Source organism: Chlorocebus sabaeus, chromosome 8, assembly GCF_047675955.1.
Source record: "Chlorocebus sabaeus isolate Y175 chromosome 8, mChlSab1.0.hap1, whole genome shotgun sequence".
Classification (NCBI taxonomy): Eukaryota; Metazoa; Chordata; class Mammalia; order Primates; family Cercopithecidae; genus Chlorocebus; species Chlorocebus sabaeus.
Window position 1 is genome coordinate 30914805 of NC_132911.1, and position 144179 is coordinate 31058983.

Genomic DNA, 144179 nt, shown 5'->3' on the forward strand with positions numbered 1-144179 from the left:
TTACATTTGATGCAATTACTGATACAGTTATACTTAGTTCCATCACTTTGCTATTTTTCTTTTTTTATTTATAAAATTATTTATAAGAAATTTATTGGTGTTTAAAAAATTATAAAAATGATTAATTATAATTATTTTATTAAATATTCATTTTTTTCTTTTTATCTAGAATTTTTTATTTATTTATTTATTATTATTATTATACTTTAAGTTCTAGGGTACATGTGCATAACGTTCAGGTTTGTTACATATGTATACTTGTGCCATGTTGCTGTGCTGCACCCATCAACTCGTCGGCACCCATCAACTCGTCATTTACATCAGGTATAACTCCCAATGCAATCCCTTTGTGTTATCTGTCTTATGTCCTTTTGTGTTAATCAGGTATTAATTCCTCTATTAGCTTTTTAGCATATCTATCTATCTATCTATCTATAGATATATATGGACAAACTATTAGCTATTTCCCAATAAATGAGGAAGAGTCACACCTCAGATCATTTTTCTTTCTGAATAAAGTGGGCAGCAACATGCTGTTGGAAATTCTGATTTACTCTTGTATGATCCAGAGCTATCTGGTAAAGCAGAAAATATTTTCCTTCTCAATCAACTTCATGTAGGGCCCTCCTTATGTTTTGATATTATGTGTATCAAAATATCACTATGTACCCCATGTTGTTGGCAACATGACATTGCAGCATGAGTATGCACACTGGAAATAGAAAGCAAACTCATATTTTATGCCTTAACATCTATTTGAATTCAATTTCATAATATACCTCTTCCACTTGATTATGGAGTCTTGCTGGGCACTCTAGACTATGGCTTAAGAGGATCAGCTAATACCCAGTCCAGGATAGATAACTCCACTTTTGTGTTCATTGGATGGCCCGTGTTGAAGCATTGACTCTCTACAAGATCCAGTAGCCACCAAAAAGTTTGAATCAAAAGAATAATTACAGCAAAATCCTCTAGGAGGACTCTACTGGGGCTTGCTACAATTTTCACACAGTACCCTGATTGTGCACATCTGAGAACTGCTGACTTTGCTGGGTCATAAGTTCAAATGGCAGAGTGGCATGCTCTGCAACGAACAATGAACAACAAGCCTTCTCTTGCTCTGAGCCCACTCATGTTTGACAGTCTTTTAGAATACTCAATAAATAGGTCAGCATGTCACACCCAAGTATGGTACCTGTTTCTCTTAAAATTAAAGTGGGCCATAAAAATTGATCAATACTCCGTTGGTGAGATTAATGTGCAGCAAATTGCCTTTCATGTTGAAGGGGATATTCTAGTGTGACTCAGACCATTGGACTCCTTAGGAACTTTACTGACCCAGCCTCTACATTGAATTTGTTTTTCTTTTTCTTGTTTTAAAATTTAAGTTCTAGGGTATATGTGCACAATGTGCAGGTTTGTTACATATATATACATGTGCCATGTTGGTGTGCTGCACCCTTCAACTCATCATTTACATTAGGTATATCTCCTAATGCTATCCCCCCCCCACCCCCCCACCCCCCCACTCCATGACAGGCCCCGGTGTGTGATGTTCCCTGCCCTGTGTCCAAGTGATCTCATTGTTCAATTCCCACCTATGAGTGAGAACATGTGGTGTTTGGTTTTCTGTCCTTGCCATAGTTTGCTCAGAATGATGGTTATTTTTACAATCTACCTATCTGACAAAGGGCTAATATCCAGAATCTACAAACAAATCCAGAAACTCAAACAAATTTGCAAGAAAAAATGAAACAACCTCATCAAAAAGTGAGCAAAGGATATGAACAGACACTTCTCAAAAGAAGACATTTATGCAGCCAACAGACACATGAAAAAATGCTCATCACTTGCCATCAGAGAAATGCAAATCAAAACCACAATGAGATACCATCTCACACCAGTTAGAATGGCAATCATTAAAAAGTCAGGAAACAACAGGTGCTGGAGAAGATGTGGAGAAATAGGAACACTTTTACACTGTTGGTGGGAGTGTAAACTAGTTCAACCATTGTGGAAGACAGTGTAGCAATTCCTCAAGAATTTGTTTTTCATCTGTTGGCATGCATCTTGGTGTCTGCTACTTCTTGCTTATCAGGTTCATTTAGCAGGATACAGTAGACCAGTGTAATGTCACATGGGATGGTGAAGCCTTTGGTTTTGGAGAGGTGAGATATCATTGTGTCAAATTTTTGAAAAGTTGTGCTTCTGACCCAACCAAATGAAAACAAAATGGTAAATGCTAAGACATGGAATCAACCTAAATGCCCATCAATGATAGACTGGATGAAGAAAATGTGGTACATATGCACCATGGAATGCTGTGCAGCCATAAAAATTTATGAGATCATGACATTTGCAGGGACATGAAAGGAGCTGGAGGTCATTATCCTTAGCGAAGTAACACAGGAACAGAAAGCCAAATATGATATGTTCTCATTTATAAGTGGGAGCTAAGTGATGAGACCACATGGACACATATTGTGGAACAACACACACTGGGGTCTATTGGAGGGTGGAGGCTGGGACAAAGGAGAGGATCAGGAAAAAATGTTTTTTTTAAAAAATGATAGATGGATATACTAATTACCCTGATCTGATCAGTATATATGTACCAAAACATCACTATGTACCCCATGAATATGTACAATTATTATTTGTTAAAAATAAATTTTAAAATAAAACCAAAATATTTATGGTAATTTTTGTTTCATGGGATTGAAAAAAAGCATTTACCAGAATATCTGCTACTAAGTAATAGGGTTTATTTTTTTTAACTGTGATTTGATCACAGTGAAGAGACCACATCTGGAAGAGCAGCTCCAAGTAAAATCATCACCTAGTTATCAATGATTTAATGCTATCTCCTAAACTCCAGTTGTTTTCTTGCATAGACCAAATGGTGGTATGACAGGAGTCATCAATCCTGTGTCTTTCAAATTATTTATGGTAGCATTAAATTCAGAATTTTCCATGAAGATATATTACTTTTGGTTTAATATTTTGGTAGGGAGAGGGAGATACACTGGCTCTTCTTTGCATAATAACTCTTAATGTATTAGGAAGCCAATGTGGATGTTTTCTCAGCTGCTGATTGTTTATTCCAACCATATACACAGAAACTTAAAAAAATATCTGAGGAATAGGTTCAGCATCCCATTGGGCCAACCGTGTGGTGGACTTAGGTTGTAACTCCATTTGTCACATGGCTTCCATGAACTTTCACTGCGATCTGAAGATTGTACTAAGTGTTCTAGATTCACTGGAATTAGCCTTAGGTCAGAACCAGTAGATAAGAAGATTCCACATCACACAAATGTCAATGATGACTCACATATGTGGTTATTTGATTGGTGACCATATTGATGGTCAAAGGTTTTTCATTGCTCATAGTGTTGGTTCAACTGGATATCAATATAGAAAAGTCTCTCTTGACTCTTGATGCACAAAAATAAATTCCAGATGAATCATAGATCTTGATAGGCAAGGTAAAATAATAAAGCTCTTACAAAAAATATAAACAATTTTCATCTGGGAGGGGGAAAACATTCTAAACAATTGGCCTAAGAAATCTAGGCAAAAATTTCTTAAATAGTATTCAAAATGGTACACAAAAAGGTCCAATTATAAGCAAAAATTGATAAATTGTGTTCATCAAAATTATTAAAATGAAAAGGCAAGCTTCAGAATGGGACTTGTATTTATAATATATAAAGAACTCCTATTATTATTGTATGGGAGTCTAAGTCTCTTTGTAAGTCTCTAAGGACTTGCTTTATGAATCTGGGTGCTCCTGTATTGGGCGCATATATATTTAGGATAGTTAGCTCTTCCTGTTGAATTGATCCCTTTACCATTATGTAATGGCCTTCTTTGTCTCTTTTGATTTTTGATGGTTTAAAGTCTGTTTTATCAGAGACTAGGATTGCAACCCCTGCTTTTTTTTGTTCTCCATTTGCTTGGTAGATCTTCCTCCATCCCTTTATTTTGAGCCTATGTGTATCTCTGCATGTGAGATGGGTCTCCTGAATACAGCAAACTGATGGGTCTTGACTCTTTATCCAATTTGCCAGTCTGTGTCTTTTAGTTGGACCATTTAGTCCATTTACATTTAAGGTTAATATTGTTATGTGTGAACTTGATCCTGTCATTGTGATATTAGCTGGTTATTTTGCTCGTTAGTTGATGCAGTTTGTTCCTAGCCTCGATGGTCTTTACATTTTGGCATGTTTTTGCAATGGCTGGTACCGGTTGTTCCTTTCCATGTTTAGTGCTTCCTTCAGGATCTCTTGTAGGGCAGGCCTGGTGGCGACAAAATCTCTAAGCATTTGCTTGTCTGTAAAGGATTTTATTTCTCCTTATATGAAAATTAATTCAAGATGGATTAGAGACTTAAATGTTAGACCTAATACCATAAAAACCCTAGAAGAAAACCTAGGTAATACCATTCAGGACATAGGCATGGGCAAGGACTTCATGTCTAAAACACCAAAAGCAACAGCAACAGAAGCCATAATTGACAAATGGGATCTAATTAAACTAAAGAGCTTCTGCACAGCAAAAGAAACTACCATCAGAGTGAACAGGCAACCTACAGAATGGGAGAAAATTTTTGCAATCTACTCATCTGACAAAGGGCTAATATCCAGAACCTACAAAGGACTCAAACAAATTTACGAGAAAAAAACAAACAACCCCATCAAAAAGTGGGCAAAGGATATGAATAGCCATTTCTCAAAAGAAGACATGCGTACAGCCAACAGGCACATGAAAAAATGCTCGTCATCACTGGCCACCAGAGAAATGCAAATCAAAACCACAATGAGATACCATCTCACACCAGTTAGAATGGCAATCATTAAAAAGTAAGGAAACAACAGGTGCTGGAGAGGATGTGGAGAAATAGGAACACTTTTACACTGTTGGTGGGATTGTAAACTGGTTCAACCATTGTGGAAAACAGTATGGCGATTCCTCAAGGATATAGAACTAGAAATATCATATGACCCAGCCATCCCATTCCTGGGTATATACCCAAAGGATTATAAATCATGCTGCTATAAAGACACATGCACATGTATGTTTATTGCAACACTATTCACAATAGCAATGACTTGGAATCAACCCAAATGTCCATCAATGACAGACTGGATTAAGAAAATGTGGCACATATACACCATGGAATACTATGCAGCCATAAAAAAGGACGAGTTTGTGTCCTTTGTAGGGACATGGTTGCAACTGGAAACCATCATTCCCAGCAAACTATCACAAGAACAGAAAACCAAGCACCGCATGTTCTCACTCATAGGTGGGAATTGAACAATGAGATCACTTGGACTCTGGAAGGGGAACATCACACACTGGAGCCTATTATGGGGAGGGGGAAGAAGGGAGATGTGAACCCAGGAAAATATATCCAAGGGGTAGGAAACATATAAAATGTTGGTCACATTTACTAGGCATCAGAGAAATGCAAATTAAAACCAGAAATTGATACAAATAAACACACACACACACACACACACACACACACATTAATTCTAGTTTTGAAAAAGTAGCTACTTTAAAAATCAAGTGTTATCAAGGATGGGGGTAATTGGAACTCTCATACACTGCTGATGGGAATGGAAATTAGTACAGCCACTTTGGAAATTGTTTGACAGTATTTATTAACATCGAATGTGCATATACCCTAAACCAAGGTTGGCTTATATCCTAAAAATGTATACCTATTTCCATCTAAAGACATGCAAATAATAATGAAAACTGATGAGCAGACATGTATGCCCCTGTGAATTCTCAGAGTAGAATCCTAAACTCCTGCATATTCATCTGTGTCTCATTACATTTTTCATTTTCATTTCATCTTTTTTTTTTTTTTTTTTTTTTTTTTACAAATTTACCATTTTCATCACATTTTAAATTTCTTATTCTGGCCTGTTCTCTCCAGATAGCAGTACTCTATTATTTTATAGTAGAAAATTTAAAAATACATTTTATTGAGCATACCAAATAGTTCTCTGAAGTTTCCTGTTGGACCCTGTAGTAGATAACTTCCAGGTATTTGCTCTTCATTTGATCTTCCAGAAGGACTATATCTTTCACTATTTTGCAATATTATCCCCTAAAGCCTCCACACTAAATTTTTCTTTACTATTGAGTGTCAAATATGCTGAATCTTTTCAAATTCACTGTATCACAACGTAACAACAGTATGTGAAAATTGTACTTGCTCCCACTCTCTGCACTTGGTTTATGGTTACATTCACCTCTAGAATCTAATATTCACCAAACCTACTGCTAAATTAATTGATATTTTAGACCAATGTATATATGAGACAGTACAAGTCCCATAACTGGACTTCTTTATACCCCTCCCTGCCCTGATACCTCATTTGCCATGAGCATTGGATATAGCTAATAGCACTTTGAAATGCCCACATTCATGACTATCACATTATAGCATATAGCCAATAGCCTTCTATTTTATGGCTTTAGAAAGCTATCATTTTCTTAGCCTTCTTTATTTTATCTATTTTTTTTTTTTTTTTTTTTTTTTTTTTTTACTACTAGCACTAGCAGGTGGCTTTCCTTGGAGAACTATTTTTATAATCAATTTTTCAATGTTGCTATATGTAGAAGATGAACTGAGAACTATAAAGCTATTTTGGGATGGGAGCACTGGGTTGTCAGATATGCTCATTCATTGCTTAAAGGACTAATTTCAGTTCACCAAGTCTACATGCAGTACCAATTTGTGCTTCCATAAATTTTTAAATTTGAGAATTTCCGGGATACCGTTTTGAAGGTAAAAATTAATTTGGTCATTTCCTTAATCACCTGCCAATCTAATTTAAGTTGCTACTTTCTCAGTGGAGTCCCAAGATCATTCAGGAATAAAAGAGACTGAGGTATTTTGAAATATAAATGTTGAAGACTAGATTCTCAGTAGAAAATTATAACCATCTTTTATTTTAGGATCTGGTTTATTTATTTTAAGTGCTGTCGCTTTAAGTCTGTTCTTCATCTCCTGCTTACACAAAATAATCATGATTTTTGTTCTTTACTTTTAGGGTCTGATCTGAGCCCTCAGAGAAGATTTATTTTACATGGTTTCTTTCTTTTTTTTTTTTTTTCCTCACAGTTTTTAATAGGAAATAAAAAAAAGCATACAAATTTACTTGGTCATAGTTTTAGGTGACATGGAAGCCTTCAGAATGAAAACCCAAAGAGGGCTGGGTTCATGCCTGTAATCCCAGCACTTTAGGAGGCCGAGGCGGGCGGATCGTGAGGTCAGGAGATCGAGACCATCCTGGCTAACACTACCAAAATACTAAATATACAAAATGCTAAATACTAAAATACTAAAAATACAAAAAATTAGCCGGGCGTAGTGGCAGGTCCCTGTAGTCCCAGCTACTCGGGAGGCTGAGGCAGGAGAATGGTGTGAACCCGGGAGGCGGAGCTTGCAGTGAGCCTAGATCACGTTACTGCACTCCACCCCGGGCAACAGAGTGAGACTCAAAAAAATTGATACAAAGTATTTTATATACTGATGGGTTACATGTGAGTATTTACTACGTGCATAGAATGTGTAGTGACTAAGTGAGGGTATTGGGAGTGTCCATCACCTTGTGTATTTATCATTTCTATGTGTTGGTAACATAACATCTCAAGTCCTCTATTCTAGCTACTTTGAAATATACAATACACTGTTGCTAACTGTAGTCACGCTACTCTGCTATAGACTATTGGAGTTTATTTCTTCTATCTAGCTGTGTGTTTGCACCCACTAATCAGCCTCTTCAATCTCAGCCACATACCCTTCCTAGCCTCTGGTATCTTTCTATTCTCTATCTCCATGAGATCAACTTTCTTTTAGCTCCCACATGTTAGTGAGAACATGTAATACATGTCCTTCTGTGCCTAGATTATTTCACTTAATTACCTTCAGTTTCCTCCATGTTACTGCAAATGATGTGATTTTATTTTTTTATGGCAGAATAATGTTTAATTGTGTATACATACCATATTTTCTTTATCTGTTCATTGATTCCATATGTTTGCTATTGTGAACAGTGTTTGGATAAGCATGGGAGTGTAGCTTTTCTTTGGATATACTGATTTCTTTTCCTTTGGATAAATACCCAGTAGTGGCATTGCTAGATAATATGGCAGTTCAGTTTTTAAAAATTGTCCTTGTTTATTCTTAGGTTCAACAAAGTATGGACAGCCATGTAGAAATGTGATTAGACAGAAAGGGTATGATCTAATACTAATATACTACTGAGGGGAACACCCAGCAAGACCTTTTTGTTTAGGTTCTTCTTGGCCCATTTCCACACACTTTTAAAGAGAATTACATGGCCAGGCCTAGGCATTGTGATGAGATAAATACGTCTTCAGCGCCCTCAGATGTGTCTTCCATTATATCTGGCACCCTTTCTTTCTTTCTCTTCCCTTCTTAAGTCAATGAGTACAGTTTACTATTGTGGGATACCTCTACCAGGAGTACTGAGGTGTTTTGATGGTAGAGTTTGAAGTTTTGTTCCTTGTTAATGGGAGAGGCACTGTGATCATCTGCTAATAGAATTGATGCTGTTTAGAACAGTTGATACTCTCCCCTTTCCTCCTGCTGGCCCAGTTCAATATGTGGTCTCTAGATATCTAGTTTGCAGTTTCTTAAATGAGGTACAATGGGTAACCTGATCTGAGTACTTCTACTTTTTCCTTTAAAGATAAAATGATAAAAATATCTTATAAAAACGCTCAAAGAAGTAAGTACATTGAACTTTCCCATTCTCCATGCCTTAAGCCAGTGGTCAGCAAACGTTTTCTGTAAAGGGTCATATAATAAATATGTTAGGCTTTACGTATTATACAATCTTTGCTGTAACTACTCAACCCTGCTGTGCCCTATGAAAGCAGCCATAGGCAATATGCCAACAAATGGATGTGGCTGAGTTATAATAAATCTTTATTTACTAAAAACAGGCACAGGCAGATCGGCCCACATACTATAGTTTGCAGACACCCCTGACGTAAGCCCGACATTCCCTATTCTTTTGGGTAGTTCTAGTTTCATCTTCCCCATGTGCTTCAGTTCCTCTAAAACCAAACACTATAAAAAATGTGTTCCACCGTCCAGTGATGTAACAAAATAGAATTCTGAAACTTTAGGCCTCTTAGGGAGTTATTCTCCTGCTATGGCATCTAAACCTTAACTTTTGAATTACTTAAAGCTATTGCTAAGGCAGCATTTCTAGTCCCTGAATATGACTTCTGGAACTAGAGACAAGACATTCTCAAGAGAGGACAGATGCTCCCAAACTGTACTCACCATCTGGTCAAACAGAGTGGGAATCAATTGCCTTTGAGGGCAAGGTGTGAACACCTGCTCTTTCTTTCGGATGGAGGATTTACTATTTCAGGTAAATAAAAGATGTATTTGCCCACCACTATGGAATTTAAGCCTATTTTTAAAGCTTGAGCAAACACATCCTCAAGTTGGGCTATGGTCAGTTGATTTATGACTCAGGAATGCTGAATTCCCACGTTGGAAGCTGACCAAGAGTTACAATGTTCTGTGTGCTGCCGGCTGCTTCCCACACAGATAATTACCAGAGGCTAATTTACAGATGCCAGTGGGAACGGAAGTGGAGTGAATGGCTGCCCGCAGAGCTAGGAATTGGATTTTATCAGGAGTCATGGAGAAGTGTGTTTATTCTCAGAGAAAAAAGTCCAGAAAAGTGACTCGTTGAAAAACATGCCAGCAAAATGAGTTATCCAAAGAGCAGTGCAGTATTTAAAGCATTGCTTTAGAGTAGACAACCTGGGCTAAAATCCTTATTGCCCCACTTAATAGGTAGAAACCTTGAATCAGTTACTTAACCTAAGTCTCCATTCCTCCCCTGCAACATCAGCATAATATTAGAATCTATCTCAAAGTTGAGATGATTAAATAAAAAAATGCACATAGAGCATCTACCACCGTATTTGGAAAATACTAAATGATCAATAAAAGTTAGCTATTATTATATTCTAACTCACACTTCCAGTCTTGGAGTTATCACAAATTTTGTTCTCTACAATCATGAATACACATTTTTACCTTCCTCATTTGCTAAATGTTATTGGAGATTTTGAGAGTCTTTGGTTGCTTATCTTGTAGAGTAGAAAATGGAGATTCATGAATTTAATTGAATTCCTCAAGGTTAGAAATGGATGGAACCAGAATTAAAACTCACCCAACTGATCTGCTTATTAATCTAGACTTTCCCAAATTTGAGAAGCTGCCCTGATCCTCTTCCACTCAGCTTACTTCTCACGTTATTCCAGCAATCTTAGCACCAAAAATTGAAGCTATAAATAGAGTGACCTTTGGCAAATTATATCCCCCAATCTCAATTTTTCATTTATAAAATAGGCAGCTTGGTATATAGAGATGATCCCTATCATTTCTTCCGATTCTAGAATGTAAACCTTTAAGTTTTGTAGAGAAACTCATCAGTGAGGTGAACAACCAGAGTCATGGAAGTAGGCAGGCCATGGTTGAGCAATGCCACCATCTTCATGAGTACATGGGTAATCAGAATTAAAGACAAACTCAGGATTGTGACTATTACCAATATCAGGTTTCTTGCACCCGCAAAACATCCTTGCTGTCTGTATTTGGTGGCCAGCATGGGCTACCTCTGGAATTTGCATCATGCTGTCACAAGAAGGACCAGGGATTTTAGCATTTGAAGAAAACTTAAAGTAGGTAATAAATCAACTATGCAAAGAGCAAAGTATGCAAGTGTATTAGTTTGTTCTCTCATACTGCTAATAAAGACATACCTGAGACTGGATAATTTACAAAGAGGCTTAATTGACTTATAGTTCAGCATGGCTGGGAGGCCTCAGGAAACTTAAAATCATTGTGGAAGGGAAAGCAAACACCTCTTTCTTCACGTGGTGGCAGCAAGGAGGAGTGCTGAGCTCTAGGGGAAAGGCCCTTTATAAAGCCATCAGATCTCGTGAGAACTCACTATCATGAGAACAGCATGAGGGTAATTGCCCCCATGATTAAATGACCTCCCACTGGGTCCATCCCATGACACATGGCGGTTATGGGAACTACAAGATGAGATTTGGGTGGGGACACAGCCAAACCATATCAGCAAATAAGTGCCTTTTATTCCCACTGAACTTAGGCAAATTCATTTTTACCTTGGAAATTAAAGTCACATAGGTTCTTGAATTAACAATAAAATAACATTAGTTAGAATTTAATCACACACACAGTCTACTTATTTTGCCTGTTATGTTTCTCAATGTGCAGGACATTTAAATTGAAGTACCTCATATTTTAGGAGGAATTAAGTAATGGAGCCAAAGAGGGTTACCTAGTTTTCTCAAATCTGGTATGACACTTGAAACTCTAAGATAATTTGAAAAATAGTATGGGGAAGACAATATAAATATTTAGCAAGACTATTACTATAGAGCTGTTTAGAATTTTTTTTTTTTTTGAGTCGGAGTCTTGCTCTGTCACCCAGGCTGGAGTGCAGTGGCCGAATCTCAGCTCACTGCAAGCTCCACCTCCCAGGTTTATGCCATTCTCCTGCCTCAGCCTCCCGAGTAGCTGGGACTACAGGCGCCTGCCACCTCGCCCAGCTAGTTTTTTGTATTTTTTAGTAGAGACGGGGTTTCACTGTGTTAGCCAGGATGGTCTCGATCTCCTGACCTCGTGATCCGCCCGTCTCGGCCTCCCAAAGTGCTGGGATTACAGGCTTGAGCCACCGCGCCCGGCCTAGAATTGTTAATTAGACCTGGATATTATTGATGAATTTAAATTGTAACTAAATAATTTAATATATAAATAGTTCTATAGCATAGAAGAGTAACCAAAGTTTATATTGGGAATAAACGTTATCCTTAATACACATACTTCAAAATCAACAGAGATTTTTAAAGACTTACATTTTTCTTTTTAAAAAAGATAAATAATTATCTCAAAAGATGGGTCATTCTCTTTAATGTGAGATACACTCCTCTACGAAAGAAGATGCATGAGTAGCCTGAATTAGGCAGTTGATATTAAGTGATAATTTTCTATGGTGGAGGGCATCACATTTAGGCTATATAGTGTTGTGGTTAAGAAAGTGGACTTTGGAATCAGACAGACTTGCATTTGATTTTATTCTTTGTGCCTTACTTTGATAAAGTATTTGACCCATCTAAGCCTCTGTTTCTCCACTGTGAAATATAGAGGGTGGTTGTCACTAGTATTTCACAGGTGACATTGAAAGAATTGAGATAATGACATGCAACTCGCTAAGCACAGCATTTGCCAAGTGCTTTGTGCGTTTCTCACTGGCTGCCTGGCTTCTGGAGAAACATCTCCAGCTTCCTCTTTACAGCAGCCTTCCTGCAGGGAGGGAAAGGGGGGCTTTGGGATGCTTCTGCCCACTTTGTCATTAATGGTCAGAAGCCAGTAAGCAGTGAGCAGGTGACTGTCATAAGCCTACAGGTGTGGTGAGTCTTTTAAATGCACTGATCTGAGCTTTTCAATTTTGTATTTGAAATGAGATTTTTTCATGTGGGTGTAGAATTCACTTCTTGGGTTTGGTGGATATTTTAAACCATCCGCATTTGCCCACTTCTTTTCAATTTATCTCTCTGATTAATCTCAGTAGAGATATGTCTTAGACAATTATATCTGATGGAAATTAAGTTCTTGGAATTTTAGCTATAGAGTTCCTTACAGAGTTTCAATTTTTTGGAGAAAAAATGATTACTATCTTGAAACACAATTAGAAATAGTATATATTTTTGTCTATTTATATAAAGATATCAATTCCTGAACTTTTCTTTGAAAACTTGAATGCTGTAATTATATTTTTAGCTCAATTAACTAACCTACTTACTATGATGGGGATAAATTACACTTTTTAATTAATTAATTTATTTATTGAGGTACAGTCTCGCTCTGTTGCCCAGGCTGGAGTACATTGGGCAGTGGTGCAATCTTCACTCAGTGTAGCCTCTGCCTCTTGGGTTCAAGTGATTCTCGTGCCTCAGCCTCCTGAGTAGCTGGGATTACAGGCATGCACCACCGCACCCAGCTAATTCTTATATTTTTAGTAGAGACAGGGTTTCACCCTGTTGGCCAGGCTGGTCTCAAACTCCTGATCCACTTGCCTTGGGTTCCCAAAGTGCTAGGACTATATGTGTGAATCACTGCACCCACCCACTCTTTTTATTTTTATTTTTTATTTTATTATTATTTTTTGAGATGGAGTCTTGCTCTGTTGCCCAGGTTAGAGTGCAGTGGTACGATCTCAGCTCACCGCAACCTCCACCTCCTGGGTTCAAGCGATTCTCCTGCCTCAGCCTTCCGAGTAGCTGAAATGACAGGCACCTGCCACCATGCCCAGCTAATTTTTGTATTTTTAGTAGAGATGGGGTTTTACCATCTTAGCCGGGCTGGTCTCAAACTCCTGACCTAGTGATCCACCCGCCTCAGCCACCTAAAGTGCTGGGATTACAAGCATGAGCCACCACACCTGGCCTCCTTTTATTTTTATAAATAAAACTTGAAATAAACTTGGAGTTCTTTGAAGTTCTTCGCATAAATATATGTCATTTCATTGTACTAGAGTGGAAGTCTTTTTAGTCAGTCAACCAACTTGACAGTTTATTCACAGATAATGAGGTCATATGCTCAATTTGCCATTTTAAAATTGTAAACATGCAATCAAGCATGTTCAGAAAAAAATCCAGTAGGCAGTGACTGCATGCTAGGTTACTTAGGTCATGGCTTTGGATGAAAGTGTTATTACTTTTGCAAAAAAAATGGTCCCTTTTTATTAATGTCAGTGCCACTTAACATTCTATTACCTTTTGATACATTACCTTGTGACTTTATTTTTTCCAGCTTTATTGAGGTATAACTGGCATTTAAAAAACTGCACATAATTAATTATGCCATTTGGTGAATTTGAACATATGTATACACTCATGTTGCCACCACCACATTCCAGGTGATAAACATAGCTATCACCTCCAAAAGTTTCCTAGTAAATCCTCCCTTTTTTTTGTGTAAGAATACTTAACATGAGCTCTATGCTCTTAACAAAATTTTATTTTATTTTTAGTTCTGGGGTGCATGTGCAGGATCTGCAGGTTTGCTACATAGGTAAATGTGTGCCATGGTGGGTTGCTGCACCTATCAACCCATCACCTAGGTATTAAGCCCAGCATGCATTAACTATTTTTCCTAATACTCTTCCTCCCAACTCCTTTTTCCCCCAACAGGCCCCCTTGTGTGTTGTTCCCCTCCCTGTGTCCCTGTGTTCTCATTGTTCAGCTTCCACTTATAAGAACATGTGGTGTTTGGTTTTCTGTTCCTGCATTAGTTTGTTGAAGATAATGGCTTCCAGCTTCATCCATGTCCCTGCAAAGGACATGATCTCATTCATTTTTACGGCTTCATAGTATTCCATGGTGTAGATGTACCACATTTTCTTTAACCAGTCTATCATTGATAGGCATTTGGGTTGATTCCATGTCCTTGCTATTGTGCATAGTGCTGCAATGAACATAACGTGTGTGTGTATCTTTGTAATAGAATGTCTTATATTCCCTTGGGTGTATACCCAGTAATAAGATTGCTGGGTCAAATGGTATTTCTGGTTCTAGATCTTTGAAGAATTGCCACACTATCTTCCACAATGATTGAACTAATTTACTTTCCCACCAATAGTGTAAAAGCATTCCTATTTCTCCACAACCTCACCAGCATTTGTTGTTTCTTGACTTTTTAATAATGGCTGTTCTGACTGGCATGAGATAGTATCTCATTGTGGTTTTGATTTGCATTTCTCTAATGATCAGTGATGTTGACCTTTTTTCATATGTTTGTTGGCTGCATGAATGTCTTCTTTTGAGAAGTGTCTGTTCATGTCATCTGCCCCATTTTTGATGGGGTTGTTTTTTTCTTGTAAATTTGTTTGAGTTCCTTGTGATTCTGGATATTAGACCTATGTCAGATGGATAGAATGCAAAATTTTTTCCCACTCTGTAGGTTGCCTGTTCACTCTGATGATAGTTTCTTTTGCTTTGCAATAGCTCTTTAGTTTGCTTAGATCCCAATTGTAAATTTTTGCTTTTGTTACAATTGCTTTTGGCAATTTCATCATAAAATCTTTGCCCGTGACTATGTCCTGAATGGTACTGCCTAGATTTTTTTCTCAGGTTTTTATAGTTTTGGGTTTTACATTTAAGTCTTTAGTCTCTCTTGAGTTAATTTTTGTATAAGGTGAGAAAAGGGGTCTAGTTTCAATTTTCTGCAAATGGATAGCCAACAAAATTTTAAGTGCACAATACCTTATTGTTAACTATAGGTACTTTGTCATACAGCAGATCTCAGGAACTTACTTATCCAGTATAACTGTAACTTTATTTATTTGTTTATTTCTTGAGACAGAGTCTCACTCTGTTGCCCAAGCTGTAGTGCAGTGGTGTGAACACAGCTTACTGCAGCCTGGATCTCCTGGGCTCAAGTATTCTTCTTGCCTCAGCTTGCCAAGTATTTGGGACCATAGGTGTGTACCATGCCTGACTAGTTAAATTTTTCTTTTCTTTTTTTAATAGAGGTAGAGTCTCCGTATGTTGCCCAGGCTGGTCCTGAAATCCTGGGCTCAAGTGATCCTCCTGCCTTGGCCTCCTGAAGTGTTGGGATTTCAGGTGTGAGCCCCATGTGTGGCCTAACTGTAATTTTATACCCATTGAATGACAATTTCTCATATCCCCCTCATCCATCCCCATGATTCTACTCGTTACTTCTATATCTTCGATGATATTAGATATGTCCTATAAGAGGAATCATATATTCATCCTTCCATCACTGACTTCCTTAGAATAATCCATTCTAGGTCCATCCATGTTGTCACCAGAGGTAGGATTTCCTTTTATAAGGCTGAATAATATTCTATTGTATGGATATACCACATTTTCTTTATTCATCCCTCAAATCTTGGCTATTGTGAATAATGTTGCAATAAACATGGGAATGTAGGTATCTTTTTGAGATCCTGATTTCAATGGTTTTGGATATACCCTGAAATGGGATTGCTGGATAGTGTAGTAGTTCTGTTTTCAGTTATTTGAGCATCCTTCACACTGTTTTTGATAGTGGCTACACCATTTTATATTCTACCCAACAGTGTACAAGGTTTTCAATTTCTCTACCACCTCACCAATACTTTATTATTATTATTATTGATGATAACCATCCTAAAAGACATGAGGTAATATCTCATTGTCTTTTTTTTTTGAGATGGGGTCTTGCTCTGTTGCCCAGGCTGGAGTGCAGTGGCACGATCTCAGCTCACTGCAGCCTCCACCTCCCAGATTCAAGTGGCTCTCCTTCCTCAGACTACCGAGTGCTGGAACTTCAGGCATGCACCACCACACCTGGCTAATTTTTGTATTTTTAGTAGAAACAAGGTTTCACCATATTGGCCAGGATGGTCTCGAACTCCTGACCTCAGGTGATCTGCCGGCCTTGGTCTCCTGAAGTGCTGGGATTATAGGTGTGACCCACTGCATCTGGCCCTCATTGTCACTTGAACTTAGATTTCCCTGATAATTAGCGATGTTGAGCATCTTTCATATACCTTTTGGTCATTTGTATGTCTTCTTTGGAGAAATGTCTACTCAAGTCCTTTGCCCATTTTAAAATTTATTATTATTATTATTTTTGCTATTGAGTTTTAGGAATTCCTTATATTTTTTGGAAATTAAACCCTTATCAGATACGTGGTTTGCAAATATTTTCCTCCATTTGGAAGGTTGCCTTATCCCTCTGCTGATTGCCTCCTTTGCTGAATGGAACTCCGTTTTGATGGTAGGTGAAAACATTTCTCATTTGCTCTCAGAATGGCAAAATTGTAGACAAAACAAAATATAAAGTCATAAAAAGAGAATTATTCCAAGTTAGTTAAAATAGAAAACTGTTCACAGTTAGTACATAAAATACAAATGAGTTAATATGTGTGGAAAACTTCAAATACTTTCTGACAGATGATGTGTGCTTAGTGTGTGCCAGGTGATACGATTATGTCATAGGCAGATGCAATTGCCAGTAACCGAATAAGATAGGAGTGGGTCTTCCTATTCATTGAATAACATGACTTGCCTTTCAACTTGATCTTTGCTAATACTTAGCAATGGATGTTATTAGAATATAAAGGATCAAGAGGCCTAATTTATTGTTAAGAATGCAAGAACTAGCTGGGCACAGTGGCTCATGTCTATAATCCCAGCGCTTTGGGAAGCCAAGGCAGGAGGATCGCTTGAGCCCAGGAATTCAAGACCATCCTGGGAAACATAGTGAAACCTTGTCTCTACAAAAAATAAACACAATTAGTGGGGTGTGGTGGTATGTGCCTGTAGTCTCAGCTACTTAGAAGGTTGAGGTGGGAGGATCCTTGAGCCCAGGTTGAGGCTGCAGTGAGCCAAGATCATGCCACTGTACTTCAGACTGGTCGACAAAGTGAGACCCTGTCTCAAAAAAGAAAAGAAAACAAGAAGAACTAGCATACTTATGTGATTTCATATTTTTTAATTGATAAAATAAGTATCCTTTAATTTTTCAGAAAATAAACAACCCCCATGGCCCCCAAAAGGACAGAAAGTATATTCTACTTACCAATATGATGGGTTTTTTTTTTTCAAATAAATGTAATTGCAATTGATACATTTATTGAATTCATACCCTGTAAATTTTCTTCCATGTTTAAGGATTTTGATGCTTAGGAATTACTAGAGGTTTAGGAATTTGACTTTCTATCCGGTACAAGAGCAATATAAAATAGTCTATTTCTCTACCACAACTTTATGATTACTATTTAATATTCAGGAAGGCAACAAAAGTTGTTGTAGTGATTCTTAACATTTAGATTGGGCTCTAGGTCCAAAAGGTGCCATCACATCCATTACCCCATTTCCATGTGAGATGGGCTGTGTGATTCTCATCCTAGCTGTGATTCAGAAGCCACTCACCCCACATTTATCTAGTGGTAGATCCCTGAGATCACTGCTCTTTCTGCCACATCACAGCTTCTTGCAAGTTTCTGTGCTTGTATTGAGATACATCATGGCAACACCTAAAAATAAGCAACGGCATCTAAGAGACTTGTATCATTCAGCAACTTTAGGTAAATGTATTTTTCTGTGATTACTTTGCACTTGAGAGCACAGGGTGAATCCTTTCACTTTCTTCCCTTGAATAGTATTATCTGAGGGTGGAAGGATGAAGGCTTAGGGACATAAAGAACAATGCCCTCCCTCCCCGGCTTTTTAAAAATAGAACTTGATTGCTCTCTCGTGGGAATATACACTAGCATTCAGGTGGACTGTGAGAAAATTAAGCAAGGAGTTGGGATGCTGTGACAGTAGCAGCACCCAGGAAGCTGGCATTGAGAAGGAAGACACTGTATTTTCTTTCTCTCTTTCTTTTTGGAGACAGAGTTTCGCTTTTGTCATCCAGGCTGGAGTGCAAACAATCTTCGTTCACTGCAACCTCTGCCTTCCAGGTTCAAGCGAGTCTTCTGCCTCAGCCTCCTGAGTAGCTAGAATTGCAGGCTGCTGCACCCCCATGCCTGGCTATTTTTTTGTACTTTTAGTAGAGACGGGGTTTCACCAGTCTCTACTGGCCAGACTGGTCTTGAACTCCTGACCTCAGGTGATCCACCCGCCTCGGCCTCCCAAAGTGCTGGGATTACAGGCATGAGCAACCGCACCTGGCCAACACTATTTTCTAATAGGATGGTCAGTTGAGAATGAAGCCTTATTTGTTTCCTCATCGTGGTGCTCCTCTGCATTAGGGGAGTATATTAGTCCATTTGGACTGCTGTCACAGAATACCACAGACTGCATGGCTCATAAACCACAGACATGGATTTCTCACAGTTTTGGAGGTTGGGAAGTCCAAGATCAAGGCGCTGGCAGATTCAGTGTCTAGTGAGGGCCTGCTTCCTTGTTCACAGGCAGCTGTGTTTTCTGTGTCCTAACATGGTGCAGTAGGCCAGGGAGCATTTTGGGGTCTCCTTCATGAAGGGAACCAATCCCAGTCATAAAGGCTCCAACCTCATGACCTCCTAGAGGCCCCACCTTGTAGTATCATTACGTAGGGGTTAAGATTTCAACTGAATTTTGGGGGCACAAATATTCAGGCTAGAGTAGGGAGCAACTTTGATGGAACACTTTTTTTTTTTTTAGTTCTTTGCAGCCGTTAGTTTTGTTTGTTTTTATTATGTATTTTTTTTGAGGTAGGATCTTGCCCTGTTCAAGCTGGAGGGCAGTGGCATGATTGTAGCTCACTGCAGCCTTGAACTCCTGGGTTCAAGCAATCCTCCTGCCTCAGCCTTGCAAGTAACTGGGACTCCAGGAGTGCACCACCACAACCAGCTAATTTTTTTGTGTTTTGTAGAGACAGGGTCTTGTTATGTTGCCCAGGCTGGCCTCAAATTCCTGGCATCAAGCGATCTTCCTTCTTTGGCCTCCCAAATTGTTGAGATTACAGGCATGAGCCACTGTGCCCAGCCAGTTTGTCTTCAGGCTTCTCAGTCACATACATAACCCATTAGGGAAAGTTAGAGGAGTTGTTCTTGGCTTCTTAGCTTTTTAACAGTGAATTAGGCCACTAGTTAATTTACTCTACTAGAGTCTTATGCTCTATTGGAGTAAACACCTGTTTCAGTAACAGTCATTTCATCAGCTGGGTACCCTGACAACCCTGTTCTCCCCTTATTCTACTAGCTAGCACTAGTTTTTTGCTAAAGAACTGTTGTTGTTTAGCAAATAAACGTGCCTCAAAGTCACCAGTTCAGATTACCTCAGAGGCTTATCTATTCCTTTATTTTAATTTAACAAATATCTATTAAAAGCATATACATATTCAGATAATTTTCCAGGCCTCATGGGACTTACAAAGATGAACAAGTCAGTTTCTATCCCTCAAGATGCTCATAATTTACTAGGCATGCTGTACACAAAGTTGTTTTACTCTAGGTCTGGTGGTGTTAGGTGCTGTGATGGAAGTGCCTATGTCAGGGCTGCCAGAGAACAGTGGACGGAGTTATTAATTTCTCACAGATAGGATAGTGAATTCCACAGAGAATGTGGCAATTGAATTAGATCTGATGAAGATAAATGGGTTTCACTGTGTGGAAGGAAGAAGAAAGGGAATTCTAGTTTGTGGATACCACTTGAAGAAAATTCAGAAAGATTTTCAAGTGCATGATGTTTTAGCAATTTGTTTTTTTGAGACAGAGTTTCGCTCTTGTTGCCCAGGCTGGAGTGCAATGGTGCGATCTCAGCTCACTGCAACCTCCACCTCCTGGGTTCAAGCGATTCTCCTGCCTCAGCCTCCTGAGTAGCTGGGATTACAGGCACCAGCCACCATGCCCAGCTAATTTTTTGTGTTGTTACTGGAGTTGGGGTTTCCCTGTGTTGGCCAGGCTGGTCTTAAATTCCTGACCTCAGGTGATCCACCTGCCTCGGCCTCCCAAAGTGCTGGGATTACAGGTGTGAGCCACTGTGCCTGGCCTCAAGTGCATGATGTTTTAAAGAAATGATGGGAGGTAGGCATACAGTATATGGCAGTACATGGAACTGGATCTTGAAAATGAGATAGAAACACAGCTAAAAAACAGGTAGAGGACAAGATTGGGAATAGTTTTAAAAGTCATGGTGAAGAGTTTTAGATTTTTTTTGTGTGTGGGTAATTGGAACCTTTTTTAGGAAGAAAATAAACATTACAAGATTTACATTGCATGGAAGGTAATTTTGTGGGTAGCCTAGAGAATTGATACCATCAGGAAGAGAATGACTCATTAGGGGGCCAGTTTACATGTTGAATACTCTGAGAAGGGAAAGAGAGATGTAGATTTCAGAGACATTTTAGAGGTAGAATGAAAAGGCTTTGGTAGGCAATTGAATGTGAATTAAAAGATTCCACATTTGTTACCACAAGGTATATGGTTATGCCACTTAACTGAAACAGATAATTGAGGTGGATGAGCAATTTTGATGAAGAAAGAAAATGAGATGAATTTGAAACTGTTAGGCCTGAACTGTGGCATTTTAATTAGTTTAAAATTATTTGTTCATTTATTAACAAGTGAATAAGTGGCAGCCCCTCTTCTAGGTGCTGGGAATACAGAGGTGCTATGGTTTGGATATGGTTTGTTTGCTCCCAGCAAAGCTCATGTTGAAATTTAATCCTCAGTGTGGGCAGTGGGCCTAGTAGGAGGTGTTTGGGTCATGGAGGTGGATCCCTCATAAATGGCTCAGTGCTGTTCTTGGGGGTAGTGAGTGAGTTCTTGCCATTGCAACACTGGGTTAGTTCTCTCAGGCACAAGTTAGTTCCCATAAGACTGGATTGTTGTAAAGCCAGGATGCCCCCTCAGTTTTGTTTCTTTACACATATCTGCTTCCCCTTTGACTTTTTCTGCCATGTTGTGATGCAGCACAAAAGCCTGCACCAGAAGCTGGAGCAATGCCCTTGAACTTCACAGCCTATAGAGCCATGAGCTAAATAACTCTTTTCTTTATAAATTATCCAATCTCAGGTATTCTTCTGTAGCAAGACAAAACAAACTAAGAGGCTCAAAAAACACAGTTAAGGCCTAGCTCTCAAAAGGCATACTTTCTAGAAGGAGAACCAGGCAGAAAATAGATGATAATTTCAAATTCCAGATTCTAACAAGTGCCAAATAGAAAATAAAACAAGGGAAGGAAAGAGATGGGCTAGGGGTGGGAAACTGTTAATTAGAATGGTCAGGAAAGGTCTCTCTGAAGACTTTCAAGCATAGACTTGAGTGATGAGAAGCAGCCAGTCACAAAAGGCCCAGGAACTCCAGGCAGAGGAGATGACAGGTGGGAAGGTGGTAAGGTGGGAACCAGTCACACATGTTCAGGAAGCACCCAGTCAGTAAAGCTGAGGGTGACAGAGGGAGAGAATGAGTTCACACTGGGACAAGCAGAGATGTCCACTGGTAGGGTCTTTCAACATAAGTCAGTCAGTTTGAGCACATGGGAAGGCACTGGAGAGTGATAAGCAAGGGAAAGAGATTCTCTGATTTACATTTTTTAGTCACTCTGGTCACAGAAGAGAATGGACTCAATGAAAGTGAGAATGGAAGTGGTGAGACCAATGAGAAAGCTCTTGCAAGTGATGGTGGTGGCTTGGGTTAGGGAGGTGGTGATGGTGGTGGCAAGAAGTGGTCAGATTCTAGATAATGTTTCTGGGATAGAACCAGTTGGATTAGCTGGCAGATTGGGTGTGGTGGTGGTGGAGATGCATAAAAGGTTTGGGACCTAAGCAACTGAGAAAAAAGTGGTGCCATTCGGTTGAGAGAATGGAAACTTACAGGAAGGGGGGAGGAGTTGATGAAGGCTTAGGTAAGTGGCAGGGGTTTGCAAATTTAGAGCTGGATGCAGCAGAAAGGTCAATAGAGATGTAGATTTCAGAGTTAATCCCCCACATGATGAGACAATAATTTAGGATTGCCTTCTGTATTAGTCCATTCTTGCATTGCTATAAAGAAATACCTGAGACTGGGTAATTTATAAAGAAAAGAGGTTTAAGTGGCTCATGGTTCCACAAGCTGTACAGCAAGCATAATGGTGGCATCTGCTCAGCTTCTGAGGAGGCTCAAGAAACTTTGAATTATGGTGGAAAGGGAAGCAGGCACATCTTACACCGCCAGAGGTGGCACGTGTGCCAGAGAGGAGGAGGTGCTCCACACTTTTAAACAACCAGATCTCAGGAGAACTCACGACCACAGGAATAACACCAGGAGAGGGTGCTAAACCATTCACAAAGGACCACCCCCATGATCCAGTTACCTCATACCAGGCCCCACCTCCAATGCTGAGAATTATAATTTGACATAGGATTTGGGTGCAGATACAGATCTAAAGCATATTGCCTTCTAGAAAATAGTTGGAAGCTTGGTCATTGGGAATGGGAACTGCCTATCAGACACATCCTTGAAAAGCAGTGGAGGAAAGAAAAAAACAAAACAAAACAACAGCAGCAAAAAGGAAAAGATTTTTCCCATCCTCTGCAATATCTCCTATGTATACAACATGAGTGTTACATGCAGAAAACAGGCCAGATAAGACATAAGTACTGTCATTCAGTGGCTTCCTGAAAGATTGTGAATAAGAAAATATAGCAAGGAGGGAGATCGAGCCAGGATTGACAGAGAAGAGAGGTTATAGTTTGACCGAAGTAGAGATAAAAAGGAATTTCTGACCACTTATGAGATTAAATGCTTGTACTGGTCAAGAAAATGCTTGGAAGTAAGGACCTCTTGTTCCTTGTTGTGGGAAAGGGATAAAGAATTGTTATCGATAAGGTAATTGGGTTTTACAGACTAGGTATCTAAATGGAGTCTATTCACATAATGTGTGATATTGCTAATATTATTATTTTTAAGACTTTTTATTATTTTTTTTGAGATGAAGTCTCGCTCTGTCACCCAGGCTGGAGTGCAGTGGCGCGATCTTGGCTCGCTGCAACCTCCGCCCCCTGCGTTCATGCCATTCTCCTGCCTCAGCCTCCCGAGTAGCTGGGACCACAGGTCCAGAAAGCCAGATACCACATGTTCTCACTTATAAGTGGGAACTAAATGTTGAGAACTCATGGCCACCATGCCCAGCTATTTATTTTTTATTTTTTGTATTTTTATTAGAGATAGGGTTTCACCGTGTTGGCCAGGATGGTCTCGATCTGCTGACCTTGTGATCCACCTGCCTCAGTCTCCCAAAGCGCTGGGATTACAGGCATGAGCCACCATGCCCAGCCAAAATTTTGATTTTTTTTTTTTTGTGGGCATATAGTAGGCACTTTTTTTTAATGCTAGCTAAATTTGTCATGCTTTTTAACAAAAATATTTATTCTATATTTCAAATGTTTTCAGGTGTGCTGAGAAAGAAGTATGTGTCTCTGTGCTTGTGCCATGAACAAAACTAATTACCTGAGAGAATTAATGTTATAATATTCGTTAATAGAGGGGTTATCATGTTATGCATGAATGATATTTGAGATATAATGTTGGAAAAAAGCATATGGAGAAAAGGGCTGAAAGTGAAATTCTCAGTCATGTTCACAGTTGCAAAGTTGATGGAGGACCATCAGATAGCTATCCTTTATCAGAAGGATAAATCTAGAGGTAGAATCTGAGTAAGCAATTCCTAGCAAATCGATTAGGAATCATGACAGTAAAATTGGACATTAAAATTATTGTCCCAGTTGGATAAAGAAAATGTGGTACATACACACCATAACAAAGAACGACATCATGTCTTTTGCAGAAACATGGTCGGAGCTGGAGGCCATTATCCTTAGCAAACTAACTCAGGAACAGAAAGCCAAATACCACATGTTCTCACTTATAAGTGGGAGCTAAATGATGAGGACTCATAGATGCAGAGGGGAACAACAGACACTGGGGCCCACTTAAGGGTGGAGGATGGGAGAAGGGAGAGGGTCAGAAAAAATAACTATTGGGCATAGGCTTAGTACCTGGGTGATGAAATCATCTGTCACCAAATTCCTGTGACATGAGTTTACCTATGTAACAAACCTGAACGTGTACCTTTGAACCTGAAATAAAAGTAAAACAAATAAACAAACAAATAACCCGATGGATACTTAAAGACACCAAAGTCAGGCCTGAAAAGAAAATGCAGTTCCCAAACTGGATCCCGGATCTAAATTTCTTTTTCTTTGGCTACAAAGGACAACATTAAAAGAACGGGCAAAAATTTGAGTAAGTTCTGTAGATTAGATGATAGTATTATAACAACCACCATGTTAATTTCCTGACTTTTATACCTGAGCTTGCTTTTAGAAAATACACGTGGTTCATTTAGGAGTAAAGGAACATCATGCCTATAACTCACTTGCAAATGGCTCAGAAAAAAATATGCACATTGATAGAAGGATAAAGCAAGTAAACTCATAAGATTGAGGGAAACTAGAGACAAGTATACAAGAATTCTTTCTACTGTTATTGAAACTTTCCAGTAAGTCTGACATTTTTTTGGAAAACAAAAAGTCACATTTACCAAAGTATTCAGTATTGGTGATCTGGGTAAAGGGTACATGGGAATTCTTTGCACTATTCTTGCAACCTTTCTGTAAGTTTGAAATTAGTTCAGAATAAAAAGAAAAAAGATACTAGTGTCCATTTATACTTCTGTGTGTGTGTGTGTGACAGAGTTTCGCTCTTGTTGCCTAGGCTGGAGTGCAATGGCGCCATCTCAGCTCACTGCAACCTTCACCTCCCGGTTCAAGCAATTCTTCTGCCTCAGCCTCCCAAGGAGCTAGGATTACAGGTGCCCACCACCATGCTTGGCTAATTTTTGTATTTTTAGTAGAGATGGGGTTTTGCCATGTTGGCCAGGCTGGTCTTGAACTCTTGACTTCAGGTGGTCCACCCACCTCTTCCTCCCAAAGTGTTGGGATTACAGGCGTGAGCCACCATGCTCGGCTCATTTATACATTTAAAAGAGCCTTGACAAAAAACATTTGCTCGTGGCATGGCTGTTTCCTAATATAAATGAAAAAATTGCCATCTATCTAGAATAAAGTACTTGCTGTTAAATAGACAACAAAAATAAAAAGTTGATAAACAACCAAAAAATTGTCCCAAACGTTTGCATTGTTAAGACAATTCTTGATTTTGGAATGCCTTAGATATCTTAAATCAACATGAATAAATTACATTCATGATTTTGATATCCGCCATCCTACTCCTCCTCCTATTCTTTTAGCTCAGTAGATGGCGCCATGCAGTTGCTCATGGTATAAACCTCCCAGTCAACCTCATTTCCTTTTCTCTAGTGTCTCCCACATCCTATCAGTCACCGATCCAGATGTCCCTTCCTCCCAAATACTCCTCAGTGTACCTGACTCAGCTCCATTCCTGCAGCCACTCCTGCAGTAAAGCCACCTATTGTAGCTACTGCATTTCAGTCACTGAGCTCATTCAGGGCAGTGGTTCTCAGAAACCAGGGACTATTAGGCAAGATCTGAAGGCATTTCTGATTGTCACGACGGGGGCGAGGTGCTACTGGCATCTTGTGGGTAGAGACCTGGGATGCTGCTAAACATTCTCCAGTGCACAGGAAAGCCCCACAGCAATGATCTGGCCCAAATCATTTCAACAGTGTGGCCACTGGGAAATCCTGGCAAAGGAACATCTTTCACCATCTGCCTGATAAAATTTCCCGAAAGCAGTGTGCATTGTCTAGAAAATAAAAAGATATAATTATGGTTATTTAAAAATGAGAGATATTTCCATGCATCACTAAAACCCCAAATGGTCACTCATTTTATACTAGAATGATAAATCTTGTTAAATGAATCCAACAGTTAATGATGATTTTGATAGTTAACATCAGGATAACATTGGTTACCTTAGCATACACAAGTAAATCATTTTCTCTGCCTCAATCACTATCATACAGTTGTGTGTCTGTTCTTGTTAATTTCTTTTATAATGATTATGTTCTTTTAAGAGTATGCTTACTACTGGAGCCCGCATAGGATATTCAATGGTTAGCAATTTAAACTTAAAAAATTCTAACAAAACAGAACATACCAAGGAAATAAAAGCAATGCAAACAAACTGACGTTGTGGAGGGAAGACCAAATGAAATTATCACTGTTATAAACTGTGCAGCTAAAACTAGGTCAACACAAATACTATGAAAGGAGCCTTGGCAGTAACCTGGCAAGTTGTGCAATTGTGAAGTTAACTGCATCATGGCTTTCCTCTCTTGATGGGATGGCATGCGCTCAGACTCCCAGTAGATGGGGAAAAGCAGCTCTTAAGCCGAGGTGGGATTTCAGATACAACTCCAGACACAGTTGGTTTCTCCTAATGAAAACGGATCTAGTGGGCCGGGCGCGGTGGCTCACGTCTGTAATCCCAGCGCTTTGGGAGGCTGAGGCAGGCGGATCACGAGGTCAGGAGATTGAGACCATCCTGGCTGACACAGTGAAACTCCGTCTCTACTAAAAATACAAAAAACTAGCCGGGCGCGGTGGCGGGCGCCTGTAGTCCCAGCTACTCGGGAGGCTGAGGCAGGAGAATGGCGTGAACCTGGGAGGCGGAGCTTGCTGTGAGCTGAGATCGTGCCACTGCACTCCAGCCTGGGTGACAAGGCAAGACTCTGTCTCAAAAAAAAAAAAAAAATGGATCAAGTTAGGGCCATCCTTTAGTGGTTTTCTTTGCAATTTGAATGAAGTCTAAATTCTTAACTAAAGTTTAAAAAGTTGTGCAAGGTCCGAACTCAACACCTCTCTCCTACCTCTTCTCTCTCTACAGCTGGCCTTCCTGCACATCTTTCAGATACTTGTACATGTAATGCTCACTCATCTTGTTACTTCTGCTACCTTGCATGTACTAATTTCTCTGTCTGAAACACCCTGTTTCCCCATCCCCAGCCTTCCTGGTGGGCTTCTCCATTCCACTGACCCAACTTGATTTTTAGTTTGAGTATCCATTTTGTTGTGTTGCTAGCTGTGCTAAATTCCCAGCTGTTTCTGTGAGGCTTATCTAAGTTTCCAAGGAAGTACAACCTCCCTTCCCCCAAATCAATCAATCAATCAAACAAACAAAGCTGTTAGAAGCGAAGTACTAGGTATTTCATCAATTGTTACATGTTGTGCTCCATTAACATTGACTTTTGGTCAGTATGCAATATTCTTCCTCTGTTATTCATTGATCTTCATTTAGTTTGGGTTTTTCATAGCACAATTATGTTAGTTTACACCTGAATAGAACCCCCACAAACTATCTTTAGTAGTAAAAGAAATGAAACAAAATAAATGGAAACAGAAGAATGTATCTCTTGGAGGACAGAGTTCAGAATATGAGAGTTAAAACTCCTTGAATACTTCATGTAATTTTTTTTTCTTTTGAGACAGGATCTCACTCTGTCTCTCAGGCTGAAGTGCAGTGGAGTGATCTCAGCTCACTGCAACCTCTGCCTCCCAGGTTCAACCCATTCTCATACCTCGGCCTCCTGAATAGCTGGGACTTACAGGCGCTTGCCACTAAGTCCAGCTAATTTTTGTATTTTTAATAGAGGTGGGGTTTCATGTTGGCCAAGCTGTTCTTGAACTCCTAACCTCAGGTGATCTGCCTGCCTTGGCCTCCCAGAATCCTGGGATTACACGTGTGAGCCACCGTGCCCAGTCTTTTGTAAAATTCTTGATCATTCCTGAAAACTTCCATAAAATTACTGAGGGGTTATCACTTTCTATGTGTGGTATTAGATCCCATAGTTGAGTAAGTCTTTATGCTGTTATCACCGTTAATTACTTCTGTATCATTTTAAAAACTAGCTTTTCAGAGGTGAAATGTAATGTTAATCTTTAGATAGTGCTTTGACCTTCTCTTTAGAAGAAAAACACGTAAAAATAATCTTAATGCTTAGTGATTGGGAGACTGTGTTGCAGACTTACCCTGTGAAGTCAGGAAGTCCATTTTGGCTCAGCTTGAATTCCAGTTTCCAGCAGGGCTGTGCCCTTGCTTTCTAAGTCCTCTGAATTCTTAGCTGATACTATTAGGAAGTAAAATATGTTAATATGTCAAACTGTCAATGAATGCTTTCCTTATATATAATAGGAGCTTTATGACGAAGTGCCAACACTGTTTAGATTTTATTTGACCTGAACAGCAAGTCTGCATTTATGCATAAGACATTATGCTGTATATATAAATTACGGTGTCTAAATAGGTATAGAAGCATTCTAGAGGTTAGCAGCTTAGGAAGTCAAGTCTTAATGTGCTTGGAGAGGAGCATCTTAAATGAGGATTCTGAAGGATGTAGATAGTTGCAAGAGTAAAAAGCACAGCATCAGAGATAGGGTACGTAACTCTACGTGGAAGCTAATTCTAACTGGAAAATGGCCATAGTCATTAAGGATGTTCATCAGTCATTCTGCCTGCCTTCCAGGGACATTCCAGGCATTGAAGTTAGACATGGATCTGTGATTTGACTTGGCCGATAGAAAGATAGCTGAAGTGATGAGAGTCTTTTCTGGCAGAAGTCTGTTGGAACAAAACTGGGAGTTTCCCAGTGTCTTAATCCGTGTTCCACTGACTGGCGATGTTCCAGATGGAGGAGGCCCCATCAGCCTGCATCCCTCAGTGAAGATGATAAGGGTGTGTTGAAGTAAGCCCCCCTCAGTGAAGATGATGAGGGTGTGTTGAAGTAAGCCTCTATCATTTTGGGGCTTGTGATTTTGGGGTTATTACAATAGCATAAACTAGACTATCATGACCAATAGAGTGATCTGTTGTTTCCTTACCTAGATTGAAAAAAATTCAGAATGTCAGGGTACATGTGATTCTCTGGAATTGTCACCACCTTATAGGAGGCCATGGGGAAAGTGTATGAGGAAACGGATGATGAAATACCACAGAGCTATGATTCTATATATGACACCTTATACAATTAAGATGAGTGGAAAGAGAATTAAAATTAAATAGGTTTGCAATTTGCTCTACTAGATAGCTCTATTTAATAATTGCTTAGCATAATTACAAATTTATTTATTTATAGACTATAAATATCTTATCTCCCCCTGTGTTTGACTCATACATCTTGAAACTCCCAGGCTGTTTGATTAGAAATATCCAAACTCAGGATAGCATATAGAATGACTATGGTGGGAATTTTAAAAAACAAACTAAGAATCACCACATTCTCTCTAATCTTAAAGTATATGTTGTTTAAGAATTTTTCACACTCTGATTTATATTACAGATAAAAAATATACCTGGATACTCAATTAGACTTCATTGTTTTGAGAGCAAAAACTTGTCTTGTGTATTTAAGAGAGTTTCTGGTCCTTAGAGTGTGCTCTGAAATGTTTTGAATATTTGAATGTTGAGAATTAAATGAATTGGCAAGTGATAACAATCATACCACGTGAATGGTGATCCATAAAACCGCATTGAAATTCATGTCAAGGAACAAATGATTTTGCTTTATAGATTGAGGGATAGCATCAATCCAGTTAGGAAGATAGCTAGTCACTGGGAGATCATTCGGAATAAGCTCTCATTTGGTCGTAGATAACGTAGTTCTGTTTAACATCATTACTTTTTTTAAGCTCAGAGAAGCATACGGTAGCCAAGAGGGTTGGAGAGACATCAGAATGGAACCTACCAGGATAACTGTCTTTCAACTGTGGCAGTTGCTTAACCCAATGGAAAAAAGAGTATTTAGTCTAGAGCAAGGGCCTTTGTATCATTAACATTAACATTAGGCAGATGGTGATCCTGAGAGACATGCTCAGTTGTAGTAGTTTTGCCTTATGAGATAAGCCAAAGCCAATTCGATGCTAACATTGTTTTTTATTTGTTTTGAGACCGAGTCTTGCTCTGTTGTTCCAGCTGGAGTGCGGTGGCCTGGTTCAGTCTTGGCTCACTGCAACTTCCGCCTCCTGGATTCAAGCGGTTCTCCTGCCTCAGCCTCTCAAGTAGCTGGGATTGTAAGCATCCACCAGCATGCCCAGCTAATTTTTACATTTTTAGTAGAGATAAGGTTTCATCATGTTGGCCAGGCTGGTCTCAAACCCCTGACCTCAAGTGATCCACCCATCTGGGCCTCCCAAAGTGCTGGGATTACAGGTGAGAGCCACCGTGCCCGGCCATATGCTAACATATTTATGCATGAATAGCATTAGTTTAGTTTAAACTAGAGTTCAACACATAGCTGGGTGCTTTTTTTAAAAAAAATTTTTTAACTTTATCGAGGTATAATTGACAAATAAGAATTATATATATTTAAGGTGTACAACTTGATGTTTTGATATGTGTACACATAGTGAAATGATTACCACATTCAAGTTAATTAAGATATCCATCACCTCACATAGTTACCATTTTGTGTGTGTGTGTGTGTGTGTGTGTGTATGTATTGAAAACACTTAAAATCTACCGTCTTTGAAAATTTCAACATACAATATGGTATTGTTAACTGTAGTCACCATGCTGTATATTAGATCTCCAAAACTCATTCATCTTGGTTAACTGAAACTGTATGCCCTTTGACTAACATCTCCCCATTCCACAGTCCCTGGCAACCACCATTCTACTCTCTGGTTCTATGAGTTTGACTATTTTAGATTTCATATATAAGTGAGATCCTGAAGTGTCTTTCTGTGTCTGGATTATTTCACTTAGCATAACACCCTCTAGGTTCATGTTGTCACAAATGGTGGTATTTCATTCTTTTTAAAGGTGGAATATCATGTTGTGTGTATGTACACACACACACACACACACACACACACACACACACACGCACACCAAATTTCCTCTATCCACTCATCTGTCAGCTGGCATTTAGGTTGTTTCCATGTTTTGGCTATTGTGAATAATGCTGCAATGAACATGGGGTATAGATATCTCTTTCAGATCCTGATTTAATTTCCCTTGGATATGTGAGGGGACTTCATAAAGTTCATGGAAAAATGAAATTAAAAGATAAAAATAAGAAATGTAAGCTTTATTTCTCAACATAAGCACTATCAAGTTCATGACATTTTTGTAAGTGATGATGCCAGCTGTTTAGTCCATCCCTAAAGGACTGAGGGTCCTGGGAATTTAACCATGTCAATGTGGATTTTTAGATTATTGATAATATTTTACTTATTTATTTATTTTTTTGAGATGAAATCTTGCTCTGTTGCCTAGGCTGGAGTGCAGTGGCGTGATCTTGGCTCACTGCAAGTTCTGCCTCCCAGGTTCACGCCATTCTCCTGCCTCAGCCTTCTGAGTAGCTGGGACCACAGGCACCCGCCACCAGGCCCGGCTAATTTTTTGTGTGTTTTTAGTAGAGATGGGGTTTCACCATGTTAGCCAGGATGGTCTCAATCTCCTGACCTCGTGATCCACCCACCTCGGCCTCCCAAAGTGCTGGGATTACAGGCTTGAGCCACTGTGCCTGGCCAGGATTTTCAGATTATTAACTAAAGAAAATAGGTGCTTTTTATAGATTTGCTTTAAGATTAAGAAGCAAAAAGAATTCAGAAGGACTTTGGCTAAATCAGGACTGTAAGGTAGCTGCCTAATATGTCTCACAGAAAAATTGTCCTTGTTTGATGAGAGGAATGAGCAGGAGCATTGTCACGGTGGAGAAGGACTCTCTGGTGAAGCTTTCTGGGTGTTTTACTGCTAAAACTTTGGCTAACTTTCTCAAAACACTCTCATAATAAGCAAGTGTTGCCATTCTTTGGCCCTCTGGAAAGTCAACCAGCAAAATGCTTTGAGCATCCCAAAAAACTGGTGCTATGACCTTTGCTCTTGACTGGTCCTTTTGCTTTCGCTGAACCATGTCTACCTCTTGGTAGCCATTGCTTTGATTGTGCTTTGCCTTCAGGATTGTACTAGTACAGCCACGGTTCATTTACTGTTACAATTTTTCAAATAAATGTTTAAGAATCTTGACACCACTTGTTTAAAATTTCCTTTGGAAACTCTGCTCTTGTCTGCAACTGATCTGGGCACAACAGTTGGTTTCAACACTCATTAAGTGGAAAATTTGTTTAATTTAAATTTTTCAGTCAGAATTGTGTAAGCTGAACTAATTTAAATGCCTATGGTGTTGGCTATTGTGTCTACTGTTAATCATCAGTCATCTTAAGTTAAGGCACGAACAGGATGAATTTTTTCCTCAAAAATTGATGTGGATGGTTTGCTGAGAGCAACAATTCACTTCAATAACAATTAATCCCTTCTTAAGGTACCCATTTGTAAACCGTTGATTTCTTTGGGGAATTGGTCCCATAAACTTTTCATAAAGCCTCGGTGATTTTACCATTCTTCCATCAAAACTTCACCATAAACTTGATGTTTGCTCTGGTTAGATTTTAGCAGAAATCATGTTGCTGTCATAGGGGCTGTTTTCAAACTGATGTATTATCCTTCTTAGTGTCTCAAATGAGATCCTGTTCAGATATGTTATAACGAGTTAGTACAAGTTTATTTTGGTGCAAAATAATTTTGAAATCCTTGCATAATTTTTTCAAAATATGCATTTCCCATGAACTTTTCAAAGAATCCTTATATACCCAGAAGTGGGATTGCTGGATCATATATAGTAGTTCTATTTTTAATTTTTTAAAGAATCTCCATACACCTTTTTGTGTAACTATTGGCTACTTGTATGTCTTCTTCAGAAAAACGTCTAGTTAGATCTTTTGCTCATTTTAAAATTAGTTTGTTTTTTTTTTTGCTATTGAGTTGTATGAATTCCTTATATATTTTGAGTATTAACTCTTATCAGATATATGGTTTGCAAATACTTTCTCCCATTAAGTTGCCTTTAGCTCTGTTAATTTTTTTTTTTTTTTTTTTTTTTTTTTTTGCTGTGCAGAAGGTTTTTAGTTTGATGGAATCCCACTTGTGTGTTTTTGCTTTGTTGCCTGTGCTTTGGTGTCATGGCCAAAACAATCTTTGCCAAGACCAATGTCAAGAAGCTTTTCTCCTATGTTTTCTTCTAGGAGTTTTATAGTTTCAGGTCCTACACTTAAGTCTTTTATATATTTTGAATTAACTTTTGTGTGTGGTATAAGATAAAGGTCCATTTTCACTTTTTGGCATGTGAATGTCCAGTTTCTCCAACACCATTTATTGAAGAAATGATCCTTTCTCCACTATGTGTTCTTGACATCCTTGTTGAAGATCAGTTGACCATAAATGTGTGGATTTATTTCTTGGCTCTCTATTCTGTTCCATTGGTCTATATGTGTTTTTATGTAGTTAGGTGCTTTTAAAAATAATATTTTGCTTGTTAGTATTGCAAGCTGTCTTCAATGGGTTTTCATGTTTACATCATTTTTCCAAAATTCTAAAGCTTTATGGACTATGCACTTTGATTATTTAAAGCATCCAGAATGGTGCCATATATACAACAGGAACAGCCAATTTTTGAGTGAGTCTATGTTCTAAGCACTGTATTTAGATATTTTACTAATATTATGTCATTTAATACTCTCAACAAGCACACAATGTACATATTTATTCTTTCATTTAATAAATATTTATGAAATGCCCACTACTATTCACCCATGATATTCCCACTACTATCAGCACTGGTGTAATTCCATTTTACAGATGAGAAAACTGGGACTAGGAAACATTTATTTAACTCTGCTAAAGTTACTGTTGTAGGTCTTTCCTAAGATGTCTACATCTTAATTTTGAGAACCTGTGAATATGTTACCTTACATGGAGAAAAGGATTTTGACAATGTGATTAAGGTTACGGATCTTAAGATGGAGAGATTAGCTTGGCTTATCCATGTGGCCCCAATCTAATCACATGAGTCCTTAAAAGTAAAAAACTTTTCCAGCTGTGGTCATAGAGAGATGTGAAGAGAGAAGGTCAGAAATACCCAACATTGCTGGCTTTGAAAATAGAGGAAGAGGGCCATAAGCCAATGAATGTGGTTGTCCCTAGAGGCTGAAAAAGGCCAGGAAACAGCTTGTCCTCTAGGGTTTCCAGCGGTGAATGCAGCCCTGTGGTCACCCTGGATTTAGCTTAGTGATACCTGAATTACATTTCTGACTTACAGAACTTCAGTATAATAAATTTGTGTTGCTTTAAGCTACTGTGATAATTTGTTACGGTAGCAATAGAAAATGAATGTAGTTACACAGATAGTGTTATAGCCAGGATTTTATACCAGGTCTCTCTGACTCAAAAAATGCACTCATTTTATTATGTACTAATCAATATTATTACAGTGAAGGAAGTGCCTTTCATCCTCCTTTTTTTTTTTTGACTGAACAGGCTCTATTTCCTCTTCTCCTCATAATAACTGCTGATATTGTTTTGAATATTTACCCCTTATTGGATATGGTAGAATTGTTAAATAAGGAACCTCACTTTCTTCTGAACAAGGTGTGGACATGCCATGCAAACTAGGTCAATTGTAGATTTTTTCCTGAGATTTTTGAATTTTGGCTGGCATATCAGTTAAAATGCCATTTATATGGCAGCAAATTATTTGTCCATAGAACCCTTTACTGATAAAAATTTATGATGGATATACGGAAAAACATTTTTGCATGTCTATGCTGTCAGGAAAGTAAAAGATTTAATCTGAAGCAAGAAATCAGGAGAAAGACGAATTGAAGTGGCGAAGCCAGCATTGGAGCCTGCATTTCCGGTAGGTTATTTGTTCATTCTGGGTGGTCTAGAATGTGTGTTTCATAATCACATCTGTGGAAAACAAAAGAAAAAGGTCAGGATCAGGGTATGAAGTCTGATTGGAGACTCCTTCTTTGCCCCATAGCACAGTGTTTCCAGAAGTGACAGTGTTAGTTGACAAAACAGAAAAAACTCACTTCATCTAGGGAGATAGTGGGTATGTATAAATATATCTTTCTTAGCTTTGGCTCTAGGCAAGCTAGAAAAGAAAAATCCCCTGGGAGCATGCGGCTGGAATTCACACTACATGTATGATCCCAAAAACTCTAAGTTGAAAATGTAGTTTAAAGTGGCCCCAGGTTATTGGTGTTTAATGCGCTTGTAAGAAATAAACACAAATCCTGCTTGAATAAATGTATCATCAGCCTAGACCTCAAAGAATTTCCACACAAGGGGTGCCAAGGAACATAAATTTATTATAAAAATAATAAATAGGGAACAAAACCTTGTATCAGCAAAACAGAAGACCACAGAAACAGGCATGCAATGATTGTGGATATTACAATCATAAAATAACTGTGTTTAATATGTTTATGAAATTAAAAGATTGCATGGAAGTATATTATGAGAAACAGTACTATCAAACTTGATCAGGTAGATTAGTAAATAAATAAAACTTAGATACACCTTCACAGCTGCTACATCCTGTGGAGTTCTTTCTGGCTTGTGTAGTTCCACTGCTTGGAGACAGATAATGACTTACCCGTCTCGGATGCTGTTGTGCCACCAGAATAACCAGCTGTATGCCTGGTGTCTCTGGCTATTTCCACCACTTTCAGACTTGGATACAATTCTGCATGGCAGGATGTGGAATCTACATCCCGAGGTGTCACTCAAAGGGCCAGATGAGAAACTTGGAAGTGCAGGGGGAATTAATTTCCATTAGGGTAAAGTTAAGCTACTATAAACAAGAGACACAAAACGGCTGAGTATGGTCAGGCGTGGTGACTCATGCCTGTAATCCCAGCACTTCGGAAGGCTAAGCCAGGTGGATCACCTGATGTCAGGAGTTTGAGACCAGCTTGCCTAACATGGCGAAACCCCGTCTCTATTAAAAATACAAAAAATTAGCCGGATGTGGTGGTGGGTGCCTGTAATCTCAGCTACTCAGGAGGCTAACGCAGAAGAATTGCTTGAAGCTGGGAGGTGGAGGTTGCAGTGAGCCGAGATTGTGCCACTGCACTCCAGCGACAAGAGTGAAACTCCATCTCAAAAAAAAAACAAAACAAAACAAACAAAAAAGAAACAAAACCAAAAACAGCTAAGTATATACATTTTCTCTTTTTCCCCTTTTCCATGCAGTATTCCACAGGATGGTTACTTCTTAAAGGTGTTTGTGAAATGGGAGCCAATCTGATACTATATCATTTTCGTATTTTTTCATTTCCTTTCTTAATTTACTTTTTGTTCCTCTTTGGTTTACGAAATGTTCACTTAACAGCCCATGCTAACACATGAATGATTAAGATAATAAATCTGTGCAAAGATTGCACAAAATTATAATTATTAGAATAAGTTCTTAGAAAAATTAGGCTTGATGGGGTTAAACAAATAAAATAGAACTAAAATCCTGGGCAACAACTGAGAAGGTGGGGAGTGGAATAAAAAAGGTTCTAAGGTTCTGGTCTTGTTTCATATTAATTAGCTTTGGACTTTGTAAATCTAATCAAGAATACTAAAATCTCCAGAGCAAGTAATAGAAATGTGAAATAATTACAAAAGAAGTAGAGAAAAAATAAAACAAGGATAAAGGGTATTAAAGCCCTCAGTCTATCCAAAAGAAAGTAAGAAACAGTTGTGGAAAACAAGGCAAATAGAAAGTAAAAAATAAGATGGGTTATTTGTAATTATGAGTAATACAAATGAAACTCTTAAAAGACAAAAACTCTTAAGCTTGATAGAAACATTTAACACTGGGTTGTAGCCGGGCGTGGTGGCTCACGCCTGTAATCCCAGCACTTTGGGAGGTCAAGGCGGGCGGATCACGAGGTCAGGAGATCGAGAGCATCCTGGCTAACACGGTGAAACCCCATCTCTACTAAATATACGAAAAATTAGCCGGGCGAGGTGGCAGGCACCTGTAGTCCCAGCTACTCGGGAGGCTGAGGCAGGAGAATGGCGTGAACCCGCGAGGTGGAGCTTGCAGTGAGCCGAGATCGCGCCACTGGCAGGCGCCTGTAGTCCCAGCTACTCCGGAGACTGAGGCAGGAGAATGGCGTGAACCCGGGAGGCGGGGCTTGTAGTGATCCGAGATCACACCACTGCACTCCAGCCTGGGCAACAGAGCGAGACTCTGTCTCAAAAAAACAAAAACAAAAACAAAAACAAAACTGGGTTGTATACTATCTATCTATGAAAAACATAGCCAAAACATAAATACACAGATTGTAGGTCAAATATGGAAAAAGGTAATACCATTTAAATACTCTCCCTCTGCCAAAGCTGGCATGACTGTATTAATGTCTCACAAAGTAAAATATTAAGGCATAAAGCATTTCTAGAGAGAAAGAGAATCATCATTAATAAAAGTTTGAAATAATCAGAGAGTCTGAGCATTCTAATCTTGAATGCTCCTAATAACATAGTTTCGAAATATATAAAATAAAAATTTACACGATATAAGGAGAAAGAAAAACTTAGAGAGGTTTCCGCATACTCTCTTTGTAAATGTTAAAATAAGCAGACAATCAGTAAGAGAATGGATCTGAACCACATAATTGTTACAAATTTTAAAATTTCAGTAGCTTAAAACATTCTAAGTTTATTTCTTGTTTAAATAAATAGCCTAACACAAGTGTTCCTAATTGGTAAGAGAGTGTGTAGGTGGTATGTAGGGCTTCTGTGCACTGTGGCCATTTAGGGGCCCAGGAAAACAGATGGTCACAATATACAACTTCCAAGATCATGCTGAGTATCAAACACTGGCTGGTAGACAGGGGAAGAAAGCATGAAAGATCATATGGAGAGTTTATATGACGTAGGCTGAAGGTGGCTTTTTTCACTTCCATATTCGTTTTCCGGAACTCAAACATATGGCTACACCTAACTACAAGAAAGGCTGAGAAAATAGCCCATCTAAATATATGATCAATATTTTAAAAATGGAGTCCCATTTTATGTAGAGTATTAAGGGTTAAAAAATTCAATGAAAATGATGGTATCATTTACAATAGCAACAAGAATGTAAAATGCCAGGAACAATTCTAACAACAGATGTGCAATTTTGTTGGAAGAATTATGAAGACCTGAATCAATCAATATATTATGTTCATGGATAGGCAGAGTCAGTAACATAAAGCTGTCAGTTCTCCCCTAATTGACCTATAGATTCAAAGCAACTAAGTCAAAATTGTAATAGGAATTTTGTGGAATTTGACAAGCTGACTTTAAAGTTTGTATGAAAGAGCAAAAGATTGATGAATAGTCAAGATGCTCCTCGAGAAGATGAAGCATGTGATGGTGAAGGTGGTGAACTGGTCTACCAGAGAGCAAGAATTAGTATACAGCTACACTGATGAAAATGGTGTGGTGTTGGCATAGGATATAGAACAGATAGATGGGGCAGAATAAAAGTCCAGAAACAGATCCAAGTGTATTTGAAAACCTGATGTATGGCAGAGCTATTCAATAAATGCTGCTGGGAGACTTAACCATGGGGAAAAAATTGTGTGGATTCCTATATACCGCCATATACAAAGATCAGTCCCAGACAGAGCAAAGACATAACTGTGAAAAACAAATACTTAAAATGTTTAGAAGAAAATACAGGAGAACATCTCTATGATCCCAGAGCAGGAAAGGGCTTTTTAAAGCAATATATAAAAAGGTGAAACCCCATCTCTACTAAAAATATACAAAAAACTAGCCGGGCGAGGTGGCGGGCGCCTGTAGTCCCAGCTACTCGGGAGGCTGAGGCAGGAGAATGGCGTGAACCCAGGGGGCGGAGCTTGCAGTGAGCTGAGATCCGGCCACTGCACTCCAGCCTGGGCGACAGAGCGAGACTCCGTCTCAAAACAAACAAACAAACAAACAAAAAACTGCATTTATGTTTTTTTTTTTTTCTTTTTATATATTGCTTTAAAAAAATCCTTTTCCTGCTCTGGGATCATGGAGAATTCTTCTATAACCATGTTAATTAACCATATTAAAACAAAGAATCTCTGTTCATTTAAAGATACCTAATGCAGATGAAAATATAAATAATAAATTGGAAGAAGAGAATTGATACACACATAACTATTGGTTAATATTTATAAAATATAAATATTATCTATGATTCAGTAAGAAAAGATAAATGATCTGATAGGAAATTGGGTAAAAGACCTATACAGACATTTTACAGAAGTAGAAATGTAGACATATGAAAAAATTGCAATATTTTGAGATAGTTAAACCAATAGTTAGAATCCAGGAGAAAGTAAGACTTTAAGACTTTAACATTCTTTTCTTAAATAAGTTGATTTTTTTCACTGTTATATGGCATCATCCTTTCATTCTTTTTTATTAGCCATCTTCATCTTTCTCATCCGATGCTTAGTATGACAGGCTGGTAAGTACAATGTAATTTTGAATGTCTCAAGTGGGTTTGCTGCCTTTCTTAGGGTAGAGTGCTGCTTCAGAAACTATCTGGGCCAATTTCCTAATGTTTGCCTTTATCTCAATTGAATGAGTCATGCTTGTCAGTTCAACAGAGAAAAAAGAAGAAATTGATCAGTTTTCTTTGTTTAAAAAAATCATCAGGTTTGTAATTGCACATCTTGAGCTATCTGATTTTTAACAACAGAAAGGGTGACTTAGGTTAAGAGAATTATTTGGCTTAGTCAATTGATTCATGCCTCTGGCCTTTAATATACCCAGTTATGTTATTATTCCAGGAAACTAGTTTTCTCTGCTACCATTTGTCATTTTCTGTATGTGAGTAATCAGTTCACTTCTCCCAAGTACTTGAAGTTTTGACACAAACCTGGCACCATGAAAGCTAGTTAAGTTTTATTGTCAAGGGAAAAAAAATCCTGACCTAGCAATGAGAAACTAATGTTTTCATATTTGCTTACTGGAAGAGTTCAAGTTTGCTGGAGTGCCACCTCTTATTTGTTCAAAGCCCCTGGAATAGAGGAAACCCCTGCTCTCCAGAGATATTCGTTAGCCCCAAAGATGTAAAGGTGTGTGTTGTCACCTCCATGCTCAAGGAGAATACTGTGAATGTTTAGTTATTTTGAAGGAGAAAGTGCAATGAGATCACAGAGAAGTTCTAGAAAGAAGAAAAACATTGTAAGGCCAGCCCTGTAGTCAAAAATCAGAATAGGCTGGTTTTCTTTTGTTTTATGTAATGTGATTTCTGCTATTCACAAGTTCTCTTTCTCTTTTTTTTCTGATTCATCATTCATTCGTTTTTCAACACATTTATTGAGCATCAGTTGCACGCCAAGTCTCTTACGGGTGTTTGTGAAGCATGCATGAGCAAAACCAGCAAAAATCCCTGTCTTCATGGAGTTTGCATTCTAATGGAGGAAGGCTGATGATAAACAATAAGTATAATCAATAAGTGAATTAAATGATATGTTGGGAATTGATAAGTATTATCAAGGAAAGTTGGGAATTATTAAGTATTGTTGGGAATTTGTAAGTATTGTCAAGGAAAAGAATAGAGCAGGATGAGGGATGCTGAATTGTTGACATGGGGTGGTTGTAATCTTGAATGTGGTTTTTCAGAAAAGACCTCCATAGGATGGTGACATCTGAGCAGAAATTAAGGAAAGGAAAGGGGCATGTCAGGCTGACCTCTCGAAAGAGAGCTCTAGACAGAGGGCATAGCCAGTGCAAAGGCCCCAGGGCAGGAGCATTCCTGGGGCACTTGGGGAACAGCAAAGGGACCTGAGTAGCTGGAGTGAAGTGAGCATGGGGAAAAGTAACAGGATAGGAATTCTGAGAGTTAATGGCAAGGAGTGGAGGGAAGGCCAAGGGTAGGAGAAAGGCAGGCTCTTGGAACTTTGTACACCATCAGAATAACATTAGCTTTTTGCTCTCCCTTCAATGGGCACCTGGGGTGAGATAGATGCTAGGGAGCAAGTAAGCAAGAAGAGAGACCAGTTAGGATGCCATTGTGTCAAAAAGGTGAGAACTATGATGAACTTTGGCCATGTGCGAACAGTGGAAGGGATTGCATTTCTTGACAGACTGAATGTAAAATTTAAGAGAAAGATGGGGATGGGCGCAGTGGCTCATGCCTGTAATCCCAGCACTTTGGGAGTCTGGGGCGGGTGGTCAAGAGATCGAAACCATCCTGGCCGACATAGTGAAACCCTGTCTCTACTAAAAATACAAAAATTAGCCAGGCATGGTGGCGTGTACCTATAGTCCCAGCTACTTGGAAGGCTGAGGCTGGAGAATTGCTTGAACACGCGAGGTGGATGTTGCAGTGAGCTGTAATGGTGCCACTGCACTCTAGCCTGGTGACAGAGCGAGACTCCATCTCAAAAAAAAAAAAAAAAAAAAAAAAAAAGAAAAGAAAAAATGGAAGTCAAGCACGACTCCCAGGGTTTGGGTCCCAACAGTGGAAGAGTGGAAGAATGTATCGGGCAGAAATGGTGATGACTGCTGCATACAGAGCAGGCTTTTAGAGGTAGGCGACGACCAAAAGTTTGGTTTTGGATATTTTAAACTTGTGATATCTATGGGAAATTTATATGGAGTTGAAGTGTAGGCTGGAGTTATAAGTGTGAGAGCTGACACATACTGATTGAGTTTACAGTTGTGAGTCTAGTGAGATGGCCTGGGGAGTGATTACAGATAGAAAAGAGGCTTTGAAGTGCCTGGGGTGTACCAGGGTTAGGGAGATCAGGGTGAGGAAGGGCAACTAGCTGAAGAGAAGGAGACTGAGAGGCCAAGGAATTAGGGCAAAACCCAAGAGATTGTAGGGATCTGGTAGCCTACTGCAGAAAGTGTACCTACGAGGGAGAACTCAACTGGATTCGATGCTGCTAAGAAGTCAAGTACAAAATAAAGGACTGATAAGTTAATAGGGCAGCTAGAAAAAAAGAAAAAAAGGGACTGAGAATTGGCCATTGGATTCAGCAGGGTAGGAAATTCTGATGACCTTTATACAGAAAAGCAGTTTCATTTGCTTGATGGGTGAAGCTGTAAAGATACAGGCATGTGTATGTTCATTGCAGTTCTATTCACAATAACAAAAACATGGAATCAACCTAAATGCCTGTCAACAGTAGACTGGATAAAGAAAATGTATGATAGACACCATGGAGTATTATACAGCCATGAAAAAGAACAAGATCATGTTCTTTGCAGCAACATGGATAGAGCTAAAGGCCATTATCCTAAGTGAACTAACACAGGAACAGAAAACCAAATACTATGTGTTCTCACTTGTAAGTAGGAGCTAAACAAAGAGAACACGTGGATACGTGTAGGGGAACGACAGACACTGGGGCCTACTTGAGGGTGGAGGGTGGGAGGAGGGAGAGGATCAGAAAATATACCTATCAGATACTATGCTTATTACCCAGGTGACAAAATTATCTGTACAGCAAACCCCGTGACATGAGTTTACCTGTGTAACAAACCTGCACATGTACCCCTGAAACAAAAAAGATTTTAAAAAGTAGGTTGAAGAGAGTGGGGAGAAGAGGGCTTAGAGACAGTGAAATGGCATGTGCAGAAAACTCTTTTGAAGAATTTTGCAAGGAAACATGGCTGTGGCTGGCAGGGGAAGGATTTTGATCTATTTTTGTTCGCTTGTTATTAAGGGGAGAGAAATAAGCAGGCAAAAAGAATAATCCAACTGACAGGGAAAATTTGATGATGCCGGAGAGAGTTTTTAATGCCTGTTTCAGTTTGCTTTTCTTCAAATTTCATTCTCTATTTCCTTGGGTCATTTGTCCTTAAAATGCATTTGTTCCTCAGCTGGCTTGACTGGATCTTCATTAATAAGCATCTCTGTTCATAATAGGGCAAAAATGATTAAAAATGTAAGAAAAGGAATCTGTGGGAAACTGACAGCAAGTAATCGATGAAACAATTCAGATTTTAATAATCAAACTTTGATTAAACATGCAGGCCCAATTTTTGGAGGTTTAGGGAGTTTGTATGTTACAATACAATTCCAGAATGAAAGCATGGGAATAACTAGGTGATTTTCCCACCAGTGATCTAGGGAGGTTTGGAAGGGCCTGGAAGAGTTTACTTTCGTTGGTCAAATGTAGAACAGTAATTTGCTGTAGTGTAGAATTCACCTGCCAATGTTGGTGATTTCTGTAGTCATTAGTTACCAGACACTATAGATAGAATTGACTGTCTTTGGGAAATGCCAGAAAGTGGAGACAGAAATGCCTAAAAAATTGTGATGCAGTCCTTGCTTTGTAGCCTCTTCTGTGACCTTCAACAAATCATTTAACCTTCATGCTGAATCATCTATCAAGTTTACTCTTAGATTTGAGTTATCCAAGCTTTCATATCCCTGTTGTTTGATTTCCCATATTAATGGTGCGTGACTCTCTGCCTTCCTAAGGACAGCATGGCCTTATCATTAGGGCAGGATTTTAGGCATAGGATTTCTAGTGTTTGGGTCATCTGATAAAATGTAAAAATAAACTTCACAGATACTTTAAGAGCCTTTTGCATGGGTATAGGGATTTGCTGTCTTTTCTGTTCCTCTCCTCATAAGGAAAATGAAAAAAAAAAAGCGGAGAACTATGAAAGAGTGGCAATTCAGTGACTATGCATGTAGGAGACACTCTGGTAAGAGTTATTTTGGAGCTTAAAACAAATCTCAATTTCTGCACCGATTTACGTTTAAACACCTTAAAGTTTTGGAATCTCAAAGTCTCAGAGAACTAGCCATTTTCTGGTCCGATTTACTGCAGAAGCAAGGCTTGCATTCTTAGCTTGAGGTTCGAAAGTGCAGATTACAGAATACAGATGCAAAGAATATGAAGAAATAAGAGTAACTCATGCTAATTGAACTATCGCTAACATTATTTTTGGGAAAATAAGTTTAATGAAGCAATGTCTATTCCTCAGTGATTATTTTACTGTCAGGTATGCTGGGAATATGAGAATCCTTAATAACCTTCAATGCTTACTGATTCAGATGCTTATAATTTGATACCAGCAAAATACATCACTAGAGAACCCAGCAGCAAAGCCATAAAACCTTTGATTTACATTACTGGAGCTATCTAAAGTGAAATCGCTTTTCCTTTGTGGGCTGGCATTGAGAAAGAGACCTCATCATTGGTAGGAAAGAGATTGGAGCTTTGTCATTTGCAAGGTGGATCAATTTTCATTTATTAATAATATCTCATTATGTGGTACTTAAGTGGAGGATAAATAATTCTTTTTTGTATCATGGGTATTCTACGACACTTTGAAGTGCTTTTGTTAAGTGCTTTCTCATTTAGTTAGAGAAGAGTAAAGTAGCTGCTGAAGAATCCTCATTTTAAGACTTGAGTATAAATTATTATTCCCCTGTAGCTTTTCTGGGCATACGCTCAGAGAAAAGGGGGTGGTTAAGGAAAAATGCAGTTATGTTTTCTTTCCTTGGTTAGGAAGCACCAGTATGAAAATTTTCTCACAAGCCTGATTCTGAAAAACAAAAAAGCTTTGTGGCAAGGTAATTGATTAAGAGGGAAAGTACTGAGGATGATGACCTTTCTACAATGACAGAGTGATGAAATTGGTTCAAAGTAAAAAAAAAAAAAAAGAAAAGAAAGAAAGGAAAAACAAATACAGAGATTCACTAGACAGTCTAAGGTTGCTATGGAAGGTAACTTTTTCTTTTCCTAATGATTACAAAATTTCTTAGCAACTTTTTGAAATGGTTTGGTTCACTTATTGGTGGTATGGTTACTAAGTTCTAGGAAAACTTGAAGACAGAAGGTGCCAGAGACCAAATGTTTATGTTCCCCCCAGGTTCATACATTGAAAGTTTATTTCCAATGTGATAGTATTAGGAGGCAGGGCTTTTGGGAGGTTATTAAGTTGTGGAGGTGGAGCCCTCATGAATGGGATTGTGACCTTATAAAAGGGTCCTGAGAGAGGCTCCTTGCCCCTTCTCCCATGTGAAGATACAGCCATCTATAAATTGGAAAGCCAAACCTCACCAATTGCTGAATCTGCTGGTGCCTTGATCTTGGACTTCCCAGCCTCCAGAACTGTGAGAAATAAGTTTCTGTTCTTTATACATTTCTCAGTCTGTGGTATTATATTATAACAGCCTGAATGGATTAGGATAGAAGGAAGAAAAAAATGCTCCATTCTGGTTTCTCCCAGTCCAGTGATCTTGTTTAGAATACCAGACCTGGTAGACAGTATACCTAACTTTACAGAAAGATAGAAAAATGGATAGTGAGAGAACAACCTGTATTTAATATTTAGATTACCTAGCTTGTGAGGAGTGGGCTTTCCTTTCTGTTGCTCCATATGACTCTAGCATTTTAAAATTCTAGGTCGAGGGTGGCAACTTGGAGTGAATATTGGTGTCTGTCTACACTGGGAAGGATTCTGAAGTCATAACAATTTCAGTGGGAAGACAGTCCTTGCTTGATTAGTAATTTCAAGAGGAAAAGTCTACCAGTAAGATTCTAGATGTAGTTTGTCAAACTTTTTCTGTAAAAGGCCAGATAGTAAGCATTTTAGGCTTTGCTAGTCATACAGTCATTTTTGCAACTACTCAGCATGGCTGTTGTAGTGTGAAAGCACCCATATATATTATAAAAATACTCTCATTTTAAAACAAAATGAGTGACTGTGCTCCAATAAAGCTTTATTTACAAAAACAGGCAGCAAGCTGGATTTAGCCCATGAGCTGCAGTGTGCCAACTTTTGTTCTGTAGATTGTTAACCAAATCCTACTGAAGTCAGAGTTCCTAGCTGTCTACTAATGCCATCATATTTTCCTCAGGCACTTTGATCTTTGTGGAGACACACTATAGGGTCTATGATGCTTTCACCAAGGTTGCTTGACAACACACTTTCTCAGGGGTTAACACTGCAAAAGGAAGAAGGCTGTGCTAGAGTCAAAGCTGATGCTTTGTCAAGGAAAATAGGCATCAGGACTTGAAATTACGTGTACAACCCTGGTTACGTTGGAAGCAAATTTCTGGGGAAATTGTCAGAGCGTAAAATTAGGTCTAGTTGAGAAGGAATGCAAGCCCCAAGGTATGGCTAAGCTGAGACAGCAGGATGGAGAAAATTAACACTGGGATAACTTATGAGCTTCAAAAGGTCACTATTTTTCATAGAAACCATGCCTCTTGAGAAATACACTTTTTGTATTTTATTCAATCTTTATTGCTTGAGTAGATTAGAAATTTATCCTCTGTACTCTTAGTAAAATGACTCCAATTACAACAATGTCTCCTATTATTATGCCTCTCAAATCCTGCCAAGTCACACCTGCACAGACCTGACTCTGAATAGAGTGCCATTGTGAGCATACTTTCTAGAAAGAAGACTTTAATCCATTCTTAGTCAAAAGAAAATTCTATTTTCCTGCCAAGGCAATAGTACATTTTGGCCTAAGTATAAGCCAAGTTGATAAGTTCCCATGTTACAAGATATGAGCAATGGAATGGTCCAGCTATTGAAAATCGTTTTCCTTTAAAATTTACATAAATGCTTGATATTTCCAAAATTATGGTGTCTTTAAAGTACTATATTGTAAATATGTGAAACAAAGATGTAGAGCAAAAAGGAAAGCAAGAAAATATGCTATAGGAAAATTTCGTTTTAGCCAAGGAAGAATGGTAACGATAATATGGCTATGAGTTAGGCATGCCAGTTACAAGACAGATGCCAAGATTCCTTTTGAAAGGGGGAAGACTTCCAATTTCATGATGACTCTGGTATTCACGGTCTTTGTTGTTACTATTTTTATGGCATGATCTTTCCAATCTCAATAACTCACGGTTGCGAAATAGAAATCACTTCTTGATTTGAAGGCTATATTTGGAATGATTTCAGAGAACAATAAATAGTAAAGAAGGTAGACTTGAACACCATGAAAATGTGGTGGGTTTAATTTTTTTTTATATTGCAACTGAGATATGCACAAAAAGTAATGTCCTTTATTATTGGGAGTGGCAGGGAAAGGTCATCGGAACCCTTCCTGTTTGTTGCTGCTGGGAATATTAAACCCCAAAAAACCTATCCCTGAAGGGAACATGGCCTCCAGTCAATTTCAAGTCAGTTTAATAGCCAGTTTCCTTATCAGGGCTATTTCTCTTCTCCAAAAAGTCTCCCCTCATCTTCCAGTCTCCTTTGCAATTTGGCGTTGCACGCATAGAGAAGCCTGACAGCCTGTAAGGAGGGAGATAGCTCCTTGGTACAAGTTCTGTTCTTCTCTGCTGGCTCCTGCTGATAACCTGGTTTATCTTTGGTCTCTGGGTTACTGTGACTGTTTTACTTGAGCTCTATACTCTCTGCATGGCTAGAAACAATCTTCTCTGCCCCACCCCAACTGCTGATGTAAGCCCATCTGGGTTTTTTTTAGTATCGAGCTTCCAAGTCTTACACAGGTTCTCTCTGCAAGCCTTTACGTGGGCCCTCCACTCACTGCCTCAACATGGGGTACCATCTCCAGGCCTTACCTGTGCCCACCACACTACCATTTCTGTTCTGAGGCAGCTGCCCCAACTTGGCTCAGAGTAAACTTGAAAGGTGCTCTTCTCCCAAAGAACCAAATGGGAGGTAGGGCACAAGTTCTTCTACTTTATTGCTCCCAACGCTCTGGGGCTTCTATATTCTTAAATACTCCTCAATCCAGGTCTTAGAGTAGAGACTCTAGGGTTGGGGATACTAGATCCCGAGAGACCTTGGCATAGGTCCTAATCTTCATTCTCACTTTTAAATATCTTCCTCTGCTTGCTGACAGAATTTCTACTTTTCCTATTTTCCTTGTAGGGGCTGCCTTCATCTCCTTTTCTTCAAGCAGACATCTGTTGTTGTTCTTATTGTACCTCCGCTCATAGGCCCTGTAGACTTAGGATGACCAACTACCCTGGTTCGCCTGGGACTGTCGTGGTTTGCCTGGGACTGTCCTGGTTTTAAAACATGAAGTCCTGTCTCCTGGGAAACCCTTCTGTTCTGGGCAGACTGGGATGGTTGGTCACCCCATCTGTGATAAATTACCTCCATGGCTAAGCTTTAGTGTCTAAAACGCTTTAGGGGAAGGAAAAAGAGATTACTCAGAAAGAAACATGGCAAGTACAGAACTACAAAATATTTTCCTTCACTATGGAAATAATGGCACATTTGTTTCTATCACATCTAGCAACTAATTTACTGAAATGGAGCTGGTGTCTCTGCAGAATTAAGAACAGGCCAGAAAATCACTTCTTGAAAGTAAAGTGGCTGTCACATTTATGAAAACTTTCTACTCATTGTAGAAGTTTTCAGTCCAGAAAACTAATCAAATTCAAAATTTTGTGTAACTTGAATAATTTAAGAAAGTATTTGACTACACAATAGCTTTTAAGCCGAGTCTTGAAATAAATCTCAAACATGAACATATAAATTGATATTTTCATTGTGACAAAACAATATCCATTCAGATTCTACTATAATAATATTTAAAATTGAATTAAATAAACCAGGAGGGAATTGAAAGCTATTGATAGGTTCCCAAAACCACACTTGATTTTGGGCAGTCCAGGGAAGAGCTTATCCTGGTGTGGGTGTGATGGCTCTTTATGTTAACACAGGGCAGCCAACCTGATCAGTGTCTGGCAGGGACAGAGAGGCAGACAAGCTGGGCAAGCATCTCAGGGTTTCCAGTATCTTAAAGGCACATCCCAAGCTGAGGGATGATTTAGGCAACAGCCTACCGTAGAAGTTTCTAAAAGAAGTTAACGGTATTCTGACAGGTGGGTGTGGAGGAAGCTCAGGTGAGAGGACATGGATATGGAGGAGAGGGATAAGTGTGCAAGTGGACAGCTGTCACATCAAGAAGTCTGGTCTTAGGGTACTGGGCGGGGTTGAAAACAGGAAAAGACCTGCAGGAGCAAGAAGAGGTCATGTATCTCAATAGAAGATTGATCCTACAAATGGGCATAAGGAAGCAGAAAATTGATAACCCAAGAGACCACGTGGGATCTCAGTGGCCTTCACTGGGTTGTGGGCCCTGGGTGTGAGCAGAAGCTGTAAGGATTTAGGATGCAAAGTGGGTAGACTTGTGCTACAGCCTAACAGAATATTAGGCTACCATGTTTAAATACAATTTAGTCTTGACCCTGGAACTGGATAAGCCTTCAGGTGGGGAGAACTTTGAAGAGCAAGGGAAGGTACAGTCAGGTAAGGAGGATTAAGGGACACAGTTACCCAAGGGTCTTTTCTTAAATTAGCTTAGATGCTGCTACCTGCAGCTACCAGAAGCCTGTTTTGCCAGTGTGATTGAAGTATGAATATAAGAGCTGAAAGGGATCCCTCCATTTACTTATATATACATTTTAAATAAATTATTAAAATTTGTTTATTAAATTAATGAAATTAAATTTATTATTTATTTAATAACTTATTAAATAAATTTGTTATTTATCAATTTAAATGAATTTATTTATTTAAAATGTATTATTTTGTATTTTATGTATTATTATATATTTAAAATACATTTTAAAATACTTTAATTAATTGAATATTTGAAATATTTATTAAAATTTATTTTTTAATAACAAAATATTAATTGAGTCTCCATAATTGGCCTGTGTTAGATGCTGGGGATGCCTTGGTGAAAAAATTAGAGCCATGCAAAGGAAGTCTTGTGTTCTTGAAAGAGGAATCAGACAAATACACAGGTATGCATGTTTCCGTGATAGGAGTGTCCGAAAGGGTGACAGAGCACACTGGTGGGGCACCCAATTAATCTAGGCTGGGACGCCATGGTGAGCTTTCAGCTCATATAACCTTCTCATTTTTTGATGGAAGAACAGAAAGATTAAATTATTTTGTGTCACATAAAACATCAAGGCTTAAGTCTTCTGTGGTGAGAGCATTGCCCTGGGGATGATTCCAGATCAGGCAAAGCCAGCTAAAGCTATAGAAGGAACTGGTGGCTACACTTCCTCTCTCTGCCTGGGTGGCTGCACATAGTCTGTTGCTTCTCAAGGCCTCCAGGTGATGTAAGCACAGGCATGCAACCCTCATGAATGGCTGGCATGAAAACTCAGATTATTACTTATTTATTTGCTTGCTTGTTTGTCTTATATGAAATGGGGGAGTTTCAGGGGGAAGGGGAACCCCTCTTGGAGCATAGCCAACAGTATGTCTCAGCCCCCATGTACCTCTCCATGGATAGCCCACAACATGGAGAACTGTGTGCCTCCTCTTATACAGTTTCTACTTGTGAATTTCCCTAATAAAATCAGCTTCCTGACTGCCCTGCCCAGTGTGGTGCTTGCTTTCATCTATCAGGCCGCACCTCCATTTGCGTCTACCATGCATTCAGCACGCTGGCAAATTTTTGGGATAAGTCTCTGAATGGCTGTCTCACTGTCTCAGCAAAGCAGCACAAATCCAGGATTTGATAAGCACTGCTCAGTTTTATGCACAGATTGGAAAGTAGAGGATCATGACACTACTTCTGTATGGTAATATCCATTAGGAAGTTAACCTACAGAACACTGTGCAAAGTGTTCTGGTCACCTTAGGTGAGAGGACTAAGTAAAAGGTGTAACGCTCATTTTCTCAGAGTGCAAACTCTTTTTAGTGGAACAACTATTCAAGCCTGGAAACAGGAGGCCTATGGTGAAATTTCAATTCTGCTACTCTGAGTTTGAGCAAGTCACTTTACCTTTTAACATCTTTAAAAATTATCGAATCTTGTGAGTATATTAAAATCGTGATAATTAAACACAAAACGAGCATAGAAGCATAACAGAGCCTGCAAAAGAATGGTGCTTTGTAAATGTTTACTGAATTCAGTAATACTGACACACATGCATTGATAGTAAAAAGCCTCAAATAGCACACAAAGCATCATATCATCAAGTGCTAAATTGTGTGGAACGCAATAGAGGAAGTCATGGAGGCTTATTCACAAGTGGGCTTGATGAAAAATTAGCTGTCACATTGGGGTAATGAATTTCACATGGACTCTGTCACAGGGTGCAGCCATTTGGATGCTGAATTCATAATTTTAGTTTTACATCAGATAAAAAGTATATTTTTTTCTGATTTTGAAAGCAATATAGACACTTTGTAGAAAATAGTAACAGAAATGTTTAAAATGAAATCAGTTATAAAACTCATTTCTCGAGGGAACCATTATTAATATGTACAAAGTATATACATATTCTATATGCATTCTTTTTAAAATATATATCTCATTGCTTTTTAAACTTATGGAAAACTGTATTTTTAATAGATGTGAAATACAGTAGTTCATTTATGCATGTGGTATGTTGTATTAATCACTCTCTTGTTTTGTTAGAAATGTTTGTTTTCTCTCTCTCTCTTTGTTTTTTTAACCATTCGGTATTTTTATTTTAAGTTCTGGGATACATGTGCAGGATCTGCATGTTTGTTACATAGGTAAACATTTGCCATGGTGGTTTGCTGTATCTGTCAACCCATCACCTAGGTACTAAGCCCAGCATGCATTAACTACTTTTCCTAATGCTCTTCCTCTGCCTGCCCCCAACCCCACAACAGGCCCCAGTGTGTGTTGTTCCCCTCCGTGTGTCCTTGTGTTCTTACTGTTCAGCTCTACTTATAAGTAAGAGCATGTGGTGTTTGGTTTTCTGTTCCTGTGTTAGTTTGCTGAGGAAAATAGCTTGCAGCTTTGTCCATGTCCCTGCAAAGAACATGATCTCATTCCTTTTTATGGCTGCATAGTATTCCATGGTGTATACGTACCACATTTTTTTTTAATCCAATCTGTCATTGATGGGCATTTAGGTTGGTTCCAAGTCTTTGCAATTGTGAATAGTGCTGCAATGAACATATGTGTGAATGTATCTTTATATTAGAATGATTTATATTCCTTTGGGTATATACCCAGTACTTGGATTGGTGGGTCAAATGATATTTCTGGTTTTAGGTCTTTGAGAAATCACCACACTGTCTTTCACAATGGTTGAACTAGTTTACATTCCCACCAACAGTGTAAAAGCATTCCTATTTATCCACAGCCTTACCAGCATCTGTTGTTTCTTGGCTTTTTTTTTTTGAGATGGAGTCTTGCTTTGTCACCCAGGCTGGAGTGCGGTGGCCCGAACTCGGCTTTTTGTATTTTTAGTAGAGACAGGGTTTCACCGTGTTAGCCAGGATGGTCTGTATCTCCTGACCTTGTGTTCCACCCGCCTCAGCCTCCCAAAGTGCTGGGATTACAGGTGCGAGCCACCACTCCCAGTGTTTCTTGACTTTTTAATAATCGCCATTCACACTGCTGTGAGATGGTATCTCATTGTGGTTTTGATTTACATTTCTCTAATGATCAGTGATATTGAGCTCTTTTTCTTATGTTTGTTGCCTGCATAAATATCTTCTTTTGAGAAGTGTCTGTTCATCTCCTTTGCTCACTTTTTAATGGGGTTGTTTTTTTTTTTTTTTTCATGTAGATTTGTTAGAGTTCCTTGTAGATTCTGAATATTAGACCTTTGTCAGATGGATAGATTGTAAAAATTTTCTCCCATTCTGTAGGTTGTCTGTTTACTCCAGTGATAGTTTCTTTTGCTGTGAAGAAGCTCTTTAGTTTGTTTAGATACTGATTGTCAAATTTTGCTTTTGTTGAAATTGTTTTTGACATTTTAATGAAATTTTTGTCCATGTCTATGTCCTGAATGACATTGATTAGATTTTCTTCTAGGGTTTTTATAGTTTTGGGTTTTATATTTAAGCCTTTAATCCATCTTAAGTCAATTTTTGTATAAGGTATGAGAAAGTGGTCCAGTTTCACTTTTCTGTATATGGCTAGTCACTTCTCCCAGAACCATTTATTAAATAAGGAATCCTTTCCCCATTGCTTGTTTTTGTCAGGTTTGCCAAAGATCACGTGGTTGTAGGTGTGCAGTCTTATTTCTGAGATCTCTATTCTGTTCCATTGATCTATGTGTCTGTTTTTGTACCAGTACCATGCTGTTTTGGTTACTGTAGCCTTGTAGTAAAGTTTGAAGTCAGGTAGAGTGCTGCCTTCAGCTTTGTTCTTTTTGCTTAGGATTATCTTGGTTATTCAGGCTCTTTTATAGTTCCATATGAATTTTGTTTTTGTATATATGTGTGATAGGGTCTTACTCTGTCACTCAGGCTGAAGTGCAGGGGTATGATCACAGCACGCTGCAGCCTTGACCTCCCTAGGCTCAGGTGATCCTCCCACCTCAGCCTCCCAGGTAGCCAGGACTACAGGTGCACACCAACATGCCTAGTTAATTTTTGTATTTTTTGTAGGCGTGAGGTTTTACCACATTTCCCAGGCTGGTCTTGAACTTCTGGACTGAAGTGATCCTCCCACCCTAGCCTCCCAAAGTGCTGGGATTACAGGTGTGAGCTGACCTCCATAAGAATTTTGAAATAATAGTTTTCTAATTCTGTGAAGAATGTGATTGGTAGTTTGATAGAAATAACATTGAATCTGTAAATTGTTTTGGGCAATATGGCTATTTTAACAATATTAATTCTTCCTATCCATGAGCATGAAGTGTTTTTCTATTTGTTTGTGTCATCTCTGATTTCTCTGAGTAGTGTTCTGTAATTCTTGTTGTAGAGATCTTTTACCTCCCAGGTTAGCTGTGTTTCTAGCTATTTTATTCTTGTTGTGGCTATTGTGAATGGGATTGTGTTCTTGATTTGGCTCTCAGCTTGGATGTTGTTGGTGTATGGGAATGCTCCTGATTTTTTGTATACTGATTTTATATCCTAAAACTTCGCTGAGGTTGTTTTTCAGATCAAGGAGCTTTTGGGCAGAGACTATGGGGTTTTCTAGGTAAAGAATCATATAGTTTGCAAACAGGGATAGCTCAACTTCCTTTTTCCCTATTTGGATGGTTTTTATTTCTTTCTCTTGCCTGATTGCTCTGGCTAGGACTTCTAGTACTGTGTTGTATAAAATATTTTGTCTTCATTTAATTTCAAAATCTTAAAAAACTTTTGTTGTTGTTGTTGAGAAATGACTTTTCAAACAAATACCAAATATATAATAATATAAATAATGTAGTGTCTGTGATAAAGTTGACATTTCAAATCAGTATTCTTCCTAGTGCAATTATGTTTGTTTCTGTCCTGTTTCATTTATTTTCTTTTTGTGTCTTATCCTATTTACTTGCTTATGTTTTCTCCATTTTTTATTTTTTCTTCTTAGTTTTTTCTTTTTTTCCATTACTTTTTATTTTTCTGTATTATATTTTTATGAATATTCGAATTTTGATTCGTGATAAATTTAATGATTAATACAGTTGATGTTATGCACACAGTTTATATTTTCATTAGTGACAAATTCAATGATTAATTTTAACTTTTTTTTTTTTTTTTAAAAGAAAAGACATTTATTCAGACTATTACATTTAGCAATCAACAGCGTGGATGCAAAAAAAAAAAAAAAAAAAATCTACATTAAAACCCTTTGTTGGAATGCTTTACACTTTCCACAGAACAGAAACTAAAATAACCTGTTATACAATTAGTCACAAATACAGCCCTCGAGTTTTTTGCCCATACACATGAGTATTTGTCTAAAACATGTCTTCTTTGTAGCAGCTAGGCCCTGCCACCACTGTGCTTGGCTGAGTTCACAAATCTGTTGTAACCTGTAGCTTCCCTGTCACTTCTCTGGCTCTCCTCTCCTGCTAAGCTTTGTTTCCTAATTAAAATCTTCTGCCACTACCATAGCTACTGCTGCTGCTGGAACCGCCATAGCCACCTTGGTTTCGTGGTTTTGCAAAGTATTGGCCTCCACCGCCATAGGGGCCAGAGCTTCTGCCTCCAAAATTTCCTCCCTTCATGGGTCCAAAATTTGAAGACTGATTGTTGTAATTGCCAAAATCATTGTGGCTTCCACCACCTCCAAAATTGCTTCCACTACTACCGCCAAAGCCGCCTCCGCCTCCGTTGTTATAGCTGTCATAGCTGCCACTCCCGCCATAGCCACTGCCCTGGTTTCCATAACCCTGTCCACCACTTCTATAGCCTCTGCTTCCTCCAGAGTAACCAGGGCCGCCTCCTCCATAACCACTATCATTACCAAATCCATTATAGCCATCCCCACTGCCACCATATCCATCACCACCATGGCTGCCACCAAAGCCACCACGACCACTGAAGTTTCCTCCACGACCGAAGTTGTCATTCCCACCGAAACCACCTCCACGACCACCACCAGTTTCCAGAACCACTTCGACCTCTTTGGCTGGATGAAGCACTAGCCATCTCTTGCTTTGACAGGGCTTTCCTAACTTCACAGTTATGGCCATTCACAGTATGGTATTTCTGAATGACAATCTTATCCACGGAGTCATGGTCGTCAAAGGTTACAAAGGCAAAGCCCCTTTTCTTGCCACTGCCTTGGTCAGTCATGATTTCAATCACTTCAATTTTCCCATACTGTTTAAAATCATCTCTTAGGTGATGTTCTTCAGTGTCTTCTTTAATGCCACCAACAAATATCTTTTTCACAGTTAAGTGGGCACCTGGTCTTTGAGAATCTTCTCTTGAGACAGCTCTCTTTGGTTCCACAACTCTTCCGTCCACCTTGTGTGGCCTTACATTCATAGCTGCATCCACCTCCTCCACAGTGGCATATGTGACAAACCCAAAGCCCCTGGAACGCTTGGTGTTTGGATCTCTCATTACCACACAGTCCGTGAGCGTTCCCCATTGCTCATAATGGCTCCTCAGGCTCTCATCGGTTGTTTCAAAACTCAACCCTCCAATGAAGAGCTTCCTCAGCTGTTCGGGCTCTTTAGGAGACTCTGACTTAGACATGACAGCAGGGAGAAGAGAGACTTTAACGATGCTTCTTCGGCGGCGTCCACGGGCAGAAAGCAATTTTAACTTTCAAAAGGATACTTTGCTCTATATTTTTTGTCAGTAAACTATGAAATATATTCTTTTGAGACCTCTCTATTCAAGGCAAGAAAATTATACTACTTTTGTTTCCTTAAGCCAAATGTAGAATTTATTTTTTTAACATAAGAATTTGTCAGGTTTATTTTTATCTTTTTTACATTTTAGATATATAAAATGTAAGTTAATATGTATATTTAAATAACATGTATATACTTATACATTTATATACTTACTATATGTACATTATTGAAAGTGTTCATTTCCAAACAAATTTTATGACCATTTTAAATTTTTTCCATGTTTTCTATTGTGTTGAAATGTGCATAACATAAAATTTACCATTTTAAACTTTTTTAGCATACAGTTCAGTGGTATTAAGTACATTTGTAATGTTCTGCAACCATCATTACCATCCATCCCACACTCTTTTCATCTTGTAAAACTGAAATTCTACCCATTAAAACATTTCTTTCACCCCAGGCCCTGACAATCACCATTCTTCTGTTTGTCTTTATGATTTTGTCTACTGTAAGCACATATAAAAGTGGAATCACAAAGTTTTTTTGTGTGTGTGTGTGACTGGCTTATTTCACTTAGCATAATGTCCTCAAGGCTCATCCCTATTGTAATTCACTTATTGGTTTTAACAGTTATTCTGTGAAATATTTAAGGTTTCTATATATTATATCATAGCATCTGTGAATAGAGGTCATTTTACTTCATCTTTTCCAATTCTGATGCATTTTCTTTCTCTTACCTATTTGCTCTGGCTAGAACTTCCAATACTGTGTTGAATAGAAATGGAGAAGTGGAGAAAGCAGGCATTCCTGCCTTGTTCCTAGTCTTAGAGAAAATCTTTCATTTTTTCATCATCAAGTATGATGTTTCCTGTAGGTTTTTCAAACATGAATTTTATTATGTTGAGGTAGTTTCCTCTATTCTTAGTTTATCCAGTGTTTTCTTAAATCATGAAAGGGTATTTTGCCAAATGACTTGTCTGCATTTATTGAGATGGTCATGTGTTTTTTCCCCGGTTAAGTCTGTTAATGTGATGTATTACATTGATCTCTTTTTTGTATGTTGCACATACAAACTCCTTCCAGGAGTAAGCCACTGCATTCCAGGAACAAATCACACTTGGTTATGGTGTATAATCCTTTTAATATGCAGCTGTATTTGGTTTGTTAGTCTTTTGTTGAGAATTTTTGCATTACAGTTTATAAGGGATATTGGTTTGTAGTTTTAGTGTAGTGTCTTTTGTCTGGTATTGGTATCAGGGTAGTGCTGGTCTCATAGAATGAGTTAGAAAGTGTTCCCTATTCTTCAGTTTTTTGTGAAAGTTTGAGAAGGATTGGTGTTAGTTATTTTCAAAATGTTTGGTAGAATTCAACAGTGAAGACATCAATACAGGGCTCTTATTTGTTGAAAGGTTTTTGATTACTGATTCCATCTCTCTGTTAGTTACAGGTCTATTCTAATGTTGTATTCCTTTGATTTAGTCTTGGAAGGTTTTGTGTTTTTAGGAATTTGTCTATTTCATCTAAGTTATTCCGTTTGTTGGTGTAAAATTGTTCATAATAATCCCAGTGCCCAATTTGCATTTCTGATTTTAGTTATTTGCATCTTTCCTCTTTTTTTCTTAGTCCATGTAGCTAAAAGTTTGTCAACGTTGTTGATCCTTTCAGAGAAACAACTTTTGGTTTCATTGACTTTACTGTTTTTCTCTTCACTATTTATTTATCTCTGCTCTTCTCCTAATTATTTACTTCCTTCTACTAGCTTTGGGTTTAGTTTGTTCTTCTTTTTCTAGTTCCTTAAGTTTACAAAGCTAGGTTTATGATTTGAGATCTTTCTTGTTTTTTAATATAAACATTTATAGCTATAAATTTCTGCCTTAGTACTGCTTTCACTGAATTTCATATATTTTGGTATGTTGTATTTTCATTTTCATTCATCTTTAATTTCCTATTTTCTCTTGTGTTTTCTTCTTTGATCCATTGGTTAAGAGTATATTGTTTAATTTTCAGATATTTTTGGATTTCCCAGTTTTCCTTCTGTTTTCACTTTTAACTTCATCCTGTTGTGTTTGGAGAAGACATTTCATATGATATTTATCTTTTAAAATCTATTGAGACTTAATCTGTGGCTTAACATAGGATCTAGCCTGGAAAATATCCATGTACACTCTCCATGGCTATCCAATAGCCATGTATAGTTGAGAAGAATGTGATACTGTTGTCATCGGGTATGGTGTTCTGATGTGTCTGTGAGAGCTTGTTGGTTTATTGTGTTGTTTAAGTTATTTGTTTTCTTATCTTCTCTCTGATTGTTCTGTCTATTATTGGGAATGGGCTATTGAATTCTTCAACCATTATTGTAGACCTGTCTATTTCTCCCTTAATTCTGTCAGTTTTTGCTTTATGTATTTGGATTTTGATTTACACATTAGGTATGTACGTGTTTATAATTGTTATAACTTCTTGTTGTATTGGACTTTAAAAATGTATATAATGTCCTTCTTTGTCTCTTGTAAACTGTTTTGACTTAAAGTCTACTTTGTCCGATATTAGTATAGCCACCCCTGATCTCATTTGGTTACTATTTGTGTGGGATATCTTTTTCCATAGTTTCACTTTAACCTATTTGTGTCTTTTGATCTAAAATGAGTATGTTGTAGACAACATGTAGTTGGATATGTGTTTTTAGGGATGCTGCTAATTTCTGTCTTTTGATTGGATAGTTTAATCCATTTACATTTAAAGTAATGCATAATAGGAAGAACTTCTGTCATTTCGCTATTTGCTTACTTTATGCCTTATAGCTTTTTTGACCCTCATTTTCTATGTAACTGTCTTCTTTTATATGTAGTTAATTTTTGATTTTAGTGAAATGCTTAAATTTCTTTCTCATTTCTTTTGTGTATATTTTATAGCTATTTTCTTTGTGGCTACCATGGGGATTACATTTAATAGTCTAATATTATAACATTCTATTTTGAATTTATACTATTTTAACTTAAATAACATATGAAAACTCTGCTCCTTTACAACTCTGCCTACCCCTTTCAGTTGCTGAAGTCACAAAATTACATCCTTATAGACTGTATGCCACAAAATATAAAATAGTTCTTTCAAATGTATTATCTCTTAAATTATGTAACAATCAAAATGTGGAATTGTTAATACAAACCAAAGTTACAATAATACTTACTTTTAGACTAATAACTGTTTTTCTTAAAATGTATTAGTCTCTTAGATCATGTAGAACACAGAAAGAAGTTACCCTTGTTACAATAACACTAGCTTTTACAGTTGCTCATATATTAACCTTTATTGAGATCTATATTTCTTCATATGGCTTTGAGCCAGTGTCCTTTCATTTTACCTTGTAGGACTCCATTTATAATTTCTTGCAGGGCAAGTCTAGTGGTAATGAATTCCCCTAGCTTTTGTTTATCTGGGAAAGTCTTATTTTTTCCCTCACTTTTAAAGGACAGTTTTGCCAGATATATTAATAGAATTCTTGATTGACTTTTTTTTTTTTCTTTCAGCACATTGAGTATATGAGCCCACTGCCTTCTGGCTTCCAAAATTTCTAGTGAGAAATCTGCTGTTAATTTTATTGAATATCTCTTTTATGTGACAAGTAGCTTTTCTCTTGCTGCTCTCAAGATTCTCTCTTAATTGTATTTGTTTCTTTCATTAAGTTTGGGAAGTTTTCTATTATTATTTCTTCAAATATTTTCTTTACTTCTTTCCCTCTCTTCTCCTTGTGAAATTCTCATAATGCATAAGTTGGTCTCTTTGATGGTGTCACACATATCCCTTAGGTTCTGTTTACTTTCTTCAACCTTTTTTCTTTCTGTTCTTCATACTCAATAATTTCCAGTGTACTATGTTGAAGTTCACTGATTCTTTTTTATGCCTGCTAAAATCTGCCCTTTAATTGCTTTAGTGAGTTTTTATTTCAGTTGTACTTTTCAGCTCCAGAATTTTTTTGTTTTCTTTTTAGATTTTCTACATCTTTATTGATATTTCTGTCTTGATTTTCTGGACTTTCTCCACAGATTCCTTAAGTTCTTTGAGCATCTTTGTGTAGTGAATCTGTCATCAGGTCTTTTCAAGGTCAATTTCTGTTGATAATTTTTTTTCTCCTTTGTGCCATACATTCTTGTTTCTTCGTATGTCTCGTGATTTTTTTTGTTGAAAACAATATTTGAATTTGATAATGTAGTATCTCTGGAAATCAGATTCTCCTCTTTGCCCAGGTTTCCGGGTTTTTGTTGTTGTTGTTGTTTATTGTTTTTGTTTTTTGATTGTTGTAAGCTATCCCTGTGCCAGGTTGAGATGTAAACTTAAAATCTTCTCAAGTCTTTTCTGAGCTTGTGCCTTTCTATGGGCATGTGAGATCATTTTCTAATTTTTCCTGTATATGCAACTGTTTTTTTTTTTGTTGTTGTTGTTGATATCATAGTTTCTAATCTCTTGTTCTCAAAAGGGGAAAAATGAAGGGAGGAAACAAAAAGCGTTCTGGCCCTTTGAATCCTCTGGGAGTCACTTCAGCCAGATGGGAAGGAGCCTGCAACAATTCAGGGAGGTACAACAACAAAGCCACCTTCTTGTCTGTACCTCTATCAGTGGCAATCAGTGATCAAATGCAGATCTCTAATATTTGGAAGACAACATCCTTTTTGCCCACCCTGGATCCCATAAGCTGCATGCAAATTGCTCCAAGAACTGGGGAATGGGTAGCTGCTACCATTCTAAGAGCTAAAATTACAATTAATTGTGCTTTTACCTTCATGCCTTCCCCTGGAATTTGCAAGCCTACAGTAGACTCCAGAGTTGCAAACATGGTTACATTAGACAGATTCTGCCAGTGCAATTGTTGTCTAGGAGCACGGCCAGACTCCCGGTGCTTTCTACTCTTCCATCTTCCCCAACCGCTAGTTCTTGAAACTTACTTTAGTACAGGAATGTAAGCAGTTTACTTTGTGTCTTTTCATTTTCATCACTTATGAATAACTCAGCTAGTGAAAAACTTCTTAGATGAAATCATTTTTCTTTCAAAATAATGTTGACATTGCTCTGTTGAAATCCAGTGTTTATTTCAGAGAAGTCTGAGGCCAGTTTGATTTTTATTTCTTTTCAGATTACCTCTCTCTAAAGATCTGGATGCTTTAAATACTTTTTCCTTTAAATCAATAACCATGAAATATCTGGGTGTGACATATGTTTATTGCAGCACTATTCACAAAAGCAAAGACTTGGAACCAACCCAAATATCCATCAATGATAGACTGGATTAAGAAAATGTGGCAGAAACACACCATGGAATACTATGCAGCCATAAAAAAGGATGAGTTCATATCCTTTGTAGGGACATGGATGAAGCTGGAAGCTATCATTCTGAGCAAACTATTGCAAGGACAGTAAACCAACCACCACATGTTCTCACGCATAGGTGGGAATTGAACAATAAGAACACTTGGACACAGAGTGGGGAACATCACACACTGGGGTCTGTTATGGGGTGGGAGGAGCGGGGAGGGATAGCATTAAGAGAAATACCTAATATAAATGACAAGTTAATGGGTGCAGCACAGCAACATGGCACATCTGTGCACATGTAACAAACCTGCATGTTGTGCACATGTACCCTAGAACTTAAAGTATAATAATAACAAAAAAATATCTGGGTGTTGGTCTTTTCTCTTTAATCTTTTTTATTATGCGATGAGCTGTTTTCATCTATATGCTTTGTATTGCAGATGTTTTTCCTCTAGGCTTTTTTATACCTGTTATTGGCTCACAGGATGGCTAGAGTTCCTTCTTATATCTCTAATTCTCACTTTTAGCAACTAGTTTCTGGAAGCTTATGTGTTAGGATTATAGATACCTAGTTACGTCTCCTTGTTTGGACAGAAAATTTCACCTCAGAGAGTCAGGCCTGTATCCCTCATCAGGATAGGGTCGGGTGCCTGGGCAGGGAAGGAAACTGGGGAAAATTGGTGGAAATCTCTAGCCTTGAGTCCTCTATGAATTACTATCTCCTTCCTCCACTCAGCAGATAATAGGCAGTGATGGCAGGAACAACTTGGTCTCTGTGTAGAAATGGGCAGGGCATAAACAGGGAAAATGGCGCTAATTTCCTGGGTAGAGACTGATCAAGGAGTAGGGAAGGATTTGAAATGTCTAGTTCAAAGGGATCACTGTAGAGCCGAAATAAGATCCAAAGAAAATGGGCTGGGCATGGTGGCTCATGCCTGTAATCCCAGCACTTGGAGAGGCTGAGGAGAGCAGATCAGCTGAGGTCAGGAGTTTGAGACCAGCCTAGCCAACCATGGCCAACATGGTGAAACCCCGTCTCTACTAAAAATACAAAAATTAGCTGGGTGTGTTGGTGGGTGCCTGTAATCGGGGCTACTCGAGAGGCTGAGGTAGAAGAATTGCTTGAACCTGGGAGGCGGAAGTTGCTGTGAGCCAAGATCGTGCTACTGTACTCCAGCCTAGGTGACAGAAGGAGACTCCATCTTAAAGACAAAACAAACAAAGAAACAAAACCCACAAAATGTTTTGCATATAGTGTATACAAAGGGGAGTGGTCAGGATTGAAAGGCAGAGCCCACTCAGATCCTGTTCTTAAAGTATGCCTGGCTAATAGAGCCTCAGGTCATGATGGACATGTTCTATATCTGTGCTGTTCAGTGTGGCCTCTACTAGCCACTGTGGCTATCTAGTACTGAGGAACTAGACTTTTAATTGTATTCAATTTTAATCACTTTAAAATTTAAAATGCCACAGATGACTGGATGCTGACAGTGAAGCTCTAGAGTGGCTTTCTCTGAAGAGGAGGGGAGCCATGGAAGCTGCAGGGTCGACTCTGACACCGTTAGTTTCCTAGACAGTGAAAGCTACTCCCATAGTTGGCAACAGGTTGACAATCAGCTTCATTATTTGATATTGGTTTTATCTTTTTCTGTGTCTTTTTATGTATTTTGGTGGAAATTTGGAAGTAACTAAGTGAAGGAATGTTAAGCACCAATTGAGAAGATGTGTTGATTAATTTTAGAGGACTACTTAACTGGGTTGAAGGATGCCTAGATGGCTGGTGAAGCATTGTTTCTGGGTATGTCTGCTTTCAGACAGTGCTTTCAGGGGAGATTGCTGTGAGTCAGTGGACTGTGAGAGGATTTCCAGTTCTCAATGTGGGGGTACCACTCGATCAGCTGGGAGCCCCGGTTGGGACAAACATGAGGAAGAACGGGGATGCTCACTCTCTGCTCTTGTCCTCTCCCTTCCCTGCTTTTTCTCCTCCTGCCCTTGGACATCAGACTCTAGGTTCTTCAGTTTTTGGACTCTGGGACTTGGACTTGCAGCCTCCCAGGGGCTCTTGAACCTTCAGCTGCAGATTGAGGGCATCATCGCTGGCCTGTTTCTGAGGCTTCTAGACTTGGATCAAACCTTGCTACTGGCTTCTCCTGTTTTCTAACTTGCTGATGGCCTATGGTGATACTTCTCTACCTCTGTGTTTGTGTGAGCCAATTCCCTGATAAACTGCCCTGTTACATATCTTGTTGCTTTTGTCTCTCTGAAGAACCCTAACTCAGAGCAGACATCTAGCATATACTTATCCCATCCTTTTCTTCCTTCTTTCTGTAAGTTTGTAAACAATGGAACGTATCTTTTGGCAAACTTTTATAACCACGCATCTTTCCACTTTGGCCCCCTTTGGGAGTTCAATTATATTATGTCTAGGTAATTGGGTGTTGATTTTGTTATAGGAGGTGAATAGGGGAGTGCATAGAGAAGAAATACTTCCAAATTTTCAGTCCAGAGGCTGTCTTCTTAGCCATTTTACAGTATTCTCTCCTTCCTTAAGGGTATTTTAAAAGGAAAGAATATTTGAGGGATCTAATTAAACTAAAGAACTTCTGCACAGCAAAAGAAACTATCATCAGAGTGAACAGGCAAGCTACAGAATGGGAGAAAATTTTTGCAGTCTACCTATCTGACAAAGGGCTGATATCCAGAATCTGCAAGGAAATTAAACAAATTTACAAGAAAAAAAAAAAAAAACAACTCCATTAAAAAGTGGGCGAAGGATATGAACAGACACTTCTCCAAAGAAGACATTTATGCGGCCAACAAACATATGAAAAAAAGCTCATAACCACTGGTCATTAGATAAATGCAAATCAAAACAACAATGAGATACCATCTCATGCCAGTTAGAATGGCGATCATTAAAAAGTCAGGAAACAGCAGATGCTGGAGAGGATGTGGAGAAATAGGAATGCTTTCACACTGTTGGTGGGAGTGTAAATTAGTTCAACCATTGTGGAAGATAGTGTGGCAATTCCTCAAGGATCTAGAACCAGAAATACCATTTGAGCCAGCAATCCCATTACTGGGTATATACCCAAAAGATTATAAATCATTCTACTATAAAGACACATGCACACATATGTTTACTACAGCACTATGTACAATAGCAAAGACTTGGAACCAATCCAAATGCCCAAATACCCAGTGATAGACTGAATAAAGAAAATGTGGTGCATATACACCATGGAATACTATGCAGTCATAAAAAAGAATGCGTTCATGTCCTTTGCAAGGACATGGATGAAGCTGGAAACCATCATTCTCAGCAAACTAATACAGGAACAGAAAACCGAACACCACATGTTCTCACTCATAAGTGGGAGCTGAACAGTGAGAACACATGGACACAGGGAGGGGAACATCACACACTGGGGCCTACTGGGGGGTTGGGAGCGAGGGGAGGGGGAGAGCATTAGGACAAATACCTAATTCATGCAGGGCTTAAAACAAAATGACGAGTTGATGGGTGCAGCAAACCACCATGGCACATGTACACCTATGTAACAAATCTGCATGTTTTGCACATGTATCCCAGAACTTAAAGTAAAATAAATAAATAAATAAATAATACTTGATTTGTTTTCCATGATGGGAATGAGTTTTTAGGGAAGTCACCTTGTAACACATTTATCCACTAATTGGTTAATTGTTTAATTAGATAATCAATAAACATGATGAACTTCTGTTCTATGGAGGTCTCTGTGCTACTTACTCTGGAAGAGAAAAAGGGGATAAAGTGATAGAGTCTGAGGATAAGTTTTTTTGACCTGATTTTTAAGTTAAAGTAAAGGTCCAAGAGAGATAAAAATTAAATAACACTGTGTTAAGCATAATGATGTTATGGAAAAGAATACAAGTGTATGAAATTTGGACAGCCCTAGGAAATCTGGGGCATATGGTTGTTATATGCTTTGAAACAATCCTTAAAGAACTTGATGCACCAGCTGATGAAATAAAAATGATTCACAGAACCGTAGGTGGCCTATCCAAGGAAAAACGCTGAGCACTAGCAGATTAAACTGATTTACTTTTTATTTTATTTTATTTATTTTATTTTTTATTTTTTTTTTGAGATGGAGTCTCACTCTGTAGCCCAGACTGGAGTGCAGTGGCAAGATCTCGGCTCATTGCAAGCTCTGCCTCCCAGGTTCACACCATTCTCCTGCCTCAGCCTCCCAAGTAGCTGGGACTACAGGCGCCCGCCACCAAGCCCGGCTAATTTTTTGTATTTTTAGTAGAGACAGGGTTTCACCATGTTAGCCAGGATGGTCTCCATCTCCTGACCTTGTGATCCACCCGCCTAGGCCTCCCAAAGTGCTGGGATTACAGATGTGAGCCACTGTGTCTGGCCACTTTTTATTTTAATAACTGTTAGTTTTGGCTGGGTGTAGTGGCTCACACCTGTAATCCCAGCACTTTGGGAGGCTGAGGTGGGCAGATCACTAGAGGTCGGGAGTTCAAGACCAGCCTGGCCAACATGGTGAAACCCCATCTCTACTAAAATACAAAAATTAGCCAGGCGTGGTGGTGGGTGCCTGTAATGGTAGCTATGCGGGAGGCTGAGGCAAGAGAATTGCTTGAATCCTGGAGGCAGAGATTTTAGTGAGCCGAGATTATACCACTGCACTCCAGCCTGGGTGATACAGCGAGACTCAGTCTCAAAATAAAAAAAAAAAAGGAAAAACTGTTAGTTTCATGTTATTTTTTAGACCAACTTTAAACAAATGAATAAATTAAAAAAACTTATTTGGTACCCCTTCACCTTCTCTTCCTTATAATTATCTCACATTTGCACCCTTTTCCTAATGAAAGTAAAGATCTAGAGCGAATCAGAATCAATGCTATGTTGAATTCTTTCGTTTCACCCAAACATATTGTATCTACGACATGCCAGCCACTGGGCCAGGTCTTGGTTAAGGGAAGAGATGCCCTTCAATTGGACAATTCTGCAAAAACTGAGAATGGATTTATACTTAACAAAAGTGGTTTCTGCTGCAGAGAGAACAGAAAGTGTGAGTGAGAATTGAGAGGGACTAGTTGTCACAATAAGACTAATGTATTATTCTGAAGTGCAATTGGAAAGTTTTGGTGTCATTTAAGTTCTTAAAAGACCTTTATTTTGTCTGCTTTTGCCTTGGTAAGCCTTAGTGTCAAAGTGAGGCAATTTCATGTTTTGAGAAAGGAGTGAATGGAGGGGAAGGAGATGCTTCAAGGTCAATCACACCAATTCTGCTTCCTCAACCTCTGTGGCAAGGGCTGTCAATTGTTAAATGTTTGAAAAGGTTTGCTCTGACCGTAGCTTTCTCTGTGTTGCTAGTCAGTGGTGCTTCTAAAGCTCTTGGGAAACAATTTGATACAATATGATGGGTTTTTTTTTTTCTTCCTGAAAAGGGGGAACTAATAATTTTGTTAACTAATACATTTTTTTTTTTGTCTTTATTGATTTGTCAATGGATCCATGTGTCTGCTCTTCAGCATCCCCTAGGGAGAGTCCACGTTATTTCTAAGAAGACGGGAGAGAAGGAGGGAGAAAAAACGTGCAGATCAAAAGACCTCAGAAAAAAACAAAGTGGGATGAAATACTGGGCTTTATTCTGTACAGCCTCAGCCTTTTTTATCTTTGATGAGTCGAGGTATCCTTATTTTTTTATTCTTCTTATGGTTAGTGATGATGGAGCGAGGAATACAAATGACTGGCTTATTTCTACAGAAAAAGGAATATAGTTCAAAGTGGATTAAGGTGGGCAGTTTAGGGTCAACATGTGACAGGACTGGTGGATGCTAGGGTGGGCAGTGGGTGGAGGATGACCCCTAATGCATCAAAGACTGAGAAAGATTTAAAAACATGAATTTAATTGCAAAGGCTCTGGAAGGCAAGTTGAGACTTGGATTTTATTCTCAGTCATAGCCTTAATTTTGCAAGCCTGGTCTAAGTCATGGTAATCTGTCGTGTGTGTGCTGTATTAGACTGTGAAATAGAGAGTTTTTGAACATGTGACTCCATTTTCCTGTTACACTTGATTTTTCCTTCTGGCTTTTACTGGTCTCACTCAAAGTCTTCTTCTCTGCAAAACAATAGTGGGCCGTTCTTTCCTCTAGAGTGGACACTGATTTTACCACCCAGGGGTGGCCCAACCATAGGCTAAACAGTGAACTATGGCAGGCTTTCAGATGGAGGAATCTTCCCAGAGATGACAATTGTTAGCTGAGACAAATAGGCTTGATCTTTCACAAATTTGAACTAATAAATCCACAGGGACATTGCTAATTGATGATGGTTGCTGAAGCTACAGCGTCTAGTAGTCTTGGCTGATGTGGTCTGTCCTTGAGCTGGTTGTTTGCAACCAAATGAACCTGAGCAGTAGAAAGACCTAGTAACAATTTATCTGATTTCTTATCCTTTGGTTCCTACATTAGTCAATGAAATTTGTATACGCACTTTTTTCCCTTTATGAACATGTTACTAGGACAGTATTTCTCAATGTTTTTAATCTCAGGAACTCTTTATACTCTTAAAAATTGAAAGTCTGAAAGAACTTTGGTTTATATGCATTATATCTATCAATATTTACTATATTAAAGTTAAAACTGATAATTAAAAATATTTTATTTAAAAATAAAAAACTCATTATATGGTAATATAAAAATATGTTCTTTAAGCAAAGAAAACCCTATCTAGCAAAACAGTAGTGAATAGGGTAGCATTGCTTTATTTTTGTAAATATTTTAATGTCTGAACTGATAAAAGAGCAGGATTCTCAAATGCGTATTTAGTCTGTTGCAATATGTCCTATTGATTGAAGTATATGAAGAAAATTCAGGCTAACACAGGCTAAAAGGGGGAAAAAAAGGAGAATTTATTCGACTTTTCAGATAGTTGTGGATATTTTCCTTTGATATTATGCCAAAATTTGACAAGTTACAGGTTTTTTTTTTTTTTTTTTGGTTTGTTTTTTTGAGACAGAGTCTCGCTCTGTTGCCCAGGCTGGAGTGCAGTGGCACAATCTCAGCTCACTGCAAGCTCCGCCTCCTGGGTTCACGCCATTCTCCTGCCTCAGCCTCCCAAGTAGCTGTGACTATAGGCGCCCACCACCACGTCTGGCTAATGTTTTTGTATTTTTAGTAGAGACGGGGTTTCACTATGTCAGCCAGGATGGTCTCGATCTCCTGACCTCGTGATCCACCCACCTAGGCCTCCCAAAGTGCTGGGATTACAGGCATGAGCCACCGTGGCTGGCCAACACGTTATCATTTCTTAAAGATTAGTTACAAATAACTCTAAAACCGTATCAATGAACTTTTTGTACTCTGTCATGTAAAAACCCATTAGTCTACACCACGCTTTGAGTGGTCTTTTTACCCATACATGACTTTGTAATATTATGTCCTGATCATTTGGAAAATATTGGTTCAGCAAGTTATACAGATCTTCAAAATGTCGACTTAATTCTAAAATATAAAAAAGTCACTTTCAGCACTGATAGCAGAAAAATCTCCAAATCTTGGGAAGTTGTCAAACTCATTATGGCAGGCAAATGTTTTCCATAGTACCAATTTTTGATAGAAAGTTTTAAGTATTATCATTAGCAACAAATGCAATTGGTATTCCTAGAAGTCACAGGCTTCTTTCATTCTTTTTGTGAGAAAATATTTTTAAATATCCAAGTCGAAATAATCATTATCTGTCTGTTGTCACTCTTTTTGATAAAATTGGTGTTCCAGGGAGAAATAGGTAGTTCAGGTTAAAAATCAATTGCACAACAGTTTCCCTCAAGACAACCATTGTTCTTAGATATGTGTACTTCCCATTTTGGCACACAAAGTATTAAAGAGTGTACCTCAAGGGTTGAGATTTAACAATATTGAAAGTCTTGCTTCATCAAGGACATTCTTAAGTGAAACTGGCTTTTTTTTTTTTTTCAAATACATGTTGACAAAGAATACAGTGACACTAGTGCTGCCTTGATTTTGTAAGGTACTGGCAGTTTTGTCCACCATTACTTTTGCATCAATGCAAATATCAACACAATGAAAAGGAAAATAAAGTCTTTGTATTGTTATGAAAATAATTTTGACCCTGTGGACCCTCTGAAAGTGTTTCTGCAGACAGAGTTCCTGAAAGTTTCCTGGGGACCCTTGGGCTCTATGTGCCACATTTTTGAGGACTGCTACCCTAGAGGGTAAGTATAGATTTTATAGCACACTGGTCCTTAAGCTTTTGTGTCTGTATCACACTTTCCATTACTGGAGACTGGATGACACAAATGAAGGGATTAAATAAAGCAAACACTAGATTTTACAAACGCACATTCCTGAAAAGTTAAAAGAGGTACTAAGGGGCTAAATGGACTTCCTTGAGGAGTCTGTTTTGATCTTTCCTGAACCACTCTGTAATTTTAAGTCAATAACATGCCAAGTGCTCCTTGAACAGAGAATATGGCCTCATAAACTTAGGAGTAAGATTGTCTGCCAGTGGGAGAAAGAGAGTTAGTGTCAAACAAACACACATATTTCAGATTCATGTAGTTTATGCTTTGGAGGTTTGGGGAAAAAGAGCTGCAGAATTACAAAAAAATGTGAATTTTGTGCTATGGAAGTATTACTAGAGAAAGCAAATGATTAAATAAGTAGGGAAATAATCGCACTGCAGTCAAAAGAAAGAAGTTTTCTAAATTCTAAGTGGTCTTAAATCCTAGGAATGAATTCTAAAGACCAGGTGGCTAGTTAAGATTTGGAGGGAAAGGAAGGTTAACTTGAACTCATTAATTAGCTCATGCTGGTTAAATTTACAATGTTAGAAAAAGGAGCCCTTAAAATAACACATTATAAGAAAATGCCAGTACAACAGTGTATTCATTAGAGAAAAATGTCAAATATGTGGGGGAATGTTAACATTTTATTTAAAAGAATGGCTTATTTTAATGTATATGATTATATCTAGACTATGGAAATGGTTTTTTTTTTTGTCGTTTTGAAAAATAAAAGATCCTTGAAGTGACATTCATCCTATTAAAACTGTTAAATAAATAAATAACATTTTTAATAGGATGAATGTGTTAAATTTATTTAACAATTTTAATAGGATGAATGTCTCTTCAAGGATAAGTGAAAACCACAGAATGTGGCATTCATACAAAGCTAGTTCTGTCCTCACTCTGGAAATAGAAGATATTTTGGAGAAATATTACTTCATAATATTATTTTGTGGAAGAAAACTATAGCCTATTTGTATACTTTGTTGCATTGTAAACTATAATTCTGTAACAGGTTGCTACTAAAGCCATGTAAAATTTTCCTATCTTTTGCATCCAAAAGAACTGCCACAATCCACAGTGGCTTCAATATCCAAAAAATTTCTCACACCATTAGTGATAATGACACACATTATAGTATTTAAAAAGAATGATGTACAATATACTCATAGACTGAAAAATTAAATTGTGTGCATCTCACAGAAATAAATTATATATGCCTATATGTGAGTAATGCATTAAAAAAATACATATATATCAAATGTTAATCATGGTTATCTCTGACAGTTAGCAAAGGTGGTAGGATACAATTATAGATAATTATCTTCACTTTTTACTCTTCATTTCTGTGATATTTGATTTCTTCCAAGTATACATTCCTTAAAAATTCAGGAAAAATCACAGAAGAAAAAAAAAAAAGTAACATTGCATTTTGCTTATAGTGGAAAATTCGAAAAGCCAAAAGTTTTTGAGAGGAAAATAAAAACCTTCATCAAATTAGAAAGATAAGTTATATAAAAATAACTAGAATTCAAGATAGATTCATACATTTATTAGTATTCCAGTGATATGCTTTGGCATCAGAAACTATTTCTAATTATAAGAGTAGAAATAACCTTATACCACCTTGGAATCAGGGTGCCAGAGACAAAATTCCACTTCAACATTATTTGTTGTCCTTATGAATGAATATAAGGGTGTAGAGTAAGGATAGAAAAGTCAAATGCTCAGGTAAGTTTCCATTTATGCTACTGGTAAACTACTTGTTTGTCTTTAAGGAGAACCCCACTATGAAGTCAGGTGGGGAGACAGCACCCCCATTCTCTGTAAATGACAGAAATATCTAATTTCTGAGAATCTCTGTGTTGTGGAGCACTGTCATCTTCATGGACACAGGCAGGATGGCAGGTAAGCGAAAGGCAAGGACAGTATGTACTTGAAAGGCTTCATCTGCATAAAAGCAAGAGGAGAAAGGGCCTCTGAGCAATATTTGCCAAATGATCTGTTATCGTTTGGATACGTGTCCCCTCCAAATCTCATGTTGAAATTTGATCTCTCATGTTGGAGGTGAGGCCTAGTGGGAGGTATTTTGGGCCTCCCATTCATCAGGGAGGATCCCTCGTGAATGGTTTCCTGCCATTCTCATGGAATCCAGTGAATTCTCCCTCTTAGTTCATGTGAGATCTGGTTGGTTAAGAGTCAGACACCTCTCTTCCCTCACTCTCTTTCATTGTTTCTAGCCATGTGATGCTGCTTTCCTCCACCTTCCACCACGAGTGGAAGCTCGATGAAGTCCTCACCAGATGCAGATGCTGGCACTGTTCTTGTTTTATAGCCTGCAGAGCCATGAGCCAAACAAATCTGTTGTCTTTTTAAATTGCCCAGCCTCAGGAATTTCCTTTATAGCAACACAAATAGACTAAGACATGGTCATGACAAAGGCTCCCGTAGGAAGATGGTCTGGCCTCCTCCAAAACTGAGGGCATCTGGGAGGCACAAACAGAAAAGGACACTGGACAACTCTGGGTTCAGCCTGAGAGACTCTCCTCACTAGAGAAGCAGATTTTCAGTTGTCCGATCAAGCTGCTAAAGAAAGAGGGGCTCATTTCTCAGACTATTTTGTCTGTAACTAGGGTAGCCATATATGTTTATTTCCCCGGGACAGTCTTGATCAGCTTCTATTTTTTGGCACAATTCTGAACAGTGTCACCTCTTTTATTCTAAAATGTTTTCTGAAATAAAAACGATTCTTATGGTTGAACTGTTCTTCTGTTCTTATAGCTGAACTGTTGAGGAAAACAGCATCCTGAACATGGCAGACTCTTGACTGTGTTGGCCAAAGAGTCATTCCTAATCAGCTTGCCTTTTGTCACGTTTCATTACAGAAGCCAGGAAAGTGAAATACTTTTGCAGACACCCTTGAAGCCAGGGTTGGCCATGCTAAGTACTTTTGGCCAGAGAGTATTTTCTGGGGAATTTTACAAATATTTTGGTACTGACTTCTCTTCTTCTTGTTTCAAGTAAGGACATGATACTTAGAGCTGCAACAGTCACCTTGAAACTGTGAGTGAAGCGCCAAGACAGTTTCAAAGACCAAAGTCCTAATGGTATTGAGCTGCTAATCCTATGCCAACAGTCAGGTAATCCAAGAACAGATTACAACTTTATTGATTTAAGTTTCTTTTAGATTGGTTTTCTGTTACTTGCAGCCAACACAATTCCCAATGTACACAATGAGTTATTTTGTTCCCTTACTTTAGATTATTCAGTTGGTTGAATTAGGCCTGGAAATCAACCTCTCATTTTGGCATGTAGCTCACTGCCTTTGGGAACATTAAATCTATTCTTTGACTGTCTCCCATTACAGGTACTGTATACAAATACTGAAACAAAACAACGGAAAAAGCAAATAGGAAGTAGAGTGAGAACGAGGGGAACGGAGGGGAAGCCACAAGTTTATCTTCTTTAGGTAGTTCTTATTTTGGAGACAGGATATTTATTTCCTGCAGGCTCTAAGGACTGTGCATTTAGCAAGGACTGTTCATTTTTCATCTTCCTTACTAATGTCTTAAGGGAGGGAAAGATAAATCTGAGTGTCATCAGGATACATATGGAGCCGAGGGCCACAGTTGCTAATTAAGTCCTCTCCAAAGACCCATTTGGATGCCTCAGCATAGGTGATAAAAGAGATTACCCCCAATGATGTCATTTTTTTCCAGGCATCAAAAGACCCCCAAATTACCTTGTGTTAACAAGAGTGGTTGGAGAGAGCTAAGATACCGCTGCAGTCTCCCCTCACCCTCTGCATAGTGCTAGCTAAGTGGTATGGTCCTGATTTTCTGATGATTACTACTTTAAGGAGATAGGTATTTTGTTGCAGTGTCACTGAGGAAACAGAATTCCAGTCGTAACAAGTCCGGAAGCAATTTAAGTGCTGCAAATCAACCCCAAATAGAATTCACTTGAACCTTGCCAGAAATAGGAATATCACTTTCTTGAAGCTTAAGGGGAGAGAAAAGTAATTTGGGAAACAGACAGTACATTGCAAGGTTCTCCTTTGCCTTCCTGATGTTCATATGTCCACTGAGTCTGACTGGCAATTTAAAGAAATCTGTTTATTTTATTCTGGGTTTTTCCAAAGGATTTCCTCCTATTTTTCCTAGCTCAATTTCTTAACCCACATGGAGAACCTCGCAGGAACTTACCAGGGCTGTTTCTTGGTCTGGTCCTGTTCCCACAACATTCCCTGCCAAAATCAAGCCAAAGTGATACCAGAATCCATCTATGAGATGAAGTAAGAGTGTCTTTCAGTTCACTTTCAGACAGCTGGATACCAGCTTTCATGGCTGGTGAGTCAGCAGAACAGATAGACTGTTTTTTGTTTGTTTGTTTGTTTCAGACAAGGCCTCGCTCTGTCACCCAGGCTGGAGTACAGTAGTGTAATCATAGCTCACTGCAGCATTGACCTCCTGAGCTCAAGCTGTCCTCCCACCTCAGCCTCCTAATATGCTGGGATTACAGGCGTAAACCATCATGCATAGCCTTTAGGGTTGTCTTTTTAACGTGAAAGTTAGATGGACGCTAACAAAGATTGTCCTGTGTTTCTTTTGTGTGTGTGTGTGTGGAGGGAACACTTTCATTTAGATACAGATTATTTCCCTAAAGAAAGGATATCAGATCAGCAAATGGCCTGTTTTTATGAAATTTACTCATAAGAAATGGATGTAAATACCTAAAAGTTTTCCACATCTGGTCATGGAAGATGTAGCCCATTTAGCCCCAAGTTTCTCTCACCCCATCTTCCACTAGTTAATTTTGCTTTTCGGGAAACATTCAGTTAACAATCAGTGAATTTTCTAAGCTGATTTATAGGTCTAAGCAATATACTCCTATGAGAATCTGACTTTCTGCTTCGTTAAAATGGAATAAAGCATTTACAATTTTGGATAGCCCCTGCTTAGACTAGAGGGTGGTAGAATTGTTCTGTGTTATTGTAGGCTGCTAGCCCATGAAGATTAATCATGAAATTCACTTGGCAATATCTGACCAAATACCACAATGGAACAGGCCAATCACAGGGGTAAAATCAAGTCCTGTTTTAGCAGTAGGTCCAATAGAGACAAGGAAGTAAATTATTTCAGTTTTGCTCCAGGATAAAAGCAAACATATATTTCATTGATTTTTGCAGGGCTCAAGGTGATATTCCACAATTTTTTCCGGTTTCTACAGCAAATTTCTAACATTAACTGCATATCTATAAAATCATCAGATCATTGGAAGGTAATTACTTTCGATATGGCAGATGGAGTTCTATTAGGTTTTCATTGAGGCATCAATAAATAATGACACAATTTCTCAATAAAAAGAATTCATTTGGTAAATTTTCCAAGACAGCTATTTTCTTGCTCGCTGAAGACATGACAAACAATATAAGTTGAAACAGAAGCTAAATTTGTCTTAATTGTGTTTATGTATTCTAGGAGCTTATCTCCCAAAGTGCTTACCATTATTTCTCTGTCCTTCATCTGAATTACTAATGGAAACCAGGAATAGGTAGAACACTGAGGTCGAGTTGCTTAAGATAATAAAAGTTAAGATTTACTGGCAGGTGGTGAAGGAAGGGGATTTGGTTAGGATCTGTGTCCTCACCCAAATCTCATGTTCAAATGCAATCGCTAATCTGGAGGTGGGGTCTCGTGGGAGGTGATTGGATCATGCGGGGCGGGGCAGGGTGGGGAGGGGGTGGTTTCGTTCATCGCCATCCTGCAATGCTGTTCTTGTGTTACAGCTCTGTGAGATCTGGTTGTTTAAAAATGTGTAGCCCCTCCCCCCCATCTTTCTTCTGCTCCAGCCATGTAAGATGTGCCTGCACCCTTCACCTTCTGCCATGGTTGTAAGTTTCCTGAGGCCTCCCCAGAAGCAGAAGCCACTGTGCTTCTTATGTAGCCTGCAGAACCTATGAGCCAATTAAGCCTCTTTATAAGTTACCCAGTCTCAGGTATTTCTTTATAGCATTGCAAGAACAGATTAATACAGAAGGGGTCAAAAGATTCAGGAAAGTGGGAATAGGATAGTGGGTACACCACTTAGAGCCCGACAACCTGACAGTTTTCTGTGGGAGAACCCAGAAGACACTCAGTTTAATCAAGTAATAAGAAGGTGTTGCTGGGAGGGGCACTGGAACCACTGAGAGGCTCAGATGCTATTATAGAGCTGGGCTCCTAAAAGCAATGGGGTGATAAAAAGCTGAAATATTAGAGACCAGGTGGCATTTTAACCCTTGGAAGAAAGATACAAACAAATATCACAATAAGTGACAAAACCAGAGTGGCAGCCAGGGGTCTCAATCTGCAGAAAGCTTGGAGATGCTGAATGGGACGCTGTATTCCTAGAGGCAGGAGAATCAGGCAGCCAAAAGGATACTACTTAATTTATACAATCAAAACAAACCAAGGATGGATGATTGGGAAAATAAGGGCAATGACCTCAATAAAAGTTGTCATCTATTGCTCAGTTTTTGAACTTGGTCCAACTCTGAGACTCTAAACCCACTGATTGAAGGAGAGGCCAGCGCCCTATAAGGAAACGCACTGCAATACCATGTAATCCTCTGTATCTTTTCCCAAATAGACCTATGGACATTTACTAGGAAAACATGCACTGGGGAAAGGAGGACACCCAGATTTGTGAGAATTGTTGGGTACAGAGTCTGACTTTATTAGTATCTGGAGACTCAAAGTGGCACCCTGACCCCCATTGGGTGGTAGATGGAGTCTTGACTCAGGACTGGCTAACTGTGAGTCCATATAGCCCATGGACCTATGAAGATGCTATTTCTTTTGTCCCCTAAAGTATAATTGGAAGGGCCAGACTTAGTAGCTGAAAGAACACTCACATTGGTTCCTTGACCTGGGGGGTAAGAGATCTCATAGAAGTGAAGGCAAAGTGAAAGGCTCTGAATCTGACTCCTCTTCCCAGTTTATCCCTGGCCCAGATAGTGAATCAAAGTAAATACCATATCCTGCAACCTTGGACATTCTTAATGCTGAGGAAAGATTAATGCCACTCCTTAAAATACCTAAAGAATGCAAGAATGGTGGTCTCTGTCAAATCTAGTGAAACTGCATTTCCCCTGTAACAATCAAAACCCTGAGACCTGCAGAGATTGCAGAGGCAGGAAATAGAAATTTCCCAAGTGAATCACTGGAGAAGTCCACTAGTCTGATCCCTGCAGAAACGAGATGGTTCAACTGCTGCAAACAAGCAAGTAGTAATCTCAATTGCAGCTGCTGTGCTGGATGCAGTAGTTTTGTTGGAGCAGATTAACACAGCCTCTGGCATAGGATATGCACACATTGACCTAGCATATATATTACTTTTTGTCTGTCTCAGGAAGGAGACACATAAACAGTTTTCATTCATATGAGAGAGGAGAGTATATTTTCATAGTCTTTCCCCATGTCTGTGTTAACCTTTCCACCTTCAGTCTTCATGTCGTCCAAAGGGATCTGTAATCATCTGTAAAGTAGAACATCAGATTCATTCACCATGTGGATGACATAGGCATTGAGTTAAATGACAAGAAGTGACAAGTGCTTGGTAAGACATGTGTGCTCCCAAGGATGGGTGATACACCTTTGGAAATTCAGGGGCCTACCACCTCAGTGAAGTTTGTAGGGGTCTGGGTCTGCTGCCTTCACAGAGTTACAGAAAGGCTTCTCAGAGACACAGCTGAGGTGCCAGCTCGGAGATGACCCCCTTAGAAGACGGGGTACCATTTTCCAGGATATGTCTGGTCACCAGACCATCCATCTGGTGGTGAAGGCCAGGAATTCAAGACTAGCCTAGGCAACATAGTGAGACCCCTTCTCTACAAAAAATTTTAAAAAAAATTTAGCCAGGCATGGTGGTGTGTTCCAATAGTGCTAGCTACTCAGGAGGCTGAGGTGGGAGGATCACTTGAGCTCAGGAGTCCAAGGTTGCAGTGAGCTATAATTGCTCCACTGTACTCCAACCTGTATAACAGAGCGAGACCCTGTTTCTAAAAATCATAATAAAGAAGTGAATAATTGTGGTATAAGGTGTGCACTGTAATAGATACTAGGGTGTTCTGCCCAGATCCCCTCTTCAGGACTGAGAGATCCATCCTTCAACTGCCGGAAATATCAGCTGCTAATAGCTCACAGCTCATCTCTTGATGGGAATTGTACTCAACCACAAGTAACTGCCTCACCCAGTTTTGTGCCGCATATACCATCAGATGTTTACCAGTAACAAATTACTGGTGGTTCCAGGATTACAAATCACATGTCTGTTTGGGACGTATCTGTAGGGATGTGCTAGTTCCAGATCTCAATGTAAGATCAACCACAGCACTAGCTGTATTCACACTGCAGTTCAGCCTCTGCCTCTGCCCATTCCTGCCTTCCTTACAGGTTTAACTCTCCTGACATCACTTCCCAGTAAAACTGCACATATGTCTCGATTCCAGATTTTGTTTTCCAGGGAGCCCAATCTAACAAATGTTAATGCTTTGCATACATTATCGCATACTGTAAGAAAAAGATTTAAAATTATCCCTGCCTCTCCCTGATGCCTAGATTCTCAAAATGCATTAGTTATTTGGCAAATAATGAGAGATTACAATTGCCGTGGGCCTACAAGAAATACTGCTACTGCAGTAATTTGCTCAAAACTGCTGCAGGATTGTGGCTCTGGGGAAGATCAAAATTTCCCTTGGTTGATCATTTGAGGAAAGGCTGATTCAGCAAAGGTCTAATTATAAAATGAGAGGGAGGGATCTCACAGTGGTTAAAATAATGTTCAGCATGACTTATAGCCAGTAACAAGGTGTGCTGATGTCATCAAGCAAGGGACGGTTTTTTCCTGTTTCTGAGGTCTGATGGAAGCCTGTTGAAGCTTTAAATGTGGTCTCATCCAACGCACCCACTTATTTGCCGATTGGGGATATGTTGATAGAAAACCTTTTTTGAATCACATATTAGGGACAGAATTTCAGCTATTACTGCTGTAACAACTACCTCCAAACTTAGTGGGGTAAAACCTTATGCTCATACATTCTATGGGTCAGTAATTTGAACAGAGCACAGTTAGGGTAGCTTGCTTCTGCTCTACATCTCCGGTGCCTAAACTAAGTCACTCAAAGTGTTACAGAACAAGGTTGGGCATGGTGGCTCACGCCTGTAATCTCAGCACTGTGGGAGGCCGAGGCAGGTGGATCACCTGAGGACAGGAGTTTGAGACCAGCCTGACCAATATGGTGAAACCCTGTTTCTACTAAAAATACAAAACTTAGCTGGGCGTGGTGGTGTATGCCTGTAATCCCAGCTTCTCTGGAGGCTGAGATGAGAATTGCTTGAACCCAGGAGGCGGAGGTTGCAGTGAGCCGAGATTGCACCACTGCGTTCCAGCCAGGGTGACAGAATGAGACTTCCTCTCAAAAAAAAAAAAAAAAAAAAAGTTACAGAACCAAACTGGGGTCTGCTTGCCTGGTGCAGTAAGATCATATATCTACACTGATGTTTGCATTGGTAGAAAGAAAGGTGTTTATTTGCAGGGTTGCAAGAAGAAAGGATTGGACAGTTAATGCTTAAATCCTGACCTTCCCAATGACTGGGAGGTAAGCGTTTTTAAAGACAGGTAAATTTCAGGCAAGCAGAAATTGGAGGCAAAATTATAAATCAATACATGGGAGGGTATACATTGGTTTTGTCCTAAAAAGGCGGGATATCTTGAAGTGGGGGCTTACAGGTCATAGGTAGCTTCAGAAATTTTCTGATTTGCAATTGGTTTAGGATGATAAGCTTTGTTTAAACATTTGGGGTCAGCAGAAAAGAATATTAGCTCCAGCTCACAGGTGTGACTTTCTCCAGGCCCCTCAGGAAGAATAGAGAATTGCAGTCAGAGTTCAGTCCCCAAATTCTCTCTCTCCTGAGCTCTCCCTGCTGAAGAATCCTTTTGGTGGGGTCCACGTTTCTGAAATATAAAACAGGGACATATGTTAAGATGTGATCTTTAGTTTCTATACTGTAACCAAGTATCTTGTGACTCTAACTTCCTTGGCTATTGACTTAAGCTACTATTACCTTTTACCTTATCAAGTTGATTATTTACTTTTCAAGGCTGGCTAGGTGCTTGGAATTTTCCTTGAAAGAAATCAAGATTTTCCTTTATTTCCATGCTTGGAGTGGGGAGCTGTAGGTCCCTAAGATGGGGACTCGATTCCATCTCTGCAGTTGGGAGTGACTCAGTAGCTGGAGGCTAGAAACGTTTGGAGCATGTCACTCACGTGTCTGGTGGTTGATGTTCTTGTCTGCCTGAGACCTCAGCTGAGCTGTCTGACTAGAGTAGTTACACGTGGCATCTTCATTGAGTCTCTTTGTGTGGTGGTTTGTGCTTTCTCATAGCATGGAGACTGGGTTTTGTGAGCGAGTGCTCCAAGAGAACAAGGTAAATGTGAATGGCATTTTAATGATCTAGCAGATAGGTTTATTTTTATTGTACCCTATTGGTAAAAGCTATTATAAAGTTTCACCCATATTCATCTGAATAGGAACCAACAGACACACCACTTAATGTGATGATTACATGGTAAGAAGGGAGGTGAGATGGGAGACCCTGTTGTGGTCATCTCTGGAAAATACTATTTGCCACAGGTGGCTTACAAACAATATTAGTCCTTACGATCTCCTCTCCCCCTTATATTCCTATTCAGTGTGACTGACAGGTTGGCTGTTAGGATGAAAGACTGAATTCTCCTTATGTATTTGTTGAAATGAACCAGATTGAATCTGTGGGATTCCCAAAGGCCCTGCAAAAACCAAATGCTTGTGGTGAGGAAAAATGACATGACGTTTTGCTCCTCAGTCCTGTTATGATTTGTGTTGCTCAGGGCTCCAATGCAGACTCCGGGGAGTAACAGAGACCCAGAAAACGGGGACCCTAGTGCTGATATATGTCTGGGAGGGCAGAGTCTCTTCTGTGGAGGGTCTCAGGGGAGGTTACATATACTACATGCCCTCCAGTGGAACTCAAGCCCGATTGAATGTTATGGCACTTTCCGGGAGAATGGAAGATGCTTTCCCTTTATAAAGGAGGGACAACTGCTTGAAATTACTGGGCCAGTAGTTAGGAGAGCTGAATTCTAGCTCTGGATCTTTCGTTTTAACAATTGCAAAGATAATGAAACCAACACGGACAGTTTAAGAGACCTAGTTTCTACCACCTGAAAATGGGGTTAGTGATCTCTAATATGAGATTTTATAGGATTTGTGTGAAGCACAAACAAAATGTACTCATATAAAGTCCTAGCAGTTGTAGGGCACTGTAAAAGTGAAGGTATTAAGAAAGGTTTACTTATTAGTTTTTATCCAGGGTTAAAGTCTTCATTGGGTAGGAGTTCCTGAACATGCTGCCTTGTAATAGAAGTGGTTTTTGCGGGTATAACCAAACTTAGTGAAGCTCTTCCTAACTACCAAGTGGTTGATCTTAAGCCTGGTGTTAGCCTGCCTAATACTCACAGTACCAAAATAAGATTAATCCTTGTCAGCCCTTTGCTATACCTAGCTAAGCTCTTCCCACTGTGTGTCCAGATTTTCCTACTTAATGAGACCAGAATGAATTCATATTCATTTCCTGTTTGGGCTTATTTCCCACTGTGGCTAGGACATTGCATTGATATAAGTCTTTCAACTTTACATGTAGGCATTTAGTATTTTAAGATAATTCCAAAGACAGTTGTTGTCAGTAGATCATCCCAAATAGCTTTAAACTTTGATCCTTAGAGCAATGAGAAGGAGGACAGGAGTTGGGGAAAAAACTGATTTTCATGAGTCAACATAGCAACTTCATAAATTTAGTCATACCCTGTGAATATTGCTACTGTACCAAAATAGAGAAAGAAAATACTGCCATGTCATCTGCCTCTCTTGTGCCTAAGCACCCTCCTCTGTCTCTCCTCCTGCCAAATGGAACAAAACCAGCATCTAGGAATGAGAAAACATTCTTAAGACAATCAAGAACTAAATGTTCAGTCTATAGATGGAAAAGAGAAACAGCAGGTTCTGGAGAATGATCTTCTCGAAATCTCAAGATGAATAAAGTCTACACATAGCAACAATACTGGTTTACTGCTTTGGTGCAAAGAGGCAGTGCACATTCCTGGGCAGGATGTGATCACAGGTAAGTATTGCGCCATGAGCTTTTCTTGAGATTCATGAAGACTTCTGAAGCTTTGGTCATCTGGAGTGTGTGGCATTTGCGGCCTATTCTTGTTCATAGACAATAATTTTCTATTTGTAAGTGAAAGAAAATGCTTTAGTTTTTGTCCCCCAGATAATTTTATCTTGAGATAAAAGCAAGATAACAAACCCTGTCAATTTTCCTTAAGTAGGAATATCTCTGCCACCTTTGAGGTATACCACTGCAAAGTTATAAATTCTGAATCTTAAGCTTTAAAATGATTTTTTTGTTCTACTTAGAACATCTGTAAACCAATATTTACCTTTATATAAACTGTTTCAAATTCTCTTCCACTAGACAGTATGGAGATTTCTCAAAGAGCTTAAAGCAGATTACCATTTGATCCAGCAATCTGGATCTACCCAAAGGAAAAGCAGTCATTATATCAAAAAGACACCTGCATGCATATGTTTATCACAGCACAATTTACAATTGCAAAGATATGGAACCAACCTTGGTGTCTATCAGCTGACAAGTAGATAAAGGAAATGTGGTATATACACACATGAAACACTACTCATCCATAAAAAAGAATGAAATAATATCTTTCACAGCAACTTGGATGGAGTTGGAACCCATTATTCCCATTATTCTAAGTAAAGTAGCTTCCCACTTATAAGTAGGAGCTAAGCTGTGGGTATGCGAAGGCCTGTAGAATGTTATAATGGTTATTGGAGACTCAGAAGTGCGGAGACTGGGAGGGCACTGAAGAATGAAAAATTACCTATTGGGCACAGTGTACACAATTTGAGTGTGGGGTGCACTAAAAGCTGAGACTTCATCACTGTACAATTCATCGGTATAACCAAAATCTACTTGTACCCTAAAGCTAGTGAAATGAAAAGTAAAAAAGTAAAACAAAAATATCCAAATTCCTTTCCATTGATTTTTGGGAGCCTAATTATTTCTTCAGAGTAGGAGGAAATGATTTGATAACTGCAAATTTCACAATTAGCAATGCTAATTTAAAAAATTTTGTTTAAGGAAGGTAAATCTGTTATGAAGTTGTGCTTCTGATTCCTCACAAAATTATTTTAATAATTCTGATGTATATAGTAGCTTGTATTTTTGGGACATTTACATCGTGTCAGGTAATTTTTTAAAAGTTTGATTTTATTTTTAATTGACATGTAATTTTATATATTTATGGGGTACAAGGTGATGTTTCAATATATGTATGCATTGGGAAATGATTGTCAAGCTAATTAGCATATCTGTAATCTCAAATATTTATCATTTCTTTGTGGTGAGAACATTAAAAATCTTCTCTTGCTGGGTGCGGTGGCTCACATCTGTAATCCCAGCACTTTGGGAGGCCAAGGTGGGCAGATCACCTGAGGTCAGGAGTTCGACACCAACCTGGCCAACATGGTGAAACCCCATCTCTAGTAAAAATACAAAAATTAGCCAGGCGTGGTGATAGGTGCCTGTAATCCCAGCTACTGTGGGAGGCTGAGGCAGGAGAATTGCTTGAACCCGGGAAGGCGGAGGTTGCAGTGAGCTGAGATCGTGGCACTGCCTTCCAAACTGGGTGACAAGAGTGAGACTCCATCTCAAAAAAATAAAAATAAAATAAAATCCTCCCTTTTACCTCTTTTGAAATATACCATACATTATTATATTATTACATTATTATTAACTATAGCACTGTGCTGTGCAATAGAACACCAGAACTTCTTTCTTTTAACTGTAACTTCATACTTGTTGACCAGTGTCTCTTAATTTCCTGTCCCACCTCCATCCCCAGCCTCTGGTCACCTCTATTCTCTTCTCTACTTCCATGAGTCTGAGTTTTTTTGATTCTGCGTATAAATGAGATTACATGGCATTTTTCTCTCTGTGCCTGGTTTATTATACTTAAAATACTGTCCTCTAGATTCATCCACGTTGTTGCAAATGACAGAATTTCCTGACTTTTCAAGGCTGAGTAGTATTCTATTGTGTATATGTATCACATTTTAAAACTCCACTCATCCATTGATAGATACCTCGGTTGATTCCATATCTTGGCTATTGTGAATAATGCTGTAATGAACATGGAAATGCAGGCGTGTCTTCAGCATACTGATTTTAATTCCTTTGAGTATATACCCAATAGTGGGATGGCTGAATCATATGGTAATTCTAATTTCAGCTTTTTGAGGAAACTTCATACTGTTTTCCATAATGGCTGCACTAATTTACAGTATCATCAACAGTGTTCCCTTTTTTCCATGTCCTGGCCAACATTTGTTATCTTTCATCTTTTTGATAATAGCTATTTTTACATGTGTGCAATACTATATCACTGAGGTTTTAATTTGCATCTCTCTGATGATTAGTAATGTTGTGCATTTTAAAATATATCTATTAGGCCAGGCACGATGGCTCACACCTGTAATCCCAGCACTTTGGGAGGCCAAGATGGGTGGATCACGAGGTCAGGAGTTCAAGACCAGCCTGGCCAAGATGGTGAAACACTGTCTCTACTAAAAACTACAAAAACTAGCCGGGCGCGGTGGCAGGTGCCTGTAATCCCAGCTACTCAGGAGACTGAGGTAGGAAAATTGCTTGAACTGGGGCAGCAGAGGTTGCAGTGAGCTGAGATCATGCCACTGCACTCCAGCCTGGGTGACAGAGTGAAACTTCATCTAAAATATATATATATACACACATATATGTGTGTATACACACACACACACACATATGTTTTGGCATTTCAATGTCTTGAGAAATACCTATTCAAGTCGTTTGCCCATCTTTTCACTGGCGTATTTGTTTTCTTGTTGTTGACTAAATGTAGTTCCTTATAGACTTTGGATATTAGCCCCTTTTCCAATGTATAATTTGCAAATATTTTCTCCCTGTCTGTGGGTTGTCTCCTCATCCTATTAATTGTTTTCTTTGCTGTGCAGAAACCTTTTAGTTTAATACAAGTTCATTTGTCATTGCCTGTGCTTTAGGGGTCCTAGCCAAGAAATCTCTGCCCAGACCAATGTTACGGAGCTTTCCCCTATGTTTGCTTCTAGTTTTAGGTTTTATATTTCGGTCTTCAATCCATTTCGAGTTGATTTTTGTATATGGTGAGAGGTAGAGATGTAGTTTCATTCTTCTGCATATGAACATCCAGTTTTCTATCATTATTTATGGAAGAGACTGCCCTTTCTCCATTGTGTGTTCCTGTCACCATTGTTGAAAACATTTAAGAATTTTGTGTAAATAAGGAAAGTAAAACTGATATCAGGTTGTACTCCTGATTCCTGAAAAAAATTCTTCCTGTAATTCTGCTATAAACAGTAGCTTATAGTTTTGGAGCATTTATATTGTGGCAAGTACTGAGCTAAGCTCTTAAATATAGTATTTCACTTACTTTTCATTATCGCTCTATGAAGTAAGTGCTATAGTGGCATTTTACAGATGAGAAAATCGAGTTTCAGAGCGGTTAATAAACTCAGTTAAGGTCACATACATAGTTAGTGGCTGAGCCTAGATTTAATCCTAGCTCTGTCTGATGTCAAAGGCCAAGCTCTTTCCACTATAAGGTACTGCTTTTCAAGTCATGAAGTTATAAAGTTCATTTCAAGTTCATGAGTCTCCATATCAATGACAAAGGTGAGAGATTCTTTAAATATGGCTCTTTTTCCTTCTGGGCCATGGCCAGACTACACTTCTAAGCCTGCCAAGAAGTTAATTATGGCCAGGTAATGGAGTTCTTGTTTATAGAATATATAGAGATAAACCATGCATCTAACTTTTCAGATCTGGTCCATAAAATCTTCTTCATGATCCTCCATATTTTCTTCCCAACATTCCAGGGGATGACAATACCCAGGGCAATCTTGGAAACCATGCAAGTTATTTGTATGTAGAAGATGGCACGACTTTTGTCTCTCTGGGCCTTGAATGACTGTATGGAATGGAGTTTCCTCCTGGCACCAAACACATTTTATGTGACTGAGAAGTAAGCGTTGGTAGTGAAAATCTGGAATTTATAGGTTAGAGTAGCTGGTGTTGGTTTTGAGGTAAATTCCTATATTATTTAAGTGGCATGCTATTGTAACAGAAACCTATAATAGATGGCATTGGCTTAGCAGTTGGGTAGTGAGAAAATTGATATCACAGGCAGAAGAACTAGAGTTCCATCTTAATCAGTGACAATATTTTTGCTAGAACCATCAACCTGAGAAAACCTGAAGTCGGTCTTGTGTTTATTGAGCCTGTAGTAAAGCAGTATGTTAGGAGTGTGTATTGGTTGTTATGGGTTGTCATTAGGAAGATATTGCAAGAAAGAGATGAGTTCAGGAAAGAGTTGGAGAAAGTGTGGTGATGAAAAAGCATTTAGAGGAGTGGAAACACTTTTTACTCTGCTAGACCACATAACAGTAAAAGACAGAAATGTTTGAGTGACAAAGATTCATTAAAATTCAGCCTTAGGTAAAAAATATTTCAATAATAGCCATCATTTGCATATCCAAAAACTCACTAATGTGCTGTGCTAAATTTAACTAAATTGACTATTAGCCCTGAGTTACCATTAATAGTATAAAGAACAGCCAGAAGCTATGAAATATGAGTTTTAAAAAAACATGTCCTGGATCAAATTCTTAGGAAGAGTCCTCAGTTTAACTACAGCAAACCACAGTGGTGATTTGGGGTAGCAGTGATAATGACTTTTTCCCCTGCATAACCAAAAAACAATACATGGGTTAATATACCCAGTTACTGAGTACCTACTATAAGCACAGCTTTGGGTGTGTCAACTGTAATAAGACTCAAATCAGCTGTAGAAAGGGAGAAGTCATATACCAAGAGTTAAAATACTATAGTCCCCCCTTATCCAAAGGGGAGATAAGTACCAAGACCCCCACTGGATGTCTGAAACTCAAACTGTGCAGGTTGTATAAACACAATTACATGACATTAAAGATGAGATTAAGTTCTTCATAATGAAGATGCAAATCTGGGTTTAGTCACCAACTTGTGTGGCCTTAAACAAGTAATTTCACTTCTGTGGGCTTCATTGGTAACTTGAGGGGTTTTTGTTATGTGATCTGAGAGGCCAAAATAAACACCTCTGTGTCAACTAACATGGACCCTAGGGTTAAGGAAACAAAAAGTTAGCTATGGATGGAGAGTGGAGGATTCAGGGATTGGCCTGTATGGCAACTTCCTAAATTCCTTTGGCCATAAGAAAAACTAAAGTCCTGCGAAACCCCCTAGCAATAGAAGCCATCAGGCCAATCAATTATCAGACCCCTCCTAACTCTGATTTTCAACCCAGACCCACTAAAGAGGAATGGCCTTACAAACACTCTTTCCTAATCAGCAACTGCAGACCTTAAGCCAGTTTTGGCCTACTTACAGAGGCTGTGCTTGGAATTTTCCTTGAAAGAAATCAAGATTTTCCTTTGGACCCCTTTTAATACATCAATCATCTCATTATTGAGCAAACATATATGTGTGTGTGTGTGTATATATATATATTTTATTATACTTTAAGTTCTGGGATACACGTGCAGAACGTGCAGGTTTGTTACATAGGTATACATATGCCATGGTGGTTTGTTGCACCCATCAACCTGTCTTCTACATTAGGTATTTCTACTGATGTTTTCCCTCCCCCTGCCCCCTACCCCTGACAGGCCCCAGTGTGTGATGTTCCCCTTTCTGTGTCCATGTGTTCTTATTGTTCAACTCTCACTTATCAGTCAGAACATGAGGTGTTTGGTTTTCTGTTCATGTGTTAGTTTGCTGAGAATGATGGTTTCCAGCTTCATCCATGTCCCTGCAAAGGACATGAACTCATTCCTTTTTATGGCTGCATAGTATTCCATGGTGTATATGTGCCACATTTTCTTTATCCAGTCTATCATTGATAGTCATTTGCATTGGTTCCAAGTTTTTCCTATTGTAAATAGTGCTGCAATAAACATACATGTGCATGTGTCTTTATAGTATATGATTTATAATCCTTTGGGTATATACCCAGTAATGGGATTGCTGGGTCAAATGATATTTCTGGTTCTAGATCCTTGAGGAATCACCACCTGTCTTCCACAATGGTTGAACTAATTTCCACTCCCAACAACACTGTGAAACTGTTCCTATTTTTACACATCCTCTGCAGCATGTTTTTTGACTTTTTAATGATTGCCATCCTAACTAGCATGAGATGGTAGCTCATTGTGGTTTTGATTTGCATTTCCCTAATAACCAATGATGATGAGCTTTTTTCATATGTTTGTTGGCCACATAAATGCCTTCTCTTGAGAAGCATCTGGTCGTATCCTTCACCCGCTTTGTGGTGGGATTTTTTCTTGTCAATTTGTTAAGTTCCTTGTAGATTCTGGATATTAGCCCTTTGTCAGATGGATAAATTGCAAAAATTTTCTCCCATTCTGTAGGTTGCCTGTTCACCTGATGATAGTTTCTTTTGCTGTGCAGAAGCTCTTTAGTTTAATTAGATCCCATTTGTCTATTTTGGCTTTTGCTGCCATTGCTTTGGTGTTTTAATCATGAAGTCTTTGCCCATGCCTATGTCCTGAATGGTGTTGCCTAGGTTTTCTTCTAGGGTTTTTATGGTTTTTGGTCTTATGTTTAAGTCTTTCATCCATCTGGAGTTAATTTTTGTATAAGGTGTAAGGAAGGGATCCAGTTTCAGTTTTCTGCATATGGCTAGCCATTTTTCCCAACACCTTTTATCAAATAGGGAATCCTTTCCCCATTGCTTGTGTTTGTCAGGTTGGTCAAAGATCAGATGGTTGTAGGTGTGTGATGTTATATCTGAGGCCTCTGTTCCCATTGGTCCATATATCTGTTTTGGTACCAGTACCATGCTTTTTTGATTGCTGTAGCCTTGTACTATAGTTTGTAGTCAGGTAGTGTGATACCTCCAGCTTTGGTCTTTTTGCTTAGGATTGTCTTGGCTATACGGGCTCTTTTTTGGCTCCACATGAAATTTAAAGTAGTTTTATCTAATTCCGTGAAGAAAATCATTGGTAGCTTGATGGGAACAGCATTGAATCTGTAAATTAGTTTGGGCAGTATGGCCATTTTCACAATACTGATTTTTCCTATCCATGAGTGTGGAATGTTTTTCCATTTGTTTGTGTCCTCTTTTATTTCACTGAGCAGTGGTTTGTAGTTCTCCTTGAAGAGGTCCTTCACATCCCTTGTAAGTTGGATTCTAGGTATTTTATTCTCTTTGTAGCAATTGTGAATGGTAGTTCACTTATGATTTGGCTCTCTGTTTGTCTATTATTGGTGTATAGGAATGCTTGTGATTTTTTGCACATTGATTTTGTATCCTGAGACTTTGCTGAAGTTGCTTATCAGCTTAAGGAGTTTTTGGGCTGAAACAATGGGGTTTTCTAAATATACAATCATGTCATCTGCAAATAGAGACAATTTGACTTCCTCTCTTCCTATTTAAATACTCTTTATTTCTTTCTCTTCCCTGATTGCCCTGGCCAGAACTTCCAGTACTGTCAAATAAGAGTGGTGAGAGAGGGCATCCTTGTCTTGGGCTGGTTTTGAAAGGAAATGCTTCCAGCTTTTTCCCATTCTATATGATAGTGACTGTGGGTTTGTCATAAATAGTTCTCGTTATTTTGAGATATGTTCCATGAATACCTAGTTTATTGAATGATTTTAGTATGAAGGGCTGTTAAATTTTATCAAAGGCCTTTTCTGCATCTATAGAGATAATCAAGTGACATATTTTAAATTTCTGTCAATATAGATAAGTTTGCATCATTAGAATTTTATATAAATTAAATCATGTGGGATGTGTGATTCCTTTTACCACTTTTTGCCCAGTTTCTTTAACTGAAAACAATGATTTTGAGATTCATTCACATTGTTGTGCATATCAATAGTTACTATATTTTTAATTGCTAAATAGTATTGTATTGCATAGATATACCATAGTTTGTTTGTACGTTTACCTGTTGATAGTTGTATTGTTTCTAGTTTTTGGCTGCTGAAAATAGAGCTGCCACGAACATTTGTGTACATGTCTTTGTGTGGACCTGTGTTTTTGTTTCACTAGGGTAAATACCTTAGTAGGCAGATATTTAACATTTTGCAAAATTGACAAATCATTTTCCAACGTAGTACAATTTTACTTTCTTATCAGCAATGTATGAGAGTTCCAGTTTTTTCACAATCTCACTAACACTTGGTGTGATCCAGCTTCTTAATTTTAGCCAATATAATGGGTGTTCAGTGCTATTTTAATGTGATTTTAATTTGGTTTTCTCTGCTTACTAGTGATGTTAAGTATCTTTTCTGGTGCTTATTGGCCATTTGCAAAATTTCTTCTATTAAATACCTGTTCAAATTATTTGCCCAGTTGTTTGGTAGATTCATGGTATTTTCCTCACAAAGAATCACATAATCTCCAAATAGGTAAAATTTCATGTCCTCCTTTAACATCTTTATTTCTTTTTCTTGCCTAATTGCAATGACTAGCGCCTCTAGCACAATGTGGAATAGAAGTAATGAAAGCATGTATCCTTGTCTTGTTCTCAGTCTCATGTGGGAAATAATTTGTCTTTCACTATTAAGTATGACATTGGATGCAAGTTTTTTGTTGAGGTCCTTTAGAAACTTGAAAATTCCCTGTAATCCAAGTTTACTGAGAGTTTTTTTTTTTTTTTTCATATTATGAATAGGTGTTGAATTTTGTCAAATGCTTTTTATGCATCTATTTAGTAAGAAATTTTTCCTCATCTAAAGAGAGGTCTGGCTATTGTTCTGGCCTCTGCAAGGTTACCTCTAAAAGCATGGAGTTTTCTAAGTGATAGAAGTGTCTTACTTTGTTATTGATGGTGGGCTCCTTGGGCCATATGTGATAGTTTTTGCTAACAAGGTGACTTAGGGTGAGGGCTTACATATTCAGAAAGACCAGCCATGTGATTAAGAAGATCAGGGCTTCAAGCTATGTTTTATCAGCCTAATCTGAGAACCAAGGGGACATGGAGATTGTGTTCAACCACATGGGCAATGATTCATTCAATCATATCTATGTAATAAAACCCCAGTGAAAACTCTGGACACCAAAGTTCAGGTGAGTTTCCTACGTTGGTAATACTCCAAGTGTATTGCTACACATGGATGCTGAGAGTAACATGTCCCTGAGAATGATGAAAGTTTTACATCTGGACCTCTTTGAGACTTTGTCCCATGTGTTTCTTCCTCTGGAAGGTTCTAATATGTATCCTTTCACTGTAATGAAGGTTTGTAATGGCATAGTGCTCTATTGAGTTCTGTGAGTCATTATAGTGAATTATAGAACCAGAGGGAGTCTGTGGGGACTCCACATTTGTAGCCAGATGGTCAAAAGTGAGAGCAGCCCTGAGGACCCCTGAACTTGTTGCTGGGGCCTGAAGTGAGGGCAGTTTTTCAGGGAGTGTTCTCTCAGGCTTTTCAGTTTGCAAAATTCACTGCAGTTCATGTTAGAAGTCTTGAGCAGACATGGCGTTTCAGAGTATCGCACCCTTAACCTTGTGTCTGTCTAATTCTAGATAGCATCTATTAAAATGATCATGTGTTTTTTCTTCTTTATGCCGTAAATTTAATTCATTATATCCACTGAATTTTGATCCTTAAACCAACTTTGTACTCTGAGAATAAAACTTACTTCATAATGATTTATTATTGTTTTCATACAGGGTTGAATTTAACTAATATTTTGTCAAGGGCATTTGCATCTATATGAGAGGTGTTTGTAATGTCTTGGTGTGGTGTTGGTGTTAGGATTACACTAGCCTCATATAATTTTGTTGGGGAGGTGTCCCTGTTCTGCTGGGCAGTGGATCCCAATATCTGAAAGATTTTATGTAAGACTAGTATTATATCTTTCTTGAATGTTCAGTAGAATTCACCAGTAAAATCATCTGTTCTTCCAGTTTTTTTTTTTTTTTTTTTTTGTGAGGAATGTTTTTGATACCAAATTTAATTTCTCTAATAATTACATTCAGATTTTCTGCTTCTTCATGTATCAATTTTGTGAGTAGTATGTTTTAGAAAAAATTGTCTTTTTCAGGTAAATTGTCAAATTTTTTGGTTTGTTGATGGGGTTACTTTTTAAACATATGTAGGATCTGCTATGATAAAATACTTTTCATTCTCAGTGTTTGTGGTTTGTATTCTCCCTCTAATTTTTGTTTATTAATCTAGCTAGGGGGTTGTCAATTTTGTTTTTCCTCTCAAAATACCAGCTTTGGGCTTCGTTAGTTTTTTCTATTGTCTGTGTTTTTTATTTTATTGATTTCTATTATTTATTCTTTCCTTCGTTTTACTTACCTTCAATTTACCTACTCTACATTTTCCAGCTATTTAAGGTTGATACTTAGCTGATTGACTTTTTATATTTCTTTTTTTCTAATATAAGCATTTAAAGTCATAAGTTTATCTCTAAGTAGTGCTTTAGCTAACCTCACTAATTTTGATGTTTTATTATCATTAAAGTTCTAGATGTTTTCTCATTTCTCTAGTGATTTCATTACTTATTAGTTATGTAGAAGTATGCTATTTAATTTCCAGATATATAGGATTTTCCTATATATCACAGTAATATCGATTTCTAATTTAATTCTATTTTAATCATAGAATATTCCGTGTGATTTTGATCTTTTTAAATTTATTGAGAATTGTTTTATGCCTTAATATGATCTGACCTGATAAATAAACCAGCTACAGTTGAAAAGAATGTGCATGGCTGGGTGCGGTGGCTCACGCCTGTAATCCCAGCACTTTGGGAGGACGAGGTGGGCGGATCAGAAGGTCAGGAGATCAAGACCACAGTGAAACCCCGTCTCTACTAAAAATACATAAAAAAAAAAAAAAAAAAAAATTAGCCGAGCGTGGTGGTGGGCACCTGTAGTCCCAGCTACTCAGGAGGCTGAGGCAGGAGAATGGCGTGAACCCGGGAGGCGGAGCTTGCAGTGAGTCGAGATCGCGCCACTGCACTCCAGCCTGGGGGACAGAGTGAGACTCCGTCTCAAAAAAAAAGAAAAAAAAAAAGAAAAGAATGTGCATTTTGCAATAATTGGAGTTAGTGTTTTATAATTGTCAGTTATATCATGGTGATTAATTATGCTGGTCACACTTTCTATGTCTTTAATGCTTTTTTTCTAACTAGTTCTTGAATCAATTATGGAGAAATGGATGGCAGAATCAACGATTGTAACTTTGAATTAATTAATTAATTTATTTATTTTGAGGCAGAGTCTTGCTCTGTCACCCAGACTGGAGTGCCGTGATGTGATCTTGGCTCACTGCAATCTCTGCCTCACTGGTTCAAGTGATTCTCCTGCCTCAGCCTCCCGAGTAGCTGAGATTATAGGTGCCCACTGTGCCCATTTAATTTTTGTATTTTTAGTAGATAATGGGGTTTCGCCATATTTGTCAGGTTGGTCTCAAACTCCTGACCTCGGGTGATTCACCCACCTTGGCCTCCTGAAGTGCTGGGGTTAGAGGCATGAGCCACCATACCTGGCCTATTCTTTTATTTTCAAACTTTTATTTCAGTTTCAAGAATATATGTTCAGGTTTGTTATGTAGGAAAATTGCAAGTCACAGTGGTTTGGTGTACAGATTATTTCAAAACCCAGGTAATAAACATGAGTACTCTATAGCTAGTTTTTCAATCCTTATCCTCCTCCCACACTGCATTCTCAAGTAGGCCCTAGTATCTATTCTTCCCTTCTTTGTTCCCATGAGTACTCAGTGTTTAGCTCTCACTTACAAGTGAGAACATGCAGTATTTGTTTTTCTTTTCCTGTGTTTAGTTCACTTAGGATAAGGGCTTCTAACTCCAACCATGCTGCTGCAAAGGACATGATCTCATTCTTTTTTTATGGCTGCATAGTATTCCATAGTGCATATGTACCACATTTTCTTTACCCAGTCTACCATTGATGGGAATTTAGATTGATTCCATGTCTTTGCTATTGTGACTAGTGCTGTGATGATGATACATATGCATGTGTCTTTATGATAGAATGATTTATATTCCTTTGGATATACACCCAATAATGGGATTACTGTGTCGAATGGTAGTTCTCTTCTCAGTTTTTGGAGAAATAGCCAAACTGCTTTCCACAATGGTTGAACTAATTTATGCTTTCACCATAATTGTATGAACATTCCTTTTTCTCTACAACTTCACCAGCATTTATCGTTTTTTGACGTTTTAATAATAGCCATTCTGACTAGTGTGAGATGGTGTCTCATTGTGGTTTTGATTTGTATTTCTCTAAGATTGTTGATGTTGAGCATATTTTCATATGCTTGTTGGCTGCATGTGTGTCTTCTTTTGAAAAGTGCCTGTTCATGTACTTTGCCCACTTTTTAATGGGGTTGTTCATTTTTTTACTTGTTAATTTGTTTACGTTCCTTATAAATTCTGGATATTAAACTCTTGTCAGACATATACTTTGCAGATATTTTCTCCTATTCTGGAGGTAGTCTGTTAACTGTTTGATAGCCTGTTTTGCTGTGCATCAGCTCTTTAGTTTAATTAGGTCCCATTTGCCGATTTCTGTTTCTGTTGCTATTGCATTTGGCATCTTTGCCATGAAATCTTTGCCAGGATCTATGTCCAGAATGGTATTTCCTAGGTTGTCTTCCAGGGATTTTATAGTTTTAGGTTTAACATTTAAGTCTAATTCATCTGAGTTGATTTTTGTATATGGTGTAGGGAAGGGATCCAGTTTCAATATTCTGTGTATGGTTAGCCAGTTATCCCAGCATCATTTATTGACTAGGTAGTCCTTCCCCCTTGCTTTGTTTGTTTTTTTTCTTTCCAACTTTGTATAAGTTCAGATGATTGTAGGTGTGTGGCTTTAATTCTGGACTCTGTATTCTTTTCCACTGGTCTATATATCTGTTTTTGTACCAGTGCCATGCTGTTTTGGGTACTGTAGTCTTGTAGAATAGTTTGAAGTAAGATAAAGTCATGCCTTTGGCTTTGTTCTTTTTGCTTAGGATTACGTTGGCTACTTAGGCTATTTTTTGGTTCCATATGAATTTTGAAAGTGTTTTTCTAATTCTGTGAAGAATGCCATTAGTAGTTTGATAGGAATAGCAATGAATTTGTAAATTGCTTTGGGCAGTATGGCCATTTTAGCAATGTTGTCTCCCAATCCATGAGCATGGAGTGTTTTTCCATTTGTTTGTGTCATCTCTTTTCTCTATCAGCAATGTTTTATACTTCTTGTTGTAAAAATCTTTTACCTCTTTTATTAGCTGTATTCCTAGGTGTTTCATTTTTTTTCAGAGCTATCGTGAATGGGATAGCATTCTTGATTTGGCTCTCAGCTTGGATGTTATTGATGAACAGGAATGCTACTGGTTTTTGTATATTGATTTTGTATCCTGAAACTTTGCTGAAGTTGTTTATCAGACATAGGAGTTTTGGGTCAGAGACTATGATGTTTTCTAAATACGAAATCATACCATCTGTAAACAGAGATAGTCTGAGTTTCTCTTGTCCTATTTGAATGCCTTTTATTTATTTCTCTTGCCTGATTGCTCTGACTAGGACTTCCAGTACTATGTTGCATATGGGTGGAGAGAGTAGGCATCCTTGTCTTGTTCTTATTTTCAAGTGCAATGCTTCCAGCTTTTGCCTGTTGAGTATGATGTTGGTTGTTGGTTTGTTATAGATGGCTCTTGTTATTTTGAGGTATGCTCCTTCAATGCCAGGGTTATTGGATGTTTTAATGAAGGGATGTTGGATTTTATCAAAAGCCTTTTCTGCATCTATTTAGATGATCATATGGCTTTTATTTTTAGTTCTGTTTATGTAATAAATCACCTTGATTGATTTGCATATGTTTAACCAACCTTGCATCCCAGGAATAAAGCCTACTTGATCACTGTGGATCAGCTTTGTGATTTGCTGCTGGATTCAGTTTGCTAGTATTTTGTTGATGATTTTCACATACGTTAGTCAAGGATGTTGGCCTAAAGTTTTATGATTTTTTTTTTTTGTTGTGTCTCTGCCAGGTTTTGGTATCAGGATGATGCTGGACTCAATTTCTTCTTGGTTCAATCTTGGGAGGTTGTATGTTTCCAGAATGAGTCAGTTTCTTGTAGGTTTTCTTGCTTGTGTGCATAGAGGTGTTTGTAATAGTCTCTAAGGGCTTTTTGTATTTATTTGGGGTCAGTGGTAATGTCCCCTTTGTCATTTCTGATTGAGTTTATTTAGATCTTCTCCCTTTTTTTTAATTGGTTTAGATAGTGGACCTCTCAATCTCATTCTTTCAAAGAACCTCTTCCTGGATTCATTAATCTTTTGGATGGGTTTTTGCATGTCAATTTCATTCAGTTCAGCTGATTTCAGTTATTTCTTGTCCTTTGCAGACCTTGAGGTTGATTAGTTTTTGTTTTTCTAGTTCCTCTAGGTGTGATATTAGGTTGTTAATTTGAGATCTTTCGAACTTTTTGATGTGGGTATTTAGCGCTATAAATTTTCGTCTTAACAGTGTTTTAGCTTTGTCTCAGAGATTCTTGTTTGTTGCATCTTTATTCTCATTAGTTTCAAAGAATTTCTTGATTTCTGCCTTAATTTTATTGTTTACCCAAAAGTCATTCAGGAGCAGGTTGTGTAATTTCCATGTAATTGTATGGTTTTGAGTGATCTTAGTATTGATTTCTATTTTTATCATGCTGTGGTCCAAGAGTGTGGTTGGCATGATGTGTTTGACTTTGCTAAGGATTGTTTTATGACCAATTGCATGGTCAATTTTAGAGTATGTGCCATGTGCAGATGAGAAGAATGAAGATTCTATTATTTTTCAGTGGAGAGTTCTGTAGATGTCTGTAGGGTCCATTTGGTCAAGTGTTCAGATTTTTCTGTATCCCTTAACTTTGAGCCAATGGGTGTTGTTATATGTGAGATGGGTCTCTTGAACATGATATAGAGTTGAGTCTTTCTTCTTTATCCAACTTGCCACTCTGTGCCTTTTAATTGAAGCAGTTAGTCAATTTACAGTCAAACTTAATATTGATATGTGTGAATTTGATCCTATAATCATGCTATTAGTTGATTATTATGCAAACTGTCTTTGTACTTAAGTGTGTTTTTGTGGTGGCCACGATGGTCTCTTGTTTCCATATTTAGCACTGCCTTAAGGCTGTCTTGTAAGGCTGGTCTGGTGGTAATGAATTCCCTTAGCATTTGCTTGTCTGAAAGTGATCTTATTTCTCCTTCACTTATAAAGCTTAATTTTGCTGGATATGAAATTTCACTTAGAATTTCATTCCTTTAAGAATGTTGAATATACATCCCCAATCTCTTCTGGCTTGTAGGGTTTCTGCTGAAAGGTCTGCCATTAGCTTGATGGGGTGCCCTGTGTTGCTGACCTGCCCCTTCTCTCTAGCTGCCTTTAATATTTTTTCTTTCATTTTGATCTTGGAGAATCTAATGACTATGTGTCTTGGGGATAGTCATCTTGTATAGCATCTCACAGGGTTCTCGGCATTTCTTGGATTTGAATGTTGGCCTCTCCAGTGACATTGGGGAAATCTTCATAGATGAGATCCTCGAATATGTTTTCCAAGTTGCTTGCTTTCTTCCTCTCTTTCAGGGACACCAGTGGGCCATAGAATTGGTCTCCTTACATAATCCCATATCTCTCAGAGGTTTTGTTTATTCTTTTAAATTATTTTTTCTTTATTTTTGTCTGACTGAGTTAATTTGAAGAGCCAGTCTTTGGGCTCGGAGATTCTTTCCTCAGCTTGGTCTATTCTGCTGTTAATACTTGCGACTGTATTATAAATGCCTGTAGTGAGTTTTTCAGCTCTATCTTATCAGTTTGGTTCTTTCTTAAAATGACAATTTTGTCTTTCACCTCCTTTACCACTTTATTGTATTCCTTAGATTCTTTGGATTGGGTTTAGACTTTCTCTGGAGTATCGATGATCTTTGTTCCCGTCCATATTCTAAATTCTATGTCTGTTATTTCAGTCTGGCTAAGAACCATTGTTGGGGAACTAGTGGGGAGGTAACCATTATCTCATTTGGAGGTAAGAAGAAACTGACTTTTTGAGTTGCCAGGATTCTTGGTTCTTTCTCATCTGTGTTAATGTTCCTTTAATCTTGAAAGTTACTTCTTGTTTGGATGGAATATTTTTCTTTTTTTTTTCTTTTTTTTTATTATTGTTATACTTTAAGTTCTAGGGTACATGTGCATAACGTGCAGGTTTGTTACACATGTATATGTGTGCCATGTTGGTGTGCTGTACCCATGAACTCGTCAGCACCCATCAACTCGTCATTTACATCAGGTATAACTCCCAATGCAATCCTTCCCCCCTCCCCCCTCCCTGTAATAGGCCCCTGTGTGTGATGTTCCCCTTCCCGAATCCAAGTGATCTCATTGTTCAGTTCCCACCTATGAGTTAGAACATGCGGTGTTTGGTTTTCTGTTCTTGCGATAGTTTGCTGAGAATGATGGTTTCCAGCTGCATCCATGTCCCTACAAAGGACACAAACTCATCCTTTTTTATGGCTGCATAGTATTCCATGGTGTATATGTGCCACATTTTCTTAATCCAGTCTGTCACTGATGGACATTTGGGTTGATTCCAAGTCTTTGCTTTTGTGAATCGTGCTGCAATAAACATATGTGTGCATGTGTCTTTCTAGCAGCATGATTTATAATCCTTTGGGTATATACCCAGTAATGGGATGGCTGGGTCATATGGTGCTTCTAGTTCTAGATCCTTGAGGAATCGCCATACTGTTTTCCATAATGGTTGAACTAGTTTACAATCCCACCAACAATGTAAAAGTGTTCCTATTTCTCCACATCCTCTCCAGCACCTATTGTTTCCTGACTTTTTAATGATTGCCATTCTAACTGGTGTGAGATGGTATCTCATTGTGGTTTTGATTTGCATTTCTCTGATGGCCAGAGATGACGAGCATTTTTTCATGTGTCTGTTGGCTGTATGAATGTCTTCTTTTGAGAAATGTCTGTTCATATCCTTTGCCCACTTTTTGACGGGGTTGTTTGTTTTTTTCTTGTAAATTTGTTTGAGTTATTTGTAAGTTCTGGATATTAGCCCTTTGTCAGATGAGTAGATTGCAACAATTTTCTCCCATTCTGTAGGTTGCCTGTTCACTCTGATGGTAGTTTCTTTTGCTGTGCAGAAACTCTTTAGTTTGATTAGATCCCATTTGTCAATTTTGGCTTTTGTTGCTGTTGCTTTTGGTGTTTTAGACATGAAGTCCTTGCCCATGCCTATGTCCTGAATGGTATTACCTAGGTTTTCTTCTAGGGTCTTTATGGTATTAGGTGTAACATTTAAGTCTCTAATCCATCTTGAATTAATTTTCGTATAAGGAGTAAGGAAAGGATCCAGTTTCAGCTTTCTACTTATGGCTAGCCAATTTTCCCAATATTTTGCTTTTTATCTTCTTTGATGCCCTTGGGAGTTTGATTGTGGTGTAAGGTGGGTTCTGTCAACTGGCTTCATTTCTGGAAGATTTCAGGGGGCCAAGTCTCAGCTCAGCACTGCCTTGCTGCATGCTTTTACTCTGCGGCACTGGTACCAGGCCCCCTGCTTTTTTCTCTGGCCCCTCAAGATTAGAAACTTACTGTACCAGGGACCGAGGTGTTCCTGGTCCACTGACAACAACAATTTGATGAGGGGTGCTAGCCAAAGTGCTTCGCTGGGGTGGTGGCAGTGAGATCCATGTCAGTAGCTGCCATGGCGTGGTGAGATGCACGTGTGTCAGCTGGGGAAGGATGGGGAGTGCCAGCAACTGTGCATACACTTGCACATGCAGCAGTGGTGCAGTGGGCTGCCTCTTATCAGCGGGGGTGAGGTGCCAATGGGGGTGGGGTGGCAGGGTATGCTTGTGCCAGCAGTAGGGAGGGTGGCAGTGTACACACACAAAACATGCACCCATTGGGAGAGGGGAGGCAAAGTTCACCAATGTGCTCATGCCAGCAAAGTAGTGGGGGGCAGTTGTGCATGTTGGTAGGGTTGGAGGCTGTAGTGGGAAGAGGCTGCAGGTAGGTTGGTGCATGTTGGCAGGGGATGATTTTCTGGAACTCTCCAACAGTTAGGAGTAGTCTGCTGGTGAAGGAGCTATAATGAGGGCTCCTGGGACGTACCCTGGCTGGGCATCTGAGGCTGCACTGCAAGTGGGCATGGCCAGGCTGGGGCCCAAGGAAAGGCCAGCAGACAGAGGGATGCTCAGATTGAACTGGCCCTGTCCCATGGGCAAGATTGCCCTGCTTTGTCTGTCCAGGTCCAATGGTCACCCAAAGGGTAAAACCACCTAGAGGAGCATAGCAAACCTTGAGGGATCGGCATCCCTGGCTGTGCTCCAGTGTAGAATTCCCCACACCAAACCCTCTGGGCTCCTCACAGGCTGAATTCCTGCTCCTACCACTTCTTTGAGCAGCTCTCCCTGCCAGCTCAAGTGTCTGTGGGGTTCGTGGGGTCCCCTGCAGCTAGGATTCCAGAGGTCTGTGATGAAAGCAAGCCACTCCTTGCCTGTTCAACTCATCCCTTCCCCAGGAGTCACTGGGAGCCAGGGGCAAGTCCTGGTGCTCAGCAGCCCTGTGCAGAGCTCCCAGCTTTCTTCCTCTTCAGCCCAGTGTCTGTTTCCTCCCTCTGTTTACCCTCAATACCTTCCCTCCAAAGATGTGCTCTGAGTGTACTAGTCTTTCCACTGTCCTAGTCTCTTGGGAGATGTTCCTCCTGGCTGTGTCTAGTTGGCCATTTTGGCTCTAATCCTCCACTTACTATTTACAATTTTTTTCACTCACATTTCATCATCTCTCACATTATTTCTGTAGCCAGACCATACTATCTCTTACACTTGATACTGCTGTCTCCCCTAGTTATGCTTCTCTACCCGTTCTCTCAGCCTCAATCTATTTCTTCCTTTAATTCTGCCAATTTTTGCCTTATGTTATTTTGAGATTCTGTTATTAGGTAAATTCACATCAATAATTTTGATGTCTTTATGAGTTACTCCTGATAAAGTTAGCTTCTATTGTTATGAAACATTTATATACCTGGAAACACCCTTTGTCTTGAAGTCTATCATACATTAAAATAGCCATTTTAATTTTCTTATGCTAACTGTGTTTTTAGTATTCTTTACAAAATCCATTTGTGCTCTACTAATAATATATAAAGACTGAGTCTTGTAAGCAACAGATGCTAAGGCCTTGACTTTTAAATCCACTTTATCAGTCCCTCTCTATTATTTTGGGGCATTTAGATCACTAACATTGAATATAATAATTGATAAGCTTTGAATCAAGCATACCATTTTATTGTTTGTGTTCCTTTTGTTGCCTCAGTTTTTTGTTCCTCTAAGGCTCCTCCTGTGCTGCTTTTTCTGTAGTATCTTAATAATTTTTAGTATTACATTTTAAATTCATATAGGACTCTTGGTTTATATCTTTGCATTTTTTTTTATTAGGTTTTCTAGGGTTAGGCTGAAAACTGCAGGTGGTTCAAATCTCAGCTCAGTTTTTCACACTGTTGCTATACGGGTTTGGATCTGACCCATGCATGGATAGCTGAAGATACAGACAAAGACACACGTAAGTGCATGCGCAGTGTTATGGGTCCTTTACTCTGGCTATCCATTTTGGAATTTTTCTCCCTGTTATCTGGCCTTCAAAGTCCCCTTTTCCTGGTTCTTGTGGCCCAAAGGTAGAGTTTCTCTCAGGGTGTTAGCCACCCAGGCTGCTGCCACCATTTTCACTGTGCTCCTCTGCAACATGAGCCCTCTCCCCAGGACGACGTTTTGAGAGATAAACAAGAACGGGAAACTCACTCACCATGGATGCTGCCGCCATTTTTGATTCCTCCCCACAATTCACTTATTTTTGTTTACTTTTTCAACTCTCCAGTAGTTACTTGTTTATATTTTGTACAGAATTTTTAGTTGTAATCATCAGAAGGGATGGATGGTTGTGGTCTTTTGCCACTATAATGGAAGTGAAACTTCTCAGTTATATTGTAGAGAGGCCCTTATAAGAAGACTGCATCACAGGCACTCTCAGGTATCCCAAGCCAATAAATCATTAAATATTTTTATAATGGCTTTATTAAGATAATTTCATACACTCTCCCTGTATATATATGTATAGTATGAAATTATCATTATACTACATATATTCATACTATATACTATATATAAATTATTTATACTCTATATAGTAACTATTCATGCTGTACTAAATATACTATGAAGAGTACACTAGTATAGTATATATGGTGTGAATGATTTATATATAGTATACAGTATGAATAATTTACTGTATATACTATATACATACTCTACATGTATGTACATACACACATAGAGTATGACATTTTAGTATATATAGTATGAAATTTTCTTAAAAATTATAAAAATATTTTACTGTATATATACATATACCTATGGAGTGTATACAAGGTATTTTTTTTTTTGAAAATTCATAGAGTTATGCAATTCTCACCACAATCTTTTTAAGAACATTTTCATTACCTCTACACGAAACCTTCAAAAGTCACCGTCATCTTTGAAACATACTTTTGCTGCATATAAGATTTTGGTGTTTTTTTTTTCTTTGAGCCCTCTGAATATGTTATTCCTCTGCTTCTGCCTCCACTGATTCTGATGACAAGTCAGTGTTCTTGGAGTTGTTTTGAATGTGGTGGGTCATTTTTCTCTTGTGGCTTTCAAAATATTCTCTTTGTCATTGTCTCTCAGTATTTTTACCGTAATTTGTCTTGGTATGGATCTCTTTGTGATTATCTTACTTTGAGTTTGTTAATCTTCTTGTATGTATAGATTAATGTATTTTTAGAGTTTTCAACCATGATTTCTTCTATTTTTCCTTTCCTTTCTATTATACTCTATTATTATGTGTGTTTGTGTGCTTAATAGTGCTCCACATATTTCTGTGGCTCTATTAATTTGTCTTTGCTCTTCTCTCCACTTTCTTCGGATTGCATTATCTCTGTTGATCTATCGTAGAATTTGCTGATTCTTCTGTCAGTTCAAATCAGCTGTTGAACCTCTGGTAATTTTTTCATTTCAACTAGTGTATTTTTTCAATCTAGAATTTTCATTTGGTTATTTAAAAAATCATTTCTACCTTTTTATTGATGTTCCGTATTTGATAAGAATATCTAGCCACTACTTCTTTAAGCACAAGTTTCCTTTAGTTCTTTGAATATATTTATAATGGCTGCTTTGAAATCTTTAAAATCTGACATCTGGTGACCCTCACAGGCAATTCTTGTTGTCTTCCTTTTTCCTGTTTGTAAGCTACATTTTCCTTTTTCTTTTTTTTTTTTGTTGCAAGTTTTTTTTTTTTTTTTTAAACTGGACATTTGAAGTAACGTGTTGTAACAACTCTAAATTTTTATTTCCTTCCCATTTCAGAGTTGTTTTTGTTGTTGTTTGTTTGTTTGTTTTGTGACTTGGCTAGACTCTTTCAGTTGCAACTGTTTCCCATTTAGTGTGAAGCTTCCAATGTTGCCCTTCAGAGAGGCACATCCTTGGGCATGAGGACAGTCATCCTAGATGACAGTGTTTTCTCTGGTTAAATCAGGGTAGTTTTTGTCTCTTTTTCTGATTTCTCTGTTAGTCTGTCTGTCTCTGTTGGTATCATACCCAGCTCTTAATCTCAGCTAATTGATAGTTGATATCCCTATTGTTTTAGACAACGCCCTGGAGTGTTCTAGGCATAGATTGCTTCACAGTCTCATCCAATTAAATCTAGAGAGGGGTAGTTTTTGAGGCCAATCTATGAGGCTTGTTATGTCCCCCTGGTGTCTCTTTTTGGCTATCTCTTTCTCTAGTTCTGTCTGATAAATTAGCTGACCTACAGTTGAGCTTGTGGGTCTCATGGAGCTACAAGCCTTCTTTTAATTGTTTACTGCCAAAATCACCAATTGGTTTTGAGAGCATTCTTAGGCTTGAACTTTCCCACACTTTTCTTCAAATAAAGACAGTTATTTTGGGAACAACATTGGAGTTCTCTTTTCTTGTGGACTCCCCCTGTTCCTGAGAAAAGTCTCTGAGCTACTGCTCCAGGGCTGGGGGTGGGGACAGTGGTCCACTTCTCTTGGAGTGACACCATGCGTTATAAGTAGGGTGCTTGTCAGAGCCATAGCTTCTGGTATTCTTTGCTTGCCTCTTTGGCCTACAAATGAGCAGGACTGAGGGTAGTCAGAGACCCAGTATTCTTGACCTGCCAACCCTGTGACTGAGAGTGTGAGTTGGGGCTGGGTGGAGAAAGAAAGTCCCTGACCTCTCAACTGCACTTGCCAGGAATTTAGCCTTTGCAACTTGGTGTCGGAGGTGATAAGAAATACTAGTGGGCTGCTCCTCCTGGTGAGATACTACGTCCTTCGATTGGGAACTGAGGGATAAAGAAGCTTTGTCTGTTTAGCTGTAGTTACACAGAAATGAGCTTCAGTCAAGCTGAACTGGCATACAGGAGGGATGGAGTAAGTCATGGTTCAAGTGCCTCAGCCTCTTACTGTGCACACTGAGATTTAATAGATATTCAAAAAGATTTTTCTTGAATAAATGTTGCTGTATGCTCTTAGAACAATCTTCAAATACTTTATATGGTTGTCTTTTAAAAAAATAATTTGTGCCGGCTATGGTTGTTTCACTGGCAAATGGGTCTATGGTCTGCTCACATCACCATGCAGATGTGAAACTGTCAATGAGTATTTTTTTTTTTAAATTATATCCTTTGTATTGATTGCGCAGGCAAATTGGGGGATAATAGGGAATTCATTTAAAAGACATAATCATGTAGCATATACTGTAGCTGGGGAATGAGATTCACGTATGCAAGTAAATAGAAACAGTTGAAGATAATATATAACTGTTAAGCAAAGTATTTTAAACTATTGTCAATAAAGGCAGACATATAAAGGATGTGAAAGCAGTGCATGTGGGTATAGGGTGGTTCAATAGAAAGAGCACTGATATTAGTACTAAAACCAAGGAATAACCTGATTAAGCCCACCAAACGTAACCTGTGTTGCTTGCTTTTAACTGCTTCTAAGTGGTTTAGGTGCAGGTCACGTAGCCAAATGATACATAACTAAACTTCCACTAGCTTCCTTACAGACAATATCTCTGACTGTGGGTCACTATAGTAATGAGTGCTTAAAGTTGTTTTTCAGGAGTTACAGGGCAGCTCTTGTCCAGTTCAAGCCAATTGAGAATACTAACCCTCCAACTGGGCTTGCAGAGGTGGCTGAAAAGACATCTTTTGACTTGAGAGGGTCAAAAATTCTACCTGCAGGTCATGCTAGTGCTGCCTTTTTCTGAACATGCATCCTATGAAGAGCCATGTTGCTCAATTATGCTTGCACAGAACCCTGATTACCTTTCCTATCCACCAATTACCATTCCCCAGACATTAGACCACCCCATTTTCTATTCCATAAGTACCTGCCCCCAACAAGCCCTATTTTCAATGAGGCAGATTTGAGATTTGTTCTTCTATCTCCAGGCTTGGCAGCCTTGTGAATAAACTCTTTTCTCTTTGACAAAACCTGCTGTCACACCACTTGGCTTGCTGCATGTGTGAATAATGAACCTAGTTTAACCTCAGTGCCATTAAACCTGGATTCAAACCCTGTTTCTATATCTAGATCTATCAAGGTCCTAGCAGATATAGGAAAGGTTAAAGTACACTAGTAAGAGATGATAAAGTATCCTGGGGCTAGCGACAGTGGAGAGCCACTACCTCTATTAGACATGAAGGGGCAAGGAAAAGGAATGGTTATGAGGAATCAGAGAGAGCTGCGGTTCTAGCTGTAACTGTAGTCAAGTGCTTCATGACAGGAAGCTGAGGCTTTCACTTCTGGCCTTTATTTCTGAACTCCAGTAGAGGAAACCAGCTACTGTCAACTTGTGGCAGAGCAGGAAGGAAGTCAGGGAATAAACAGCATTACCTTCCTCTTCTTCTGCCCTGCATTTTCCTCCTGTTGTCTCTCATTAACTCAATCCAACCAGAAACCACAGTACAAAGAAAATCCATTTTTATGAGACAAGGAGGTCAGCTGCCTGGGTGCACAACACGGTAGAGAAGGGTGAAGAATGGATTTGTAGAGCAATGTAAATATCCAGAACACTCACTCACTAGTTATATGACTTTTAGCAAATCACTTACATTCACTCTTCCCATCTATATAGTTATAAAATATTAGGATAACAATATTATATTGGAGAACAGCAAGAGACAAAGTCGAGGATTAACAAGTTTAACCATATCCTATTTTTTCAAGAGCACAAAACATCTAAAAGTCCTATGAGATATTTTATGTGAAATTTTATATTTTATGTGCCTCTTTGTTGAATTTAAAGGCATTTAGTGCATGATGAAACTTATTTCTTGTAAAGTCTGTATCAGTTATCCAGGGGCAAATAATTCTTTTGTCAATTAATTTTGGTAAAAAAGGGATACGCTGCCTTGGTGAAAATTTTGGAAAAATATATTTTCGAATATGCTGTTTGTTTAGAACTATGCAGTTAACCGAATGATGCTACTTTACATGTATTGCAAGCTACCTTGGCATTGCTCCCCTCTCTTATAATGCAGTCCCTTCTGAGCATGCAGGAACACCTATAACTGTGGTTATACGCTGTACCTGAGGAGGAGCTACACGGAAAAGTGAAGAGACTCAAAGAGAATGTGCAGGTGGCACTGTCTTTGCCAGTGGATACTATGACTATTTTAAAAGCTAGCAACTTCTTGGCCATTTTTCTGGTCAAGTAATTTATAAGATATTTAGTTTTGATAATTTTGGGTCGCGTTAAGTATATCTACAAGTGCATTTTATGAGTGCTGGATAAAAATTAATTAAATTCAGTTTGAATCTTATTTAAAAAATTGGTTTCCTGTTGGTGGTTGTTTTTCTTCTCTATGTGACCACCCTGCCTTCCCCACATTACCTAGGGCAAGTCATTTCCACTTAATGCTTTTTGATAAAATAAGGACTTTCATTCTGAATCTCATCAAGTGGTTTAGTAGGAAGGAGATAATCTTCATTAAATTGTGTAGCTTCCTATAAGGGCAGTAAATGTAAACCAAGTTACATAGGTTTCAAAATTTGCTTATAAATGTTAAACCTCTCAATAGACATCAAGCAAAATTATTCTTGAATGTTATTGTATTGAGTGGTGAAATTAACAACAAAGGCATTGACTGTAACAGATGGATTTAAAAGTTAAGATGAATTTTTTTTTTTTTTTTTTTTTTTTTGAGACGGAGTCTCGCTCTGCCACCCAGGCTGGAGTGCAGTGGCGAGATCTTGGCTCACTGCAAGCTCCACCTCCCAGGTTCACGCCATTCTCCTACCTCAGCCTCCCGAGCAGCTGGAACTACGGGCACCCGCCACTACGCCCGGCTAATTTTTTTGTATTTTTAGTAGAGACGGGGTTTCACTGTGTTAGCCAGGATGATCTTGATCTCCTGACCTTGTGATCCACCCGTCTCGGCCTCCCAAAGTGCTGGGATTACAGGCGTGAGCCACCATGCCCGGCAGATGAAATTTTTAGCGCTATTAGCTATGCCTCATATTTGAATTCCTGACAATTTCATAAAAGCTTCCAGTCCATTTAATTGACCAAAGATATAAAACATTGCTTATGCCGTAAAGGTGGACTATAAAGTACTGGGGGCAGCCTCTAAAAGATCTTGTGACTTCAAATAATTGATTTAAACTCTTTTGGAAACGGCTTTCTGACACAAAGCAGCCTCTTTCTTCCAAATGCTTGTCAATAATTCAATTTTTTAAAATTTATCAAAAAAAGAAGGCAAAACATGAAGTCTTTGCCCATGCCTATATCCTGAATGGTACTACCTAGGTTTTCTTCTAGGATTTTTATGGTGTTAGGTCTAACATTTAAATCTCTAATCCATCTTAAATTAATTTTCGTATAAGGAGTAAGGAAAGGATCCAGTTTCAGCTTTCTACTTATGGCTAGCCAATTTTCCCAGCACCATTTATTAAATAAGGAATCCTTTCCCCATTTCTTGTTTCTCTCAGGTTTGTCAAAGATCAGATGGCTGTAGATGTGTGGTATTATTTCTGAGGACTCTGTTCTGTTCCATTGGTCTAGATCTCTGTTTTGGTACCAGTACCATGCTGTTTTGGTTACTGTAGCCTTGTAGTATAGTTTGAAGTCAGGTAGCGTGATGCCTCCAGCTTTGTTCTTTTGACTTAGGATTGTCTTGCAACGGCAGCAAAAGCCAAAATTGACAAATGGGATCTAATTAAACTAAAGAGCTTCTGCACAGCAAAAGAAACTACCATCAGAGTGAACAGGCAACCTACAGAATGGGAGAAAATGTTTGCAATCTACTCATCTGACAAAGCACTAATATCCAGAACCTACAAAGAACTCAAACAAATTTACAAAAAAAAACAAACAACCCCATCAAAAAGTGGGCAAAGGATATGAACAGACATTTCTCAAAAGAAGACATTCATACAGCCAACAGACACATGAAAAAATGCTCATCATCACTGGCCATCAGAGAAATGCAAATCAAAACCACAATGAGATACCATCTCACACCAGTTAGAATGGCGATCATTAAAAAGTCAGGAAACAACAGGTGCTGGAGAGAATGTGGAGAAATAGGAACACTTTTACACTGTTGGTGGGATTGTAAACTAGTTCAACCATTATGGAAAACAGTATGGCGATTCCTCAAAGATCTAGAACTAGATGTACCATATGACCCCAGCCATCCCATTACTGGGTATATACCCAAAGGATTATAAATCATGCTGCTATAAAGACACATGCACACGTATGTTTATTGCAGCACTATTCACAATAGCAAAGACTTGGAATCAACCCAAATGTCCATCAGTGACAGATTGGATTAAGAAAATGTGGCACATATACACCATGGAATACTATGCAGCCATAAAAAAAGATGAGTTCGTGTCCTTTGTAGGGACATGGATGCAGCTGGAAACCATCATTCTTAGCAAACTATCATAAGAACAGAAAAGCAAACACCGCATGTTCTCACTCATAGGTGGGAATTGAACAATGAGATCACTTGGACTCAGGAAGGGGAACATCACACACCGGGGCCTATCATGGGGAGGGGGGAGGGTGGAGGGATTGCATTGGGAGTTATACCTGATGTAAATGACGAGTTGATGGGTGCTGACGAGTTGATGGGTGCAGCACACCAACATGGCACAAGTATACATATGTAAAAAACCTGCACGTTATGCACATGTACCCTAGAACTTAAAGTATAATAATAATAAATTTTTAAAAAAAGGCAAAACATTTTAAGTTATATAGACATTGCACAGTAAAACATAATTTGGGTCTCTACATTTCCTAAGAACTCAGAATATCAATTTAATATATTTACTTAAAAAGATGCTGAACCCTCACAATGCTGATATTCTTAGGAACAGATACATACTCAGTGCCAACTGAGTAAGCAATTTGTGTGGGGAAAGCAGCAACCCCTGACAAAGTGGTTAACTAAACTTGATTACCCTGTTGCATTTGCTGTCTTGACAGCATTGACTGACATTCTTTTGTTTTATCTCCAAACTGTAAATACAATTGTTGCATCTTTGGATATGCCTAAGGAAAAAAAATATGCAACCAGAGACTTAACATTTCCACTGGGGTCTTTCATAGTGTTTGAATAAATAATAATTGATTTCAAGGTCTGATGTTTTTCTTTCTTTTTTGTATCTCTCTGTTTATGGAAGAAGGTGTCTTATATGGGCATCCATACAGTTATTAGTGTTTTTGTTTTTATCCAGAGGTCTCTGGTTTTGGAACATTGCCCAAACCAGGGATTTTTTTTTTTTCAATCTTTGGACCAGGACATACTTTAAAGAATCATTTAAATCACAAAACAGGTGGTAGTCTAGTCCTAGTTTCCCTAGAATCACATTCAAGTTAAGGATTCATGTAAAAATTAGGGAGTGTTCCTGGTGTAAACTGGCAGACAGTTGGGAGATTGTATCAACAAGGGAAAGAACTAAGAGAGAATGTATCAGGCAAAGTCCCAGTGAAGGCAACTTTGGCTCAACCCAAAGGAGGGTTTTGGAGAACAATGAAAGTCACACCCCACTGTCAAAAGGCAGAGTAGCTTGAGGAATCAAAATGTCAGCTCCGTTGGGGTCAACCAGTTTTCTCCATTCTAAATTCCAGGATGTCACTCTTACTTAAGCCTAAACTTTCATATGGAAAACCTCTCAAGACAGAATTCAACTGTTGTAATTCAGCAACTCATATAATTAAATTCATGTTTGATTTTCAGCAATATCAGCTTTGATGCTACAAAAAAATAGTGCTTAATTTAGGGTTGTCATGGAAGGTCTCTCATCCTCAAACCATGACTTGAGTGAGTTAGAGGAACTTAGCTAATTATTTTCTTCTGTAAATTCTGCATTCTACCCAGAAGCATCCATCCCACATCAAATATGTGGTAGTCACCATTTTGGCAGCAGTCAATAGCAATCACGTGCAGCAGCCACTTGGGCTTCCAAGGCTATGCTTCAGTTAACATTTCATCACAATCAACAGATGATAACTTGAGTAATCGTGGTGCCACTGTGTGACATGGATGACTAGCATCTTGTTTCCCTTTGGCAAGTAGTTTAGCTCTGTGCTTAAGTTCAAGGGCATGACCAAACCAGTACTCAATTCTCATCTTTAAAGGTCTATCTCCTGGGATTGTATCAGTCATGGTTCCATCTGAAAAAATAAACTGCTGAGTAATTGGAACAGGGAAAATTTAATATAAAGAATTATTGGAGAGAGAGGTGGACAAAACGGCTGAATGGCCTTCGCTGATCATCCTCCCTGCAAGAACACCACATTGAACAACTATCCACACACAAAAAAGACCTTTATAGAACCAAAAATCAGGCGAGTGATCATAGTTCCTGCTTTTAACTTCATAAAACTGAAAGAAGCACTGAAGAGAGTGAGAAAGACCATCTTGAGTTACCAACACCACCCCTCTGCCATCTGGCAGCAACTATGTGGCACGAAGGGAACATCTGTGATCCTGGGGTAGGAGGAGCGCAGTGATTGTGGGACTTTGCATTGGAATTCAGTGCTACTCTGTCACAGTGAAAAGCAGTGCTGAGCAGAACTCAGCTGGTGCCTGTGGAGGGAGCATTTAGACCAGCCCTACCCAGAGTTGAATCACTCATCTCAGTGGTCAGAATCTGAGTTCTGGCAAGCCTTGTCACTGCAGGCTAAAGTGATCTGAGGTCCTAGATAAACCTGAAAGACACTGTAGGCCAAAAATACTGCAATTCCTGGGCAAGTCTTGGTGCTGTGCTGGCTCAGAGCCAGCGGTCTTGTGGGGCATGCAACCTAGTGAGACAAAAGCCAGGGCAACCAGGGGAGTGCTTTGCTACTCCCCCAATCCCAGGCAGTGCAGCTCGCAGGTATGGGAGAGACTCCTTCCATATGCTTGAGGAGAGAAGAGGGAAGTGTAAAGAGGACTTTGTCATGCAACATAGATACAAGCTCAGCCACAGAAGGATAAGGCACCAGGCAGAGTCATGAGGTAGGTCCCCATTTCAGGCACTAGATTCCAGACATTTCTGGACATACCATAGACCAGAAGGGAACCTTCTGCCTCAAAGGGAATGATGTAGTCCTGGCAGTGTTCATCAACTTCTCACTAAAGGGACCTTGAACGCTGAATAGTTGGCAGTGGTAACCAGGCAGTATTCACTATGGGCCTTGGTTGTGACTCAGAGACATGCTGGCTTCAGGTGTGACCCAGTACATTCCAAGCTGTGGTGGCTACAGAGAGAGACTCCTGCTTGAGGAAAAGAGAAGGAAGAGTCAAGGGGACTTTGTCTTGAACCTTAGGTACCAGCTCAACCACAGTGGAGTAGAGCACCAAGTGGGCTCTTGAGGTCCCTGATTCCAGGCTTTAGTTCTTGGATGGCATTTCTGGACCTGTCCTGGACCAGAGGGGAACTCATTTCCCTGGAGAGAGAGACCCAGGCCTTGCAGTATCCACCACAAGCTGACTGAAGAGCACTTGGGCATTGACTGAATGTTAACAGTAGCTAGGAAGTACTCACTGTGGGCCTGGAGCAGTGGTGGCCAGGAGAGGCTCTTCTACTTTGGAAAGGGCAGGTAGGACTGGGAAAGATTTTGTCTTCTGGCTTGGGTGCCAGCTCAGCTACTGTAGAATAGAGGACCAGGTAGATTCCTAAAGTTCTCTAGGCTCTTGTTCCTGGACAGCATCTCTGGACCCGCCCAGGGTGGGGGACAGGGGGAGGGTTCATAGGCGGTAGCCAGACAGTGAATACTGCAGGCCTTGGGCAAGACTCCGTACTGTGAAGGCTTTAGGTTTGACCCAATGCTGTCCCACTGGTGGTGACCACAGGGGTGCTTGTGTCACCCCTCCCCAAGCTCCAGGTGGCTCAGCATAGAGACTCCATTTGTTTGGGAGAAAGTAAGGGAAGAGAACAAGAGTCTCTGCCTGGTAATCTAGAGAATTCTTCTAGATCTTATCCAAGACCACCAAGACAGTACCTCTATGAGCCTGTAAGAGGCTTGAGGTGATCCCAATGCAGATATTGCTTCAGCAATCAAAAACAGATCAAAACACCCAGGTCCCTTCAAATACCTGGAAAGCCTTCCCAAGAAAGATGGGTACATACAAGCCCGTACTGACTACAATAAATACTTTCCTCTTCAATGCTGAGTTACCAACAAACATCCAAAAGCCATCCAGGAAAATATAACCTCACTGACAAAATTAAATAAGGCACTAGAGAACAATCCTGGAGAGACAGAGAACAATCCTGCTCCATCAGATGGAAAATTCAAAATAGCTGTTTTGAGGAAACTCAGCAAAATTCAAGATAACACAGAGAAGGAGTTTAGAATCCTATCAAATAAATTTGACAAAGAGAATGAAATAATGAAAAACAATCGAGTGGAATTTCTGGCATTGAAAAATGCAGTCTCAATACTGAAAAATGCATTAGAGTCTCTGACCAGCAGAATTGATCAAGCAGAAGAAAGAATTAGTGGTCTCGAAGACAGGCTATTTGAAAATATATAGTCAGAGATGACAAAAGAAAAAAGAATAAAAAAGAATGAAGCATGGCTACAGGATCTAGAAAATAGCCTCAAAAGGGCAAATCTAAGAGCTATTGGCCTTAAACGGGAGGTAGAGAGAGATAGGGATAGAAAGTTTATTCAAAGGGATAATATCAGAGAACTTCCCAAACCTATAGGAAGATATCAATATTCAAGTACAAGAAGGTTATAGAACATCAAGCAGATTTAACGCAAATAAGACTACCTCAAGACATTAATAATAAATCCCCAAATGTTAAGGATAAAGCAAAGATCCTAAAAGAAGCAAGAATAAAGAAACAAATAACATCTAATGGAGCTCCAATAAGCCTGGCAGCAGACTTTTCAGTGGAAATCTTACAGGTCCAGAGAGAGTGCATGACATATTTAAAGTGATAAAGGTAAAAAACTTTTATCTTAGAATAGTATATCCAGTGAAAATATCCTTCAAACATGAAGGCTGAGGGACTTTTATCTATACCAGACCTGTCCTACAAGAAATGCTAAAGAGAGTTCCTCAATCTGAAAGAAAAGAATGTTAATGAGCAATAAGAAATCATCTAAAGGTGCAAAGCTTAATGGTAATAGCAAGTACACAGAAAAACACAGACTATTAAAACACTACCTGTGGAGTATAAACTACTCTTATCTTCAGTAGAAAGACTAAAGAATGAACCAATCAAGAATAATAACTATAACAACTTTTCAAGACATAGATAGTAGAGTAAGATATAACTAGAAACAACAAAAAGTTAAAAAGCAGAGGGACAATGTTAAAGTGTAGAATTTTTGTTAGTTTTCTCTTTGCTTCTCTGTTAGCTTATATGTTTATGCAATCATTGTTAGGTTGTCATGAGTTAAAACTTACAGGTTTTAAGATATTTGTAAGCTTAATGGTAACCTCAAATCAAAAAACCTACAACAGGTGCACAAAAATAAAAAGCAAAAAAATTAAAACACACTACCAGAAAAAAAATCACCTTCATTTAAAGCAAGACAGAAAGGAAGGAAATAAGAACAAGAAGACCACAAAACAACCAGAAAACAAATAACAAAATGGCAGGAGTAAGTCCTTACTTATTAGGAATAACAATGAAGATAAATGGACTACACTCTCCAATCAAAAGACATAGAGTGGCTGATTAAAAAAAAAAACAACACCCAATGATCTGTTGCCCACAAGAAACACACTTCACCTATAAAGACACACATAGACTGAAAATAAAGGACTGGATAAAGATATTCCATGCAAATGGAAACTAAAAAAGATCAAGAGTAGCTATACTTACATCAGACAAAATAGATTGCAAGACAACAACTCTAAAAAGTGACAATGGTCATAATATGATAAAGGGGTCAATTCAGCCAGAAAATATAAAAATTTTAAATATATATGTACCCAACATTAAAGTACCCAGATATATAAAGGCAAATATTTTTAGAGCTAAGGAGAGAGAGAGAGACCACAATACAATAATAGCGGGAGACTTCACCCCACTTTCAGGATGGGACAGATCTTCTAGGTAGAAAATCAACAAAGAAAAATTGGACGTAGTCTGCACTATAGACCAAATAGACCTAATAGATATTTATAGAATATTTTATCCAATGACTACAGAATACACATTCTTCTCCTAAGCACATGAGTCATTCTCAAGGATAGACCATTGTTTTAGGCCTCAAAATAAGTCTAAATTGAAATTGTATCAAGTAACTTCTCTGACCACAATGGAATAAAACTAAAAATCAATAGCCAGACAAATATTGGAAACTATACAAACACAAGGAATTTAAACAATGTGCTCCTGAATGACCAGTGGGTCAATGAAGAAACTAAGAAGGAAATTTTAAAATTTCTTGAAATAAATGATGATGGAAACACAGCATACCAAAACCTATGGGATAAAATCAGTGTATCATTCTTTAATCTTTCTACTCAAGCTATGAGTAGTTTATACTTCACAGGTACAATATTGTAATATTCTGTATTTTTATGTGTACTTGCTATTTCCAGGAAGCTTTGCATATCTTCAGATGATTTCTTATTGCTCATTAACATCCTTTTCTTTCAGCACCTACAGCAAAAGAAGTACTAAGAGGAAAGTTTATAGTGATAAGTACCTATGTAACAAAAAACTTCAAATAAACAACCTAATGATGCATCTTAAGGAACTACAAAAGTAAGAACAAACTGAATACAAAATTAGTAGAAGAAAAGAAATAATAAAGTTCAGCACAAAAATAAATGAAGAAAACAATACAAAAGATCAATAAAATAAAAATTTGTTTTTGTGAACAGATTAACAACATGGACAAACCTTTAGGCAGACTAAGAAAAAAATAACAAAAACCCAAATAAAATTAGAAATGAAAGAGGAGACATTGCAGCTGATTCTGCAGAAATTCAAAGTATTATTAGAGGCTACTATGAACAACTATATTCTAGGGAAAACCTGGAAGAAATGGATAAATTCCTAGACAAATACAACCTACCAAAATTGAACCATGAAGAAATCCAAAACCTGAACAGATCAATAACAAGTAATAAGATTGAAGCTGTAATAAAAAGTCTTCCAGAAAAGAAAAGCCTAGGATTCAATGGCATCACTGCTGAATTTCATCAGACATTAAAAAAGAACTAAATCCTATTCGAATTTTTCCAAAATCTTATTCTACAAGGCCAGTATTACACTAATACCAAAACCAGACAAAGATGCATTAAAAAAGAAAACAACAGGCCAATATCCCTGATGAACACTGATGCAAAAATCCTCAACAAAATACTAGCAAACCAAATTTTAACAGTACAATAAAATGATCATTCATCATGACCAAGTTGGATTTATCCCTGGGATGTAAGAATGGTTCAACATATGCAAATCAATATCATACATCATATCAATGAAGGACAAAAACCATATGATCATTTCAATTGATGCTGAACAAGCACTTAATAAAATTCAACACTTATTTGTGATAAAACCCTAAAAAAACGATCTAGAAGGAACATACCTTAGCACAATAAAAGCCATTTACAACAGACTCACAGCTAGTATAATACTGAATGAGGAAAAACTAAAAGCTTTTCCTTTAAGATCGAGTACGTGACAAGGATGCCCTGTTTCACCACTGTTATTTAATGTGGTACTGGAAGTCCTAGCTAGACCAACCAGACAAAGAAAGGAAATCCAAATTGGAAAGGAAGAAGTCAAATTATCCTTGTTTGCAGATGCTATGATCTTATATTTGGAAAAACCTAGAGATTCCACAAGAGAACTGTTAGAACTGATAGACAAATTCAGTAAATTTGAAGGATACAAAATCAACATACAAAAATCCGTAGCATTTCTACATGACAACAGTGAATCTGAAAAAGAAATCAGGAAATTAATCATATTTACAATAGCCAAAAACAAAACTAAATACCTAAGAATTAACCAAAGAAGTGAAAGATGTCCACAATGAGAACTATAAAACACTGATGAAAAAAATTTAAGAGGACATAAAAAATAAAAAGATATTCCATGTTCATGGATTGGAACAATCAATACTGTTAAAATGTTCATACTACCTAAAGCAATCTATAGATTCAATGAAACCACTATCAAAATACCAACAACATTCTTCACAGAAATTGAGAAAAACAATCCTAAAATGTATATGGAACAATAAACAACCCAGAATAGCCAAAGCTATCCTCAGCAAAAAGAATAAAACTGAAGGAATCACATTATCTGACTTCAAATTATGCTACAGAGCTATAGCAATCAAAACAGCATGGTACAGTCATAAAAAAGACACATAGGCCAATGAAACAGTATAGAGAACCCATAAATCCATACATCTACAATAAACTCATTTTCAACAAAGGTGCCATATAGTCTCTTTAATAAATGGGGCTGGGAAAACTGGATATCCATATGCAGAAGAATAAAACTAGACCCCTATCTCTCATCACATACAGGAATCAAAATGGATCAAAGATTTAAATCTAAGACCTTAAACTGTGAAACTACTAAAAGAAAACCCTGAGGAAACTCCCCAGGACATTGGTCTGGGTGAAGATTTCTTGAGTAATACTCCACAAGCATAGGCAACCAAAGCAAGAATGGACAAATGGGATCACATCAAGTTGAAAAGCATCTGCACAGCAAAGGAAACAATCAACAAAATGAAGAGTCAACCCAAAGAATGGGAGAAAATATTCACAAACTACCCATCTGATAAGGGATTAATAACCAGAATATATAAGGAGCTCAAATGACTTTATAGGAAAAAATGTAATAGATTGAAAAATGAGCAAACATCTGAATAAACATATCTCACAAGAAGATATACAAATAGCAACATTTGTATATCTCGACATCATTGATCATCAGGTAAATGGAAAGGTGCTCAACATCACTGATCATCAGAAAAATGCAAATCAAACTACAATGAGATATCATCTTACTCCAGGTAAAATGGGTTATATCCAAAAGACAGGCAATAACAAATGCCAAAGAGGATGTGGAGAAAAGGGAACCCTTGCACACTGTTTGTGGGAATGGAAATTAGTACAGTCACGATGGAGAATAATTTGGAGGTTCCCCAAAAAACTAAAAATAGAGCTACCATATGATCCAGCAATCCCACTGGTAAGCATATACCCAAAGGAAAGGAAATCAATATATTGAAGACGTATCTGCTCTCCAGTGTTTATTGCAGCATGATTCACAATAGCCAAGATCTGGAAGCAACCTAAGTGTCCATCATGAATGGATAGAGAAAATGTGGTACATATTCCATAAAAAGGAATGAGGTCCTGTCATTTGCAACAAGTATGGAGCTGGAGGACATTATGTTAAGTGAAGTAAGTCAGGCACAGAAAGACAGACTTGGCGTGTTCTCTCTTGTTTGTGGGAGCTAAAAATTCAAACAATCAAACTCATGGAGGTAGAGAGTAGAACAATGGTTACTAGAGGCTGGGAAGGGTAGCAGGTTAGTGAGGAGTAAGGAGGGAACAGTTAATGGGTACAAAAATATAGTTAGAATGAATAAGATCTAGTATTTGATAGCATAACGGGGTGACTATAGACAGTAATTTATTGTACAATTGAAAATAGCTAAAAGAGTATAATTGGATTGTTTGTAATACAAAGGATTAGTGCTTGAGGCAATGGATCCTCCATTTACCCTGATGTGATTATTATGTGTTGCATGCTTGTATCAAAATATCTCATGTACCCTATAAATATATGTACTGTGTACCCACAAAAATTAAAAATTAAAAAAAGATTAATTATAACAAGAGATCGCCTACTAAGAGGCAAAGAGAACGGCAAGGAATAGAGGAATAGCAGACAGAAGGAACAGCTACTACCCCCAGGACTGAGGCAGAACACCCAAGGAAAGGAAATCCCCACAGTCATCAAAGTCCACTTTCAACCCCCCACCTGCATCCCCAGGCTGAGATCCAGACCTCATTGGAGAGGGTGTGGGTGTGGCCTGTTGGATACACAATGCCAAAGATATACAATGCCAGATGGCATTCTGGCAAAAGTTACTGAGAGGCTGCCCTTTATGGAGCTAGGGGAGGCTTTCTGTGGGGAGGTACTGTACTGGTGATATCTGCTGGGAGGCTACACTCTGGTGGACATGAGGAAGTCATCCCCAGGGAGATGTCACACTATGGAGCTTACTCTAAATCTGCCCATGGGGGTAATGTACTGGGAAGTGGCTCTGGTTTATCAGGAGGTGAACCACTGAAACTTGCTGAGGGTGAGCACTGGGGCTCCCACATGCCCCTGGCCCCTGGATGCTGGAGGTGCAAGCCCAGAAGAAGCCTATTGGATTCTTCCTCCCCTCTCCTCCCTTTCCATCTCTTCCCCGTCCCTCCTCCTCCCTCTCTTCCCCTCCCTTTCCATCTCTTCCCCCTCCCTCCCCCTGCCCCTCTTCCCCTCCCTTCCCCTCTTCTCTTCCTTTCCCTTCCCCTTTCCCTTCTCTTCCTTCAGCTCCCCCTCTCTCTGACTCCCTTTCCTTTCCTTTCATTTCCTCTCCTCTCCTCTCCTCTCCTCTCCTCTCCTCTCCTCTCCTCTCCTCTCCTCTGCTCCTTTCGTCTCCTTTCTTCTCTCTCTCTCTCTCCCCTCTCTCTCTCACCAAAGTCAGTTCCTTTAGAAGACTCAGGACACTTCTTGTGAGTCTGGGCATGGCAATTTGTTCATCAGTTTCCTATATTAAAACATTAGTTACAGCTGTGAAAACATAGAGTTGGTGTATAGTTAGCTCTTATACCATATCGGCTGATGGGAAGTAAGACTGAAAAAAAAAATAGAATAATCTCTTTCATTAGGAGATAAGATTGTCTGTGATGTGTGCATTTTATATCATGTTTTCTTCTTTGCTCTTAGATATAAAAAGCAATATATCTACATGAGATTTGCATGAGTGAAAAGAACACAAGGTTAGGAGACATCATCCTAGTTCTGTCCCCAAGTGGTATCGTGACCCTAAGCAAATAACACTTTCTTTGATTTCAGTTTTCTCGTCTTTCAAATAGGAATAACATTTATTCATTCATGTACTTGTTAATCCTGTCTGTAAACATTTTTTGGGTGCTTACTTTGTGTCGGCCGCTGTGCTAGCACTGGAGATTTGTAGCTTACTAAGTCATTACCTGCCTCCTTAGGGAGCCACCTCGTCGTCCTAAAAATAAAATATAATGTCCTATTATAGAGAGTTCTCATAAAAATCAAATGAGATGATGGATTATAAGCACTTTGAAAAAGATTAAAAAATCACTCTTCATATGTAAGAGGATGTTCTGATATTAATATCACAGTCATCATAACCCCAGAATGGCAATTAACTTATTGTATTTTTTATTTCATTGACATTAGGGCTAAGAGGAAGATTGTAAGTGATTCGGGTAAGGACCAGAGCATCTATATTCCCAAAGAATGTTTCCCATAAATTAACAGTCATTAAAATTAACCTGTGAAGTTAATTACGGTGTGTGACACGGATGGCTTTTGGCTTTATGCAGTTATGTTCTTGACCAGATGAGGTCTTCCTTTTATTAGTTTATGAGTCACGGGGCAAGCGTGATGGTGTGCTAGGAATGCTTAATCAGGATCAGGAGCTAGAGTTGCTTCTGGCCTTGGGGGGGAATAAAAAACCTTTTTGGCATATTCATTTTTGTTGTTTATTGTGAATAAAGGCACCCTTTATTGATGCTCAGGGTGTAATAAACCTCTCAAATCCTTGCGCCCTGGGTCTTGTGTGACCTGCCCTTTCATCTCTGATGCTTTTGCTTCTGGAGCTTTGACAGAGTGTCGGATCTCCTTCATGCGCTCTTGCTCCTCTTTGCTCTCTCTCTTTTCCATTATCAAGGTCTCACCAGCTCTCTGGGAGGAGGATTGCATCATCTCAACCACAGACTACCCGGAGCTTTGGGTGCTCTATAGCTGCTCATGTCCTTTCCAGTCCCTTCAACCAAGGAGAAGAATGACAGATTGCTGGCTGAGAGTATCCGAGTGGCTGTTGGCTAATGATTGCTATAAATTCTGATAATAATAATAGCAATCATAAATAATATAAAACAGTAGCACTGCAGCAGCTGGTATTCGTGCTGCTCAGACTCTTATTTAAAGAATTTAAACATTTTTTTTTGGAGGAGACTTACAAGAATCACGGGTCACATGGTGCCACTTGGCCACAAGGACTTGACAAGGGGTAATGAGTAGGGTTTCTTGAAGGGCAGACAGTGAGGTAGGGACAGCTGTCCTGGAGAGTCACCCATCCTGCATCAGAACTGAATAAGTGAGAAATAAACCTTTGTTGTGTTAGGCCATGGAGGTTTTGGGTTTTGCTTGGTACATTACTGTAGCATGACCTATCTGTACTACAGTCACTCACATTTCTGATGTTATTATTATTATTTTTTTAAATAAACTTAGCACTGGAGACCCCATGGCTGCGTTAACTCTAGTTAAAAATATTTGTTACAGCTGGATGCGGTGGCTCACGCCTGTAATCCCAGCACTTTGGAAGGCCAAGGTGGGTGGATCATGAGGTCAGGAGATCGAGACTATCCTGGCTAACACGGCGAAACCCCGTCTTTACTAAAAATACAAAAAATTAGATGAGTGTGGTGGTGGGCGCCTGTAGTCCCAGCTACTTGGGAGGCTGAGGCAGGAGAATGGTGTGAACAGAGCGAGACTCCATCTCAAAAAAAAAAAATAATAATAATAATAGTTGTTATTCATTGTGCTTTTTCAAAAAAAATCAAGATAGGGTTTGTGTTTTGAGATATTTTGCAGTAATGTAGTAACTTCTAGAAGCTTAAACTATGAGCTTCAGGGCACTTGCACATATTGTAATTCTAAATTCCTAAGAGAAGGTTGCGGTACTAGAAGAGCTAAGCAGCTTCCCAACTCCCATCCAAAGCTGACTTGTGGGGAGTTAATCCTACATAAGAAAAATCTTGTTTCTCAGAAGCAAAGCTTGTTGATCACGAAGCATGACACTGAAAGAATTTCCTGAAAACGGAAGGAGGAGATGGTTTCACAGCAAAGCTACTAATCTGAAACAGTAAAAACAACCAACAAATGCCAACTTGCCTTAGCTGACCGGAACACAATCTTTGTGAAGTATAAAAACAATTAGGTACATGTAACACAGGAGTTTGTAGGATATAAAGACACACTGTTTTTCAAATTTAATGTTAGCAGTGGGCTTGTTTTCCCTGTGAAAAATTTCTTTGTGGGAGTCTGATACATCAAATAGGATTGGTGAAGTGAAGCAGGCATGGGCATCTAGAATTCTGCTGCTTCATACGGCCCCTTCCCACTTCCCAGTGGTCAGGAGATGCCCCCTCAGAGCTCCAGGGCTCTCAGATCATCAGACTGCCTCTTTGAATCAGAGCTTGGATTTCTGATGCATCGGACATTTAAACTCTCCCCTGTTTTGCCACCTCACTTGCAATGAATTAACCTAAAACATAAAGGGAAAAACAACAATAAAAAAGCCCAAACAATCAAAAAAGCCATGTTGAAACCTGAGTCCTCACCTATTCATAGTCGGGGGGAAAAAAAGATAAAAGAATAAATTCTAAGCAAAAGCAACTTTCCATCGAGATGACAAGTAAGATAGCTTCTTCTCTTCTGCATGTGAATTGCAATTCCGATTTATGATCTGTGACATGGTAATCCATCAGTCTTAACTGCATTTTGCAGATAGTAGCAGCTGTGGATATGGGTGCTGAAGTTGACGCTGCCCAGTGATTATGTCATTTCTGGCAAACTCCCCTGAAATGTGCTTTGAATGATGCGGTTGTTCTTTCCTCTGCTAAGTTGATGTGTACTTAACCTCAGGCAGGAATCACAGTCAAGTCCATTTAAGGGTCAGATCCTCTGCAGCCATGGAAAGCTAGAGATTCTCAGTCCTGTCATCCTTTGATTTTACTTTTCTAGAGGCTAAGTAAAAAAATGAGAGGAGAAGGAAGGGAAGCAAGGGACAGGAGTAGAGACTGCTTGTGTCAAGGACAACAGGGTGGAGGGCCACATGGAACATCGCAGTCATCTTGAGTACCACTGCATGCAAGGACAGCTACCTGAAAGTCAATGATGCATTTCAGAGTTTTCTTCCTAGCCCGTAATTCCCGTTTAGTTGAGAGTACAGCTGAATTAAATATTTGGTAAATTTGCTGCAGGTGGCCCAGAAAACCTCCCCAGCGCTAACAATCAATTACTTCTCAGGACAGAAGCTGCTTCCTGTGAAGGAAATGCGAGATCTCTGCTCAGTGACAGAGGCTCAGGAATTTCTTAGGACCTATGGATCTTCCAGTCCAGCTGAGTGGAGAAAACTGCCAGGTTTTATCTTCCTCCTTGTCTACACCGAAAAACCTGAGACCAGGACGCTGTGTAGGTGCTTCAGTTGGGAGATGATGCCAAGAACCACAGATGAGGAAACGGTAATGTGAGTCAGAAGAGAGAAGAAAGCCAATAAGGGTCTATTCGTAAGTGGGCTACTACCATGGGCAGTTGGGCCTCAATCCCTCTGGGGCCCTCACAAAATTGTGTATCTCATGAGAGGCCATGGAAGCTGGGATATTTGTCCAATCACTTCCTTCTCTAATGGGGCGAAGGGTGTCTCAAGTGGCATTAACCCCACAATTCTGGTGATAACAGTGCAGCTGGGAGTTCTCTTGGTGTCAGAAAAAGCCCAGTGACTGCGAAGAGAGACCCAGGAGCTACACAGAGGTGGGATGCTGTTCAAAGCCCAGGAATTGTCTACCCTGGGCTGCAGGTAAACTCAGCTGGGTCAAAGTGACAGGAGGCTGTGGTATCGACATTGGCTACTATAGTCTCCAAAGACCTGAAAAGGACTCAAATAATATAAATATATATCATTCATAGTTTTGCATTATTTTTACACAATAAGAATAAATATAAAAATACTTATTGTAATCTAAAGTAGTTTACAACTAGGCCATCAGTCCAAAGTGGACAGAGGCTGCTAAAGAGAAGAATACAGAGAAAAGCATAGAGAAAGAGGAAAATAGGAACAGAAAATAAACTTCTATAGATTTAAAAAGGTTGGTTCATTGAGAATATAATTATTAAGCCAACTTATGTGCAGGAATCTGCTCTAAGTTGAAGGTAATAGAGTGATGATCAAAAATTACAAAGTTCTATGTCTTTATGAAGTTTATATTCCAACTGAAGGTAGACTGATCATTAGTAAGATAAATAAGTTTACAGAGTGCTTGATGATCATGAGTGCTAAGGAGAAAAACAGCAGAAAATGGGACTAGGAGGTGTGGACTGGGGGAAGGTATTAAAATCTTAAATGGGGCTGGGCTTGGTGGCTCACCTCTGTAATCCTGGCACTTTGGGAGGCCGAGGCGAGTGGATCACTTGAGCCCAGGAGTTTGAGACCAGCCTGGCCAACATGATGAAACCCTGTCTCTACTAAAAAAAAAAATAAAAAATTAGCTGGATGTGATGGTGTGTGCCTGTAATCCCAGTTATTCAGGAGGCTGAGGTAGGAGAATGGCTTGAACCCGAGAGGCGGAGGTTGCAGTGAGCCGAGATCGCACCACTGCACTCCAGCTTGGGAGACAAATGAGACTCAGTCTCAAAAAAAAAAAAAGAAAGAAAGAAAGAAAGAAAAAATGGTAAATGAGCTGGGCAAGGCAAGGAGGACTGAAGTGGGGAGGGCAGGAGGGAACCCTGAGGGTATCTGGGGAGGAGCATTCTAGGTGGAGAAACAGCAGGTATAAGACCCTGAGGCAGGAACATGCCTAGCAAGTTGGAGAGCATCAAAGGAGGCTCAGGTGGCTGTAGCAGCATGATCCCAGTGAGAGTAGGAGGGCCTCAGTTCAGAGAGGAAATTGCAGATTAATAAGGTAAGCCAGATTCCAACTACAGGGCCTTGTGTACCTTTTTAAGGATTTAAGTTTCTACTCTGTGTGAGATTGTTATCAAACAGAACTTGGGTCCACTTGCCGAGCACAGCAGAGCCAAACACTGGCAAGAGAAAGTGAGGCATTAACTGCAGGGTGCCAAGCACGGGGAATTGGTCACCTCATGCTTAAGACCCAAACTCCTCCATGGCTTACATGTGTTTTTAAAGGCAGGGAGGCAGAGGTTACAGGCAAAGTCACAAATCAATGCATGGATGCTATACATTGACTTGACCTTAAAAGGTGGGGCATCTCAAAGTGGCAACCCACAGGTCATAAATGGATTCAGGGATTTTCTGATTTGCAATTGGTTAAGGAGGCACAGCTTTGTCTAAAAGTTTGGGATCAGCAGAGAAGAGTATTAGCTCTGGCCTGTGAGTGTGACTTCCCCCAGTCCCCCCAGGATGAAATTAGAACGAAGAATGGCAGAGTTCAGTCCTCAGTTCTCCCTTATCTGAGGTCTACCTGCCAGGAGACAGCATTTGTTATTTGGTTGGGTTCTGGGTTTCTGCAAAACAATTCAGGGACATGAGTTAAAATATTATTTTTAATTTCTATAGGGACCCTATGGAGGGTCTCTGTTCCATCCCACCCTGAGGAAAACATTTCATACAGGGGCTTGATTTCTAACCAATTCCTGGCCAGGTAGAAGATCCAGAGTAATTTGGGCATGGATCACTCCCATCAGCTTCTCTAAACATTTATACTTTAAGAGTATTTTTCAGATTCAAAGATAAAACAAGTATCTTAAAGTTCCATTTAGACACAGTAGAGTAAGTCTAGAGATGTCTCACCCTCAAAGAATCTTGGAAGATCTGTGAAATATGCTCTATGCATTCACCTGACTTCTGCTTTGAGACCACCAATATTTTGATATTATATTGTCATACATATTGGTTAGGCTATTTGGTTGTAAGCAATAGGAACTAATTTAATAGACACAATGTGAGGTGGCCTAAAGAGAAGCAATCATTGAAGAACTGGACTTTGAGAGGGGTGGGAACTAGGGAAGTCCAGGAGAACCAGGTAATGAGAGTATGAATTAAGAATCTCAGAGGTACTACCCTTTCTGGGTTGAATCAGCTGCAGTCACTTTTTATTTATATTTTCCTGTTTCTGCAAAATATCACTCAAAATTCAAAATCTTGGCGGAGGGTCTCTGGACTCATTGAGGACCCGTGTTCAGTGGGCTAGAGCAGTGAATGACAGTCCTATAAAGACTGCACACAATGAATGAGAGAGAATCCCTTCATATGAAACCTGAGTACTGTCACCAGAGAAATATGGAATAGTTGCTAAGCAGACCCGTACAATAAATGTCCACTGGTCTACATCTGTGCTGTCCAACACAGCAGCCACTAGCTCAATACAGCTATTAAAATTAAGTCATATGAAAGAAAATGTAAATTCAGTTTCTCAATTGAATCAGTCACATTTCAATTGCTCATTAGCAACATGTGGTTAATCGATTCTATGTTAGATGGCACATATATAGAACATTTCTATTGCCATAGAAAGTTCTTTCGGACTGCACTGGTATATGTAGTAACAAATCTGCATGCATATTTCTCATTGTCCAAGCACTTTATACCACTTTTTATAAAATAAACCCTCACTTTCATTACATTATTTAACTCATATTTTTGCTTTGTGTCATAGATAGAAAGTATATTATTATTTCTACTTTATAGCTGAAGAAACTGAGTCCAAAATGGGTAGAGCAACTGGCACTAAAGGTCGCCTAGCCAGTCCAAGATCATGCAGTCAGTATTAGGATTGGGCCATGTGCCTCCCAGTGCATGGTCCCTCACACCAGTCATGACATAGATGCCCAGATCATGAATGACTTGATGTAAAAACAACCATTTTTGTTGTCCTAGTTTGAGTCCTTATAAATTTCCCCTATCAAAGAAATAAACATGCAACTCTCACAAATTATCTTTTATGGAGCTTTTAAAGGTCACGTTGCCAAAGGGAGCTATATACCCATGACATAAATATGAAGATGGATTGACAGAAAATACTCTTTCACAGGTTGGAGGAAATATTGGGAGAAAGAAATTTTCTCAGACTGCCCTTCCAACGTGGCATGGATCATGGAGGTCAGCTTTTCTAGCATGTGCACAGAGGTCTGTCTACCTCAGCTGTGTCTTGTGATTGATAGGAGGATACGGTCTCCTAGGGTGTGATTTAAGGTGGAGCTTTTAGGTGTACAAAGCTCAAGCTCTTATCCTCAAGCTACTACAGCATGATAATACAATTGTAAAGAAAGTAGACTAGTTTCTACAAGCTGTGTATAAAACCAGGCCCACCCTAACATTTGCGGGACGTAGGCCAAAAGTGTAAGTAGAGTCTCATATACCGTATGTCTAAATATTTCAAAGTTATAAACCAAGAAGGGTCTGTGGCCCAAACTGTGACCCACCCTAGGCCTAGTAGGTGCTCCTCACAGATGTTCTTGGGGTCCCTCCAGGACCAACCCTGCTGCCTGCCAGTCTGCATGGTCACCTAGATGAGATGAGGCAAAGGCAGGTGGAGCTGGGTGAAAGTCTGTGGTTTTCGTGATGACCGGAGATTCCCAAATCTGGGATTGGGAACCGACTCAGTCAAGCGCCTCAAGGAGCCAGGGTGCTCCTTGAGCAGGTTCCCCTCCTCCTTATTTCAATTTTCTGATTAAGAACTTCCAGACAGTTCTAAGCTCCTTTCAAACAACACACATTTTTAGCAAATGGGAGGGAGAAAGCTTGGTCGTGTTGGGAATAGTCCTGTCCGGACACACACTTCAGAGCAATCTGGAATGGCTGTTCCTCAAGCATGGGCTGCAATTCCTTTCTCTCCTGTGTCTCCCTAACCCCTGCACCCACTCATCAGCTCTCAGTTCAGCATGCTCTGGCCTGTGGGTCCAAGTTCAGTGTGTGCCACGTCCCTTTCCTATAAACTCTTATTGCTCAATATATTACTGAATCTTCGAAAGAAAAATTTTCAAATAAGACCAAAACCACAAAACAAAGCAAACAACAGTGACCTGGTGTTTTGGCATTCATTTTGTGTGGGACCCTCTAAAGCAAGAGGATCCTGGAGGAGTCTCTTCAGTCCAATGGCTCAATTACTCAAAAACTCTTTCATGCAAAAATTAGCTGGGCATAGTGGTGTGTGCCTGTAATCCCAGCTACTTGGGAGACTGAGGTAGGAGAATCGCTTGAACCTGGGAGGTGGAGGTTGCAGTGAGCCGAGATTGTGCCACTGCACTCTAGCCTGGGCAAGAGAGCAAGACTCTGTCTCAAAAAACAAAACAGAACAACAACAACAAAAAATCTTTCATTACTTTATAACCATATGGCAGGACATCTCAGTTCATCTATGACCTGTGGTTTTAAAGTAAATTCTGTTTAAAGTTATCTTTAAAATAGCTTTATTTTTGTTAAAATAGAGCCATATCTTCACCTGAGGGAAACCATATTGACCTGACCCCATTATAAGCTATATTCTGGAAAATAATCAATGCACTGCTGATTGCTACCTGTAAGTAGCTCACCCAACTCATAGGCAAAGTAGCAAAGAGAGAGGCATGGCAACCCCCAAGGCGAGAGGCTTGTAGACAGCCCACACTTCTAGCAGATGTCAGTGCACTGGGGCAAATTTCATCTCCCTCAGAGCATGGCTCTGGGCACCACTGGACACATCTGTTTCAGGATAATTTGAAGTCCAGCTGTTCAGATAGAGTTGATCTTGGAGACCATGGTGGCTACTGCTGAATTTTTTCAGATGAAGTTAGTAAAATCTGAAGTTCACCCAGGTGATTGGTGGCAATATGAGTTCTATATTAGATTGTCTGATGCCAAGTATCTTAGTCAACTCAGGCTGCCATAACAGAATACCACAGACTAGGTGGTTTAAACAGCAGATATTTACCTCTCCCAGCTCTGGAAGCTGGTAAGTCTGGGATTAAGCTGCCAGCATGGTCAGGTTCTGGTGAGGGGCTGCCTCTTGGCTTGCAGGTGTCTGTCTTCTTGCTGTGTGCTCACATGGTGGAGAGATCTCTCCTTACAAGGGCCCTAATTCCGTCATGAGCTCATCTAACCATGATTACCTCCCAGAAGCCCCACCTCCAAATACCATCCCATTGGAGGTTAGGGTTTCAACATACGCATTTTGAGAGGACACAGGCATTCAGTCCGTAACACCAAATCTGTATTCATTCTAGTTCAGCACAGAGCAGAACCTGTGTTTACCCAATAGCCTTTGAATACTAGTTCTGACCATAGCCTTTGTAATTTAAAAGCTCTACAGTCATTTTTTAAAATTATAAATGCAATACACATTTTTACTAGACAAAAGGAAAAAATTAAATAAAACTTATCCATAATTCCACCAATTTGAGACTAACAGTTGGTTTCTTTTCTTCCAAACACATATGTGTATATAAATATATGCATATATACTTCCATAAACAACATATTTTTAAAATGAAATTAGATTCATACTATTGAGGTTTTATTTTTTTTAATCTTACTTCTTTCAACATGCCTTAAAGAGTAAGCTTTTCCCCTTGTCTAAAAAAAATATTTTTTTACTTCCTCACTTTTTAATGTTTTGACTATCTGGACCATAAATGATCTGCATTTATATCTTATATTATTTAGAAAATATGTATCTGCTTTTAATCCCCTTGTTTTTAATTTTTCAAATGGATTTTAAAATCTGTGTTTTTGCTAAGTATCAAGTCAAGAAGGAAATGTTCTCTTTTGAGTTCTACCTTTGCTAGATGAAGAATGTGGCCCACCTCTCCTCTCACTACCCCTTCATGTTAAGGCCTTCGATTTGTGGGGCTCTGGATGTTGTGCTTATTTTTTGAAATAAAAATAAATGAATAATTTCCTATATAGAGAAAATTATTATGCATATAAACCATGCATTTTTATCACAAAGGATTTTAGTTGGCAGTTTTCTGCAATATACTAGTTATTTTCACAAGGTGGAAATACAGAGGATTGATTGGCTTAAATCCTGAATCCCTACATCCTCTATCAGCACCCAGTGTTCTTGCAGGTTTTCAAAGAAACTCTCCCTGCTATTAGGCTAAGGCTTTAGATTCAAATACTCATAGAGAGTCTTAGCCCCAGGCTAAAAATGGGCCCACCTTGAGCATGGGCCCTATTTTGTTCCTTCTTCCATGGATATGTCTGAAGCAGTCTTCTTTAGTTCTGATTCCTGGCCAACATCATAGAAAGATGAATCCTTTAGGAAGTGCACTGAAGAAGGAGCACTTTTACTTAATGCCTAGAGCTCCTCATCTCTGCCAACCACCCCAAGTCTCTCTCTCTCTCTCTCTCTTTCTCTTTCTAATTTTTATTTTTTTGCTGGGCCCAACCCTAGTTTCTGTTTGAGCAAAATGCATGAACTTAGAACAGACATTCTTAAGCCATGTGCTGTGTTACACTGTTGTACTATGAGCATTTAACTTATTTTTGCTGTAACCATGAATACATCTTGAAAGGCTGCTGTCTGTTGGATGAAACACTGAACTAAGCAGGTCATACAACAGGCTGTAGAGTAGGAGCTCCAAATTGGAACTAAGGGGCTTAAAGGGTAGTACCATGCCCACTGCTGTCAAACAAGAATTAAGCATTCAGTGGAATATGTGAGGGCTTTGCCTTCTGACATTGTGGTTTTGGCCATACAGAGGGTTATTTTTTAAAACTAGCATGGTATAGAAGAGTGACCTCATGGACAGTGTAGTAACTAGATGCTTCCAAAGGGTGTGAGATGCTGCTATTCTCCAGTAGTATTTGTGTTATAATTATTCCTGGCTTGTTTACCTTTTGTATTTTTTGAGTGCCAAAAATCATAGCATTGAAAAAATGTGCCATAAAAACAACAAAGTTGACAACTACTGATCTGGAACCTTTCTAAATGTGACCAGTCAGAGACCAGAGTCAATATTTTCTATTGTCTATAGAATGAGATGGGCAGAGAAAATAGCCAACAAAAAAGGAAAAAAACAACCCCAAATGTTTCATGGTTTCAACTTTCTTAGCATACCAGTCAAGTTGTTCTGGTTCCATCACCTTTAAATTATGCGAAGGAGGACTCTGCCATCAATAGGTTCATTGTAATGCCAAACTTTCCATATTTTGGAAAACCATTCATTTACCTGCCAGGTAAGCTGCCTCCTCTCTTAGAGTTCATGGTAGGGAACTATAAGCATAAAGACATTTCTGAGGAGCTTTTCCTTATTTTATTGACTGCTTCATATATTTACAACTTCCCAGTTTATTTTTTCAGACTGTTAACTCCTGTGTTCCTAGATTCCCAGTTTGCAACTGATTGTGGGCTTTTTCTAGGGAAACAGATTTAACTTCCATGCAAGTGGTGGGATGCCCCATGTCATGACTTTGTGTATTCTAACTTTAAACACTATTCTTATTTCTGTATGGCTCCAGACCAGCAAACTTACACAGTCTTCTTGTTATTGTTATTTGCCTTTTGTGTGTTCCAAGAGCATGTCCCTAAGTGCACAGAAGAGGTGATTTTTCTTCCATCATTTTCTCCAAAACCTCTCCTTTCCTCCATCTAAAGTCCCCAGACCCTGGATAAGATTTCTATTCTGTTGCACTGATGGAACAGAACTTTTCCCTTTTTCTTTACAGAAGGGTCTGGCTCTTATCACCTCTGAATAGCATGCCATTTTCTTAGCCTCATCTAAGAGACAGACTGTAAGGCAAGAGAAGATCTAGAATGTTGATCACCAACAAATGGCAGACATTATCAGGTAAAAAATCTGCCCACCCAAACTCTGGACCTTAATGTGCAAGTCTAACTAGTTCCATAAAACCAATCCCTGCTAAACCCCCAAACAGCTTGCCCATAGGCTTACAAGTGGCTTCCTTGGTTTCTAGTGGGTTACCATAGGTGAGCGATATATTATGCTTCTCAATTTATTTCCATTGGTCAGAAAACTGGTAAAAATTCCTTTTCAATGGTATAGTTTTAGAATCTCAACTGAGACTTCTTTGGTCTTAGTGATGAGTCTTCATGGGTATTTTGGCTTACATATAGTAACAATAATCAAGTCATTCACCTGGAGTAAGATTTTGGTGTCTTTATTTTTAACTGTTTTCATTATGCATCATCACATAGATAACCATTTGTTTTGCTGGTCTCATTGCTCACTTAGAAGTCTGAATATAATTCTTTCTCAGAGTGTGGGAAATCATGGATTGATATTCTTAGTTTTTGATGTCGTGCTTTTTATTTTTAACCTTCTTAGACAGCTTGTGAGCAAGAAAGTCAGGAACTGTGAGCCACCTGCCATCTTAATTTGACATCTAGTCTCACTACTTTCAAGCTCCTCTACTTCAAAATACTCTTACAAGTGAATCATTATTGTTAAACGGATCTTTGAAGGCATTTAGACAACGAGACTGAAAACAATCTAGGCATCTTAGATATTTGTGGCTTTACAGAAAATAAAACAAAACAACCCTTTCAGCATCAAGTTACATTTTCCATAGCTAGAGAATGGTAAATAACTGTATAACCCATTCATCTAGATAGTTTGATACTACTTGCTGATACTGGAGTGGGGAAGGGAAGTACTGGAAATGGAAGGGCATGGTCCCTGGCTAGGGCTCCACCCCTGGGCCTGTGCCCATGAACCTAGGGGAGGACAGGCATTTCTGTTTTTGGGCCCAAATGTTGTATTTCCCAAGAACAACCTGGCCTACCATGCTTCTATCCTGTGCCTATAAAAACTCCCAATACCCTAACTAGCAAGCGCACAGCAACTGGATGTCGAGAGGAACACACCAGCGGAAGAAGATACAAGTGGCTGGACATTGAGGGGAACGCTCTGGCATAAGAGCACATCAACAAACGCTGGCAGGCCAGCAGGCTATTGACCAGCAGAACAAGGCAGAGTTTGGCTGGGGCAGTTGAAGGAGAGAGCTCCACTGCTGAGTGGCTGACTCCAGGGGAAAACCACCTTCCCACTCCATCTCCCTTCTGGCTCCCCCATCTGCTGAGAGCTACTTCCACTCACTAAAATCTTTGCATTCATTCTCCAAGCCCATGTGTGATCTGATTCTTCTGGTACACCAAGGCAAGAACCTTGGGATACAGAAAGCCCTCTGTCCTTGCGATAAGGCAAAGGGTCTAATTGAGCTGACTAACACAAGCTGCCTACAGACAGCTAAACTGAAAGAGCACACTGTAACACTTGCCCACTGGGGCTTCAGGAGCTGTAAACATTCACCCCTGGACACTGCTGTGGGGTCGGAGCCCCATAGCCTGTCCACCTGCATAGTCCCCCTTGAGGTTTGAGCAGTGGAGCGCCAGAGAAGTGAGCCACTCTCCCTGTGGCACACCCTGCGAGGGAGACAAGGGAACTTTTCCCATTTTACTACCAAGGCAAGTAACATGAATGATCGAATAATAACTGGCTACATTTTATTTAATTTTTAATTTTTTTAGTAGAAGATTTTATTAACTGTAAGCCAGGGAATGGACGGATCAATTTTATCCTGCAAATCAGTGAAAAAAATAACTCTTTTAGAAGGACATACACATACACAGGTGCTCACAGGGAAGTTGGTTGTTGGTTGAGAGGCAGGGCAGAACCTTGGAGAGCTCAAGATAAAGGAGGGGCAGAACCACAATCAGAAGCTTCCATGGTTGCTCCCCTACATGGATGAGTTTTATTTATTTATTTTTTCCCTTCAATTTTTATTATAAGCTCAGGGGTACGTGTGCAGGATGTGCAGGTTTGTGACATAGGTAAACCTGTGCCATGGTGGTTTGCTGTACAGATCTTCCCATCACCTAGGTATTAAACCCAGCACCCATTAACCCGTTATTCTTCCTGATGCTCTCAACCAGCTACATTTTAAACGCTATTTTCTCTAAAGTTGCATCAAGAGATTAGCTTCTTCTTCAGTCCTGGATCTAACATAATTTCTACACTAAAGTGAAGGTAAAGTTTATTCAGATTATTTGTACAAGTACTTTCTCATCAAAGTGTGGTAGTCTACTTTCTGTTTCCCATGGGTGATAGGAGATCAGGTTGATGAAACAGCAGTAATTTAGAGACTAGTTTTAGCTGCATATTGCAATCTTTCTTTAGAACTATCCTAAAAACTGTCTGTTGCTTTGAAGTGAATCTTCCATTTCCTCCTCTTGTTTTGGACCTGCTCAGGAGCAATAAAATAGAGCAAATGTAAACAGCAGAAATGAGACAGAAGGGGACTTGGAGATAAAAGAAATCTGTTTCTTCTGCATTCTTTAGAATGCAGACTAGTTCCTGGCAGAGCGTAGATGCTCAGTTAACGTTTGTCAAATTAAGTGCATAATCCAAATATTCAGAACAGAAATCTAAATATTTTTTACTTGCCTGAACACAGGAACCTTACTCCTAGAAAATTTGGCTGGCTAGCAGAAACAACTTTAAGTGCCTTGAAAAAATAAGTAACAGACAATAGATTGCTTCTAACTGGAGGCTGATGGAAGACAATATCACATTAGGTCTAGGGGAGGAATATTACTTGGAAAGGTCATCTTGAGTCAGTGATGGGTTGAGAGGATACAGTAGTAACCAAATAGGTCGACCAAACCAGCAGCCATCAGGGATGGAGCCAAGGCAAACTTCAAGCAGACAATGCTGGATACAAACCATGTCTACCTTCTCAGATTGCCTCCCACCCACCTTTCTCTTTATGGGTTGGTGTAATAGCTATGCTGAGTATCCTGTCTCCTTCTGGCTGTGGGTGAAAGGCCACATTCTGGAGTTTAGAACCTGCTTTTTTAAGTGGCACTCAGGGGATTAAATGACACAATCCAGAAGTGTGTGTAAGGAGTGATTAGCTCTCTGCATGTAAAACTTGATCACAGAAAAATGAAAGACAGGAGTCCTCTCTTCCTTCTTCCTTTCAAGGACTACTCCAAGGTGAGGTTTCATTTGCACATTTTCTTGAGAAGTCCTGAGAACTGGGCAGACATGGTTGCTTCCTGGCCCTTGTGTTGCTTCTTTCTCCTCACCCTCATTCTTCTAGCCTTTCATTTCCCAACTAAAGGGTGAGTCCTTTTGTTCTTTCTTCCAGCTGTGCTTTCTAAGAAATCAGGAGTAAGATATTGACTACCCCAGAGCTGTCTCACTTGGAGCTCTTTCCCTCAAGAGGGAAGCATTTTTGCCCCGTTTCAGCTCTCGCTCGGTGGGCTACACCCACTGTCCTGCACCCACTGTCCGACACGCCCCAGTGATATGAACCCGGTATCTCAGTTGGAAATGCAGAAATCCCCCGTCTTCTATGTCGTTTTTCTGCAACAAGCTTTTTTGTTTAGTGCTTTTGTTTGTCATCCAAGGACATAAAGAGAGGAGTCCTTCCTCAAAAACCATGCCCTCAGTCTCCTATGTTACTCCTTTTTTGGTTCTGTATAATAGTTATTTCACACTACAATAAATGTTAGCTATACTTGCCATCATATAGGTGTAGGGGAGGATGAAGAGGTTCAAACTGTATTCCCAACATCATAACTTCCTGTTACATCCAAGAGCTGTTGAACAATATCAAGTTTCCCAACATACGTGTGATTGGAATCCAAGGAGGAGAAGAAAGGGAGACAGTTCAGAAAATAATATTTGTGGAAATAATGGCTGGGAATTTTCAAAAATTAATGACAGAAACCAAACCACAGATCCAGGAGTCTCAGAGAACAGCAAGAACAAAAAAACAAAAACCACTCACTCTCCTTGCATACACATGCTGTGGCATAGCATAAAACCACAAAATAAACAAAATCTTAAAGGTAGTCAGAGAAAATGAAACATTACATAAAGAGGAACAAAGGTACAGTGGTGCAAAGAATGAAGTAAACTTTTTGTCAGAAACTATACAAGCCAGAGACAATGGAGTAACAACTCTAACGTGCTAAAAGAAAAGTATTTGTTAACGAAAAATTCTATAACTTGCGAAAATACCTTAAAAACTCAAGGTAAATAAAGATTTTCTCAGACACACAAAAATGGTTAGAATTCATTTTCAGCAGACCTACTGTATGAGAAATATTAAAAGATGTTCTTCAGGCAGAAAAAAATAAAATACCAGACTGCAATGTAGACATATACAAGGAAATACATTTCATTCTTTCTTTAAGATATTGACTACCCTAAAGCTGTCCCACCTAGAGCCCTTTCCCTCAGCTTTTATTTCCTTTTTCTCTCTCTCTCTTTCTCTCCTCTCTCCCTTCCCTTCTCTCTTCTCGTTTCTTTTCATTTCTTTTCTTTCTTTTTGACAGAGTCTTGCTCTGTCTCCCAGGCTGGAGTGTGATATTGGCTCACTGCAACCTCTGCCTCCTGGGTTCAAGAGATCCTTGTGCCTCAGCATCCTGAGTAGCTGGAATTACAGGTGTGTGCCACTATGCCTGGCTAATTTTTGTATTTTCAGTAGAGTCGGGGTTTCACCATGTTGGCCAGGCTGGTCTCAAACTCTTGACCTCAAATGATCTACCTGTCTTGCTCTTCCAAAGTGCTGGGATTACAGGTGTGAGCCACTGCACCTGACACCCCCTCAACCTTTTCTGTTTAGTGTTTTGTGTTTGTAATTCAAGGACATAACGAGAAAAGAGTTCTTTCTCAAAAACCATACCTTCAGTCCTCTATGTTATTCCTTTGTTAGTTCTCTTACTCTGTGTAATTCTTTCACACTATAATAAATTTTAGCTATACTTGTCTAGGTATAGGTATAGTAGGTGGTGAAAATGGAAATAATGAAGGTAAAATTAAATTAATTTTCTAAATTTTCTTTTTTTTAGAGAGTTTGGATTGTTTTAATATGTAGCTTATTTTCTCAATTGATGCTATTGCACAGAACTTTCAACAAATCTAGAAAAACATATCTCCACAAAAATGGAAAATTTTTTCTTCTAATTGTTTATATAAGCCTTAAAACACCCAATGGCCTACAGTTATTGCAATATGATACTGCTAACAAATGGTTCGGTTGGGATATGAATGTTCCCTAATGATAGATAGGTCGTACTGGCTTATGGTCGCTGATACACATGGCTGAATCTGTCTAGATCCAAACTCTTTGTATACAATAGGATCACCTTTTTTGTGGGAATTAAGTTCTAAATAAGGCAGCCAAATTCTCTTAAACTTGAAATTAATCCATCCATAAGTATATACATTGTTGGGGAATACAACCTCATATTGTCTTTCTTATTAAAGGAAAAAATAAAATTCTAGACATTTATACTATTTGCGTCAGTAAGAGCATCACAGCCCTAGGATTAGAGAGTAGAGAGGTGCCTGAAGGTTTTACTGCATATTCTTTAAATATTATCCTTCCTAACTACAATACATTTTAATAAATATGTTTGTTGCTATAAGGAATAAGTGAAATACCACATGCCACTTTATATAAAATTAGATTCTAAAGTCTGGGGAAGCCGAAAAAAATGTACACATGGTTCTGCTCCATTGTTTTTCTCATTTTCCAACATTATTAAGGTATAATTGGAAAATAAAAAATTTATATATTTACAGTATGTAACATGATGTTTTGATACATTGTAAAATGATTAAACCAAGCCAATTAACATATCCATTACCTCACATATTCATTTTTTTTTCTGGTGAGAACATTTAAGATGTACTCTTTTAGCAATTTTCTTTTTTTGATACTTATTTACGTTTATTGATTATTATTGTTTTTTTAAATTATACTTTAAGTTCTAGGGTACATGTGCATACTTATTTATGTTTATTGATTATTATTGTTTTTTTAAATTATACTTTAAGTTCTAGGGTACATGTGCACAACGTGCAGGCTTGTTACGTATGTATACATGTGCCATGTTGGTGTGCTGCACCCATCAACTCGTCAGCACCCATCAACTCGTCATTTACATCAGGTATAACTCCCAATGCAATCCCTCCCCCCTCCCCCCTCCCCACAGTAGGCCCCGGTGTGTGATGTTCCCCTTCCTGTGTCCAAGTGATCTCATTGTTCAATTCCCACCTATGAGTGAGAACATGTGGTGTTTGCTTTACTGTTCTTGCGACAGTTTGCTGAGAATGATGGTTTCCAGTTGCATCCATGTCGCTACAAAGGACATGAACTCATCCTTTTTTTTATGGCTGCATAGTATTCCATGGTATATATGTACCACATTTTCTTAATCCAGTCTGTCTCTGATGGACATTTGGGTTGATTTCAAGTCTTCACTATTGTGAATAGTGCTGCAATAAACATACATGTGCATGTGTCTTTCTAGCAGCATGATTTATAATCCTTTGGGTATATACCCAGTAAAGGGATGGCTGGGTCAAATGGTATTTCTATTTCCAGATCCTTGAGGAATCGCCACACTGTTTTCCACAATGGTTGAACTAGTTTACAGTCCCACCAACAGTGTAAAAGTGTTCCTATTTCTCCACATCCTCTCCAGCACCGGTTGTTTCCTGATTTTTTAATGATTGCCATTCTAACTGGTGTGAGATGGTACCTCATTGTGGTTTTGATATGCATTTCTCTGATGGTGAGTGATGATGAGCATTTTTTCATGTATCTGTTGGCTGTATGAATGTCTTCTTTTAAGAAGTGTCTATTCATTTCCTTTACCCACTTTTTGATGGGGTTTGTGTTTTTTTCTTGTAAATTTGTTTGAGTTCTTTGTAAGTTCTGGATATTAGCCCTTTGTCAGATGAGTAGATTGCAAACATTTTCTCCCATTCTGTAGGTTGCCTGTTCACTCTGATGGTAGTTTCTTTTGCTGTGCAGAAGCTCTTTAGTTTAATTAGATCCCATTTGTTAATTTTGGCTTTTGCTGCCGTTGCTTTTGGTGTTTTAGACATGAAGTCCTTGCCCATGCCTATGTACTGAATGGTATTACCTAGGTTTTCTTCTAGGGTTTTTATGGTGTTAGGTCTAACATTTAAGTCTCTAATCCATCTTGAATTAATTTTCGTATAAGGAGTAAGGAAAGGATCCAGTTTCAGCTTTCTACTTACGGCTAGCCAATTTTCCCAGAACCATTTATCAAACAGGGAATCCTTTCCCCTTTTCTTGTTTTTGTCAGGTTTGTCAAAGATCAGATGGCTGTAGATGTGTGGTATTATTTCTGAGGGCTCTGTTCTGTTCCATTGGTCTATATCTCTGTTTTGATACCAGTACCATGCTGTTTTGGTTACTGTAGCCTTGTAGTATAGTTTGAAGTCAGGTAGCATGATGCCTCCAGCTTTGTTCTTTTGACTTAGGATTGTCATGGCAATGCAGCCTCTTTTTTGGTTTCATATGGCATTTAAAGTAGTTTTTTTCCAATTCTGTGAAGAAAGTCATTGGTCGCTTAATGGGGATGGCATTGAATCTATAAATTACCTTGGGCAGTATGGCCATTTTCACGATATTGATTCTTCCTATCCATGAGCATGGAATGTTCTTCCATTTGTTTGTGTACTCTTTTATTTCACTGAGCAGTGGTTTGTAGCTCTCCTTGAAGAGATCCTTCACATCCCTTGTAAGTTGCATTCCTAGGTATTTTATTCTCTTTGAAGCAATTGTGAATGGGAGTTCATTCATGATTTGGCTCTCTGTTTGTCTGTTATTGGTGTATAAGAATGCTTGTGATTTTTGCATGTTGATTTTGTATCCTGAGACTTTGCTGAAGTTGCTTATCAGCTTGAGGAGATTTTGGGCTGAGATGATGGGGTTTTCTAAAGAGACAATCATGTCATTTGCAAACAGGGACAATTTGACTTCTTCTTTTCTTAATTGAATACCCTTTCTTTCTTTCTCTTGCCTGATTGCCCTGGCCAGAACTTCCAACACTATGTTGAATAGGAGTGGTGAGAGAGGGCATCCCTGTTTTGTGCCAGTTTTTAAGGGGAATGCTTCCAGTTTTTGCCCATTCAGTATGATATTGGCTGTGGGTTTGTCATAAATAGCTCTTATTGTTTTGAGATACGTTCCATCAATACTGAATTTATTGAGAGTTTTTAGCATGAAGGGCTGTTGAATTTTGTCAAAGGCCTTTTCTGCATCTATTGAGATAATCATGTGGTTTTTGTCTTTGGTTCTGTTTATATGCTGGATTATGTTTATTGATTTGCATGTGTTGATCCAGCCTTGCATCCCAGGGATGAAACCCACTTGATCATGGTGGATAAGCTTTTTGATGTGCTGCTGGATTTGGTTCACCAGTATTTTATTTAGGATTTTTGCATCGATGTTCATCAGGGATATTGTTCTAAAGTTCCCTTTTTTTGTTGTCTCTCTGCCAGGCTTTGGTATCAGAATGATGTTGGCCTCATAAAATGAGTTAGGGAGGATTCTCTCTTTTTCTATTGATTGGAATAGTTTCAGAAGGAATGGTACCAGGTCCTCCTTGTACCTCTGGTAGAATTCAGCTGTGAATCTGTCTGGTCCTGTACTTTTTTTGGTTGGTAGGCTATTAATTATTGCCTCAGTTTCAGAGTCTACTATTGGTCTATTCAGGGATTCAACTTCTTCCTGGTTTAGTCTTGGGAGAGTGTATGTGTCCAGAAATTTATCCACTTCTTCTAGGTTTTCAAGTTTATTTGCTTAGAGGTGTTTATAGTATTCTCTGATGGTCATTTGTATCTCTGTGGGGTCGCTGGTGATATCCCCTTTATCATTTTTTATTGCATCTATTTGATTCTTCTCTCTTTTCTTCTGTATTAGTCTTGTTAGCAGTCTATCAATTTTGTTATCTTTTCAAAAAACCATCTCCTGGATTCATTGATTTTTTGAAGGGTTCTTTGTGTCTCTATCTCCTTCAGTTCTGCTCTGATCTTAGTTATTTCTTGCCTTCTGCTAGCTTTTGAATGTGTTTGCTCTTGCTTCTCTAGTTCTTTTAATTGTGATGTTAGGGTGTCAATTTTAGATCTTTTCTGCTTTCTCTTGTGGGCATTTAGTGCTATAAATTTCCCTCTATACACTGCTTTAAATGTGTCCCAGAGATTCTGGTATGTTGTATCTTTGTTCTTATTGGATTCAAAGAACATCTTTATTTCTGCCTTCATTTTGTTATGTACCCAGTAGTCATTCAGTAGCAGGTTGTTCAGTTTCCATGTAGTTGAGCGGTTCTGATTGAGTTTGTTAGTCCTGAATTCTAGTTTGATTGCACTGTGGTTTGAGAGACAGTTTGTTATAATTTCTGTTCTTTTACATTTGCTGAGGAGTGCTTTACTTCCAACTATGTGGTCAATTTTGGAATAAGTGTGATGTGGTGCTGAGAAGAATGTATATTCTGTTGATTTGGGGTGGAGAGTTCTGTAGATGTCTATTAGGTCTGCTTGGTGCAGAGTTGAATTCAATTCCTGGATACCCTTACTAACTTTCTGTCTCGTTGATGTGTCTAAGTGTTGACAGTGGGGTGTTAAAGTCTCCCATTATTGTTGTGTGGGAGTCTAAGTCTCTTTGTAAGTCTCTAAGGACTTACTTTATGAATCTGGATGCTCCTGTATTGGGTGCATACATATTTAGAATAGTTAGCTCTTCTTGTTGAATTGATCCCTTTACCATTATGTAATGGCCTTCTTTGTGATCTTTGTTGGTTTAAAGTCTCTTTTATCAGAGACTAGGATTGCAACCCCTGCCTTTTTTTGTTTTCCATTTGCTTGGTAGATCTTTCTCCATCCCTTTATTTTGAGCCTATGTGTGTTTCTGCATGTGAGATGGGTCTCCTGAATACAGCAAACTGATGGGTATTGACTCTATCCAATTTGCCAGTCTGTGTCTTTTAATTGGACGATTTAGCCTATCTACATTTAAGGTTAATATTGTTTTGTGTGAACCTGATCCTGTCATTATGATTTTAGCTTGTTATTTTGCTCATTAGTTGATGCAGTTTCTTCTTAGCATTGATGGTCTTTACATTTTGGCATGTTTTTGCAATGACTGGTACCGGTTGTTCCTTTCCATGTTGAGTGCTTCCTTCAGGATCTCTTGTAGGGCAGGCCTGGCAGTCACAAAATCTCTCAGCATTTGCTTGTCTGTAAAGGATTTTATTTCTCCTTCACTTATGAAACTTAGTTTGGCTGGATATGAAATTCTGGGTTTAAAATTCTTTTCTTTAAGAATGTTGAATATTGGCCCACACTCTCTTCTGGCTTGTAGAGTTTCTGCCGAGAGATCTGCTGTTAGTCTGATGGGCTTCCCTTTGTGGGTAACCCAACCTTTCTCTCTGGCTGCCCTTGACATTTTTTCCTTCATTTCAACTTTGGTGAATCTGATAATTATGTGTCTTGGAGTTGCTCTTCCCGAGGAGTATCTTTGTGGCGTTGTCTGTATTTCCTGAATTTGAATGTTGGCCTGCCTTGCTAGGTTGGGGAGGTTCTCCCGGATAATATCCTGAAGAGTGTTTTCCAACTTGATTCCATTCTCCCTGTCACTTTCAGGTACACCAATCAGACGTAGATTTGGTCTTTTCACATAATCCCATATTTCTTGGAAGCTTTGTTCATTTCTTTTTACTCTTTTTTCTCTAAATTTCTCTTCTCGCTTCATTTCATTCATTTGATCTTCAATCTCTGATACTCCTTCTTCCAATTGATTGAGTCAGTTACTGAAGCTTGTGCATTTGTCACGTGGTTCTCGTGTCATGGTCTTCATCTCTGTTAGGTCGTTTATGGACTTCTCTGCATTGGTTATTCCAGTTATCTATTCGTCAAATCTCCTTTCAAGGTTTTAGTTTCTTTGCACTGGGTTCGTAGTTCCTCCTTTAGCTCTGAGAATTTTGATCAACTGAAGCCGCCTTCTCTCAACTCATCAAAGTCAGTCTCCATCCAGCTTTTTTCTGTTGCTGGCGAGGAGCTGCGTTCCTTTGGAGGGGGAGAAGCACTCTGATTTTTTAAATTTTGAGCTTTTCTGCACTGCTTTTTCCCCATCTTTGTGGTTTTATCTACCTTTGGTCTTTGATGATGGTGATGTACAGATGGGGTTTTGGTGTGGATGTCCTTTCTGTTTGTTAGTTTTCCTTCTAACAGTTAGGACCCTCAGCTGCAGGTCTGTTAGAGTTTACTGGAAGTCCACTCCAGACCCTGTTTGCCTGGGTATCAGCAGCAGAGGCTGTAGAAGAGTGAATATTGCTGAATGGCAACTGTTGCTGCCTGATTGTTCCTTTGGAAGCTTCATCTCAGATGGATACCCGGCCGTGTGGGGTGTCAGTCTGCCCCTACTGGGGGGTGCCTCCCAGTTAGGCTACTCGGGGGTCAGAGACCCACTTGAGGAGGCAGTCTGTCCTTTCTCAGATCTCAAACTCTGTGCTGGGAGAACCACTACTCTCTTCAAAACTGTCAGACAGTGACATTTAATTCTGCAGAGGTTTCTGCTGCCTTTTGTTTGGCTATGCCTTGTCCCCAGAGATGGAGTCTACAGAGGCAGGCAGACCTCCTTGAGCTGCACTGGGCTCCACCCAGTTTGAGATTCCCAGCTGCTTTGTTTACCTACTCAAGCCTCAGCAATGGCGGGCATCCCTCCCCACAGCCTCACTCTCACCTTGCAGTTAGATCTCAGATTGCTGTGCTAGCAATGAGGGAGAGTCTGTGTGTGTGGGACCCTCCGAGCCAGGTGCAGGATGTAATCTCCTGGTGTGCCGTTTGCTAAGACCCTTGGAAAAGTGCAGTATTAGGGTGAGAGTGACCTGATTTTCCAGGTGCTGTGTGTCACAGTTTCCCTTGGCTAGGAAAGGGAATTACCCCTTGTGCTTCCTGGGTGAGGCGATGCCTCGCCCTGTTTCGGCTCTTGCTCGGTGGACTGCACCCACTGTCCTGTACCCACTGTCCAACATGCCCCAGTGATATGAACCCGGTACCTCAGTTGGAAATGCAGAAATCCCCCATCTTCTGTATCACTCATGATGGGAGCTGTAGCCTGGGGCTGTTCCTATTCAGCCATCTTGGAACTGCCCCCACTTTATGTGGTTATTAAAATGCCTCAATTAAAATCCACCATCTTGCTAGCTGTTTTATATTTGTTCTATCTATTCTTTAGTTTTTGCTCTCCTTTTCAGCCTCCTCTTTTGTTAATTGAATGTATGTTATTATTACATTTTATCTTCATTATTTTTTATTGGTTGTCCTAGGTTTTAAAATATACATCTTTAATTAACAAGAGTCTACCTTCAAATAACCTTGTTTCCTGTGCTATGTAAGGACATCACAATAGTTAGTCCCAATTCTTCCCTCCCATTAATTGTACTATTGCTTTCATACCCTCTACTTTTATATATGCTGTAAACACACAATACAATGTTACTGTTTTTGCTTTAGAAGTTATCTTTTAGAGTAGATTTTCTAAACCTCAGCAGTATTTTGGACTGGAGAATTCTGTTTGTGTGAGTCTGTCCCATGTGTGGTAGGATGTTTAGCAGCACCCCAGACCTTTACCCACTAGC

The 144179-nt window shown here is 38.9% G+C and overlaps 1 pseudogene; it reads right to left on the bottom strand.

The window, feature by feature from the left end:
* Positions 1 to 54968: 54968 nt before the first annotated feature.
* Positions 54969 to 56298, bottom strand: LOC119618906 (heterogeneous nuclear ribonucleoprotein A1 pseudogene; annotated as a pseudogene).
* Between the last annotated feature and the right edge of the window lie 87881 nt (positions 56299 to 144179).